Raw genomic sequence first — 144,179 nt, 5'->3', positions numbered from 1 at the left:
TTGTAAACTCATTTTTATATGCCAAGTAAAGACTGACATTATCAAATAAAGATGAATAGCTCTTATTTAACATAGCAGCATATTGTCCTTATTAGTTGTGACTGACTAAAAGGGAAGGAAAGCAATTGGTGCAGATGTACAATCTTTAGACTAGAAGTTGATATATTTTCTGCCTTTCTAAAAAATCAAACTCCCGTAAGGTGGTTAACTTTTACTCTTATATCATGGTGATAAAAGCTACCTACAGACAATACAGATATTGACTATTATCTGAATGATGAAATGTGAAATAAAAAGTCACACTTATCATATTCAAATAAAGATTGATTCCTCTATGAATGACTTACGCTGCTAATTGAAGTATGAACAGGATTAAGCAATGGCTGCAGGAATGCCCCTATTATCCTCAGTTCCCGAATCTCACTCAATATACTACATACATGAAGTCAAAGTGTCTCAATATAGCTGTAGAACATTATAAAATGTGGTTTATCTATATGCTTCCTCCAATTACGGATTTATTCACTAATATCAAACGAAGAAAAAACACCCTTACTACAACCAAATGGAAACAATTGAAGTCATCCGTATGAGACTGTACATCCTAAAGTTTGGTTGGTCTATATGATGAAGCCAAGAGCTGAAATTTTACCGATTCACGTTTTCATAGGTGTTCAGTATTGATTTTGACCTATAGGCAGCTTCAGATTTGGGTTTATGGTGAACAGATACTGAAATAGTAAGTTTCTGTACCTTTCAACTAAGTGATTTCTTCATCTAGCTCACTCACTAGTGTTTCTAAAACTACAGCTGTAATTCCCACAAATGAAGTAGATTTCCAGATCTAAAGACTATTTTGACTAAAAATAATTATATTTGAAACTTTCTTTTATTATCTGAAACCAACCTTGGCACTATCCGTCATATGATATGCCCCGTCAATTGACATAGAATTTTGGTTAGATCTTGCATTATCGTGGTTCTTAGAAAGAAAGCTCCGAATGCGATCAGTTGATGTTAGGCTTCCCGTTCAATGTCAAGGAAGCGCCAGTTGATCAAACAGACGTCTTCTTCATCCCCGACAAGAAGAATTTATAAGGATTGGAATTTCTAGTAAGTAACAGGGGCACTCCCACTGAGAGGTGACCAAGATCCTACCACAGACTATGCAATCATCTAAGAGTAACACTGTCACAAAGGCTTTGAAATTGAACCTAGAGAGGCCTTATCCCACTAAGGGTGACAAAGATCCTACAAGAGGAACACTTGACACATGGTCTTTGAAATTGGGCCAGGAGGGGCCTAATCCTGAAGTGGCTTTGTAGGTCTAAGCTCTCATAAGGTGGAGAAAACTAACCAAGAACTTCTGTTGCTTGCCCAGTGTACTTAAATGTACCTATCACCGTTGGGTCATGAGGAACAATACCTTGACCTTTTTTTTTTTTTTTGTGGTTGTATAACCTATTCTGCCATCATTTCAATATTCATTCCACGAGCTGGTCAAATAAATCAGATCATACCTACAGAAAAGGTTCAAATAATGCTGTAACCCCAATGTTAAATGTTAGTGATACGACTAGATATTCACATAAGAGCATATTAAGTTTTTCAGCACACCGATGTCATACTTGTCACTGATGACAAAGCATGGAGGAATATTTGTATAGCCATGGTCTGATATAAATCTTTGAGTTTCACTAGTGTCAAAATGACTCCCTTTCCAACAAATTGCCATAATCTCCCATCCTCAGTGTAATAAATCAAATTCTAGTTTTGATGGATAACATTTCTTGTTTTTAAACTAATTTCATCATCAAAAATACTTATTTGTTATACATATCCTTAAGTCAAGCATATGAAGAATCGTAGAACTCTAGATTGATTATAAAATCCACACTATCGTAAAACCTTGAGGCTATGAGACTTTAATTAGACAGAAGTTTAACAAAAAACCTGTCCCATTACTCACCTCTGTTTTTATGAGGACTTCGCGTATGAGGTTTATAAAATAAGCATTTGTTGCTGCATCATTATCCATGTATAATTTTGAAGATCCTTCCATAATTCCCTTGGCCCACCTTGTCAGCCCTGAATGTCCATGTGGCTGTTTCAGTTTACCGTTTTCTTGAATAAGAGTTTTTCTATATATTTTTTTCAATTCAAATGTATCTCTATATTAAATGTTACAAATTTTTTGTAATGTAGTGTCTCATTTTAAAGTATTTTTACTTTATATATGAATGCCACTATTTCCTATTTTTTTTTTATTTTTTTTTTATTTATTTATTTTTTTTTTTTTTTGTATCTTACCTCCATCACTTTGCCCATGCTCATTTATGTACTCGAGTGTTAGATGTATATTCTTTCATATCTTCAACTATCAGGGTATTCGTGTTCCTCATTTTAAATTAAAAAGACAGTATGTCAATCATATATAAATTTTTCTTTAGCCATATCATTCATTACTCCTACTCAATCTTTGAATATTTGATGTGATCTGTGCTCCGTTGTATCTGGACCTTGGAGAAGTATACAACTTCTAAGTTATGTTACTTTTACCTGCGATCCTTCCACTCTTATGGCATTCAAGCTTCCCAGTACATTTGCCATGCCTATATAGAATGCTTTGGCATTCACATGCATTCAAGGTCTACACTGACTGGGTATATGAAGGTCATCATCATTTACTGTACATTAAGGGCTGCTTACCTGGTCCTGTCACTGAGGGGAACAATATTTACTATAGGACCTACAAGAGTAATTCATCAGCATATCAAATCTCATTGCTCCAATGTCGAACCCACAAGAGGGCATTATCGTTTGCCTCTTTGTGATCTTGATCTGAGCAATGAGGATACAGTAGACACCTCGTAGGAAGCGTTCCATTGTTTGTGGTTTTGTCCTACATGGGCACTCATGGTTAGTGTCTAATCACCATTTGTGACGGTTATCTTCAGTTTTGCCCACTTTTACACTTACTCTTTTTGGGGTTACACAGTCCTTCCAGGTGAGGGTTCCGCTGGGCAGGCCTTTGTTAGGACTTGGCAATGCCTCACTGGATAGCCATCAGTAACTTTCCCGTTACTTCCAGAGCCTAAGAGCAGCTGCCCGGATGGGATCTAGTCCATCCACTGTTGTGAAGCTTTTACACGATTTCAATCTTCGCCTTGTTTCCTGATGATTGTGGAACAGATAATGTATCAGTCTTTAGGCTGATTCTATTTCAATGTAGAAGATTTTTGAAATCACCATTAAGTCTCACCAAACTGCTTAGCCGAGAGTTTTGACCTTTGATTTATTACTGGATATTTCTCTTCTTTCTCCCTTCTGGTATATTTGCTTTCATAATCTTTGGGTTCTTTTGTTTTTCTTTAGCTGTATGGTATATTTCTTAGTTTTTTATACACAATATAATCTAATACAGCCTGTAGCTTTCTTCCATTGAAATATCAATATCTTCTGCCTCTTTATACAAAATATTGAAATATTACGGCAATAGACAGTAATCCTGCCTTTTTAATATCTTCCTCTGCAAGAATAGTAGAAAATGCAAGATTTGTTCCCTTTTAACTTCAAGTTATCTGCTTATCAGACTTCGGACTTTAGAATTGTATATTTCCATTTGTTTACTCGCTGCTTTTTGTCCATTCAATTCACTGAAGCTCTCAATAGTGTTAATCTACACTTATTTCTGTGTATTTTCCTATAGGGAATGACAGTTAACAGACTTTGCTCCCAAAACGTTTTGGCACCAACAGAGATGTTCTTGAGCATTTCATATAGGATTGGATGCTCCCCTGGTGGGTGTAGCTTCAGTTAGTCTGCAGCAAGGAATGACTATAACTTGTCTATTTGTTGAAGGTTCCTAAAATTCGATAATAAAAAACTTCACATTAAAATCATATACAGACTCAAATATATTAAAAATTAGCAGACTAGGTTACCTTCACTACATCCAATATTCATTATGATTTTATTTTCTGCATTCTTTTACTTTTGATATATCTTAATTGTTTACCGTTTAAATTTCACATTCTTACCGTTTTTCTTTTTTATTCTCTTTTACTAATTTATCTCTTTTAGCATCCTCGATTCCCATTGTTCCTTTCCGTTCCCTCTGCACATGACACCACTCAACCACGGGCCTGGAAGAGAATAATAAAGTTAATAAGGTAAACCAGGCAATGAGAGAGAGAGAGAGAGAGAGAGAGAGAGAGAGAGAGAGAGAGAGAGAGAGAGAGAGAGAGAGAGAGAGAGATTGGGGAGTTGATTTTGAGTTTCTTTAAGATACACATAAGTTAGAATAATTGTCAACCCATTGCCTTTTCTAGAGAAAAGTAAAATATACTTGTTCAAAAAAAAAAAAAAAAAACTCAAAATTGGTAATCTCAAGAATTCAAAAACATGAAAAATAACAAATTTCAAAAGTAGTTTATATTTTTCAAAGCTATACAAACCTAAGTCCTTTAAAATAGGAAAAACGTCTTCTGCTGAGTTGGGACAGATTGGAAGGGTGGTTGATGGAAAATTTCCCTTTACATAGCGAGGAAAAAATACAGATTTCTTGATTTGTTCCTATGCGTATACAAACATTTTGTCCTTTTGGATAGGAAGATTCACTGATTGGTTGATCGAAAGTCCCTATAGAAATTAACTGGTTGGTTCTTTTACTTCCCTAGAAGTGTCAATCTACATTGTCCTGTACACTTGCAAAGGAAATTACTCCATTAATCTCCTATTTGTCTATCATTTGCCTATTTGTCTATGAATGAGTAGTTCTATTGATAGGGCCTGGCCTGTTCATGAAGATTTTTACTTGGTAATTTCAGGGATCCTTTCCCCTGAAGAAGATAGCAATCCAAAATAATATACCTTATGTATGATGATCAATGGGTTGGGAATACTAAGAAATACTATAGGAATAACATTTCACCATTACACTTGGGCAATGCAAAGAGATGGTTTACCTCTCATCCTTACTTCCAAGGTACACACCTTCCACTACACAGGTGGTCATGGCCTGCACTCAGTAACCGGCGATGATTATGAACTATCATGCCACCCTCAAGAAGCACACACACACACACACAAGAGAGAGAGAGAGAGAGAGAGAGAGAGAGAGAGAGAGAGAGAGAGAGTGTGTGTGTGTGTGTGCTCTGTATCTGGTTTAATCATAAACCGGTTGCTATGTCCGCCCATACCCCACCAAATACGAATTTCTTGCTTCATATTCGTAGTCTCATTCAACAACTAGCATTCATTTCCTGTAAGAAAAAAAGGAGAGGAAAAAGTATGGTAAGGGTAAAATAGTACGTTCATACTCGTTGCGCATGAAAGCAAAAGTGACGTGCTTTCGGCAGGTGGAGGGGCACGGATTTTAAACCACGCACACTACCTGTTGTTAAGTACAGCCGCCCCAGCTCTGCTGAAGACATGTTCCCTACTTTACTTGTTTACTTGTTTTGGGTTTAAATCCAACCCTCTACTGAAGTCGAGTGAACTACTCGGGCGGGTCCACATCAATCATCTAACGAAACATTTTCGCTATAACTTATACAATTCTTTGGTTGTAGCATCTTCCAAATCGTATGATCTTGTGAAAAGTAATGTCTTTAGTTTCTTCTTAAATTTAATTGCACCCTGTAGGTCCTTCATTTCAGTTGACAGTTTATTATAATGTCTTGGCGCACAGTAGCTAAAAGCCCTTTCACCAAATTTACTATTTGTTCTTGGTTCAGATAGACTATGTTTGTCACATGTGTCTTATGTTAACATTTGTTTCTAGTTCTAGTTTGTTCAGGCATTCTTTTAGATATTTTGGTTCATTTTGGCTCAGTATCTTAAAACGTTAGTAAAAGTAGCTTGTATTCAATTCTCGCCTTTGCCGGCAGCCAGTGTAATTTAATTAGTGCAGGGGTAACTCTATCCCTATTGTGTAGTCCTTTTATTAATCTAGCGGCTCTGTTTTGTACACTGAATTTTCTTCAGCTGATAATTTGGTAAGCCATAGAACAGTGAGTTGCAGTAATCAATTCTTGAAAATATGTGGTGATTAATGAGTATGGCCATAGATTTTTCATTTAAGTATTTACTAATAAATGCTATGTTTCTAATATGATAGTTACAATTTCTTACCATATTATTTATATGTTCATTCATTGTCAGTCTATCATCCATGATTACTCCAAAATTTCTGACAGATTTCTTTAGGTCAATGAGCGATTGACCTATTTCAGTTCTTTGGAAGCATTCGATTCTTTTTATATCTTTTTTTCATTTCCAAAAATAATACATTCCCTTTTATCTTCATTGAGCTTAAGCTTTTTTGTTAACATCCGAGACTTAATGCCATTCATTATTTCATGTATCTTTCTTTTAGCTTCATCAACTGATTCTATTGGGAAATAGAATTGTGTATCATCAGCGTATATTTTAAACTTAACTCTGTGAGTTTCAAGTATATTTAAAGGACAAAAGGTTTGTATACACGTAGGAACGTACATGATCAAAAATAAGTTCTGGAATAACTGGAGATAATTGGTGTTACGATTATTTTATGTATGTTAATAGATTGTAAATAGTATTGTTGATAATAATGTAATAATATTAATGCCAAAGTTTATTTCTTTAAATATTTCTAGAAAATAATTTCTCCTAAACTAGTCATATGATTTATTTTATTTGTATTTCTTGCTTCATGTAAATAGACACCTTTGCAATAACCCTATCAGAAGTAATGATAGTAAGATAAAAAAAAAATATATCCAATAACCTCCTTCCACATGCACCTTCCGAGGGATCCTTAGAAATTCTAAAGAAATACACCCCTCTCTTACCTCAAAAAGAAAGTAAAACTAAAGGTAGATTATCATATATAAAGTTGACTAATAGAGCAACAGGCAAATGCTGGAAATGTATACTAACATTTAGGCAAAATGTTGAATGGATCTCCATTTTCATCAACTCCGTTTACTATCACGCCAATCTTAAGGCTATGAAACCTTGACTATTCGTGTTAGCTGCTACAAATTGCTGTGACTTCTCCACTGGTACCTTCTCTGTCAAAAATGTTTGTGCTGTGTCATATATGTTTTTGAAGCGTCAAAAGGGTCTACGGTGCTAGATATGACTCCGATGACTATTGCTGTTCTTCGACTGTCTTACAACTCTTGCAACAGCTGAAGATAAATACATCTGTGAATAGAAAAAAAATCATAATACTAGAAATAATTTTTACTGAATATGTTGAAATATACTCCAACTTGACAGGATCATTATATATTTTTCAAAAGGGACCATATAAATCAATTTCACTATACGAAACATAAAACTACTAATGTCATGCAAATCCATTATTCAAATTGAACCCAAAGTCAAATTAACAAGGCATATTTCGCTTTTGCCTGTTTGATGTATACGGGAAACTTCTTTGGGAACAAATAAGTCAAAAGGTCTAGGCTAGGGTGATTTTATGGGTAAGTTTATGAAGTGGAAAAAGAGAGTAAAATAATGAAATTTTATTGGTAGCATCACAGAACTGTGAGATTTACTGACTTCTTCTGTAAGACACAGATATTCATTCCTTTAGCAGATCACATCTATTAGGTTTTAATGAAGGATAAGTGGAAAGGAGATGGATGATAATGATTCCAGTATGTCTCCAGCAGCAGGTAAAACCTGACCTGCCAAGACTAATATTTACAGCGAGTACAAACACATGATAATATGGCTAACATACGACAAATTGAAATCGGCAGATAGGGAGCCATTCTAGTGTGTGAGTGTTGGAGGGTACTCCCATTGAGAGGTGAACAAGGTTCTACCACAGAGTAAGACATTGCATGAGTAACCTAGAAAAAAAATTTTGACAGCTGGACCCTGAGAGACCTTCCTGAAGTGGCTTTATATGTGTAAGCTCTCACAGGTGGGGAGAACACTAACCAAGGAATTCTACTGCTTAGCCAGAGTAATTAAACAGAACCAACTTTGTCAGGACTTGAGGAAAGGTCACTTGATAATATTGTTTGTTGGTTTAACTTAGCCCACTATTATCTCAACATTTATTCCCAGTTATATATAACCGGTACAGGGATCTAATCAGACTGAAAGAAAATGCTCAAATAATCTTATAACTCCATTGTAATTAGTGACATCATAGACAATCATCTAATTGTATTTAGCTTTTTATGACACACTGATGTTATTGCTGTCATTGCTGACAGAATATGGAGGGAAATATTTAAATCCATAAGCAGGCTCAAAACTAAAATTTCTCCTCTATTTATATAAAGAAATATTGAATTATGGGAGACTGCATCTTCAAGGTTTAATTATGCCAGTTAGTTACTCTTCCCGATGAAATACCACTATCCCACATTTTCAAAAGGGCCTGTTGCAGAAACTGGCCTAGCAAGCAGAATCTGAATATTGAGCCCCAATCTCAATTCACCCTTCATGCCGAAATCTGAGTACTGTAAAGCTTAGATGTTCTGTCAAACACCACCCTGATTACCTACATCTGGAGACTTTACCATTACTTGAATAACTTGAAACTTTCTAGCTCACTTCCATTTGTCCTTGATTGCATAGATTGCCCCCCCCCCCAAGAAAAAAAAAGTTTTCCACAGATAAGAGAATCGTTACCAAATTCCGAGAATTTCTTTCTTCCCTCAATTTTGGTTCTTATCTCCAGCAAAGATCTCTAAATCTGGGTGACATATTAACTATAGATAGAGATTATCTCCATCCACTTCCAGATAATCTAATTACAGACAATCTTTCTTTTCTTCACAAAAAGGTCAAATAATGACCTTTACTATCATTTTCTAGATACACATATTAGTTATACTGATTTGTAGATTTAATGAGAAAAAGCCCATGCAAGCTACTTGCCCACTAAAGGGTTAGCAAAGAACTTTTAGTCACCTGCAGTAAAATATGTTATTCAAATTACGTTAGGTCGATCTCGTCTTCAAAGGGGAGCCAACTGTTAAATGCCAACCTTAGGAGGTATCATCTAGGGATTCGATTTAAGACTTTAAGTGACCTGATGTAGAGGCTGATGAGGCTATTCCGCAGTAAAGTGCAACGAAATGTAAGCCGTGCACTGTAAAGCAAAGGTTCAAAGACGTTTAACAGCAAGATGGGAAACCATCTTTAATATAATTTGATTCGTGTAATTTTGGCAATATGGTTCAGTTTTGGGGCTGGGAAGGCCATTCAGCAACAAGGTATAATAGGGAAAACCTCGCCAAGCATTTGCACTATGAAATAATAGGTATAAGAGGTTGAATAGGAAGATGGAAGAAAGTTTTGGGTGGAAGGGAAAATGTAACAAGGTTAAACAGGAGGAGGAGCCAAGGTCCCAAGGAACACTTAAGACCCTTTAGTAATGCCAACATTGTAAAGCGTGAAGTGTTACTAGAAGTACTATTTATAGTTGATGATATACATAGAGATAAAATTTGTAAGATAATTTCTAAAAACCTATGCCATAGTTGTATTTCAAACCAGGAAACTTCGTATAAGAAGTGAAATATCGAGAATAGATACACAATTGCATAATCACAATTAAAAGGTAACAGATTAATAACACCTGGATATTTGACTCCATTCAACCAACATTGAGCTTTTACATATTATGTTTGTTAGTTAGCTGGTAGAGATTAAAAGGGACTTCTGCCAGCACGGATCCAAGTAAAAAGGCTGACCATAAGAGATGGATTATTTTAGACAAGGTCTATAGACCTTGATATTAGAAATATGAATCTGGGCCATGTGGCCTGGCACTAGGGCTATTCTGCGATGAAGTGTGCCTGAGAGAAGAGATTGTTTCTTACATCGCTACAAATTATATAGGAGGGGAAAGAAGCTGGGGATCAAGGAGGAGAAGACTAGATCCCCTGTTTCCAATAGATTTGTGGAATTTGAACGAAAGGACAATCAATGAAATACCAGGGACTATTAATAACATAGAGGGGTGTCATACCTCCCTTTAAATGACTGTTACAAGCTCACGCCCTAACTTAAGGAAACTTGTTGATGCCTTAAAAAACGAGGAAGAACTATCGAGAACGAAACTAATACAAATATGCTGTGGTAAGCGAACTTCCAAGAAAAATGACAATGACTTTGAGCAGAACTTTCTGAAAATAAATAATCGCTACGGCCCTGAATCAAAAATGAATTTCTTTCAAGCTATTTCCCATAACTTGAAGCATCAACTTATACAGAAATTAAAGCAAAGTTTCTTTTAACATTCTTATTTTGTTATTTTGATTATTTTATAATGCATACATTGTGAGTGATAAAAACTTGTAAACACTTTATTATATCTTAGGTTTATAATACCTGTACATACATTGTAAGTGATAGTAACAAGTAAATGGTGAATTTTAAATGAACGATTGTCTTATTTTTCCTTTACTTGTGTAATAGGTTTATAAAATAGATATCAAATTGAAGTAGTTAAGGGCTCAATAAAAAATAGAATTGTCATTATTGTTACCATGTAAGTTGTCACAGGAAAAATAAATATTCCAACTATAATAAAACATATTTTTGCTTTTGGTAGTTTACTGTATTGTCCTAGTAGGAAATATTTCTAGTAACGAACTGTCTAGATGAGAAGTGTCAAGTAGCGAAATATCCTAGCACCGGACAAAAGGGCGAACAAGACATTTGTGAATTGCAATGACACTCCCAGTTACTATTCTTATTCAGCTCATCCTTTGGCTGTGGACCCCAGTTGTTTGTCTTTGAAGTTATAATTTTCGTGAATTATTAATTCTTCCCCACCAAATATGTATCTTAATAGATGGGTCTTTTAGTGGTTAATTAGATAAAACTTATTAATATTGCTAGTGACTTCATTGCAGCTTCTTTAATACATATTCTTGTATACCATAATTGAGAATGCTATGGGAGTCTAGTCTTTTGATTACTTATCTATTTATGCACAAATATTTTCAAATTAAGCATATTTAGTTATTTATCAAGAAGTCCATATATCATAATGGATTTTTTTTTTTCAAATCATAAAAAATTACGAATATATTGAATTATGATTTCAATGTTTTATATTGGCCTTGGTTATTTGTTACGTTGAAAGGGGTGCATGTCAATCATATGAATTGTGAATAGTTTTTTCAATGATTAAACTTGATATTCATATTCATCATGGTTATGATAACTACAATAGATTACCGATTGTTTTGCTGCTACAAAGACTTAATCAGAAGCAATTACATCGTTAATTCTTTAATATCTCGAACTGATTGCGTATTATAACTCTTATTTACAATTATGTTGGGAATAATAGCGAGGGTCTTGTGGCAAAGTACGGGACCAGATAAAAATATAGTAAAAGGTATTAACTCCTTTAGTTTACAAGTAAAGTCTTCGTCTTGTTGAGAAAAGCAATGAGTATTTTATCAGATCGGTTGGCGCTTAACTTATCAGGAAATACCTCAAAAGTCATGTATTGACCAGATTGAGAAAAATTACTTTAAAAATACTTTTGAAACATCAATAGAATGATTAGGTTACAGTAGCACACCAATTGCTCGTTAGATGGGTCGACACTTGATTCAATAAAGTACTTCAGAGGCATTGATCATCTTATATACCAGAAAAAATCGCAATAAGACGCCAATACTTTTCAAAACGATAACAAGGTACTTCATATGGCAATACTTTTCACATTTTTGTCTCTTAAGTTATTAATTGTTTGCCACTTTCAACTCCAAACGATACACGGAGAAACGAACTGGACTAGACGCTTATAGTAAATTGTGTTTTGGCGCAAAATGTATCATGCCATTGCAAAGCTAATTAATTGTGTGATGGTAAATATCTAGTAGCATAGTAAAATGAGAGGTACTGGTACGCCAATCAGCATAATATTTGAATAATGCTGACTGTACCTCAGGTTTGTGGTTGCAACAGTATGCTACAAGTTAGTATTCTATAATCCTTGATTTGTTATTTATTCTACATCTCGTTTTACTTTAGTAACATAATCTCATAATCTGAATAAGGTACTTCAATAAGCCATCCCGACCATCAAAGTGGCAAAGTCAAAATTCAAAACAAAGGAGCCTATGTATATCAATTTTTTCTAATGTTTGTCATTGTAAAAAGCATGTGTTTTCAAGGGTTAATCTTCCAATTTTGCGGTGAACAATGTAGAATAAATTGTTGTTTAACAAGACATCATTAGTGTGTAAATAACTAGAACAAAAAAGTAGACCCACCTCAGTAGGAGGCCTTTATGAATACAAGAGAAAGATGGAGATTCAGTTTTATGCAAAAAGTCGAAATATTCACATTTTGGTCATATAATTAATGCTCCAAATAATTCCTGGATATTCGATGTAATCACATCAATATTCCCGCATATTGTACTAAGATAATAGACTTGAGTTTTGAAAGGAACATTTGTTCAACTTATCCGAAGTAGTCTACTGTAGTATTGCATGAATAGCACACTAAACAATTTTTCAAAATGGGCTGTTGTCTCTTGTTCAGTCAAGATTTTACACTTCAAAGGTTGCCCTTTTTCATCATGAAATACTTCCTATGAACCACCAGAATGGTGAGATAGATACTTACATATTGATATGCAAATTTCTTATTCATTCATACTTATTACTATGGAAGAAACCTGAGCTGTATGAGCATTATTTTTTCGTGAAGATAACGTACATTGTAATCAAATAAAAAAAAGGGGGGGGGGGTTGCATTGAAGACAACGTCTAAAAGCCAATTTTTATATTGGTTTACTCAGATTACAATATAATCTTACTTGTTCTGCTTTTTTTAATCTGGTCTCAACTTTTTTATAATAAAACTGAATCTTCACTTTTTATTTCCTTACTTTTATAGCTGCCTCCAACTAAAGTGGGTCTACTTTTATTTTTGTTTCATAATGTTTTCTTATGCTTTCTTAAACAAATATTCATTTCACGTCCCACACAATAAGAATGGAAAATCGACCCTAAAAGAGACATGACTCTTTAAATTGACAAACGTTAGAAAAATTGAGTAAACATATGATAATTTTTTACTTTTTTGTTTTTCTTTTTGAATTTCACCTCTTTGATGGTCGAGGTTGTTAACTGAAGTACCTTATTTGGAGCATAAGATGTGTTACTGAACTAAAATGAGATTTAGAAAGAATAACAAATCACTTAATATGAAATACTAAGTTGTTCGTTACAGTTCCAACCACAAACCTGACCTCGAACCAGAAATAGAGAGGCACTAAGTAGTGCGCAGACCTCCGCAGCGGCAGCTTATTTCTCGACCTTTTGCCCGACCTTGACCATTTACCTTCCAAAATTTAATCATTTCCAGCGTTTTACATAACATTTAATCTCTGCAAGTTTCATTACCCTACGATTAAAATTGTGGTCAGCAAGCTGTTCAAAAACAAAAACACATAAAACATAACCACCTCCTAACTTCGTTAGTGGAGGTGATTATTAAAGTCAAATGATGATTCGCGTTTCAGTTCCACTCTCAGTTCACTATGCTACTAAATCTTCATCATCATACAAATAGTAAACCTTGCAATAGCATGATACTTACATTCTACGCCTACACAGAATTTTCTATAACAAATAGTCGAATGCCGTCCGTTTTGCCGTGCATCGTTTGGAGTTAGCAATGGTAATAAATTAATAACTTTTTTACGAAAAAAAAATGTGAACAGTATAGTAGTTTGAAGTTGTTGGCGTTTTGTATATAAGATGATCAAAGGCGCTAAAGTACTTTATTGGGTCAAGTGGTTGACCCTCTAATGAGCAATCGGTAGGCTACTGTAACTACTGATACTTAATTGGGAGTTTTAAGGTAAATTTTTCTTATTCTGGTCAATACATGGACCTGTGCTTTTGATGTACTTTATGATAAGTTAAGCGTCAACTGATATGATAAAATACCAAGAGTTTTTCTCAACAAAACCAATTATATACATTCAGAAACTAAAAGGAAAATGGATAAATTTAGAACAATCCTCCTCGCATATCATTCGCCTGATATTTTACATTTTAACTAACCATTTACTGCATTTTATCTGGTCCCATACTGAGCCATATTACCCTCTCTCTTATTTTCAACACAACTGTAAATACTGTTCGCTGAAGTCACAATACACAATCAATTCAAGTTGTTAAATAATCAACGATGAGAATATTGTTTCTGATTAAAGTAAGTCTTTAGAACAGCAAAACAATCTGCAATTAATTTTAGTTATCATAACCCCGATGAATAATAATATCAAGCCTTCTTATTTGTAAACTCAAATTCATAATTCACCTGATTAACCTCTAACTCACCAACGTCATGAATTAAGATATTAATCACATTTCCTTTAAGAAGTGGAAATAAAAAAAAAATGCTTTCACTTATGAAATATTGGCTTCCTGATAAGTAAATATGTTTAGCTTGAAAATACTTGAGCATGAATAGCTAATTAATTAAATGACTGCGGCGTCAATTACCTTAGATGTCAGGATGACAAAAAAACGCGAAATCAATCAATTGATCAAATGACTGGACCTATAACATTCCCGATTATAGTACACCATAATATCTACCCCAGAAGCTGCAAGGAAGTCACCACCAGCCTTAATGTTAAGTTTTTCTGATGAAACACCAAACGGGCCATCTATTAAGATACATCTACATATTAATCACTGAAGTTATTACTTAACAAGAAAATAACCGAGGCCCAGAGGATGATCCAAAGCAACCCGAAATGAGGACCATCAAAAATTAACAATGATGCTGATGACAGCGATTCTGCAAAGCCTTGGAAATGGTGAACACCAGATTGAGACCTGAGCAAAATTTAAGGTACCACTTGGAAACCCTTTGCAAATTATGGAGTGCCTTTTAGATGCATTGACTGATATAAAGTTTTCTAGCATCTTGACATCTAAGATGTCCCACTTCGAAACATTCTGCAAACTAAGAAGTGGCCCTTGGGGACCTCTGAATATTAGTTTGCTATTCGGAAACTGTTAGCGAATACTAAGTGCCACTTCGAACCTTTTGCGAATCTAACTTTTAACGAACTTGAGTAAGTGATTCATTTGTGACCTTCGAAGTAAAGGAACGGGAAAATTCCATTCAAAATTGCCGAGACCCTTATTATTGGTGAATGGCAGATATAAATCACAGAATATCAAAATGCTTACAAAAGATAAGCTCCAAAACAAAGAGTTAGGAGCCGTATTTCTAGAACATTTTTTTCGTTATCCCTACGTTTCTTTAATAACTCACCAATGCTGTTATATTATTTCTTAACAGTTATACCTCATTTTACACAAATGAAATCCAGTACCATAACTACACTTAGCTGTATAGTAAAAATAACGAAACAGAAACTTATTCTGCATGTAGTTTTCACCAGATATGTTCCCCTACCTTTCCTTAAAGAGGCTCCTACGTGTTGACACTAGAAAGCCCAAACTTGGAATGAGCAGCAAAATCACTCGATTCCCGAAATGTTCCAGTAATGATTCCAAATTTTCATGGTACAATGTTTTATTTACTCGTTAAAAGCTGTCTTCCCTTTTATTGGTAAGCTTGTTTAATATAAGAAAAGTTAAAAATATAGAAAAATAGCATTTAACATCTTATTTCCTTCTGTTTTTAAAAGACTTTGGTATATGCTTTACGAACGTGAAGGGGTAGGGGAGGGGCTGTTCTTAACTATTTTTCTTGTCCCCTGAGAGAATGGTTATATTGTTGTAAAACTATACCTGAATGTATAAGCTACACTTACGTCAACCTTTGTGGAAAACTTTTGTAGAAACAATTTCTTAAGAACATCCAACTATTTTTTTTTTCTTAAAACAAAGTTTTCCTCTAATCTTGGGACTTTACCAATTTCAACTTTTCATGATACAAAAGATTGGATAGACAACCCAGTCGTCATAAAAATTATGAAGATTTGGCCTAATAATTAAAGAGAAACAAAATGCTATCATAATATATATATTTTTTTTTGGAAATAAACTGAAATCGAAACAATATATTGACTGAAATTTCTTGGTTACATATAGCGATTGAAAATACTCAATCTATACGGACTTTATAAAAGGATAAATCCATCAAATCCACGATTTTCCTTTACCGGGTATCAAACTCCTTTCAAATCATGTGTAAACACACCCATGTTCCAAAAAATCAGTGTGCCATTGGTAAGCTATCTATAAAGAAATTCCTTTTAGGGTCAAGGGACACGAGGAATTTGGACCATAGGTCAGGCTCTGTGATCTAGAAGTATATCAACAACAGGGGACAAACTGAAAGAAACCATATGATTACACTAAGATAAATAAGTTTGACGGTAAAACGAAGTACAGAAGCACAAGTAGGCCTATAGTAGAAGATTATATAGCAATTGCAATAACGGCCAACTCTAATAAAAAAAATAAAAAAGGGAAACTTTGTAAATAAAGGCTGTAGGATTCGAACGTGATACTCTCAGTAATATTATTCGATACACTTATATACTGTATATATATATATATATATATATATATATATATATATATATATGTATTATACACACACACACACACACACACACACACATATATATATATATATATATATATATATATATATATATATTTATATATATATATATACGCTATATATATACTATATATATACACTATATATACATATATTATATATATATATATATATATATATATATATATATATATATATATATATATATATATATTGATAACAGTAGCTTTAAGAAATCTAAGCCATCCCACTACTTGTAGGCTACTTAGTGTGGTAAGATTAGCTCATAGAATTCCAAGCATAAATTTCTCTATCTCACAACACACACACACACACACACACGCTGATTCTGATTAGTAAATCTCATTATAATTATGATAATATTGATTGATAATAATATTAGCAACAAAGGTAATTATGGTATAGGGAGAATACGAGATAGAATCATGTGCACAGGAGCCTATTTATGTGGAACGAGAGCATGAAATTTCCTTGTTAGCAGAACACCACAGGATTTGCAATGCTTGCTTACCAGAATGCAGGAAATATCACGCGAGGTTAGGATCAATATAAATAGAAGAAACACAAATGATGAGAACGGAGTATGCAATAGATGATGAAATATCATTGGAAGGAGAAAGGATTAATGAGGTAAAATCATTTAAGTATTTTGGAACTATGGTCTCTAATACAAGGTCTTTAGAATTAGAGTTTAGTGAAAGATTGAAAAAATAAACCACACCAGACAATTGCAAGGTTAAGTAAAATTTGGAAATCAGATCGCCTGAAATTAGGCTACATATAAAAATCAGAGTATATATCAGTTTAGTTAGATCGGTATTACTCTATAAATATGAGTCAGAGTATGACAATGAAACAATCTCCAATAGATTTAGTAGATTTAAGAACAAAGCCCTCGGAAGGATATTGGGAGTTGAATGACAGGACAGGATTAGAAATAAAACTATAAGAGAGATTACTCAAGTGCCATATGTTGATGAGATCATGATGAGGGATGTGGGGATGGTTTGGGCGTGCGCTTCGCACTCACCAAGGGAGATTAGTTCACCAAACGTTCAGTGGGGCTCCACAAGCCACTAGAAGAGTTGGAAGACCCAGGATTACATGGCTGAGGACATGAAGCGCAAAGTAGGAGATGGTGAGTGGAGAAGTATTCAATTAAAAGCTCAAGATAGAGACGATTGGCGAAATCTAACCGAGGCCCTTTCCGTCAATAGTGGGCATAGGAGATTATATATATATATATATATATATATATATATATATATATATATATATATATATATATATATATATATATATATATATATATAAGCTACCTTTGTAGTTTGGTGAGGTTAGGTTAGGTGAGGGCATTTAGTTTAGGTTGTGTTCTTGTGTAGAGGTTTTGCAGAACAACATTGTTAATAGTTTTTTTGTAGTACTGCAGTCACGTTTTACGAACAGCTAGAAAACGGGAAAAATCCGTTTTCTATGCACGCTGGAGGACCTGACTACAGATTTACATTATAAAGGCCTCCACTGCCGTATTCTTTGTCGGCCATCATCATACACAGGTGACCGCTATCATAAATACACCACCAGAAACTAATACTGTATAGCTGTACTTACATTGCTTCAGGTTCAGGTTCAGCTTCCGAGATGATTCGTAGCTTTTGCAGTGATACCACCAAGAAGAAGTGTTTATAAGTCAGCAATACTTAAATTACGATCAAAATCCGAGTAATTAATTGATCTCTAAATAAATTTGCTTAAGAAAGAACCATCATGTAAGCAGCGTATGTCATCTCTTTCAGCTATTACCACCGTAATGTCATGAAGACAAGGCGTATTTATCAAAGATTACTATATCACTGTCTACCCAAGAGTCTCTAGACAGAAAATGAAAACAGTGTCTGAAGTAAGAAAACGACAATATGCTGATATTATGAATAACTGTAGTATATTGTACAGAGATGGTCGTTACCAGCATTCTACAAAACTTTAGTATAAAATAAAGTTCCCGAATATTATCATATTTCCTATGAACATCCAAAAACATATTTTGTTTTATTTATTTTTAAAATTTCTAAGCATTAAAAATATATTCTGTTTACATTATAGAGAAGTTTAATCTTTTTCTACATAATACATTAAACCAGTTCATATCTGCTATCATTTCTTGAAACGAGGTACCGGAAAAAAATGCTCCAATTATAGCGAGAGTGTAAAGATGGAATTAAAAGTTATAGGCCTGACAAGTTTTTTGGTCACTTAGAATACTCAACTATCGTTTTCTAAATTTATTTGTAGAAGTAACTATCCACAAATTGAGCTACCACCTTGAACATGAATGAATATGTATTGACAAAAGCATAAAGGATTTAGGTCTCTACTAATGAAAGCTTTTACACTGTTAGCATTACTAGGCTTATCACTATTCCAGAGGGTTTTTGGTCACGTACAGTAAAAGATACATCATGTCATTCAATTTGCATCCGGCTGGTTGCACCTAGGAAGGGGACCAACTATTTAATGTCAAAACTTAGTCACCATCTTTTGATTTGATTAAACGACTTTTAGCCAAATGGCCAGATGCAAAGGTCAGGAAAGGATATTCAGCATCAAGTTGCAAACAGATGGAAGCTCCGTAACTGGACTATAAAGTAAAAGTTCTGAGAGTTTGGATAGCAATATAGGAAACCATCTTTGACTTGATTCGTTTTATTTTGCCATATGGTCCAGTGCTGGAGCCGGGTAGCCTATAGGCCTTACAGCAAAAAAATGTAACGGGAAAAATCTCACATAGTATTTGGACTGTAAGGTAATAGTTGGTAAAAGTTGAACAGCAATATGAAAGAAAATTACAGGAAACTGATATAGTAGAAGCTCAAAAAGTTGGAACGGCTAATACACTTAGGAACATTGCAAAGACCCCTTTGCAATGCCAATAGTGCATGAGGTGCATTGGAAGCATCATCTATCTTTGATGATAAGCATATAGGGCTAGAGACATCATTCCAAAAACCTATGCCATTGAATATACATCAGAAACTGAGAAACTTTACACACATACATACATACATATACCAAGGCACTTCCCCCAATTTTGGGGGTAGCCGACATCAACAAATGAAACAAAAACAAAAAGGGGACCTCTACTCTCTACGTTCCTCCCTGCTTGACAAGGGACTCAACCGAGTTCAGCTGGTACTGCTAGGGTGCCACTGCAATGCCAATAGTGCATGAGGTGCATTGGAAGCATAATCTATCTTTGATGATAAACATATAGGGCTAGAGACATCATTCCAAAAACCTATGCCATTGAATATACATCAGAAACTGGGAAACTTTACATACATATACCAAGGCACTTTCCCCAATTTTGGGGGTAGCCGACATCAACAAATGAAACAAAAACAAAAAGGGGACCTCTACTCTCTACGTTCCTCCCTACTTGACAAGGGACTCAACCGAGTTCAGCTGGTACTGCTAGGGTGCCCATGCCCACCCTCCCCCGTTATCCACCACAGATGAAGCTTCATAATGCTGAATCCCCTACTACTACTACCTCCGCAGTCATCTAAGGCACCGGAGGAAGCAGCAGGGCCTACCGGAACTGCGTCACAATCGCTCGCCATTCATTCCTATTTCTAGCACGCTCTCTTGCCTCTCTCACATCTATCCTCCTATCACCCAGAGCCTTCTTCACTCCATCCATCCACCCAAACCTTGGCCTTCCTCTTGTACTTCTCCCATCAGCTCTTGCATTCATCACCTTCTTTAGCAGACAGCCACTTTCCATTCTCTCAACATGGCCAAACCACCTCAACACATTCATATCCACTCTAGCTGCTAACTCATTTCTTACACCCGTTCTCACCCTCACCACTTCGTTCCTAACCCTATCTACTCGAGATACACCAGCCATACTCCTCAGACACTTCATCTCAAACACATTCAATTTCTGTCTCTCCATCACTTTCATTCCCCACAACTTCGAACTATACATCACAGTTGGTACAATCACTTTCTCATATAGAACTCTCTTTACATTCATGCCCAACCCTCTATTTTTTACTACTCCCTTAACTTCCCCCAACACTTTGCAACTTCATTCACTGACGTACATCTGCTTCCACTCCACCATTTGCTGCAACAACAGACCCCAAGTACTTAAAACTGATCCACCTCCTCAAGTAACTCTCCATTCAACCTTGCACCACCTTCCCTCCTTGTACATCTCATAACCTTACTCTTACCCACATTAACTCTCAACTTCCTTCTCTCACACACCCTTCCAAATTCTGTCACTAATCTACCAAGCTTCTCTTGTGTCTGCAACCAGTACAGTATCATCCACAAACAAAAACTGATTTACCTCCCTTTCATGGTCATTCTCGTCTACCAGTTTTAATCCTCGTCCAAGCACTCGAGCATTCACCTCTCTCCCCACTCCATCAACATACAAGTTAAAAAACCACGGCGACATCAAACATCCCTGTCTCAGACCCACTCTCACCGGAAACCAATCACTCACTTCATTTCCTTTCTTAACACATGCTTTACTACCTTTGTAGAAACTTTTCACTGCTTGCATCAACCTTCCACCAACTCCATATAACCTCATCACATTCCACATTGCTTCCCTATCAACTCTATCATACGCTTTCTCCAGATCAATAAACGCAACATACACCTCCTTACATTTTGCTAAATATTTCTCGCATATCTGCCTAACGGTAAAAATCTGATCCATACAACCCCTACCTCTTCTAAAACCACACTGTATTTCTAAGACTGCATTCTCTGTTTTATCCTTGATCCTATTAATCATTACCCTACCATACACTTTTCCAACTACGCTTAACAAACTAATACCTCTTGAATTACAACACTCATGCACATCTCCCTTACCCTTATATAGTGGTACAATACAGGAAGTCGAGTTAATGTGGGTAAGAGTAAGGTTATGAGATGTACGAGAAGGGAAGGTGTTGCAAGGTTGAATGTCATGTTGAATGGAGAGTTACTTGAGGAGGTGGATCAGTTTAAGTACTTGGGGTCTGTTGTTGCAGCAAATGGTGGAGTGGAAGCAGATGTACGTCAGAGAGTGAATGAAGGTTGCAAATTGTTGGGGGAAGTTAAGGGAGTAGTAAAAAATAGAGGGTTGGGCATGAATGTAAAGAGAGTTCTATATGAGAAAGTGATTGTACCAACTGTGATGTATGGATCAGAGTTGTGGGGAATGAAAGTGATGGAGAGACAGAAATTAATGTGTTTGAGACGAAGTGTCTAAGGAGTATGGCTGGTTTATCTAGAGTAGATAGGGTTAGGAACGAAGTGGTGAGGGTGAGAACGGGTGTAAGAAATGAGTTAGCAGCTAGAGTGGATATGAATGTGTTGAGGTGGTTTGGCCACGTTGAGAGAATGGAAAATGACTGTCTGCTAAAGAAGGGGATGAATGCAAGAGTTGATGGGAGAAGTACGAGAGGAAGGCCAAGGTTTGGGTGGATGGATGGAGTGAAGGAAGCTCTGGGTGATAGGTGGATAGATGTGAGCGAGGCAAGAGAGCGTGCTAGAAATAGGAATGAATGGCGAGCGATTGTGACGCAGTTCCGGTAGGCCCTGCTGCTGCCTTCGATGACCGCGGAGGTAGCAGCAGTAGGGGATTCAGCATTATGAAGCTTCATCTGTGGTGGATAATGTGGGAGGGTGGGCTGTGACACCCTAGCAGAACTCGGTTGAGTCCCTTGTTAGGCTGGGAGGAACGTAGAGAGTAGAGGTCCCCTTTTTGTTTTTGTTTCTTTGTTGATGTCGGCTACCCCCCAAAATTGGGGGAAGTGCCTTGGTATATGTATGTATAAAAAAGACAGAGTTCAAACTTTATTGTTTTATACACATATCCAGAGAATTTGAAAAATTCATGTGGGATTATCAATAATAAAGATTTGTAAATCCATGCCATCATAAAACCATAAAAATAAGAATAATTTCTTCAGGAAAGACTCATTATCTTTGTTCTTCTAGAAGTTTAAAGAAGAACACCATTCACTTCCTCTATTTATTTGAATAAGCAGAATTTCAAGCATTAACACTCAAAATGAAGCAAATTCTCCATCTAACAACTCCGAGAGATTCTTCATCCTCATCATCTTCCAGGTATATTTTTTGAGGTCTTCCTATCAAATATCAATTGGTCAATCTTGTTTAGATGTCAGATAGAATAGAGCTTCTCCTGTAAGGAGAGGTGGTCGAGAACACTAGGGAATGTCTGCCACCATCGGCACCAGTCCAAGGTCCTATGTTTTAGGGGGCAGACGAATCCTGGGTATCCTTATACCCAGCTGTGATAGAGTTGGCTCTAGAGATTCATTCTTCCCCTACAGAATGACTACTTAGCTCCAGCCACAGGGACAAAACCAGCAACATAATTGAGTCATGAAGAAGGCCCAGGATAGCTGACGATTGGGAAAGAATCACTGGCACTGATCACGGCAGAGACAGAAACAGCAGCTCGTCCTCTTCCTTTTGCTACTTGGAGCACTGCCCCTTTCCCTGAAGCACGGGGTAAAGGCCTCTCCACCTAAAACTTGTGGTCTTCAATTGCCGAATGCGCCATCTTCTCAATTCGCTCTACCAAAGTATCACGACTAGAGGAGCAAGAATCCACCATCAAGGTAGGAAGGGTGATAGTTGGCGCTAAATCTTTATATCAACAAGGTAACCACAGATGTACGGGGCCCAAGGTACCCAGGGAAACTTGAGCCATGGCCAAGGGTTCATACTTCTAACCCACGGGGAACAAAATATGCTAATGTGGCTCCATTCACTCGGGCGTCGTCCAGCAACCCCCAAAAAAGGTATGGTGTCATTAGGAGCCTTGTCCTTAAGACTATCACTGGTCCCCCTGGACTTCTTTGACCTCCTCCTCTTGTTCTTAGATGAAGTGTCAGAATCCAAGAAGGAAGTTAAAGAAGAGGACAAGAAAGAGGAGTCAAAAAAAAAAAAAAAAAGTACTGTACACATCTCTTCTTCTTACCAGCACTCACCTAAGACTGCAAGCAAGAGAGTTGAGGTTGAAAAATCATCAATGACAATGCTTGCCAGAAGGGGGAAACCATGGGTTGCTTCAACAGGAACCACAACACCAGGAAAAACTTTATTGGAGGGGAAAAGAGGCACACTCACTGGGGCTAGAGTCACAGGAACAGACAAGGGTCTAAGCACCCGGAACCACAGCCACAAGGGTAGGAGTATATATTTAAGATAAAAGGTCCAACCTTTCCTTTGGCTAAACTTGTTGTCAATGATCTGCACAGCAATAGAAGAGCCTTTAACCTCAGATTAACAATGTTTCTCGATTTAACCTCGATAATGTTATATCGATTATTAGAAGTGCAAAAATAAAGTGTCACTAATCCAAAGCCAATAACTAAATTTGTGGTAAAAAAAATTTCATGAATTACTGGTACAATTATTAAATTATAAATAAAAGTATTACTGGGTAAAAGTTTCCTTAATCTGAAGTGGCTAAGAATGATAAAAGGGGTGATTATTGCATAATCAGTCATTTGGAATGAGTTGAAGCTTTACAGGGTAATCAGTCAGCGGTTGTAAATTATCTATTAGAAGTGATAGATGAAGGCAAATGTGGTCTCCTGATTTTACTGGCTGCAGTGCAGGTTCAAATAGGCTTTGCATGTACTACTTCCAGATAATTCCTGATATGCTATATTGGTATCGATGGAAAAGTTTTTGAGTATTTGAAAGACTATGCACGGAAGAAAGTACAGTACTGTGTAAGGACTAGAAAGTCCCGTTCATCTTATGAAACATTAAGCAGTGCTTCAGGGAATTGCACTTGGTTCAATATAGAAAAAGCGAAATACTATCTACAGAATCAGATTAGAGCTCTTACCCTCTAAGCTTCAAAATTCCAGGCAACCAGAATGATAAGCCTATCACTAGAATGAGTAACTTGCAAACACACAACACGCAAAATTGAGAAATGCTGAAATATTTACGTATCTCTTCCTGAGGAGGAACAGCAATAAATTTTGGAAGATATATAGAGATTATCTTACTTTATAGTGAATAGTAATGATTTATGGCAAACATGTTTTCGGAAATTTTAGTAAAAGATTGTTGACCCAGATGAGACATATCAACCTCACCTCCATCAGGCAAGACTTGTATCAAGATTCACTATTATACTTTTTATTCCATTGTGGAAGTGCAAAGTTAAATTTAATGTGTCCCTCTGGTAAAGACTCTCTCCTCCATGCAGTAGCTTGAAGAATCTAGGCTTGGTAGAGTTTGAATTATTCTTTTCAAGTGGGTCCATAAATCAATTTTACAAATGAAAAAAAAATTTGACATTTTTTCACTCATCTAAGTTAAATCCTTATACTGTACAGATAGTATAGCATACACTTGAAAAGCTGTTGAATACAGCAGTACAGTAACCGAGTTCTTACTGAACTTCTGTCATTCACATTTATTAATACTTCAAGGTTATTTCTATTAGGGGAAACCAATTTAACCTCGAAACTCAATGCTTTACCCCTTTGTACTTTGTAACATGAAAAATATTGGTTGATTGATGGATATTAACCATTACCACCAATTCCAGAATAATTAGGCACTTGCAGATTCCCCCCTTAAAACTATTCATGACATTATTTTCTGCATTAGTATGACAAACTTTTTTTTTTCATATTACTTACTTTTTTACTTTATATTTCATTCAAAATAAAATCTATGGTTATCACTGTAATCTTTATGAATTTGTCCTGATAGATAAACTCTAATATTTGCTGTTCAAAACTCTTTACAACCTAAAGACTTTTACTTAATATTTCAATATTACCATAATAATGTATTGTATATACAGTATACTAACGACTACTCATCTTAGAAACATCAGGATTTTTTAAACTTTATCATCTCCTTATATAGTTCCTTTCCTAGTGTAATTTAAAATACAAGGCCTTCACACACACACAGTACTCTTTCTCCAACACAATGTCAAAAAATTACCAATACATAAAAGGATGAAAATAAAACAAAATAAAAAATACCTTAATTCATATGCGGGAACATCTTTGTATAATTACAATTTGTTTTTAGAGAAGTTTGAAAGAGATTAGGGTAAATAAATTTTGAAAGGCCAAACATAAGCCTACCAACTGTAGCTTGTACTGATTCAAGATAATAAGCCAGATAATTAACAAGTAATTATCCATTCACTCAATAAAAATTAACTGCTCAACCTATGAAAATAATCAACAATATCATACACATTATATTATACAATTTCCACATTCATTCACTGAGCCCTCTTTCCTTTCTTTTTCTGAGGCCTTGCCTTAGTCGCCGAATGTCTCCCCTTTTTCACCGCTGCCTTCTTCTGTGCTCTTAAGTCCTTCTTCATTCTCTTGTCCACCATCTTGTAAGGACCCTTGATGCCCTTGGGTTTGTGTCCCTGGTTTCTCTTCTTCATCACTACATACTGTGTTTCCTTCTTCTTCAAGGGCGTCATGGCTTTTTTGTACAATCTGAAAGGAATTTAAATTTAAAATTTGAAAATGTACTAATATTTTCTGTTTTTTTTTTTTTTTACACAAACAATTCTTTTTGATAGGTATCAAAATACCCATGAACGCCTACTAATGGCACTTTAGTGGCTATCAGATACCATTGCCACAGGTATCTTTCATGGATTTGTATAAAGAATGAATTATCTCAATACTGCAGAGATATTCAACATGATGATGAGATCAGCATAAGTTCACAATCAAAATAACATGATTTAAGCATTTACAGCTATTACTTTCACACTTTGAATAGTAAATTACTATCATTTCGTAGGTGCCAGCTATACCATCATCCACCTGCCATGTACTGGGAGTTAAATTTTGGGAGAGCATGTCATAGGAAAAATATCAACAAAGACTGTTATTCAGAATAATGAAGACATAACAATTAACCTAACGTATAAAATATTATTGGACGACGATACGTATGGAAGTACAGTACGTACTGTATACTGTATCGTATATTTTCTAGTATAAGACGACCCTTTAATCTTAATCTCACTACTGAAAATTGGGGTCGTCTTACACAACAGATCTGAAAATCCCACCTTGAAATCCAAGTGATGTTTATTGATAGGCTAGCCTTAGCCTCAGTATGATAACTGATAATATTGAACTATATGAAAGATAAATTGCTAGTGAAAGATGATAAATTATAGATCTTATGGACCCAAGTTAATTTTATTAGAGAACCTCCAAAAATTTAGATCTTAAAAAATCCAGAAATGTGGATAAGCTCTGTACATTCATCAAATTATGCCTTTGTGTATTAAATACAGTTCTAATGAAAAAAGAAGTTAAACTTCCTCTTCCTGTGATTATAAAAATGAAAATAATAGCAACTTCCAAGGAAAGTCAGAAATAGTCCAGATCAAATATACTACAAAATCTACAATTAAATTTAGTTCATGATTTGCCATGGATTCATTTACCATAAAACTGAATTAAATAAACAAAGAAAAATAATTACTAGAATTCTCCCTAAAGTATCTTCCATGGCTGAAACCTCTTAAGGTTACCAGTCAATACATCATAAATTCATGAGATGTCTCTTGCTTGGTTCTCCTATAGGTTCCAACAAACCTTGAGGTTGATGAGGAAATGATAAGAAAGACAACTGATCACTCAAATAACCTCACCGCTTTAGAAATGTAACAGATAAGTCTAATTTCTACTCTTACCTTTACTTACAGTCCAGTGGTACACAGAATCTTCTATCAGAAACATATTGACAAGCAGACTATGTACATGTTAAGTAATGAGTTTCAAGTAAATAAAATGGTTGAAAAAATATAATTTCTTAAAAAGATCAAAGACCGATGAAGAATCTTGAATGATAACTAAAGAGGGATGGGAATTATAAGTAAAAGGCTTTCAATTTGTTTATTGTTATCATTAGTTTTACTGTACTTAGTTTGAAGCTGTTCAACATGGATTGTTATGATAGAAGCAGTCACTACTGATTCAGTTTACTGGCCAGACCATCAATTCTAGTTATGGGGGTGTAGACCCAAATGGTATTTTTTCAATGTTCTTTTTTTTTTATAAAGACCACTGATTTCTCGATTCCTAAGTTGTCTGTTATTTTCTGCAACTTAGTAAAAAGAGGTTCTTTTTGCCCTTATGGTTGAATTGGTAATGTTACTCCATGATGTAAAAGTGTTTGCAGTATTTTGAGTATCAGCACTATGTTATCATCCCTCTTCTAACCTCTCAATGGTTGGTGTAAAATACACATCTTAAAAACATTAATATACAAATTCTTCCGATAACAATTAAGAGATGACGAGTAACTTACTTGTTAACTTCCTGACTCTTTTCCCTTGATGATAATTCCTCATTGTTAACAATGTTTTCAGCTTTCTTCTTTGCTTTTTCCATTCTATTCTTTACACGACGTTGTTTCCTTGCCTTGGCTTCTACCACCTTCTTTATAGTTTGAACATTAACATCCTTCGTACGGTCACGGTACATCCTTAAATCACTCTGAAAATGTGGATTCATTGCAAGAATTAGAAGAATTACAAACTACTGACTGTGGTATGTACAATAACTCAAAAGCTAAAATATAAAAATCCCTGTATGAATATTGTATGTACTTTCCTAGTGGTCAATAATCAATTTACAAATATTAAAGAACATAATTCTTAACACAAAGGGCACAAGATGTTTACAAATGTCTTTCCTTTTGTTATTAATTAGGAATGAGATTGAATAGCAGTTGAAATCTAAAAAAATTATATCTGCTTTTGATCATTAATTTTCAATTTTGGCTACTATTCCCTAATACCAACCCCATTTCCAACTAACACCAAAGGGAGAGGCATTTGTAAAACAAAAGTTTGTACTTAGGAAGGGACATATTCTAGCAGAATTTAAGCTAGAGGAATTTTGATGATGTATATGATGATACTTTAACCAGCAATTTTGACCAATCCTTCTCTCCTTCTACACCCAGCCATTATAAATAAGTACCCTATAAGACCAGCAAAAGGGGAATTCCTCTAATTCAGAGGTGAATAGCAAACAAGAATTACAACTGTTGCTTATCAAAGGATGTCAGTACTGTAATCTAAGGAGCTATGTCAACTGTAATAGTTTCACTATCCCCCCAAAAAACTTATCAACTTGTTCTAGCTCCTCTGATGATCCCGGCCATGGTAAAATCGTCAGGCTCATGACTTTATAAACTTTCTTTACGTATGTTGACATTTTGTAATGCAACTAAAAATGGATCAATTGCATTAGAAAGCTAAATTAATTTTCTATATAACACTTACAGTTACATTAACTTTAGATCCTCAGAGGGTTAATGAACTGTATTCTGAAGTCACTTAATCCAACCATTCACCCTTTGGATTATTATCATTACTTGCTAGGCTAAAACTCTAGTTGGAAAAGCAGGATACTATAAGCACAAGGGCTCCAAAAGAGAAAATAGCCCAGTGAGGAAAGGAAATAGGGAAATAATTGAACTACAACAGAAGTAATTAACAATTAAAACAAAATATTTTAAGAACTGTAACTTCAAAATAAATCTTTCATATACAAGCTTCAAAAACTTTAGAAAAAGAAGAGAAATAAAATAAAATAGTGTGTCTGAGCATACACTCAGGCAAGACAACTCTATCCCAAAACAGTGCAAGGCCATGGTACACAGGCTATGGCACTAACCAAGATTAAAGAACAATGGTTTAATTTTGGAGTGTCCTTCTAGAGGAGCTGCTTACTATAGCTAAAGAGTCTCTTCTACCCTTACCAAGAGGAAAGTAGCCACTAAACAATTAAAGTGCAGTAGTTAATGCCTTGAACGAAGAAAAATTGTTTGGTAATCTCAGTGTTGTCAGGAGTATGAAAGAGGAGAATGTGGAAAGAATAGGCCAAACTTTTCGCTGTATGTGATGGCAAAGGGAGAATGAGCTGTAACCAAAGAGAAGGATCCAATGTAGTACTGTCTGGCCAGTCAAAGGACCCAATACCTCTCTTGCAGTATTATCTAAACGGGTAGCTGGTTCCCTAGCCAATCTACCATCTACTTTTTTCTCAAATATGGTGAAAACTTGAGTAAAGTAGAAAAAAAGAGGGAGAGCTTAAATTTATGTTAAAGGTGAAAAGCAACATATATAAACCTCTGAGAGATGCATTAGGAACATAGTGTTAAATTTGGCATACAGTACAATACTGTACTCCTAAGTGGTTAAGACCACTTCTCCTCAACCCCCACCCATACATAAATATTGTAACTCACAAAACAACAGTACAAAAGTGCATCTAAATTCATTCTGAAATAAGTCACTTCCATGAAGTAATCAAGTGAATAAAAAAAAATTCTTTATAATACTTACAGGTTCTACTTCAATTCGAATTTGGTTAAACCTTCTTTCGTCTTCCAAAAACCATTCCGGCAGATCATCTTCATCTCCAAACATATATCTGTAATAAATTATGTAATTAATGGCAAAGCAAGAAGGAAAAGTAAATCTACCTTAAGTGTGATTGAATGACATATATACAGAACTCTACTGTTTAGTAATTATTGTAAAAATATAAAAACTTGAAATAATGCACCAGAATTAAAAATTTTTCCCAACTCAAAAAAAAATTACATTAAAACAAACTGAAAATACAACAAAGCAACTGTCTATTCGTTACACAACTTGTTAGGAGGACTGTTTAGTTTTCCTTGTTATGGTCAAATATTTTCATCTCTTCAGAGTAACACATGAATATGCAGTAAGTCATCAAAATAATTTTACTGTATCAACATGACTATGATTTTTGTGGTTGGTAACTACTGTATCATTGTTCCAACTTATTTACACAAACAAATGAGTCACATATGCACACACACAGGACTGGCTAGAATTATTCAGGTATTCCTAGCCAACACCAGACCAAAAAATTTGATACTCAAGCCCAGTTCCATTTTTGGGGTCTTTTTTACCCTTTTACCCCCAATGGACGTACTGGTACGTTTCACAAAACTCATCCCTTTACCCCCATGGACGTACTGGTACGTCCTTGCAAAAAACTGCTATTTATATTATTTTTTGCATATTTTTTATAATTAATTGAGAAACTTCAGGCATTTTCCAAAAGAATGAGACCAACCTGACCTCTCTATGATGAAAATTAAGGCTGTTGCAGCAATTTAAAAAATATATATTGCAAAATGTGCTTGAAAGAAAAAAAAAAGAAAAAAAACGCCTGGGGGTTAAGGGTAGGAAAGTTCCAAATAGCCTGGGGGTAAAAGGGTTAATTAACTCAGCACAAAAACTATGGAAATTGAAACACAGTACAGTACAGTATTTGATTTGTTTAACTGGGTTTAATACCATCACTTTACAGTTATAACCCTCTTTATATTGGTTCTAGATACAGTACTTCAAAAGTTTCAAATTTACGTTGCTCATTCTTAAGCATTAAATTAAAATATAAAATCCACGTTAAGCCGTTTTACCTAACCTTACGTTGGATTGTACATCGTACACTAACGATTAAGTGCTGTAATATACAAAGCTGTACTTCCCATGTGAGATTATTAATGTAGGCATCTGGTTTTATATCATATAGCTGAATAAATTTTAATTTTCCTATCCATTGATATATAATTTTGCATATTTGGTAAAATTTCATTAGGGGTAGAAAAGGATGCAAAATGTGTCCATTGACGGTATAAGGATTATAAATATCTGGACATGAACCTCAAAGGTTTAAATGATTTGTTCTAGTCTCAACATCCTGAGCAAGACAAGGTTAAAGAAGGGGTATAGCTAGTCAGGAAAGAATGCAAGGGGAAAATATGTAAGATGCAGAGAAATACTTCTGGGGACTAAAGTGATGACTTGCAATTTGTTTGTGGCATAAACCCAGTGGGAGGCTGAGTAGCAGTGGAGTTTGTTAAACAGCATATTTTCTCATTTGAGAAAAAATTACAACAATGCATAAACCAATACTTGCCTGTTCCATGCAGCATCTGTGACATCCCTCTTAGCCTTTTTTGAGTGAATCATCTTGGTTGCAAGCGCCAGTCCCTGTGGACCAAGGCCTTCTTCCGCTTTCCTTTTTCTACTTGTTGCATTGGTGAGACCTAAGATACATTATACAGATATGATGATATCTGACAAGTCATCTCAAAGATATTGTAACAGGGATGTGTACTGAAAATACCATCCCCTGATTATTTCATTTACCTTTGACTACACTTGGTTATAGTATAGTCTTTTCAAAATAAAAAGGAGGAAAATAGTTATGAAGTAAAAATTTTTGACAAGAATACAGTAGAAAAGCAATATAAAAATAAAAAAGAAAATGAGTAAAATATTTCAAGAAACTGAATCTACTCTTCAGAAAACATTTAAAGGATATTATAAATTATGTCGAACACAGTAGAGAAAAATGTCAAAATATTTAAATATGTAGATAAGCAATTAGATTTTTAAAAACTAAATTACAAAGTAGATGAAACCAAAAAATTTTGAACATTTTCAAAGACAAACTAAACAAGCAGTTTTACCAGAACCTGGGTGTAGATAGCAAAAATGAGTGTTAATTGTTGTAGTAAATATATTAATTCTACTAGATATAAAAGGAAAATTTAAAAACAGTAATTGAGTTATTGAACAGGGCTTATTATAATAACTCTCTATATTGCTTCGACATATGTCAGGTTCCAAATTTATATTGCTGCTCCTCAATCATTAAATACAAATATAAAATCCCCATTAGGCCGTTTTACCCTACCTTACATCGGATTCTAAGACTTACAATAACAATGAATAGCAGTACTATACAAACTGTACTTCCAATGAAAGCTTATTAACGTAGGAATCTTGTTACTATAAAATGACAGTTGGTTGTGAGTACTTTTTAGTGTTCAATACATGTATAAAGAACATGTAGCATTATAGGACAAAAATCCGACCACCCACGTCAGGTCTTTTGGAACTAACCAACTATATAGGGCGGTGAATTACTGTAGTGTCATATTTATTACAGTGATACCTCTGGATACGAAAGTTTCTGCTTACGAAAAATTCAGGATGCGAAAAGTGATTCGAAGATTTTTATGCCCCAGGATACGGATAAAATTTCAGGATACGAAAACCTTACGAGATCCCAACTCTTCGCCGAGAGTAATTTTAAAAAGCGCGCGCCGCCAGACTTTGAACTTGGGTAGACTCACTTACAGCCTCCCGCTCACCCATTGGTTATCTCCCTACTCAGACGCTAGCTGACGCCATAAGATCCTGCTTTCCTATTGGTCGGCAACTATCCCAGCTTGCCTACGCACGGGCGTTCATCTCTCTCTCTCTCTTTTCGTTCCGACCGCGGTATCGTTAACAGACATTGTGTTGTGTGCTTTCGCTTGTTTGACTTTGTGTTAATATACAGTACATTCGTACGCCACGTGTTATCGTTAATAAACTTTCGTTACTGTGCACTGTACTGTATTAGTGTTTACTATACATAGACTGTATATAACGTTACGTAGTGTATTATATTACGTATTACTGAAGCCATGGGTCCCAAGAATGTTGCCGAAGGAAAGAAGAAGAAGACGATGCTCTCGATGGAGACGAAACTTGAAATCGTTAAAAAGTACGAGTCTAGCATGCGTTTAAGTGCGATCGCCAAGGAGTATGGCCGGAATCCGTCTACGATAGGCACCATCCTGAAGCAGAAGGCGGCCATCAAAGCAGCAACACCTTCTAAGGGCGTCACTATTTTCTCCAACAAGAGAACGCACGTGCATGACGAGATGGAGAGGCTGCTTCTTGTGTGGATCAAGGACAAAGAGATCTCAGGAGACACCATCACTGAGACTACAATTTGCCAGAAGGCCTCCGCCATTTTCGGTGATCTCGTGCGTGCTCAGGCCGAAGAAGGAGCAGGAGAAGGAACATCCCAGCAGGAACCCCCAGAGTTTAAGGCTTCTCGTGGGTGGTTTGAGAAGTTCAAGAAAAGGACTGGCATCCATTCAGTGGTACGGCATGGGGAGGCAGCCAGCTCGGACACGAAGGCTGCCGAAGCCTTTGTTAAAACGTTCGAGGAGTTGACTCTGCAGGAAGGCTACACTTCGCAGCAAGTTTTCAATTGCGACGAAACTGGGCTTTTCTGGAAGAAAATGCCTCGTCGGACATTCATCACGGCGGAGGAGAAGAGGCTACCCGGACATAAGCCTATGAAGGACAGGCTTACCCTTGCTTTTTGTGCAAACGCCAGTGGGGACTGCAAGATAAAGCCCCTGCTGGTGTACCATTCAGAAAATCCCCGAGCCTTCAAAGCCCACAAAGTTATTAAGGAGAACCTTCCTGTGATGTGGAAGGCGAATGCAAAAGCCTGGGTAACGAGGCAACTGTTCATTGATTGGGTGAATGTCTGCTTCGGTCCGACTGTCCGAAAATATTTGGAAGAAAAGCGCCTCCCTATGAAATGTCTGCTGGTGTTGGACAATGCTCCAGCTCACCCTCCTGGCCTCGAGGAATATCTTCTGGCCGAGTATTCCTTCATAAAGGTCCTGTATCTACCGCCTAACACCACCCCTCTCCTCCAGCCCATGGACCAGCAAGTTATTTCTAATTTTAAAAAATTGTACACGAAGCATCTCTTCAAGAGATGTTTCCAAGTCACAGAGAGTACAAACCTCACTCTGCGTGAATTTTGGAAAGATCACTTCAACATCGTGATATGCCTCAAACTCATCGATCTCGCTTGGCAGGAAGTTTCGAGGCGTACCCTAAACTCATCTTGGAGGAAGCTGTGGCCCGATGCTGTCTCTGCACGAGACTTCGAGGGGTTCGGGAAGCCTGGAGGAGAAGCCGAGATCGTTGACGATCCTGAACCAATTCAGCAGTCTGAGGTGGCTGACATCGTACATCTTGGTACGTCCATGGGGCTGGAAGTTAGCGCGGAAGATATCGATGAACTTATCGAGGAGCACCACGAGGAGTTGACGACGGACGACTTGAAGGAGTTGGAGACGATGCAAGTGAGTGATGTTCAAGAGCAGTTCTCTAGCGGTGATGAGGAGGATGTTGCACCTTTGAAAACGGCAGACATTAAGGAAATTCTTGCATGTTTCCATAAAATGGCAGACTTCGTCGAAAAGGAACATCCAGAAAAAGTTTATACCAACCGTGCGCTTCAACACTGCAATGACGTTTGCCTAACGCATTTTAGAAATGTGTTGAAAAGTAGGCAGAAACAAGCTTCAATGGATAGTTTCTTATTAAAGAGGCCAGCGGTATTGGTAGGCCAAGACGAAGGTGAAAGTAAAGAAAAGAAACAGAAAAAAGAAAGAGATGAAGAAGTAGAAGGTGAAAGTAAAGAAAAGAAACAGAAAAAAGAAAGTGATGAAGAAGTAGAAGAGATTTAGAAAATAAGAAAAACGTAAAGTTATAAAAAGGCAAAAAAAAAAAAAAAAAAAAAATTCAATTTTAAGTTTTATGTTACCGTTAAGTGTTAAAGTAATTTTTTCTTTCATTTTATAGTTTTCCATACGTAATGTTAAGTGTTAATTATTTCTGCCATTTTTTTTTATTTTGTAAAGTTTAAGTGTTAATGTGTTAAGTGTGTAAATTACTGTACGTAGTCTGTCACTTGTTACGTTTTCTGCCTTATGCCATCCTCCTCTGCCGCGACTTCGCTATCGGACATCGTCTCACTCAAAAGGTAAGTTTCAACTTTTTTGTTACACTAATTAACTGTAACCTTTTTGTCAGAGTGTACAGGTACAGTATCAATAATTAATTTAGGTGTACGTACAGGTACAGTAACAATACACCTTCACTGATCTAAATGCTTTACGTACATACAGTACCGTAACTTTTATACAGTATCGTACCGTAGTAAAGAAAACGGACCGTTTTCTTTGGGCTTGGGGGGGATAACTTGGCTATAACTACGTACTGTACATTATTGAATAATCTCATAGTGGTTTCTGGAATGGATTAGGCTGTTTTTAACGGTTGTGTTAATTATTGAATGATAGAAATGGCTGCAATGCATGTTTATTACTACAGTTTAGCGTGTTTATGAAAGAAAAGGTGACTTTTTATAAGGCTTGGAACGGATTAGGCTATTTACATGTAAAACGCGACTCAGGATACGAAAACATCAGGATACGAAACCGCATCCTGAACGGATTAATTTCGTATCCTGAGGCATCACTGTACTAGGAAACTGTCTGGCATTTAAAAAAAAAAAATCATTACAACATTTCACTTTAGAAAGATTTCTAAATATACTGCTTCATCGTGAAATTTAAATTATTCGATTTTAATTATATATTAAGAAGAATTCTCTGGGAAACAGGGTGTAGGTTTATGCTCTGTAGTTATGAAAACAAGCACTATGTAAGTGGATGCCAAGAAAAACAAATGTTATTTATATTTTTTCCTTCAACAAATTCAAGAATAGGGTTCTGTTTATCAACTGCTTTTTTAAAGTAAATTTAATTCTATTATTTTGGCTACTATTGTAATCATAGAAATATGTTATTTTCCTTAGTAAAATAAATTTTAGAATATACTTACCCGATGATCATATAGCTGTCAGCTCTGCTGCCCGACAGAAAAAACCTACGGGCGGAATACGCCAGCGATCGCTATACAGGTGGGGGTGTACATCAACAGCGCCATCTGTCAAGTAGGTACTCAAGTACTCGATGTCAACAAGAACCAATTTTCTCCTCTGTCCACTGGGTCTCTATTGGGGAGGAAGGGTGGGTCCTTTAATTTATGATCATCGGGTAAGTATATTCAAAAATTTATTTTACTAAGGAAAATAACATTTTTCAATATTAAACTTACCCGATGATCATATAGCTGATTCACACCCAGGGGGGTGGGTAGAGACCAGCATAACATGTTGACATTATGAGCTAAGTATTCCGTATTTCATTTTAGCAGTTATTCAAAATAACAAGCATAAAATAAATAAGTACCTGGTAAGGAAGACGACTTGAACAATTACTCTGCCTTTTTAAGTACGTCTTCCTTACTGAGCCTCGCGATCCTCATAGGATGCTGAGCGACTCCTAGGAGCTGAAGTATGAAGGGTTGCAACCCATACTAAAGGTCCTCATCAAAACCTCTAATCTAGGCGCTTCTCAAGAAATGATTTTGACCACCCGCCAAATCAAGAAGGATGCGAAAGGCTTCTTAGCCTTCCGGACAACCCAAAAATATTTCAAGAGAAAGATAAAAAAGGTTCTGGAATTAGGGAATTGTAGTGGTGGAGCCCCCACCACTACTGCACTCGTTGCTACGAATGGTCCCAGAGTGTAGCAGTTCTCGTAAATAGACTGGACATTCTTAAGATAAAAGACGCGAACACTGATTTGTTATTCCAATAGGTTGCGTCGAATATACTTTGCAGAGATCTATTTTGTTTAAAGGCCACGGAAGTTGCGACAGCTCTAACTTCGTGTGAACTTACCATCAGCCAAGCTTGGTCTTCCTCATTCAGAAGGGAATGAGCTTCTCGTATTAACAGTCTGATAAAATAGGATAAAGAATTCTCTGACATAGGCAAAGATGGATTCTTAACTGAACACCATAAAGCTTCAGACGGGCCTCGTAAAGGTTTTTAAAATAGAACTTAAGAGCTCTTACAGGACATAATACTCTTTCTAGTTCATTTCCAACCATACGATAAGTTTGGAATATCGAACGATATTGGTCAAGGCCGAGAAGGCAGCTCGTGTTTGGCTAGAAAACCAAGTTGTAGAACATGTAGCCGTTTCGGATGAGAATCCGATGTTCTTGCTGAAGGCATGAATCTCACTGAATCTTTTAGCTGTGGTTAAGCATATCAGGAAAAGTCTTAAAGGTGAGATCTTTCAGGGAGGCTGATTGAAGAGGTTCGAACCTGTCTGACATAAGGAATCTTAGAACCACGTCTAAATTCCAACCAGGTGTAACCAAACGACGCTCCTTCGTGGTCTCAAAAGACTTGGAGGTCCTGTAGATCTTTATTGTTGGAAAGATCTAAGCCTCTGTGACGGAAGACTGATGCCAACATGCTACTGTAACCCTTGATAGAGGGAGCTGAAAGAGATCGTTCTTTCCTCAGATATAAGAGGAAGTCAGCTATTTGAGTTACAGAGGTACTGGTCGAGGATACGGATACTGACTTGCACCAGTGTCGGAAGATTTCCCACTTCGATTGGTAGACTCTAAGGGTGGATGTTCTCCTTGCTCTAGCAATCGCTCTGGTTGCCTCCTTCGAAAAACCTCTAGTTCTCGAGAGTCTTTCGATAGTCTGAAGGCAGTCAGACGAAGAGCGTGGAGGCCTTGGAGTACCTTCTTTACGCGTGGCAGACGTAGCAGGTCCACCCTTAGGGGAAGTGTTCTGGGAACGTCCACTAGCCATCGAAGTACCTCGGTGAGTTATTCTCTCGCGGGCCAGAGGGAAGCAACTAGCGTCAACTTTGTCCCTTCGTGAGAGGCGAACTTCTGCAGTACCTTGTTGACAATCTAGAACGGAGGGAATGCAAATAGATCTAGATGTGACCAATCTAGTAGAAAGGCATCTCTATGAACTACTGCTGGGTCCGGGATAGGTGAGCAAAGTATTGGGAGCCTCTTGGTCATCGAGGTTGCGAAGAGATCTATGGTTGGCTGGCCCCAGGTGGCCCAAAGTCTCTTGCATACATCCTTGTGGAGGGTCCAATATGTTGGAATTATTTGTCCCTTCCTACTGAGACAATCTGCTATGACATTCAAGTTGCCTTGGATGAACCTCGTTACTAGTGAAAAGTCTAGACCTGTTGAACAGGAGAGGAGGTCTCTTGCGAACTCGTACCATGTCAGAGAGTAGGTCCCTCCTTGCTTGGAGATGTACGTCAAAGCAGGATGTTGTCCGTGTTCACCTCCACCACTTTGCCTTGAAGGAGAGACCTGAAGCTTTTCCAGGTCAGACGTACTGCCAGTAGCTTCTTGCAGTTGAAATGCATTGTCCTTTGACTCGAGTTCCATAATCCCGAGCATTCCCTACCGCCTAATGTCGCACCCCAGCCTACGTCCGAGAAGAGAACGTGGTTGGGAGTCTGAACAGTCAGGGGAAGACCCTTTCAAAGGTTGATAAAGTCCTTTCACCAAGTCAGACCAGACTTTATCTTTCCGGAAACCGGGATCGAGACCGCTTCTAGCGTCTTGTCCTTTTCCAGTGAAAAGCTAGATGATACAGAAGAGGACGGAGGTGTAGTCTTCCAAGTGACACAAATTGAACCACGGATGACAGTGTCCTAACCAGACTCATCCACAGCCTGACAGGGCAGTGTTCCTTCTTCAGCATCTTCTGGATGGATAACAGGGCTGTGGGTTGATCGTCTTGTTCAGCAATGTCCTCGTCCTCATCAGAGGGTTCCTCATCCGAAACTGATGAGGAAACGGCAACGGAGTGGGCAACGTCTGACTCGCTGAATCCGGTCGCACTGGTGGATGCGTGACGGAGCCGGACACAAGATCATGGTACTGCTGCACAGTCTGTGAACTGTCAACCATGGGGATGCGAGGAAGTACAGCGTCAACCCGAAACTGTCTAGACTGTCTGGGTTGTGCAGTCAACCCCCTACCGGGTTGCTGAGGTTGCCGCACTGCGTCACAACAAGTCACCTCTGCTGGTTGTTGAACGTCTTCCTAGTGACACACTGAACGTCCACAACCACCTCCGAGAGTCGCTTAACGTCAACGTGCGACTGGCAACCCACACTGGGTCGTACCGGTGGAGGAACCACCTCAACTGGCGGACGTGAGTAGGATACCTCAGCGTCAACAGGGCGTACAACCAACCGGTAGGAAGGTTGTTGGCTAGGAGGTTCTTCTCCGTAAAAAATCCTCTATCAAGGACACAAGCTTGGACTGCATGTCTTGCAACAAAGCCCATTAGGGTCTATGGGAGCAGGTGTGGCAACAGACGGGGTTAGCGACCGAAGCGGAACCATTTACCATCCCTGGAAGCCTTGTTATGCTTAAATTAAAGTCCATAGGAGGCTAAGCAGCTTAAGGCTCCTCTCCAAATGACAGAGTCCTCAAAGGAATATCAGAAGGAGGGAGAACAGCACTTTCTCATCTACAGGAACCATGTCCGAGAAAAGCTAGGTTATCTCAGCGAGGGTCTCATTGGTGCATAAGCAGCAGACCAGAAGGCAACGTTATGTAACTGCTTGACAGTCTGTGAACTGTCAAAAACTGAACTGTCAACCACAACAGGTGCGTGAGGACATACAGCACTGGTGCATTAGTAGCAGACCAGAAGGCAACGTCATGTAACTGCTTGACAGTCTGTGAGCTGGCAACAACCAAAGCTGTGTGGGGAAGCCTCAACTCCTGACTGACTAGTCTGCTGCGGGCGAGTGGCGGTAACCACAGTGGGTTGCGGAGGCTGACACACCGTGTCAAAACACGGCAGCTTGTGGTAGCTCACGCACGGCAACGGAGTGCTCCGTGTGTCTGTGGGAGTCAGCATGCGTCTGGCAGGGTCGACTGCGCATGGGTGGAGGAGCTCTCACAACCAGAGTGAGGGAGCAGGCAGCCATGCTGGGCGCACAACCGTGGCAGGTTGTAGGCAAACGGGTGCATCGTCAACCTTCTCCGCAGTCGGAGTGTGGGAGCAGGCAACAACCAAAGCGGAGTGGTGGTGCGTGGTGGGGACTGCCGTGGGTTGCGGAAACTAACGCATCGCGTCAAAACACGGCAGCTTGACTCCACCTTCCCACTGCTGATGCGGTAGCTCACGCATGTTAACGGAGGGTGCCGCACGTCGGCTAACATTAACATGCGTCTGGCAGGGTCGATTGCGCATCGGAGTGGAGCTCTCCGCAGCCGGAGTGTGGGAGCAGGCAGCCTCAGCGTGAGCTGGGCGCACAACCGTGGCAGGTTGTAGGCTAACGAGAGCAGTGTCAACCTTCTCCGCACGAAACTCCTGCATAACCGCAGCTAACTGAGTCTGCATAGACTGCAGTAAAGACCACTTAGGGTCTACAAAAAACGGCAACAGACGGAGCTACTGTCCGTTGTGACTGAGGGTCTAAAACAGCTGGTGCGGCAACAGACGGAGTTACTGCCTGTTGCGGTACCACCTTGCCTCTCTTGGGAGGAGTGCAGTCGTCGGATGACTGCAGCGAGTCCGAACTGACCCAGTGGCTACACCTAGGCCGTTGGACTTGCGCGGAAGGGACCGACTTGCACTTAAAAAGCTGCAAGATGTGGTCCATGGTTTCTTACGAGAAACCTCTTCCGCAGACGAGGAATAAATGGGCTCTCTCGTCTTTGTGTGGGTGGGGCGATCTCACGTCGGCTAACGTGGGTAGAAACGCCCGAAACCACGGAGGGAAAAACGTCTGTTCGTCGATCAAGGCCTGTGGAACCCATAAGTCGTTCGACATTACTTCTCCCCTGGGCTTGGGAGCTTGTAAGAGGTCCCGGACTAGGTGAACAACTGGCACGAACAGACGAACCCTCGGACGCAACACTGTAACACTTTGCGCATATCACTTTATCACTTTTGATTTTCTGTTTGCACTTATTTCACTGAAATCGAAACTTTAACTGATTTCTACCTGAAACACGCAATCCTATCCTTCATTAAAAGGTAGTAATTGCGAAAACAGTTTTACAATGCAACAGAAAAACATAAAAAAAAAAAGATAAAGAATTCAGTGGCTGGAAAAGAGACTAAACACTAGATCAAATAAACTACGTTTACAATCTCTCACCGCATAAAGCCTGGGAACAAGAATAAAACCCTAGAAACGTTTTACCTTCTTCCCCTACAGCGACTAGGGAGAAGAGTAAAAAACGAGAACAACGTTACCCGCTTGGAACGAAACGTTTATTCTCCTCTCTCTCCCTCCGTCTCTATCTCTCTCTCTCTTCTCTCTTGAATTAGCACCTGAGAGAAGAGCCCAATTATATATCGTTAAAACATGTTATTTGCTAAAGGAAAAAACTGAAAGGTTTCCCAAATAAAAAGTTCCTTTATTTAGAATTCAAACCATTTAAGCTAAGAAAGAATGAACGAAACACTAGAATCGGTTTACTCTTACTGCAACGTGAAACCGTGATACACTCTCTCTCTATCGTAACGATAGAGCGCATGTTGAACGTTCTGAACGTCAACAACTGCGGAGACTAAAAAACTAAACGTTAGTTCATCTTTGAAAACAGTACGAGACTATCAAAGAAATTCTTTCATAAAACATTAAAATTAAAAAAGTATTAAATTCTTAAAAGGTTAAATACGATATAATGGGCTCAATGTTAATTAACTTCGGTTCCAAGTAAGGACCGCCTACTATTAGGAAAGGTCGCATATAAACAAACATAAAAATTAATTTTTTATAAGTTTATAATAAATGGAAAGTTAATCGAAGAGGCCTATAAAGGCGGAGAGATATAAAATAAATAGATCTATAACTTGTTAAGCAAAATTACCAAAAACCTAAACACACTTCCGTCTAAGGGAAGGGTCGGCCATTTAAAAGTGAAGGAGAGTCCATACTCTCTTCGTCACCATAATTAAATCTATCCAAAACGAGTTCAAGTTTTGAAATGAAGATAAAACCCCTGCATAGCGAAAGCTCAAAACTGGAATAGTGTACTTCACCAAATCGTTGTGAAAACAAATCCAGTTAGGGACGGCGTATTTAGTAGGTTTTGCCATTGGCACGACAGAGAGAAAATTGGTTCTTGTTGACATCGAGTACTTGAGTACCTACTTGACAGATGGCGCTGTTGATGTACACCCCCACCTGTATAGCGATCGCTGGCGTATTCCGCCCGTAGGTTTTTTCTGTCGGGCAGCAGAGCTGACAGCTATATGATCATCGGGTAAGTTTAATATTGAAAAATCTAATATAATTTTCGTATTCATAGAATTTTCTATTGTTTCAAAGGATAATTTACAAGGCCTTTGTTTTAACTTTCAGCCATAAAAATCTAAGCAGAGGTTGTACAAGAATTCCAATTCCTAATATATCCATTTGTTTAGAAAACTCCAATAAAAAATAAAATTATTTTCTTCTATCAATCAATATACTCATTGAAATAAAGATAAATATCTGAGGTCATTATTTTCCAGAAGATTTAGTTACTTTTTCAACAGTTCTTTACCCATATTTTATTTGCTATGTATAGTGGGACAGGAATTCCAGGCACACTTCTCTCTGAGAAAGTGCATCCTGCCATGCCCTCACTGTGCCCAAACATATTGTATAGGGAGAGATGGCAAAGGTGGTGGGCGGGGCTAAACAAGAGAACTCTCAGTGCATTAAGAAAATGACATGGTGTACTTCCTAAGAGCAAGGCGTGCCAAGAATTCCTGCGTCCAATTGTGCAATAGTTTCAAAATAAAATCAATTTTCCAAAACAACGATAACCTGCTTAATGGACTATGGATGTCCCACATTAATGTTTTCCAGTCCTTGAAGCCACCTAAGCTAGATTGGTTTTTTTCCTTGTGCGAAGATATACATAGGGCAGTCTGTATCAGGACACACAGGCCACTGGTATGATCAACTAATTTTCCATTAAGAAACCAATGAATAATAATTTTATTTAGATGAAAGAACTCCAAATAAATGGTACTTACCTCTCTATATATTTAAATATTTTGATTTATTTTTTACATATATTGTAAATAATCCCTAATATCTTCTAAATATTCATGTATATACAGTAGTATGTACTGTATATCTAATTCTCTTATAATATTTTCAAATGTTTTTTTCATTTCTGATTTGAAATATTTTTCTATGGTACTGTATAAATATATAACTAGAATTTTGACTTTCCTTCCTTTAAATCTTTAGCCTAGTTTTAAAAATGCTACATACAAAATGGCAAAACAGAAATGAAATGCTAGGAAAGCAACATATGTTCAAGTATATATCCCTGTTAAATATAATCATCAAATAATAATACTGCAATAAAATTCAGTGAAGAACTATGGCTATAATAAAACCTTTCAAGAAAAAAAGCAGCAATTTTATAGCAAACGCATTTGAAAGTTTCCTGCCTATATTTGAAGATTTTATACATTATAATGGGTGTCCTCATAAATTAACAAAACAAAATTTATTATTTGTCACTATTACTTGGCTATATAGTAACTGATAGTATTCTTCACTGCTGCCTGTATATATGAGCAAATTTTTCCTAAGAGTATTATATTATATATGAAACCAGACAGTCAGGTGACCGATAAATATAAAGGATATCAACTACTTCTATGACCTCACCTCCTCCCGTTCCTGTAATGCCCTCTCTCTTTCCACTGCCCTCATCTTCACTATCAGTATCTGAGTCCGAATCACCCGAATCAGAGTCGGATTCTGTGTAGCCTTCTGGAGCATCAAGAGCCTTTTCAGTTTCAGAATTATCACTTGTGTAACCCTGTAAAATAAGAGAAAATACTACCATAAAACAAGATCTAAATTATTACATGATCTTATCAAAGTTAGATCAGAAAATCTTGCTGTGGTATTATTTTCATTTCGTTAAAATTCTATTTTATCAGTTTTCAATGATCAGAAAAGAAAAAGCGGCATGCAAGTTGTAGGATCTTTTAGTGCTAGAATGCAGAATATGATTGTTGATGCTTGGTAGCCAATTGAACTATAAGGCTATACCAAGTAGCTAGGTAAAACCCTGTTTTACTGTGAATACAGTATACAGTATAAGTAAAGACTGTTGAGACCTTATCATTATCATTCTAAGTTCCTTTGCTACTGTACTAGAAATAATCTACATATAAATACTATGTTACAGTATTATTTTTCCTTTGAGCTGTGATAGTGTCAGATATCAATAGTTTTTTAAAAGTATAAAAGAAACTAGTTTCACTTTATCCTTTATGTACGAATTGTTTACTGACAAGAATGGTCTTATGGTTATGGAATTTAGTGATAAAAATTAGGTCTACAATTTGTTACATAGCTTGGTTTATAGTGTCAAAGTCTTTGTTATAGGCATGTAATAAATTTAATATTAAGTGAATTATATGTATGCAAAGTTGGTTAATAAGAGTAATATTCGACTAATTAGGTTTATATCAGATCTGTTCTATAAATGTACAAAAAGGAATCTGTGTCACTGTATGCAAAATAATTGGATCAGTAAAGGGTAAGAAATATGATATTTCAATTATAAAATAAATTTTTGAATATACTTACCCGGTGAATATATAATAGCTGAGCCTCCGGCGGCTCGACAGAAAAACACACCAAAAACTCGCGAGCGATCGCTATGAAGGTTGCGGGTGTGCCCACTAGCGCCAACTATCGGCCAGATACCGCATATACATGTAAACAGACCCAATTTTTCTCATCCCGCTGGGTCTCTATCGGGGAGGAAGGGGGGGCCTTTAATTTATATAATCACCGGGTAAGTATATTCAAAAATTTATTTTATAATTAAAATATCATTTTTAAATATTTAACTTAGCCGGTGAATATATAATAGCTGATTCACACCCATGGTGGTGGGTAGAGACCAGAGTTAATTAAGTTTACAGCGTATATGCTTAGAGTTTTTGACAGTTATATCATAACAAAACCCAAATATATAAAGGTACCTAGTAAGGAAGTTGACTTAGACGATTACTCTGCCTTATTAGTCTGTCTTCCTCACGAAGCCCAGCGATCCTCTTAGGATGCTGAAAGACTCCCAAGAGCTGAAGTATTAAGGGCTGCAACCCATACAACAGGACCTCATCAAACCCCTAATCTGGGCGCTCTCAAGAAATGACTTTGACCACCCGCCAAATCAACCAGGATGCGAAAGGCTTCTTAGCCTTCCGTACAACCCAAAAAACAATATTAAAAACATTTCAAGAGACAGATTAAAAAGGATATTGGAATTAGGGTAATGTAGTGGTAGAACCCTCACCCACTACTGCACTCGCTGCAACGAATGGACCCAGTGTGTAGCAGTCCTCGTAAAGAGTCTGGACATCTTTTAAGTAAAAATGACGCGAACACTGACTTGCTTCTCCAAAAAGTCGCGTCCATAATACTTTGCAGAGATCTATTTTGCTTGAAGGCCACGGAGGTTGCTATAGCTCTAACTTCGTGCGTCTTAACCTTAAGCAAACATCGGTCTTTCTCATTCAAGTGAGAACGAGCTTCTCGTATTAAAAATCTGATAAAATATGACAAAGCATTCTTTGACATAGGCAATGATGGTTTCTTAACTGAGCACCATAATGCCTCAGATTTACCTCGTAATGACTTAGTACGAGCTAAATAGAACTTAAGAGCTCTAACAGGACATAATACTCTTTCCAGTTCGTTGCCTACGATCTCTGATAAGCAAGGAATATCAAAAGATTTAGGCCAAGGACGAGAAGGCAGTTCATTTTTGGCCAGGAAACCAAGTTGAAGTGAACAAGTGGCTTTTTCTGTAGAAAAGCCAATGTTCTTACTGAAGGCATGAAGTTCACTGACCCTTTTAGCCGAAGCCAAGCACACTAGGAAAAGTGTCTTGAGGGTGAGATCCTTCAGGGAGGCTGAATGTAATGGCTCAAACCTGTCTGACATGAGGAACCTTAGGACCACGTCTAAGTTCCATCCAGGAGTTGCCAAACGACGTTCCTTAGAGGTCTCGAAAGACTTAAGGAGATCTTGGAGATCTTTATTGTTGGAAAGATCTAAGCCTCTATGTCGAAAGACCGAAGCCAACATGCTCCTGTAGCCCTTAATCTTGGGAGCTGAAAGGGAGCGAACCTTTCTCAGATGTAAAAGAATATCTGCGATTTGGGCTACAGAGGTACTGGACGGGGACACAGATGGTGACTTGCACCAGTCTCGAAAGACTTCCCACTTCGACTGGTATACTCTAATGGTAGAAGCTCTCCTTGCTCTTGCAATCGCACTGGCTGCCTCCTTCGAAAAACCTCGAGCTCTTGAGAGTCTATCGATAGTCTGAAGGAAGTCAGATGAAGAGCGGGGAGGCTTTGGACATTCTTTACGTGGGGCTGACGTAACAGATCTACCCTTAGAGGAAGACTTCTTGGAAAGTCTACCAGCCATTGAAGTACCTCGGTGAACCACTCTCTCGCGGGCCAGAGGGTAGCAACCAACGTCAACCTTGTCCCTTCGTGAGAGGCGAACTTCTGCAGTACCTTGTTGACTATCTTGAATGGTGGGAATGCATATAAGTCCAGAAGAGACCAATCCAATAGAAACGCGTCTATGTGGATTGCTTCTGTATCTAGGACTGGAGAGCAATAGATTGGTAACCTTTTGGTCAACGAGGAGGCAAAGAGGTCTATGGTGGGTTGACCCCAAGTACCCCAAAGACTCTTGCCCACGTCCTTGTGGAGGGTCCATTCCGTGGGTATCACCTGACCCCTCCGACTGAGACAGTCTGCCAAGATGTTCAAGTCCCCCTGGATGAATCTCGTCAACAGGGAGATGCCTCGATTTCTTGACCATATGAGAAGGTCCCTTGCGATCTCGAGCAGCGTGAAGGAGTGTGTGCCTCCTTGCTTGGAGATGTACGCCAAAGCTGTGGTGTTGTCTGAGTTGACCTCTACCACTTAGTTTCGAAGAAAGCTTTCGAAAATCATCAAGGCCAAGTGGACTGCTAATAGCTCCTTGCCGTTGATGTGCATGCTCTTCTGACTTGAGGTCCACAGACCCGAGCATTCCCGACCGTCCAGGGTCGCACCCCAACCCAAATCCGACGCGTCTGAGAACAACACGTGGTTTGGGTTCTTGACTGCTAGGGATAGTCCCTCTCTCAGACTGATATTGCTGTCCCACCATTTCAGGCATGCCTTTACTGGTTCGGAGACTGGGAATGATACCGTCTTTAACGTCTTGTCCTAGTTCCAGTGAGAGGCTAGATGGAACCGGAGAGGCAGAAGGTGTAGTCTCCCTAGTGAGACAAACTGCTCCAGGGATGAGAGTCCCTACGAGACTGTTCCAACTCCTGACTGAACAAACGTTCTCTTTTCAGCATTAGTTGGACTTCGAGCAGGGCTTGTTCTATTCGGGTGGCAGACGGAAAAGCCCGAAAAAACTGGACTGCGAATCTCCATCCCCAAATATAGAATAATCTGGGATGGGATCAGTTGGGACTTTTAGGTTGACCAAAAGTCCCAACTCCCTGGCCAGACTCAACGTCCAATGTAGATCCTGCAGACAGCGAAGACTGGACGATGCTCTGAGAAGCCAGTCGTCCAAGTACAGGGAGGCTCGGATCCCCGATAGATGGAGGGATTTTGCCACACTCCTCATGAGCCTCGTAAACACGAGAGGAGCAGGACTGAGGCCAAAGCACAGGGCTCGAAACTGGTACCCCACATTCCTGTAAACAAACCTCAGAAACGGTTGGGAATCCGGGTGTATAGGAATGTGGAAGTATGCCTCCTGAAGGTCGAGAGAGACCATCCAGTCGCCTTCCATTAATGCTGTTAAGACAGCCTGGTAAACTTCATCGTGAAGTTTGTCTTGACAATGAACACATTGAGCGCACTTGCCTCTTACGTACTCCTGCAGTGAACATGGCTGCCAGATCATTGGAGCCATCCCTGAGGGACTTGTTCCTGCAGAGAATGTGGCTGTCAGATCATTGGAGCCATCCCTGAAAGCCTTGTTTATGCATGACATAATTGTACAGCAAAACTTCAAACGCTCGAAAAAAACTCCGAACAGGAGATGGTCTAGCTCTGAAGTCGACCATAAAATCTTGGAGCGTCTCATGGCCAGGCGCCAGGGAGAGTCTATGAGGTTTGAGAAGTCTATCTGGGCAGAGGTAGGAACTCCCAAACCGAGAACTTCTCCCGTGTCATATCAGACTCTCGCTCTATAAGCCAGCTTAAAAGTAGGGAAAGCAAAGGCTGTCTCCCCCAAACTCCTCCTGGTGATTAACCAGTCGCCTAGCAAACGTAAAGCTCTCTTAGAAGAGCGAGAGAGCACTAGCTTATAAAACAACGGCTTCGAAGTAGCTAGGCCTAGTGTAAACTCTGACGTTTAGGCGAACGAGGAGCAGCAGTTACAAAAAGATCCAGACAAAGATCCTTAAAAATCAGCATGATTTATTTAAAGTCCATAGAGGGCTGAGCAGCTTTAAGCTGCTCTCCGTCTGACAGAGTCCTCAAGGGAATATCAGTAGGAGGGGGATCAGCAACTTCCTCATCTGAAGGAACCTTGTCCGACAATTGCCGAGTCTCAAGCAAGGGAGAGACCTGCCGTGGTGGCAATGCTTGACAAGCAGAGTCCACACGCAAAGGAGCAACAGTAGCAGTCAAGGACGCTATGTCATGTAACTGCTTAAAGGACTGACCAGTAACAACAACAGGTGCGGGAGGACGTTCGACGTCAACTCGAGACTGCCTTGACTGCTTAGACTGAGCAGTCAAAACAACTCTTGACTGCGGTGCTTGACGCTCAACGTCAAAACAAGTCAACTATGCTGGTTGGCGAACGTCCTGAACGTCAACAAGAGCAAGCGGCAGCGGCTGAACGTCCACAAGCGGCTGAGAGTCAACACGGGACTGCATCGAGTGAGGCTCTACAAAACACGATTGACGTGACTTTGTAACGTCAATGTCAACAGGACGAGCAAAGGCTCGTTTGGGCGGCTGACGGCCAGGATCTCGATCAGCTAAGCGGCGAGGATCATCGTGAACCTGCTCAACAGAATAGTCCTCCATAAGAGAGGCAAGCTTATTCTGCATGTCTTGCCGTACAACCCATTTAGGATCAACGGGAATGGTTGCGGTAAGAGACGAGGGTAACGTCTGTGACTGCAAAACCTTGCCTACAATAAGACTCTCGGAGCCTGTGTTACGCTTTTGTTTAGGCGGCGAGCAGTCTTCCGATGACTGCATAGGGTCAGAGCTGTCCTAATGATTACAACCAGGACGCTGGACCTGTCCTGAAAGGACTGACTTTCGCTTAAAGGGCCTCGAAACCTCTTCACGGTTTCTTACGCGAAAAGCCTTCGGATGACGAGGAGAAAAACAACTCGCTCGTCTTATGGTAGAGGCGGTGTTGATGAGACACGCCTGAAACCATAGAGGGAACGTCTGTTCGCTGATCAAGTCCTCTCGAACCCATAAGTCGTACGACATTACTTCTCCCCTGGGCTTGGGAGCTTGCAAGAGGTCTCGGACTAGGCGAACGACAGGCACGAACAGACGAACCCTCGGTCGCAACACTGATAACACTTTGCGCAATTATCACTTTATCACTACGATTTTCTGTTTTGCACTTACTTCACTGAAATCGAATCTTTCAACAATTCACATTAGGTATGAATAAAACTGATTTCTACCTGAAGCACGCAATTCTACCCTCATCAAAAGGTTATAATTGCGAAATAAGTCGTATAATGTAAGCACATTAATACAAGCAAAAAACAGTAAACATATATTAGGATAAAAAGATCAGTGGCTGGGAAGGAGACTAAACACTAGTTCATTCAAAACTACGTTTTCAATCTCTCACCGTACAGTGCCTTGGGACGAGAATAAAAACTAAAAACGTTTTATTCTTTCTCCCCGTACAGAGACTAGGGACGAGAGTATTAACTGACTCGAGAACAACGTTACTCGCTTGGGACGAGAATAAAGATCGGAACGTTCTCTCTTCCTCTCTCCCTCTCCGTCTCTCTCTCTCTCTCTCTCTCTCTCTCTTGATTTCGCACCGAAGAGAAAAGCCCACTTACCTTTCGTCAATAAACAGGTTATTTGACCAAAGGAAAAAACCTAAAAGGTTTTTCAATTAACAAGTTCCTTTAAAATAGTATTTAAAACATTTAAGTTTGAAAGAAGAATGAACAAAACGTCAGAATCGATTTACTCTTTCTGCAAAGTGAAACCGTGATTCTCTCTCTCTCTATCGTAACGATAGAGCGCAAACTGCGTAGCATAAATAAGCTAAACGTTAGTTCATCTTTGAAACAGTACGAAGACTATTCAAAGAAAATCTTTCATAAAAAATCTACTAAAAAATATTCACTTGTTCTGTAAAAGTTATTTACGATTAAAAGGGCTCAACGTTGTTTAACTTCGGTTTCCAAGTTAGGACCGCCTACTCTCGGATTAGGGGAGGAATAGGAAAGGTCGCATATAAACAAATCATTAAAATTTATCTTGATGTTTATTATAAATGGAAAGCTAATCGAAGAGGCCTAATAAAGGCGGATGAGATATAAAATATATAGAGGAAAATCTATAATTAACTTTCACTGACCCTAACAATTTATAACGTGATAAGATAATTGCTAAAAGCCTAAAACACACTTCCGTACTAAGGGAAGGGTCGGCCATTTAAAAGTCAAAGAAAGTCCAAAAAACAATCCAAAGTCATCAAAAATTAAATCTATCCAAAAACGAGTTCAAGATTTAAGTTGAAGATAAAACACCTGCACTGCGAAAGCTCAAACCAAAAGGAAGTACTTCACCAAATATGTTGAGAAAACTCCAGGTTATACAGCGAGTATTGATACGTCTTGTCGTTAAGGCCGACAGAGAAAAATTGGGTCTGTTTACATGTATATGCGGTATCTGGCCGATAGTTGGCGCTAGTGGGCACACCCGCAACCTTCATAGCGATCGCTCGCGAGTTTTTGGTGTGTTTTTCTGTCGAGCCGCCGGAGGCTCAGCTATTATATATTCACCGGCTAAGTTAAATATTTAAAATGTATAATACGTGATTCTGGTCCTAAGAATTCCACGTATACACCAAGCAAAGCTACAATTAAAAAATGATTTCCATCAAAGAAAGATGAAAAAGCAGCTACCAATTACTACTGCGACCTCATGTGTAAAACCAAAATTTTAATAACATTTATTTCTATACTCACCTGATGTTCACATATATCGCTTCTTCTCAAGAAACTCCCTTTATGAACGTTTAGGTCCAACCAAAAAATCTATCTAAAGTTTTCCCCTAGTTTTTCTTTCAAAATATATGGCCCTTGTAAAGTAATAAAATAATCTTTCAATCAATAGTAATGAGCATCATCAGTTGCATATTATTCAGTTTTACCGTCGCTGAGATATTATCAAAACGTATCCCTCCGCCAAAATGTTTTAAGTATTGTATTCATTACCTGATGGATTTGCTAGCATTTCTACACAAGGAATTCACAGTTTTAAAGAGCCGTCGTGAGGAGTACAATGTCACACGGTTTTTCTTTGGGAAAATATTTTTTAACTTAGTCTTTATGGAAATGGAGTGTAAATAAAAAAAGTTGTAAACAGAACGACTGACATTCAATTCTCATAACGGTCAATAAGTAAAACTAACTTTTTTCAAGGCAACTTGTAGAGCGAATAGTTGATAAAAATATGATACAGCTTACTAGCCAAGTTGGTGACGAGCCTTTATAGATATTAACTTATTTAATTTCTTTTGTTATTCTAAGGCGGCCAGTGAACTTTCTCTTATGGGCAGTAAAGCTGACTTGCTTGGCAAGTTGCTTACACTAACGTGCCTTCCATAGTCAAGCCTAGTGATCATAATAACATATGTTCCTTCAGTAAGGGTGTTGAATGTTTATTGCACCTAACCGATTTGAGTTTCTCTCATATTCTCTCAAATTCTTTAATTACAGTACTTTAGATCCTTTTGCTACTAAAACCTCACAGTTCTGTACCCCTAGTTGCTCTTTTAGACATCTACACTGCGAGATAGAAGACCAATCTGGTATTATGGATTCTCATGTCCCTCCTCTCGCTAATTTGGGAGGCGTTCCATATCGTAGATGCCCCTAATTCTTTATTGTTGTTGGTGATGTATCAGCTAAAGTTGGTAGATTGCATTATATTCCAGATGGCAGTGCGTTTTCGTTCACTTGTAAGATCGGTTACTAACTCTTTACAGGTTTACTTTAGTTGGGTAAATATTAGCACTTAATTTTATAAGCCCTTCAGGTCTGACTATAAAGCAGAATTAAATATTATAGAGGGTTATTTGTATTCAGAGAAAAATATGGCTATAAATAACTAAGTTTAATTCACAAATAATAAATTGATATTGCTCTGGAGATGCTGTTACAAAGACTATGCCTTTCATTCCCGAATCTCAACATATACGCGGCACTAACGTAACAGTTTTAAAAGTGTTTGAGTTGTGTCAACTTGAATTTTATAGACAAAAAACTACCTCATAACTTGTTTTTGAGGTAACTTCTGATGCGGCCCTTTCCTAAAAGTATACGGAGAAGGGCGTTCCTAAGACTATACAGTATTCCTCTCATTTTCCCATTTGAATTGTGGATAAGTCGTTAAATGGTTATCACTATTAATAAGAATGGTTGCTAAATCTAGTTTCATTTAATTTCTGTCTTCAATACCTTAAGACAATTTAACTTGTATCAGACTATTCAGTTATTGAGACTTGTTTGAGTATTTTCACTCCAAAAATTATTGTAAATACACAACGATTGACGCTTGAAAATCAAAGATGAAACCAGTTTCAAAATACTACTGTCACCCTATAAAGGGAGACCTCTAAAAACATACCCCGAAATACTTCCCGTACTGGAAGTAAAAAAAAAAACTCTTAAATATATATATAACTCAAATATTAAGTATCAGTATCTAAATATTTGTTCTAAAATATAAAACTGTCATCTATCACTAAATGAAAAAAAGACAATAACAATTCACAACTGGCATTAATAAAGATAAGAAACAGGTAGCGTAACTAACCTCATCTTTAGTTTTGGTCTCTTTTTGCTTCTTTTTCTTTGGAACTATGCCTCCTTCATCTTCAAAAGCCTTAATCGTATGGTCCAATTCGTAATCTTCGTCATCTTCATTCTCTAACTCTTGGAAAACATCCTAAAATGGTAAACATTTCAGGATAGCATTCAATTATCAGCGTTAAACATAGGTATAATATTTCCTAGACCTTCGGTATGAGTTGTTATTACTAATATATATGAATAATTTTTAAAGTTTTCACATTTGACGTAAAGATTTTTTTTTTATTAAAAACAAAGCATTTTTTATATCCAATCAATTTGGAAAATTGTTACTACTAATTCATATAATTTTCCCATTTACCAAACTTTACAAAAAACTTCATAGAAAAAACAAAGCATTTTTCATATCTAATTAAATTGGAAAAGTGAAAACAATACAGACAAATAAACACCTGTTCTCTTTACCTGGTTGAACCATGTGTTGGCTTTCCTGGCTCGTCTCGCATCACGTGAATCACCGACCAAATCTGTCAGCAGTGGATTAATGTCTTCATCAACATCCTCCTTGTCACTACCTGGGGCATCATCTAGATTGATGTCATCCATATCATTTTTAAATGATAAACTTTCTTTGGTTATTTCTTCCTCATCATCACTGTCTTGTTTTTCATCAATTTCTTTGTCACCTGGGTTCATCCAAAACCTAGGAGAGATAAATATTATAAACAAAAGAGCCGGCCTCTATTAAAATGTTTTAATAATACATTACAAGACAAAAAACTTTCAAGTGGCTTTTCTACTCTTTCAAACCATTATTACCTATTCCCTTAAATTTGCTCCAAATGTACATGTAAATGAGCAAAATAATCAGATACCAGACATTTTGGTATTGTAATAACAATGAAATAACAGTCAGTCAGGAGTACATGTAATGCAGTATGAAAAATATGTAGCATTATCCTCAGTGGGTTATGCTGAAATGTTCTGAGCATCATTAATCTATGGTCAGAAGAATAGCCATTATTTCATTTTTAATGAATCTAGCTACAAGTTTGAAAGCAGTTTACATGATATATTATGTTCTAATGATAATAACATTAGTGATAAATTGAATATCTGTGAGGGGTTAACTATAACTATATATATATTTAGGCTATTGTCTTTGGCATTTAGCCTCCCATTGGTAATACTATATACTGCAGGACTATTGGATACAAGGAAATTTTTCAAACTGTCTTACATGACAGGAAACAAAGTGCTGTATTTACTGATCTTCAGGAGAAGAGGGATAGGAAACCACCACCGATTGCAAGAATTTGCCTTTCCCTTGTAATTATAATCAAGTGATATATTTTTTCTCATCTTGAAAATCATCATACACCATTTCCTACTGTAAGTGATTATACTTATATTAAGTAAACTATATTCTAAAATGTAAATATGGGTTAAAATCAATTAAATGTACAGTATTGCCATGGAATGATTTTTGTTATCACCAGAAATTTTCTTTTACTACTAAGATTTTAGTATGCTTCAAATAAGCCAGTACTTTATTACAATACAAAAAGCTTTGAGGGAAGTAACAGAAGGAGGACTCAAGGGGGTACTTCACATGATCTAGTGCTAACAGCCAAATAAATACTGATAAAAAAAAAGGCCTAAAAATAAAAGAATGATGAGATGTTGCCATGTGAATGCTATAAGCAGGATAAAGGGAGATGACAATATGTATTCAATATCATCAGGTGGTTTTACAGTAGATACTTTTGTTTTTCCAAATTCAATGATGTCAAGGGATTTATAAGGCCTGGAAGGTACAAGATTCAATAGGTAAGAACTGGAGAAGGATCGTATCATAATATAACAGGGATGTTGGTAGAATATTTCTCTTCCCTTGGATAAACAACAAATTCAGTGGTTTCTAGTCCACTGCCGGACAGAGGCCTCACATGTCTGGGGTTTTGCCAGTTTTCATCACCAAGCTGGCCAGTATGGATTGGTGATGGAGGGAGACTTTTGTTTGATCGCTCACAGCAAACCAACCTTGTATGGGTGGCCCTACTAGTGCATCTTTGCTGATCATGGCAACATACAAACCCTCTCACCACATTAAGGTATCCCCACATGAGAGTAGAGAAGCAGTATGATAATTACAATTTCCTATATTAAATTTGTTTTCATGGTAACCAAAAATCGATGTGTGTACTGCGACAGACATAAAGACTTTCAAGAAACAATGGAGACTGAAAAAGTGTGAATACAGTACCTATGTCTAGGCCTAGAGTGCAATAGTAGATTTTCAGCTTATGAAGAAATAGTAAGTAATTGTATTCATAATCATATCAAAATATAACAAAGCATTCTCAGTTAAATAACATCAAATAGAAGAGTCAAAATGACAATACAGTATTAATTAAGGACTTGCAAACTAATTTACAGTGAATAAAAACTGAAACCATCTCAACTTCGTCTACCCTCTTATATAACTGAGTATGCTATGCTGTACTATAGTTAGTCTTATATATCTCAAAAGCATCTTATTATCAGTTAAGGTGCTTTTTGGATTTTCTATGAAGACTTAATCTGTATTTAATGGTATAAAATTGTGATTAAATATTACTTTATAGAATTCCAAAGCCTTCTGGTGAACAATCAAATTTGCATATATAAAAATGCAAAATGGTAAGGTCTGACTGTCAACAGCTAGTCTTTGTGATCTATTGATTGAAGTCAAATGATAGTACTAAGAAATTACCCAGTAACACAGAGCAAGTTTGAAAATAAAAGTACTGTACCTCTTGATTAACCTGGGCAATAGCAGCACTAAAGTCAATCAATTTATTAACTTCAAGACAGAAATCTATGGATTTCTATGACACTGGATATTGTAAAAGCATAGCAAGCAACATTACTTGCCAACTGCAAATTAGGGCATAGATTACACTCATATGCACTTATTGTCAACAGGTATTGAAAAACTGTCAGAGATAGAACTACCACATTCACATTTACCTAGCTGAGTAATATAGCCAAATCTCCAGCAACTGCAAAACATCTAGTTAACTTAAAGATATTACACACAAATATAATCTAAAATCAAAGTAAAAAAATACCGTTCTTTATGATCAACGACAACCTATTTCAACTAAATCTAATTAGCTTTGAACTTTGTCATATCAAAGTATTGATGTCAGACACTTTCATCTAAATAACTCCAAAATGAATGGTGTGGCACAGGAAGGTTTAATGGGAAGTACATTACCTTTTTGAAGTACAGTCTATCTTATATTAATTTTCCCGTTTCGGGTGCACTGGAATCAATCCAAAACTGCTTTTACCACCACAAATAAAACTTATTAAAACAAAACATATTACAAGTATTACTGGTATATAATGGTTTACTTGCCTTCCTGTTCGGTCTAAACGCTGCTCATCCTTAGTGTATACAATATATTCGTCTTTTTTCTCCTCTTCTTCCTCTTCACTTTCGGATAAAACTTCCTTTGCTTCTTGATCTACGATGTCATCAATATTTTGAATCTAAAAAAAGGATGCATAAAGTCAAATATGTAATACTGCAGCTGTATTAGAAAGGTTAAATAGTCAAATATGTAATACTGTACAGTAGCTGTATTAGAAAGGTTTTATCTACAAGACAAATCATGAAATTCTAGACAGAATGACAAATTCGTAGATAATTGGTATTTTTCCTAACTATACAAACCTTAGCTATTTAATATGGGTATTACTTTCGGCGTAGCTGAAATGACGAGCCATTAGAATTGTAACGAGGGTTTACTAACCCCTCGCTAGTTAGCGAGGGGGTAGGGAGGGGTAGCTTGCTACCCCTCCCCCCCTCACACACCTGTGATTGGCTCACTTTGCTTAGAGGTAGGACTTCCCAGGGGACAGGGCTGGCCGGCAAGTTTGATTAAATAGCTAAAGTTTGTATAGTTAGGAAAAATACAAATTATCTACGAATTTGTCATTTGTTCCGAAACTGAAATACAAACCACGCTATTTAATATGGGTGACTCAACCCTTAGGTAGGGTGGTAAGTCCCAGCCATTAATGGCTTTTGGCTTTTTGCCCGGGGACTCGGTATCTGAGTGTGTCAGCACTCAACAATAAAGAGTCCCTGCACCTCGCTCGCACCTTGCTACACAAGGGCTGCGGCCTACATAAGCTGTGTGTAAAGGATTATGTGTGACTCATCCTAGGAAGTTGACCTGAAGCTCTTTAGATGGAAAACTTTAGGCTAGGACTTACCCAATACCACCTCGTCAGGGTATGGGGATGTGACAGTATTAACTTAATACTAGGAACACAAGGAAGCATGGTTTACCTCCAGTGGTTTTAAGTCAGCTATGCAGAGAACCCAGGATGCTGCTTTCTCCAAGGAAGGAGAGGATGAAGAAAAGAATAAGGGCCAGACAAATCTTTTCATTCATGCAGACTAAGACCGGGTAACAATGCCCTTAACCCTCTGCCACCTGTCCATTAAGGAGCCTGAGGTTAGACCAGCTGTTGTGCAGCCACCACAGGGCCGATAGAGAACGTATCAAGCCTCCTGTGTGTCACGTCTTGCAGGTAGTGGGCTGTGAAGGTCGTCCGACGCTTCCACACCCTTGCATGTAGAACCTGCGTCACTGAGAAGTTCTTGAAAGTCAGGGACGTAGCTACACCCCTGACATCATGCGCTCTAAGGCGACATGATGGAGGAGGGTCAGGATTCAGGGACAGATGGATCACCCTACGAATCCATGCGGAGATGATATTCTTGGTGACCCTCCTCTTTGTTCTCCCGGTGCTCACAAACAAAGCTTGCACTTGGGGAAGAATGCGGCCGTTCTTTGAGATATAACCTCAGACTCCTTACTGGACACAGTAGGAGATGGTCTGGGTCATCTTGTTACAGAACGAAGACTCGAAATCCAGAAAGAGTCGAATCGAGGATCCGGCACTCCCGGATTCTGTGTCTTAGCCACAAAATCAGAGACGAATCTGAACATACCTCCCCTCATCCCCTTGCATGGGCGATGTCATACGAGAGACCATGAAGTTCACTGACTTGCTTGGCCAAGGCCAAAGCTAGTAGTAGGAACACCGCCTTCCAAGTTAAGTGGCGATTTGAAGCCTGGCAAAATGGTTCGTAGGGAGGCCTCCTAGGAGGTCTGAGAATTCGAACCATGTTCCCTGGAGGAGGTCTCACTTCCGACTGAGGGCAGGTAAGATCGTATCTTCGTATGAGTAGGGAAAGTACCAGCGAGGAAGAAATGTCAGCTCTTTTGAGCCTGAAGGCTAGACTTAAGGCTGAGCGATAGCCTTTCATTGCCGAGACTGAAAGGCGCATTCTTCCCGCAAATAAACGAAGAACTCTGCTTTTGCTGGAATAGTGGTACGAGTGGAGAGATACCCCTTCATGATTCCAACCACAGAAAACTCGCCACTTTGCCTGGTAGGCCCCTGCGGATGACCTGCGCAGGTATCCAGATATCCCGTTCGCAACTTGTTGCGACAATCCTCTCTTAGCGAGGAGATGCTGGATAGTCTCCAGGCGTTAAGTCGAAGCGAAGCCACGGCTTTGTGAAAGATGTTGGCATGTGGTTGTTTGAGTAGCTTGTGTCGCAGAGGGAGTTCTCCCGGAAGTTCCGTTAGGAGTTGCGGAAGGTCCGGAAACCATTATGCGTGATGCCATAGCGTAGCTATAAAGGGTCATCGAGCGATTGACCGATATTCTAGTCTTGTTGAGCACGCTCCTCATCAGACAGAACGGGGGAAAAGCGCACACGTCGGTGCTGTCCCACCGTTGTTGGAAGGCATCTTGCCAGAGTGCTTTGGGATCTGGGACTGGGGGCAATACAGCGGGAGCTTGAAGTTCAGCGCTGTAGCAAACCGATCCACAGTCGGGTAACCCCACAAAGTAAGGACTTTGTTGGCCACTGGATGATTCAAGGACCACTCGGTACTCATTATCTGAGATGCTCTGCTCTGACTGTCGGCGAGCACATTCCCTTTGTCTGAAATGAAGCGAGCTGTTAGAGGAATTGAGTGGACTTCGGTCTATCTCAGTATCTTTACTGAGAGATGGGATAACTGCTTTGAAAAGGTACCTCCTTGCTTGTTGATGTAAGCCACTACTGTGGTGTTGTCGCTCATCACACCACAGAGTGATTCGCTAGGTCTTTGTTGGCACTGTTGAAGGGCCAGGAAGAATGGCCTTCATCTCTAGCAGATTTATATGGAGACACTTTTCCGATTCTGACCACAGGCCTGAGGCCCTGTGGTACAGAACGTGGCCCCCGCCACCACCCCGTTCCTTTGAAGTGTCCGAAAACAGCCTCCAATCCGGAGGAAGGAACGAGAAAATCCAATCTTTCCCGTAGGTTCTCGCCTGTCACCCACCACTCGGGGTTCGTTCGTTCCGAAGGATCCATAGGGATCATGATGTCCAGGGAATCAAAGCCTTGATTCCACTCGGACCTGAGTCGCCCCTGGAGAGACTTCATCCTGAGGCGACCGTTGAGGACTAGACGAGCCAAGGGTGAAAGGTGACCGAGGAGACGTAACCACGATTGGGTTGGAAGCTCTTCTCGTCTGAGGAAAGGGCTTGCAACTCTTCTCAGCTTTCCTATCCTGTCGTCTAATGAAAAGGCCTTATGGAGATTGGTGTCTATAATCATGCCTAGGTGAATCAATCATTGATTGGGCAGCAAAGCGGACCTCTCGAGACTTACCATGATCCTTAGATCCAGGCAAAGTCGTAGAGGTTTGTCTCGGTGTCAAAGAGGGAATGACTCCGCGTCTGCTAGGATCAGGCAGTCATCCAGATAACGGAGGAGACGGAAGCCGATCCTAAGTGCCCATGATGAAATTAGGGTGAACATTCCGGTGAAACCCTGTGGTGCTGTGGAGAGACCGAAACACGGCACCTTGAACTGGTACTCCTTGTTATCTATGCTGAATCCTAAGTACTTCCTTGAAGACGGATGGACTGGGATCTGGAAGTACACGGCCTTCAGGTCCAGTAAACACAAGAAGTATTGCGATTTACTGCCAGACTGACTGTGTCTGCGGTCTCCATGCTGACCGAAGTACAGTGATACCTCTGCATATGATCTTAATTCGTTCCAGAAACTACTTCGTATGTTAAAACGATCGTATGTTGGAGCAAATATTCCCATAAGAATACATGGTAATTGATTTAATTCGTTCCTCAGCCTAAAAACCCATAATAAATCCTTAATAAATGGCTACACATAATTACACAATACATTAATACAATGCCTGTATATTAAATACAAATTACAAACCAAAAAAAGGAATAATAATAATGAAATAATAAATAAAAAACGAGTTGTAATGTAACACTTTACCTTAGCGACAGGCCAGCGCAGGTGTAGGGACTTCTACGCAGGAGGAGACGGAAGATCAGCGAGGAGGTAGGGACGGTGACTTTGTACGATAACGTGTACGATAACTTACACTAACTTACACTACTACATGTGTAATAATTAAAATAGTTAATATTACATGTTTAAAACACATGACGTAATATGTCATGTTGGATGAAGGTGCTAGCCGTGGGACTTGCTGTAGTCATTCAAATCATAAACAGGACGTACAAAGCAACCTCGACAATGTGACATTTTTCTTAACTGTCAACACATTGCCTCAGCGTGTGAAAGTTTGTGACGTCACCGGATGCAGGTGTCTTCCGAGTTTGTGACGAAACTTATATAAACTAAGCATACGATATCTGTGAGATCGATAAGTTAGTCAGTTCATATCTATACCTGAATTGGTCATCTGACCAACCCAGCTTCCTCCAGTGATGGAGATGTTTAACTCTGTTGTTTTTATAGAATAAATACTTTAAAGCTAATAAGATGTATTCTGTTATCCAGTTACACACATCTGAAACAACACATACTCAATGCGTGCTTATAAAAGTAGCACACCAATAAATGGTGGCAGCGGTTAAACTCTAAGAATTAGAGAAAGATCTTCAAGACTTCAAAATAAAAGCTGTAAAACCAGAGAAAGATCTTCAAGACTTCAAAATAAAAGCTGTAAAACCAGAGAAAGATCTTCAAGACTTCAAAATAAAAGCTGTAAAACCAGAGAAAGATCTTCAAGAACTCAACATTATCTACATGAATCTACAATTTTGACTAAGTATTATAGTCCATCGGAATAGTTAACATTAACAAATGTTATGAATACCAACTGAATCTTCAATCAACATAATAGGAAACCCAAGGACTGGCGTTCAACAATTGCAAAACATACCCAGGAAGCACTACATTCAACAAGAAACTCGAACGATACATCGCTAACAAAACATCAAGAAAGAGAGAGAGAGAGAGAGGACGTGTCGACATCACACAGACCCATATATAAGCTAAGTACAAATTTTTTAATTCATTCCAGTTTGGGCAGTGAAGTGTAGTTATCACGAGTCGTTAGTCGATTATTACTGGGGTGAGTGAATTGCTAATCTTTGTTAAAGGAAACTCCGAATTCTCATTTAGAATTTTTCTTTCTTTGTGCTAATTCCTTTTTCTTTCAGAAATTCTCGGGAAATGTTTTGGGATTAGTAACATTGTTTGGGGAATTTTGTTATACATATGCGTTTACGCAGTGGGCGTCTGTACTCATATAGATATTTTGATAGAATTGCAAGGGGTCGAAGAGATAGGAAAAAAAATACAGCAGTCATGACTCCCCCTGTGAGCCCTTCCCCTGGACCTAGTGGTGTAGGCCAGACTAATCCTCCTCCAATTGTGACGCTTGTAAATGCCAGGTCAACAATCCTTGCTTTTCAGGGTCGAGTCAACGGGTTCTTGCCACAAAATGTGGAGTCATGGATTTCATCCGTCGATGCCCATTTAAATGCCAAACAAATCGTAGACCCTTTTGTACAATTACAAGAAGCTAAAAGTTTTATAGATTTTTCTAAGGGGGATGCGAGTGCGTATTTAAGAGGTGTTTCATTTCAAGAAGCAGTTACCTGGGATGATTTCAAAGTTAGGTTACGCGCGATCTATGGGGGTGAGGAAGCCTTGGATGTAGTATTAACGTTACGAAATACACTTAATCAAGCCACTTTGAATCGGCTTAATGTTATTGAGAGAGCAGCTCTCATAGCTGATAGGCTTAACGAATATCAGGACATTTTAGGTCATTCCACTTGGGTTACTAACGATAACATCTCCGTGAAAGATTTTTTACGATTAATGTATTTGACTTGCATGACACTTATGTTGCCTGAAGCTTTAGTGCGGTGTTTTGATAAGAAGTTAACGCCTGCAAGTACGGAATTGGATGTCTATAAACAGATAAAGAAACACATGTCCAAGAACTTTGACTTAACTTAGCTTTTTTTTTTTTTTCATTTTTATAATTTTATATTTTTTTTTTACATTTTTCTTTTCTTATTTTTAATTTTCATCACTTTCACTCGATTCGGTCTTCCTTTTCTTTGCTTCACTTTCTTTCTTTTCATCATGATCACTAGACTGTTTTAGTAGAGATTTTTTAAAGAAACTATCGAGTGAAAGTTGCTTTGTACGGCTTTTAAGGATTTTTCTAAAATGAGTTAAGCAAACATCATCGAACTGCGTAACAACACGGCAAACCTGAAGTTTCTGTGGGTGATGCTTGTCGATGAAATCAACAACGTGTTGATGATATGCCAACATCTGTTTTATTTCCGCCGTACCTAAGATTTCGCCTACCTCCTCGATCTCCTCCGACTCACTCAACTGCGCTTGGAACTCATCATGCTGCATGGCTTGCAGCTCTTTGAGTTCCTCGGTGGTGAGCTCTTCGTGATGCTCATCGACGAGTTCGGTGATGTCATCTTCATTCACCTCCAGACCCATGGACTTACCAAGGGATACAATCTCTTCAACGTCTTCCTCGGCGGCAAGCACAGGTTCATTCTCGGGGCCAAAACCTTCGAAATCTCTGGGAGCAACAGCATCAGGCCAAAGCTTCTTCCAAGCAGAATTCAGGGTCCGATGATTTACTCCCTCCCAAGCCTGATCAATGATCTTTAAGCAGTGCACGATATTGAAGTGGCTCCTCCAAAATTCACGCAAAGTTAAGTTGGTGCTTTGCGTGACATTAAAGCAGTGCTTAAATAAGTGCTTGGTGTACAGCTTCTTAAAATTAGAGATGACTTGCTGGTCCATGGGCTGGAGGATAGGGGTGGTATTCGGTGGAAGATACAACACCTTGATGAATTTGTATTCGTCGATGATATCATCGAGTCTGGGGGGGTGAGCGGGTGCATTGTCCAAACAAAGCAAGCACTTCAAAGGCAAATTCCTTTCCTGAAGATACTTCTTGACAGCAGGGCCGAAAACTACGTTTACCCATTCCACACAGATATGCCTAGTAACCCAAGCCTTAGAATTGGAACGCCATAGAACATGTAGCAGGTCTTTATTAATTCTATGTGCTTTAAATGCCCTAGGGTTTTCGGAATGGTAAACTAACAGAGGCTTAATTTTGCAGTCCCCGCTGGCGTTGGCACAAAGCGCAAGAGTCAACCGATCCTTCATTGGCTTATGTCCAGGTATTTTCTTCTCTTCAGTGGTAATGTACGTTCGACTAGGCATCTTTTTCCAAAACAGACTGGTTTCATCACAGTTGAAAACCTGCTGCTCTACGTAACCTTCCTCCGCCACGATGCTTTCAAACTTTTTAACAAAGTAGTGTCCGAACTCGAAGCTTCTCCATGACGAACAACTGAATGAATCCCGGTCCATTTCCTAAATTTCTCGAACCAACCTCGAGACGCCTTGAATTCCTCCGTCGTAGGATCGGCTGAACTCTCCCCTGCGTCACCCCAAGAGCGCGCCGCCTTCAAGTCACTGTAGATAGAGCTGGCCTTCTCACAAATGATCGTTTCCATGATCGTATCGCCAACAATCTCCTTGTCTTTGATCCATATTAACAAAAGTCGTTCCATCTCTTCAAGGGTAGGGCTATGACGTTTAGAAATAATCGTGATCCCCTTCGAAGGTTTCACTGATTTAATGGTTGACTTCTGTTTTATGATCGTCGAGATCGTCGACATATTCCGGCCATATTGTTTAGCCAGATCGCTAAACACGTACACCTCGCTCATGCTTTTCTATGATTTCCTGCTTTAATTCTAATGAAAGCATAGACTTCCTCTTTTTCTCACCACAGCTACTACTTCATGAACCGAAACTAAGCTTTTTAGGACCCAAGATTACGGAACACAGAAAACAACACGTGAAAAGGCAAGATAAAAAACTGTTAAAACTGAGCGAATAGAGGACAACCACATGATGCGCACGCGATGAGAGGACTGATCAAGGTGACGCTCGATTGGTGTCCCTCCGATGAGCTGCCGTCTAGCGGCTTCAACAACAAACTACGCTGCACGCTTTCGAGAAAATTCCACAGGTAAGCGTATTGTTTACATCGTATGTTGGAGCAACACTTCGTATATTGAGACAGATATTTGGTCGAATTTTACTTTGAATGTTGGAAAATTCGCATGTTGGGACAATCGTATGTAGAGGTTCCACTGTATTCTTTAATCTGGACCTCTTTATTATTATTATTATTATTACTATCCAAGCTACAACCCTAGTTGGAAAAGCAAGATGCTATAAGCCCAGGGGCTCCAACAGGGAAAAATAGCTCAGTGAGGAAAGGAAATAAGGAAATAAATAAATGAAGAGAACAAATTAACAATAAATCATTCTAAAATAAGAAACAACGTCAAAACAGACATGTCATATAATAAACTATCAACAACATCAAAAACAAATATGTCATAAATAAACTATAAAATGACTATGTCTGCCTGGTCAACAAAAAAGCATTTGCTCCAACTTTTAACTTTTGAAGTTCTACTGATTCAACCACCCGATTAGGAAGATCATTCCACAACTTGGTCACAGCTGGAATATAACTTCTAGAGTACTGCGTAGTATTGAGCCTCGTGATGGAGAAGGCCTGGCTATTAGAATTAACTGCCTGCCTAGTATTACGAACAGGATAGAATTGTCCAGGGAGATCTGAATGTAAAGGATGGTCAGAGTTGTGAAAAATCTTATGCAACATACATAATGAACTAATTGAACGACGGTGCCAGAGATTAATATCTAGATCAGGAATAAGAAATTTAATAGACCGTAAGTTTCTGTCCAACAAATTAAGATGAGAATCAGCAGCTGAAGACCAGACAGGAGAACAATACTCAAAACAAGGTAGAATGAAAGAATTAAAACACTTCTTCAGAATAGATTGATCACCGAAAATCTTGAAAGACTTTCTCAATAAGCCTATTTTTTGTGAAATTGAAGAAGACACAGACCTTATATGTTTCTCAAAAGTAAATTTACTGTCGAGAATCACACCTAAAATTTTGAAAGAGTCATACATATTTAAAGAAACATTATCAATACTGAGATCCGGATGTTGAGGAACCACCGTCCTTGACCTACTTACAATCATACTTTGAGTTTTGTTAGGATTCAACTTCATACCCCATAATTTGCACCATGCACTAATTCTAGCTAAATCTCTATTAAGGGATTCACCAACCCTAGATCTACATTCAGGGGATGGAATTGATGCAAAGAGAGTAGCATCATCTGCATATGCAACAAGCTTGTTTTCTAGGCCAAACCACATGTCATGTGTATATAGTATGAAAAGTAATGGGCCAAGAACACTACCCTGTGGAACACCAGATATCACATTCCTATAATCACTATGGTGCCCATCAACAACAACTCTTTGAGATCTATTACTTAAAAAATCAATAATAATGCTAAGAAACGACCCACCCACTCCCAACTGTTTCAGTTTGAAAACAAGGGCCTCATGATTAACACGGTCAAAGGCAGCACTAAAATCAAGGCCAATCATACGAACTTCCCGACCACAATCAAGGGATTTCTGTACAGCATTGGAGATTGTAAGCAGGACATCACATGCTCCAAGGCCTTTACGAAAACCAAATTGCAAACTAGGGAGTAGATGATTACCTTCAGCAAACCTATTAAGACGTTTTGCCAGAAGACGTTCAAAAACTTTAGATAATATGGGAGTTATGGAAATTGGGCGGTAATCAGTGGGACTTGAGCTACCACAAACACATTTACATAGAGGAGTAACATTACCAATCCTCCAACAAGTGCTAAAAGCTCCTCTTCTTGCTAACTTGCGCAAAATAACAGATAACTTTGGAGCTAAGAAATCTGCTGTCTTTATAAAAAACAAAGGAAAAATACCATTTGGGTCTACACCTCCATAAGCATCAAGGTCCATCAACAGAGCTTTAATCTCACGAGATCGAAAAGCTAAACTAGTTAGTTTAGCCTCAGGAAAACAGGAATGAGGAAGTTCAAGTTTTTCATTACTCTGTTTACTGTCAAAAACATCAGCCAAAAGGGTTGCCTTTTCCTTTGGACAGTGAGTGACTGAGCCATCTGGTTTAAGTAAAGGAGGAACTGTTGCATCTACACCAAAGAGTGCAGATTTAAGGGTAGACCACCATTTATGTTCCTGAGTTGTACCAGAAACTGTTTCTTTTATGGTTAAATTGTACTCCTTTTCAGTTGAGGTATAAACTCTCTGAGCAAAAGCTCGAAGCTGAGTATAGTTGTTCCAGGTCAAATCTGATCTGTTACCCTTCCAAAGTTGATAGGCCTCCTGCTTCTCCAAAAAAGCACGTCTACAATCATTATTGAACCACGGTTTGTCCTTCACTCGGTACCTTAGCACACGAGAAGGGATACGCCTATCAATTATGTTGACTAGATTCTCATTCAAAGGGACAACCGGATCTACACTATTATATAATTGTGACCAATTCAAGCACAAAAGATCATGTAAAATCCCATTCCAGTCTGCTTGGGATTTCATATAAATTTTACAAGAATATGATATATCAGGGACAGGCTGCTCAGTCTTCACTAATAATGAAATCAAGGCATGATCAGATGTCCCGACTGGAGAACCAACCTTACCAGTTATAACGCCAGGGGAGTCAGTGTATACAAGGTCCAAGCAATTACCAGACCTGTGAGTTTGCCCTCTTGCTGATCCCATGGCAAGGGTGCTAAATGACACCGGGTTCGTCCTCAGGGGAGGTAGAGATGTTGTGAACAGGACGCGATATCCCTGACTGCTTACAGAAATCGTCCAGGAAATGGCCCTGAGTTGCTGCAACCTGTCTGCGCAACCTTGTAGGTATCCCACCATTGGCGGACATGCAGGGGAACTGCTAATGCTAGCGTTTGCGGCCTCGGTTGCCCTTTCTAGGATTCTTCCCTCCCCTGGGGAACTTTTTGCCTTTCTTGTCCTTGACCGGAAAGGGCTTAGACCCCACTGTCTTAGCTGCCGTTGATTTGGTAGGACGTGGCTGCTGAGGTGCTGGCTTATAGGGCTTGAATGTCAAAGCCCTATATAGGAGGGAGTCTCGGTGACTTCCTACACCTCTCAGCCGCCTGCTTCACGTCCTTGGGCTCAAACAGGTTCGTTCCCATAACGAAGAATGTCTGAGCCTGAAGATTTGGTGCTAGAGGACTCCCGGTATTTCTTTGGAGTCCTTGACTCCCGGTATTTCTTTGGAGTCCTTGACTCCCGGTATTTCTTTGGAGTCCTTGACTCCCTCCCGGGAGGGATGCAGGACTCCAACAATGACGGAGGCAGGCTCTTCTCCACCTTTATTCGAGAAAACTTATCGCGCGAGGTGGGATTTCCCTCAATGGTGTGATTGGGGAACGTCTCACCTCCCGTGACTCTCCTGAGGGCGGGAAAACTTCGTCCGAAGGTGAAGGAGAAAAGTCTGAGGGGGAAGAGTACCTGCCTCGATGACTTACGAGGAGACAGCTATGTCCTCGAAGAAGTTACCTCGTCCGAACTCCTCTTTTCCTCTTCGAGGGAGTGGTTGCAGCCAAGGATTTGTGGCTCCATTCAGAGAGAACAGCTTGAAAACCTGTGCTACCGCTCTGATTAGAGTCCCAAACCAGGCTTCCGGCTGACGGTTGCGCTGTCAGACACTCCCTCTGAAGGGGAAGTCGCCTGTAAAAAGATAAGGACGGCATGTCTCTGGACCTTTCTGGAACCTTCCCCCCTCCGGCAAGCACACTGTTCTGTGCTGGGGGGGGGGGGATGTGGCAATGGCGACCTTACAGTGCGTTGTCCGGCAGCCTCGCGCGGGGGAGGTATTGGCGGTTGCACTAGGGGGAGCGCTGGCGCTCGCGCGATGGGAAATACCCGGGGGTTGTGCGCGAGAAACTGTTGAAATGCTCGCGCGCGAGACTTCATAGGGTGCGCAGGAATCAGATTGACGAGCACGGTCAGAATGAAGAGCCCGTGCGGATCATAATGTTGGCACGCGCGCGTACGAGTTTGTTGGCGCCCGCGAGCGCGCGGAAGACCATATCACGCGTGCGCGGAAGAGATCGTCGGTGCTCGCGCGCGTAAGAAGATCATCGGCGCCTGCGCGCATAAGAAGATCGTCGGCGCCTGCGCACGTTAGAAGGTCGGCAAGTGCGCGCGGGAAACCATTGGTGACCGCGCGCGGACGATCGTCGGCGCTTACGCGCGTATGATGATCATCAGCGCTTGCGCATGAAAGAAGATCGTTGGCGCTTGCGCGCATAAGAAGATCGTTGGCGCTTGCGCGCATAAGAAGATCGTCAGCGCTAGCGCGCGCGCTTGTACGCTAGGTTGAAACATCAGCTGACAGGACGATCAGGAACTGGGATATGTCCTTAAAAGGGAGGGCATCCCCTGAAGAGGACCAAGGCAGGTCTGCTTCAGAGTCCAGAGCGGACGATCAACACTGGAAGTACTGCTTGATACTCCGAGGAGTGGTCTCTATGAGAGACCTCTCCCGCGAACGGGAGAGGTGCTCTTCGTAGAAAAGACCTATAGACACCGCAGGCTAAACCACTGGTGAGCGCCTGTGCGCTATCTCAGGAACTCCAACGACGTGCGCTAATGCGCAGGGAACGTTGGCAAGCAGAGCCTGGAACAGGATGTCTCTGGATAGCAGTCTCAGGAACAGCAAGCGAGCCCTTGCGCGCAATTGCGCACGAGCACGCAGGAGAACGTTGGCACGCAGGGGATACCTGGCGCTTAAGGGACTTACTCACAATGTGAGAAAGCCCCTTTTGCCCCGAAGGGATCGGTGCCCGTTGGATAACGGGGTGCGTGGGCGCCCACAGGGTGTCAGCGGTCAGGAACGGAGACGGCAGGTCAGCAGGTCTAAGAGAACGAGACCCCGAAGGATCAGAGTGACTAAGGGCACGAGAGACCAAATGCCTAACGTAGCCTGTGTTGCGAGACCCCGAAGGGTCAGCGCAACGAGAAACCGAAGTTTCCCTGTCACTAAATACCAAAGTGTTGGAGTGACTAAAGTTACGAGAGCCCAAGGGTTCTGCCTAACTAATGTTATGAGACCCCGAAGGGTCAGCGTAACGGGAAACCGAAGTTTCCTTGTCACTAAACACCGAAATGTTAGTGACTAAAGTTACGAGAGCCCAAGGGATCAATGTAACTAAAGTTACGAGACCCCGAAGGGTCAGCGTAACGAGAAACCGAAGTGTCCCTGTCACTATACACCGAAATGTTAGTGACTGAACAGCAAGCTGGTCTAATCAGGAACAATCCTCCGGAGAGGAGTCTCTATGAGTGGCCTCTCGCGAACGAGAGAGGTGAACACTTCGTAGAAGACTTGAAGACACTGGTGATGGTGCCCCTAAGGGCCGTAGGGTCAGAAAGCTGACCTATAAGGAGCAATCCTCCGAAGAGGAGCCCTTATGAATGGCCTCCCTCGCGAACGAAAGAGGTCACAAGACTGATCCTGCAGCTGCTCAGCACCTTGAGCATAGCTACAGAAGCGACTGCTCAGCCCCAAGAGCATAGTCACATGAAGTTCCATGGCCTGGCCTTGCAACCGCTCAGCCCCTTGAGCATAGTTACAAGAGCGGTCGCTCAACACCAAGAGCATAACCGCCTAAGGACCAGGAAAACCCAACCAGGAATATTAAGGTATGAGAAGTTCCCCCTCTGCAGGGGGAAGATCTCACACCTGGGAAGGGAACCTCCCTCGAAAGGGAAGTTACCTACCCCTGAAGGCGAACCTCCTTATCATTCTAAGATGAACTGAAGATCTGACAGTTGTCACGGGAGAACTTCTAAGAGAAGGGATAACGCTCATGACGATGTCCTAGAGAGACGGCAGCGACAGCAGACTCCCCAGGCATAAACAGGACAGCTCTGCTTCGTTGGCACACTTCAGTCAAACTGCATAGTTAACTGGGAAAATAAAGTTAAATAATTATTGAACAGAAATTCCCTCGGGAGGAACTCCGAAGAGTAACCCCAAGGGAATAGCAAAACATAAGAATTAGAAATTAAGTATGCGCCCTCCTCCCCCAATGACATTCACGGGAGAAGGGGGAGGGCGGAGAACTTTAACAAAAAACAGAATTATAACAATTATAATTATGTAACTGATTTTTGAATGTTCACAAATAGTAAGAGCCACTGACCCCCAACGGGAAGGGTTCCCCAGAAGCTGAAAAATTGAAAATACAATTAGATTTCATTAAAAATAATTGAGGCAAATAAAATGGAAAAGCAACTCAGCCCGCAACGGGAAAGAAGTTTCCATAATAGTACGTAGTAGTAGTAAAGGGTGAACGACCTCGAGTAGAGAGAGAGAACGTAGCCAAACTAAGCTCCCACATTCCCTTCGCTGGGTAGCAAGCTACCCCTCCCTACCCCCTCGCTAACTAGCAAGGGGGTAGTAAACCCTCGTTGAAATTCTAATGGCTCGTCATTTCAGCTACGCCGAAAGTAATACCCATATTAAATAGCGTGGTTTGTATTTCAGTTACGGAACAAACTAATGTTCAATACATGCTCTTATTACTAAGAATAAAATAATCTTCGACATACAGTACTGTAATAATTACAAATTAACTTTTTCTAAATACTTGGATGCAAATAGAGAATGACAAATTTTATAGATTTATGCTCTAGGTAAGTTTATAAAACATATCTTAACGCTATGCACATTTGGAATGGACATTGAACAATATAATGTACTTTTGATTTCATAATATTTGTACAGTACATTATTTAATGCATTGCTTTGCTACTTGAAATATAATTTTGATTCTGAATATTTTTGTAGTGCAACAGATCCTCAGCTTAATGTAGCCCAATTTAGAGGACAAAATCCCAGTTAACAATATGACAATAAAATTAACCACTAATCCATAAAAAACCTTGCTTTATAGAAGATGCGGCTGCATGTTGCACATCTAAATATACTATAAAGTGTATTGTAAACTAAAATGTATATTTGGGAGACAGTTATGTGTTTATGGTAGCATATTGAAAATGTCTCTGCCTGCAATCTGTTGAATGTTAGTTTGAGACCCACTCAAGCTCTATAGTTTCAATTAGTGTCTGCAACTCCACCATCCTTATAAGCAAGGGATGGAGGTTTGGAAGAGCCTGCAGAGTCATCAGCAGCCATTATCTGGCCCTCCTTGGTCTAAGGTTAATGGAGAAGGGGCTTGAGCACTGATCAATCTCTAAGACATTGTCCTGTCTCTAGGGCATTGTTCTGCCCATTGCCTCTGCCATTTATGAGTAAGCTTTAATGATTCTTGTAATTACAGGCTACCATAAGCCTTAGCATTGAGTGGTTAAGGTTTGAATACAGTTTTAAGGTTTAAAGGGCCCCCTTCTATGACAATTTTGATTATCTGGCAATAGCAATGACTCTAGGGTGCCGGTTAAAAGGACTTCTAACTTTTACTGTAGTTACAGCCAACTTCTACTGTAGTTACAGCCTGAACATTATAAAATTTCCTTGCTACAACAAATCGTACACTTCCTTGAGGTTTCAAAGTTTTAGCAGACACAAAATCACAATCCTTACCTTTGATAGTTTTTCCAGGCTGAAGAGTTCTGTTGAAGTATCTGTAGGACCCTGATCTCCTGGAACAAGACTCTTCAACTGCATCTTCTCCAGTAACTTCCTCTTTAACTTTCTTGACTTCTTCTCCTTCTGCTTTCGATCCCGAGCTTGTTCAAACTGAAATAAAGATTGCAGTTACTTTTTTTTCACTTACTTTCATAGTTCAGAAAGGTTTACATATAAAATCTTAGCTATAAGTGATCTGTATTTCATTTATACTAATATTCTACTTCAGGTACTACCTTTATGGAATCAAGTTCCTTCTCAATTGCTGCCAGTTCTTCATCCTCTTCTTCGCCTTCCTTATCTTTCTTGTCAGAATCTTCAGTCTGTGCTTTCTCGATCGCCATCAGTTTCTCCTTCTCTTTCGCGATGCTCTCGAAATCAGCCTAAGGATAAGAATAAATATTCATAAATAAACTAAATTGGTTGCAAATAAAGAATACTAAAAATATCAATTGGATAATAAAATAAAACCAGAAGACTTCAAATGATCTGGAGAGCTATATGGAAAATATAATTCATTCAAGAGCTGAAATAAAAAATTTTATTCAATAAATTTTACCTAAAAGAAAATGTGTACATTTTCCATTAAAGAAACTTCGTTTCTACAGCATAAGTGGTAAAAAAAAAAAAAAAAATATGACAAATTCGAAGATAATTTGTATTTTTCCTAACCATACAAACCTTAGCTATTTACAAAGGGTTTACTTTTAGCGCAGCTGAAATGACGAGCCAATAGTTTTTAACGAGGGTTAATTACCCCCGCGCTAGTTAGCGGGGGGTGGGGAAGGGTAGCTTGCTACCCCTCCCCCCTCCACACACCGGTGACTTGCTTCACTTCACTTAGAGGTAGGACTTGACTTGGGGGTCAGGGATGGCGGGCACATATGTGTAAATAGCTAAGGTTTGTATGGTTAGGAAAAATACAAATTATCTTCGAATTTGTCATTTGTTCCGTAACCGAAATACAAACCACGCTATTTACAAAGGGTGACTTACCCCTTAGGAAGGGTGGAAAGTCCCCCAGCCTTACTGACTTCGGCTTGCCCGGGGGCTCGATCCCTTAGTGAGCAGCACTAGAGAGAGGGAGCCCCTGTACCTCACAGGTTCCTAGCATCGCTAGGAACGAGTGGCCTACATAAGTAGTGTGAGGAGGAGAGTGTGACTCGTTCTATGAAGTTGACCTTGAGACCTTCAGATAGGAATTCTAGGATAGCACGTTCCCCATACCACCTCGTCAGGGTATGGGAGACGCAACAGTATTAAGCTTAATACTAGGAGCACAAAGAAGCATGGGTTACCTGCAGAGGTCGAGGTCAGCTATGCGAGGACCAGGATGCTGCTTCCCCAAGAGAGGGGAGAATGAAGAAAGAAGTAAGGGTCAGACATACTCTTTCATTCACACAGACTAAGACCGGGTAACAACGCCCTCAACCTACTGCTACTTGTCCAAAAAGGAGCCTGAGGTTAGACCAGCTGTTGTGCAGCCACCACAGGGCCGATAGAGAACGCATCGAGGCTCCTGTGGGTCACGTCTTGCAGGTAGTGGGCTGTGAAGGTCGTTTGACGCTTCCAGACCCCCGCTTGAAGTACCTGCGTCACAGAGAAGTTTCTCTTGAAGGCCAGGGATGTAGCAATACCCCTGACATCGTGGGCCCGAGGGCGACGTGACGGAGGAGGGTCAGGATTCAGGGCATGGTGGATAACCCTTCGAATCCAAGCAGAGATGGTGTTCCTTGTGACCCTCCTCTTTGTCCTGCCTGTGCTCACAAACAGAGCTCGCACATGAGGACGGACTGCAGCCGTTCTCTTCAAGTAGTACCTCAGACACCTCACTGGGCATAGTAGCAGCTGGTCTGGGTCGTTTGTTACAGAACGGAGACTCGCGATCCTGAAAGAGTCGAACCGAGGATCCGGCACTCCAGGATTCTGAGTCTTGGCCACAAACTCAGGGACGAACCTGAACGTTACCTCCCCCCATCCCCTTGAATGGGCGATGTCGTACGAGAGACCATGAAGTTCACTAACTCGCTTGGCCGAGGCCAAGGCGAGTAGGAAAGCCGTCTTCCAAGACAGGTGGCGATCGGAGGCCTGGCGTAATGGCTCGAAGGGAGGTCTCTTGAGAGACCTGAGAACTCGAACCACGTTCCAAGGAGGGGGTCTCACTTCCGACTGGGGGCAGGTAAGCTCATAGCTACGTATGAGTAAAGAGAGTTCTAGCGATGAAGAAATATCAACGCCCTTCAATCTGAAGGCCAAGCTTAAGGCTGAGCGATAGCCTTTCACTGCCGAGACAGAAAGGCGCATTTCTTCTCGCAGATACACAAGGAAGTCCGCTATTGCTGGAATAGTGGCATCGAGTGGAGAGATACCCCTTCCACGACACCAACCACAAAAGACTCTCCACTTCGCTTGGTAGACTCCCTCAGAGGACCTTCGCAGGTGCCGAGACATTCTCTCCGCAACCTGTTGCGAAAAGCCTCTCTCCGCGAGGAGACGCTGGATAGTCTCCAGGCGTGAAGCCGAAGCGAGGCTACGGCCCTGTGAGGGACACCGGAGTGGGGTTGTCTGAGAAGCTCGTGTCGTGGAGGAAGCTCCCTTGGGAGTTCCGTCAGGAGTTGCAGAAGGTCCGGAAACCATTCCGCGTGATGCCATAGCGGAGCTACTAGGGTCATGGAACAGTTGACCGATAGTCTGGTCCTGTTGAGCACCCTTCTCATCAGACAGAATGGTGGGAAGGCGTACACGTCGATGTTGTCCCACCGTTGCTGGAAAGCATCTTGCCAGAGTGCCTTGGGGTCCGGGACTGGTGAGCAGTACAGGGGCAGCTTGAAGTTCAAGGCTGTCGCGAACAAGTCCACCGTCGGGGAACCCCACAAAGTCAGGACTTTGTTGGCTATCTGAGGATCCAAAGACCACTCGGTACTCACTATCTGCGAAGCCCTGCTCAGACTGTCGGCGAGCACATTCCTCTTGCCAGGAATGAAGCGAGCTGATAGTGTTATCGAGTGGGTTTCGGTCCACCTCAGAGTCTCTACTGCAAGATGGGATAGCTGTTGCGAAAAAGTGCCTCCCTGCTTGTTGATATAAGCCACTACCGTGGTGTTGTCGCTCATCACCACCACGGAGTGACCCGCCAGGAACCGTTGGAACTGTTGAAGGGCCAGAAAGACGGCCTTCAATTCTAGCAGGTTGATGTGTAGGCACTTTTCTGATTCTGACCAAAGGCCTGAGGCCCTCTGGTTCAGAACGTGCGCCCCCCACCCTTCTTTTGACGCGTCCGAAAACAGAGTCAATTCCGGGGGAAGGACGAGAAGACTCACTCCCTTTCGCAGGTTCTCGTCGGCCAGCCACCACCGCAAGTCCGTCTGTTCCAGAGACCCCATTGGGATCAGAGTGTCCGGGGAATCGGATCCTTGATTCCACCGGGACTTGAGCCGCCATTGAAGGGATCTCATCCTGAGGCGGCTGTTTGGAACCAGACGGGCCAGGGAGGATAGGTGGCCCAAGAGACGCAACCACGATTGGGCGGGGAGTTCTTTTCGCCTGAGGAAAGGTTCCGCCACCCTCCTCAGCCTTGCTATCCGGTCGTCTGATGGAAAGGCTTTGTGGAGATTGGTGTCTATTAGCATGCCTAGATAAACCAGTCGTTGGGACGGCTGCAGAGAGGACTTCTTGAGGTTTACCACGATCCCCAGATCCTGGCAAAGATCTAGAAGCCTGTCTCGGTGTCGAAGAAGGGTCGACTCCGAGTCTGCTAGGATCAGCCAATCGTCTAGGTAACGAAGGAGACGAATGCCGTTCCTGTGCGCCCAAGTCGAAATCAGGGTGAACACTCTGGTGAACACCTGAGGAGCTGTGGAGAGACCGAAACACAGCACCTTGAACTGGTAGATCTTGTTGTCTAGGCAGAATCTCAGGTACTTCCTGGAAGACGGATGGATTGGGATCTGGAAGTACGCATCCTTTAGATCCAGTGTACACATGAAGTCTTGTGGTCTCACCGCAAGTCTGACCGTGTCTGCTGTCTCCATGCTGAACCGGGTTTGTTTGACAAACCTGTTCAGAGCCGAGAGATCGATGACGGGTCTCCAGCCTCCAGTAGCCTTCTTTACAAGAAAGAGTCGACTGAAGAAGCCTGGAGAGCCGTCCACGACCTCCTGGAGAGCACCCTTCTCGAACATGGTCTTGACTTCGGCCTGAAGGGCCAGCCCCTTTGCCGATCCCATGGCATAGGAGCTCAACGACACTGGATTCGCTGTCAGGGGAGGTTGAGATGACGTGAACGGGACGCGATAACCTTGGCCGATCACTGAGATCGTCCGAGCATCGGCCACGAGATGTTGCCACCTGCGGACGCAACGCTGAAGGCATCCCCCCACAGGTGGACACGCAGGGGGACTGCCACCCCTAGGGCTTGCGGCCGCGGCCGCCACCCCTAGAAGTCTTGCCTCCCCTAGAAGTCTTGCCTCCCCTGGAGGACTTACCACCCCTCTTGACCTTGGCTGGAAAGGGCTGGGGCTTAGACACCACTTTCTTAGCTGCCGGTGCCTGTTTTGGAGCCTTACGAGGCTGTTGCTGCTGTTGTGGCGGGGCTGGAGGCTTATAGGGCCGAGTTGTAAGGGCCCTGTGGAGGAGGGAGTCCGTGCTGGATTTCCTCCACCTCTCAGCCGTTCGCTCCAAGTCTTGAGGCTCAAACAGGCTCTCCCCCAGGAGGGAGGCATGTCGGAGCCTACACACATCTACGGCGGGGACCTTCGGATGGAATCTCTCGGACACAGCATCGCGACGCTTCAACACCGAGTTGGCCCACAGGGTGGTAACCTGGTGCGCCAAGAACTCGATGGAGCGGGTGCCCGAGAGCAAGAAGGTCTCTAGGGCCTTCCTATTGGTCTCCTTGGACAAGTCCTCAGATCGCAATAGGATGCCCAGAGATCCTAACCAGAAGTCCAGCCACGAAGTGGCCTGCATGGCACACTTAGCGACCTTCTCGTGGTTAAGGATCTCTGCCGCCGAGAACGACACCTGCCGCGCAGAGAGTTTCTCCAAGGGAACTCCCTTCGCCAGCTCCTCCACAGAGTGATGGAGAGGAAGAGCGAGGTTGTGCTCACCCAGGATCTCGAAATACCTCCTCTGCTGAAGGCGAGGAGGAGGGATGAGTTTGTTCCCGGCAGTGGAACGACTGGAGGTGGCAAGAAGTGCGAGCTGAGCATTGGCCCTAGCTCTGGCACTCTTCAGCCCCCGAGACCAGGGCAGAGCTGCACTGGTCTTAGGGGCCTTCTGAACGTCAAACACTTCATCCAGAATCGTGTCTTTGCCTTCACGGGGGGGGATGACTGGATCCGTAAGACTGTTAAGTTGCCTTATCAGGCTTAGGACCTGCCAGAAGGCATGTTCGGACTCTTGCTGTTCTCCTCCCTGCGGGCTGGCAGCTAAGTCTCCTGCCCCAGGAATCTCTTCCTGGGGTGATACGTGGACATTCCCCTGGGTAGTCGTGGGTTCCTGTCGAATCCTTGCAGAGGATTTAGGGATGGTCTTGGAATCCTTGGGTTCCCTCCTAGGAGGGATACAGGATCCCAACAACGAGGTTCGAGGGGCCCCTTCCTCACGAGACGATTCTCCTGCCTGAAGCGAAGTCTCCCCCCCTGGTGCCGAGGGGAAGACTACCGGCCCACTGGACTCACCTGAGGACGGAAAGGCCTCGTCCACGGGAGAAGGAGAGAGTACTCGTGCAGGAGAGGGGACCCTCGAGACCGACCTCTTGGGAACCAACTTCGCCCTGGGGGAAGTCACCACGAAGTCCACTCCTCTCTTTCTCTTCAGCGTAGGAGAGACAGCCGCTGGTTTGTTTCCCTGGCCGGCGAGTGCTGGTTTCATAACCCTCACTAACGCCCGTGCCAGCGGACCAAACCAAGTCTGCTGCTCAAAGGACACAGAGTCCGAAATCCTCGCTAAGGTGAAAGGGATCGGGCGATCCTTTGGAGTGGACACGACGGTACCTGCCTGAAAAGAAGGTGGGGAAGAATGCTGTAATGACCTGTCCTCGTCCTGCAATACCAACCTGTGCTTGGATGGAGGTGATCCCGAGTGCCGTCTAGGAGCACGCGTCCCTGCTGCTACCACCGGCTGTGGAATTCGCCGCGAACTATGGTCGCGCGAGGGTGAACGGTCGCGCAAAGGCGAATGGTTGCGCGAGCGCACAGGCGAGCGGTCGCGCGGGCGCGCAGGCGAGCGGTCGCGCGGGCGCGCAGGCGAGCGATCGCGCGGGCGCGCAGGCGAGTGGGCGTGAGGGTGGGCAGGTAAATGAACACGTGTCCGAGGCGACGAACGCAAGCGATGGCGCGACGGCGAGGGATCGTGCTGCCGCGTAGGTGAAGAAGATCGCTGGCGATAATGACCACGTGATGGTAAGCGATGGCGAGCAGCATGTGTAGGTGAATGATCGCGCGCAAGAGGGCGGTCGTTCAGGGTTGCGCGATGAGGAGCAGCATGCGTAAGCGGGCGATCGTGCAGGGTTGTGCGATGGCGAGCAGCATGCGCAGGTGAATGATCGCGTGAAAGGGTGCGATGGTGATCAGCATCCGCAGGAAGGCGATCGTTCAGGGTTGTGCGATGAGGAGCAGCATGCGTAAGCGGGCGATCGTGCAGGGTTGTGCGATGGCGAGCAGCATGCGCACGTGAATGATCGCGTGAAAGGGTGTGATGGTGATCAGCATCCGCAGGAGGGCGATCGTTCAGGGTTGTGCGATGAGGAGCAGCATGCGTAAGCGGGCGATCGTGCAGGGTTGTGCGATGGCGAGCAGCATGCGCAGGTGAATGATCGCGTGAAAGGGTGCGATGGTGATCAGCATCCGCAGGAAGGCGATCGTTCAGGGTTGTGCGATGAGGAGCAGCATGCGTAAGCGGGCGATCGTGCAGGGTTGTGCGATGGCGAGCAGCATGCGCAGGTGAATGATCGCGTGAAAGGGTGCGATGGTGATCAGCATCCGCAGGAAGGCGATCGTTCAGGGTTGTGCGATGAGGAGCAGCATGCGTAAGCGGGCGATCGTGCAGGGTTGTGCGATGGCGAGCAGCATGCGCAGGTGAATGATCGCGAGAAAGGGTGCGATGGTGATCAGCATCCGCAGGAGGGCGATCGTTCAGGGTAGTGCGATGAGGAGCAGCATGCGTAAGCGAGGTGATCGCTGGCGAGCTGGTGATCGCTGGCGAGCAGAAGGTCGACGCGTGTCCTGTGAGAGGATAGGTTCACGAGCAGGAACGGGAAGATCGCTGGTGCGTTGGCGAACATGTGTTTCTGACACACGCGCAGCACGATGTTGCGTAGCCACAGGACCAGGTGGATGGTGAGCAGGGAGTTCAGCAGGAACTAAAGGGTGGTCAGAGACCGCAGGGCGATGTTCCTCAAATGAGCGCTGACGCTCGGAAGAGAGCTGACGAGCAGGAGAGCGCTGGCGAGGGGGGCGAACCTCAGGAGAGAGCCGACGAGCAGGAGATCGTCGAGGAGCAGGAGAGCAGGAGAGCGCTTGTGCGCTGGCCCTGCTCGCGTAAGGGAAGAATCCCTTAGCCCCGAAGGGACCGTTGCCCGTTGGGTGACGAGTTCTCCAGAAGGCGAAGATCCGGCAGGAGATGGTGAGCGGTCTGCAGAGAGGTTCAAGGAGGGCGGGGCAGTCGGTTGAGGCTGACGAGGAGAGTCCCCCCCGGAGGACGAAGACCCAAAAAGGCGCCTCTTAGTCCCCCTGTAAGGGGAAGGGAGGCCCTTGTGGCGTAGAGGGCGGTGAGCCTTACGGCGGAGGCGGCCTCGGGGGAGATCGTCGGGACCATCGGTCCTCCGAAGGGGAGTCTCCTTCAAAACACTTCCCTCAGAAGGAAGCTGGGCAGCAGTCGAGACCGAAGGACTCACTTCCCCCTTCGAAGGATGCACGGAAGGAGGAGGAGAGCCTAGAGCACCATCACCAGCAACAGCACCTGCGTCGGAAGGCCCAGCCACGTCGGAGGCCTCTGTCACCACGACGTCGACAATAGACAGAGGGTCTACCTCCGCTACCACCGGCGACTGTTTAACAGCGGCCCCCAACGAGACAAGGTCAATAAGAACGACCCTGGAGGGCAAGCCCTTAAGCCCCAGGGACGACCAAATCTGTAACAGATCATCACTGGATAAAGCATTATTATCAATAACCTCCCCCGGAGGAGGAGGGGGAACCGCCTCGCTATGGGAGGCGACGCCCTCTCCCCCCACCGAAGGTAGGGAAACAGAACAAGGGCCTGCGCTCCCACTCGGACGACTCTCCTTAGGAGGCGGACGAGGGGGAGCTTCGGAGGAGGTTTGGGCGGCGGAAGAAGAGTCCCGAGAACCTTCCTCCTTCAAGGCTAACCCCGGAGGAGAACGGTCTCTCTTGGACTTCTTCTTACGCCGACGGCCAAACCTCTCCCACTGGGAGGCAGACCACTCCCTGCACTCACGACACATGTTATCCTGGTCGCACCGTCGGCCCCGACATTAAGGGCAGAGGGTGTGAGGATCCGTAATCACGTCCGACATGAAAGTCCCACAAGGACGGCCGGCTACTCCAGGGCATGTCCGCATATTAAATAAAAGAAAATAACTGAAGGTCAACTTCCAACCAATCACACAAGCTGAAAAGAAAAAGAAGAAAATTAAAGGCTGTCACGAAGGCGATGAACAGACACGTCTGATCACCGCCGAGCCAAAAGTGAAGTGAAGCAAGTCACCGGTGTGTGGAGGGGGGAGGGGTAGCAAGCTACCCCTCCCCACCCCCCGCTAACTAGCGCGGGGGTAATTAACCCTCGTTAAAAACTATTGGCTCGTCATTTCAGCTGCGCTAAAAGTAAACCCTTTGTAAATAGCGTGGTTTGTATTTCGGTTACGGAACAATTCAGCATTCTATGAAAAAGGTACAATTTCCTTTAAAGTAAAATTTCTTTACCTTTATTTCTTTTCTCCATGTCAAAAGCTGTTTCAGTTCTTTTCTCCCCAATACTTTGATATCTTTGCAGTTCTCAAGGATGTTTTCAGTAGTCAGCTTGTGCTTCTTTAGAGGTTCATCGTCTTCAAAATGTAACTGGAAAAAAATCAATGTCCATCACTACATCATAAAAGAATGGAATGTATTCATGAATAGAAAATTATCTCAAGACATTTTCCATTAGGTCATTCAGCTATGCACCTATATTCAATTACATAAAGTTTTCTTAAATTCTCTGCCTGACACATTAAATTATTTACAATAGTTAATCATATACCACAAATCAATGCTATTACTTTACTAAAAATGTTATATAACAATTGCCTAGCAAAAATCATGTCACCCAAGTCGTGCAGATATAATTTCCCAGATTATCTTTAATTAGTCTATCCATTGCTCTTATTGCCTTTGGAAAGACAAAAAGAGAAAAATCCCCAGGAAAATCTGAAATAACGTCACTTTAGAAAAGCAGCATGAGATTAACATACATTAGCCTGCTACAGCATATGAAAATTGGATAAAAGATGAGATAGAACCAGAGGTGTGGGAAGAATCTCAAGTGATGGTATAAAAAGGGTAAAACGGATGCACTGTAGAGTGAAAATAACATTTTTGGAAGCTCCAATTATTGCAGAAAAAAAAAAATGTAGAAGTTTATAATTGCCAGAGATTAGAGCGGGGACCATTACCATTTATCATAGTATGAGAATGCTACTACTGGGGACCATGGGAGCTGCTTTGTGTTGATGACTTAAAAACAGTAAAAGCAGACTTTGATGAGGAACTGGAAGATGTTTAGAGTTTAATGGAGAAGAGAACTGAAAATCAATGTAGGCACAATGAAGCTAATGGCGACCGGATTGGAAGCATAGGAAAGGTACTAATAAGAAAATGGCTGTTTGTTATAGGAAATGCATATGGATGATCTCCACACTGTGTCCCAAAAGTAATGTAAGGTGTAAAAAGACCTGATCGGGATTACAAAATCAACAATGTGAAAACAGATGTAAAAGTGTATGACAGAAAGCAAATAGCGAAGAGAAGATTAGTTGAAAATACTCTTGTGATAGAGTGACAAGGTTTAAGAATAGGTAAAGCATCTCTGCTACCTTACAGACACTGAAATGTGAAACAGGAATAGAGAGAAAAGTAGAAAAAAGTTACAGCAGCATGTCTGATAAGAAGAGAGCTTCCATGATTACTGATAGATAAAAATGTCATATCAGTTGAGAATACACCCTTTAATAGGTAAATAAGGCCTGTAATTTTCTATGCTAGAGAAAAATGGGTACTGACAAGGATACTTCAGGATTTTAATGCGGTGTTACCTTGGAATATTAAGGTTCATAGCTGGAGCAGAGGGAAGATTGTAATATAATTGAGGAGTTGGTGGAAGATGCATTGTACATAAGTTTAAAAATGAGTCTGAGAACTCAAAGATGGAAATGATTTGGTCTTGAATATGTGATGAGATGGGATAAAGAACACTTGATCTGAAAAGTAGTAGACATGGAACAGACTGAACGAAGAACGTAGAAAGGCTCAGGAAAAGAGAGAAAAATGGGGACAGAACTCTCATACATGATATTTTGCCAAGTATGATTTCCAAGCAGATTACTAACATACAGGAAACTCTCTATACCTAAATTACTGTGGATCTAACAAAAATTAAATAGTAGTCTCTAAACAATAGTTTCATAAATGGATATACGAAGGATTAAAGATGTGATTCTTAGTTTCTGGACATATGCAAAGAAAGTTTCACAAACCAACCTCCACAGTATTTAAAATTTAACTTGTTCAAAATCAAAACTACCACAAAGCATAAAGTAAGCAAAGTACTGTACTGTGCCAGCAAGAGGTTTTATCCCATAAACTTACAGTATATGATATTGTACTGTAGCCTATTGGTTTAATTGATATATTCATGATTTATGGTGTCCTATAACAATTGGAGGGGGGTCAGTAATTGCTTTTCATATACAACGCTGTAGTTAATTTTCAAATTTAGGTTTCATTTTTGGTGGCTGAAACTCAGGTTTATCTTATATTTCATCTATTATAACTAAAACATAATGGGTAAGCAAAACACTCAGTGGCCTTGGACACACAATGACATCAAGCCATGTCGATAACTCCACTGGCCCATCCTTTCCAATGTATTTGCCTTAGACTTTTATTTCACACAAAATTAGAAGTATAAACCTAATATGTAAGATCCTGGTGATGGTTGGTTAAGGAGATTTATATATGAAAGTGACAAAGACAAAAAGAGTATAATGACGGCAGTACTAAACTGATTTTACACATAATGCAAGAGAATGCACTTAGCCTACATATGCATCAGGACACACACATCAAGAATTCCTGTAGTTACTTCGAACAGTATACTGTTTTGCCCTTATTCAAATTATTTTTTATCTAATGCAAACAGGTTCTTACTAGTAAAAGTTCTGACATAAGGGACTTAACTATGAGCTAAGGGAACTAAATAATGTAAAAAATCCTATATATCTTGTTAAGATGATTTAGGATTATGGTAGAGAAAACATATTTGGTAACCTGAAGAAAAGCATCTTTACATTCAAACATGTAACAAGGAGTGATTAAATGCACATAATATTTTTAGGATTAAAAAATCACTTGACACATACATAAAGTTCCAAGAACCCTTAAACAGTAGCACTGCTAAACTCCAAAATGGAAAAAAAGGTTTGTTTAATTAAAATTAAAAGGCACTTACCTCTGAGGCTGTCTGAAGAACTTCTACGTAATTTGAAGCGTGTATAAACTCTGAGACAGGAACTTTATTGAACAAGATTGTTGCTCCTTCTGGGTAACCTTCCGCTTTTGGCTTTGTCTATATAGTGGAATATATGAAAAACATGACTAAATATTAATTTTCATAAAGAGCCGACTTATTAAACAATATAAAACTGCTATTTAATTTTCGAACCAGATATTCAAAATTAAACATGTCATTAACAACCTCAGATGAAATGTAGTTATAAGAGATTTGTTCAACTTTCATTTCAAACAAAAAGGATTTGGATAAAAAAAATTAATATGTACCTTAGCAGGTTTCCATAAGTTGATCTTGCTGACTGGCTCTGGATCAATTTCTTCAAATACATTCTTAGGATTGAAAAATTCCTGATCAACCTTTGCTGGATCAAGGTAACTCTGACAAACTACGAAGATTTCAGCAGACTCGTAACGAGATGACAAGGGTTTTGTGGCGTTGACCTGGGACATATCAAAATGTACAATACTGTATTAACACCATATTTTCTGATATCAATCTTTTAAATAAGACATTTATTTAACCAATCTATATTTTTAATCTGTAACTCAAACTAAATTTTTAACTAAACCATATTTTCAATAATTATTAAATACACCTAATGGAACTAAATGTCTAAATCCGTAACTTAGTTACAACACTATCAGAACTAAGCTGTAGGCCAAATTTGTCACTAAGAGGGTATTTTGGGGACAAAACTACAATCTTAACTTCTGGAGATAATAATTTTGTATTACTCCCAACTACTGTATACAAAACTGATTAATTTAAAATAGGGAACTGTCTTCAGTGGGACTTGAACAACCATTAAATTCATTAATAAGATAGTTAACAATAGTTTGTGAGCGCTCGCAAGCAGCCCATCCTGTCAGGAGCTCTTGAGTGAGGTGCGAAGTTTAACTTTAAAGGACTCGGGTATGAATAGGTAGGAAAAATAAAAATTACTTTTAAAAATTTGTGAATTGTTCCAATGATTATACAAACATTTCATCCTTTGAACTAAAGAGACTCGCTGATAAGTTCATAAAGTCCTCCTAGAAGCGAACTGTTTGGTTCTATTTTTCTGGCCTGGATATGTTAATCTGTCAGGTCGCGTACCGAAGCAAAGGCGATAACCCCTGCGACTCCTTGTCTATCTATAATAAGGATGAATAGATTGGTACGTGGTCAATTGAGGCAGCCATTTCCCTAAAAGGGATAGCAGTCAGCAATAGAGTAATATACCAAGCAAATGATCATCAATAGGTTAGTATATATTCCACCATCCTACCCCTTGTCTGGGGAACAGGGGGGAGATGCTTTTCTAAACTAAAATAATGGAGCTCAGTGTAGCTCACTCACATCAAATCAAACCTAGCAAGTAACAGTCCTACTATTTCATCCCCAAGTGAGGGGGAAAGAAAAAATCAAGAGAAACCAGTCACTCTACCTTTAATTTTATGCTTACATTTACACATTACCAGCGACGAGATACTTCCTGTCCCGCGTGGGAGATGGACTGGCTGTAAACCTACTTGAGCAACCATCACAGGACCAAGAATTTAAGTGTTGACGCATCTAGCGCACTCTGAAAGCATGCACTTAGCACATTCAGAAAGAGATGACCTGTCAGGTCCCTTGAAAGAGAACGCAGCGACTTTAGCAGAAGCACATTCAGAAACATGTCTGGATATTGACAAGTCTCATCTGGTAGAACACCTTCTGGACAAGGAGCGCTTAGGTGAAAAGCGTTGCGTTGAAGTCCGTCCAGGGGCTGGACTAGAAGGTGAGGTTCCTTCAACTACTGGTGACGCACACCTGGAAGATGAGGGTAGGGCAAAGAGTTGCTGGAATCCCGCCTAGAACCCGTGAACCTATATAAGGAAGTCTGCTGTGGGCATTCTGGAGAAGCATGTCTAGGAGATGCCCACCAAGAATGAGGAGCGCCCTGGGATGAGATGCCCTTAGGAGAGGTACACTCTACGAAGGTAATCGCCTGGAAGCGTGTGCTGGTAATGCACATCTGAAAGTTTGCCTGTGAAAAAAGTCGCCTTTTGGAGAACCTTCAGAGGAAGGATCTCGCAAAGGCTGAAGCACAGCCTTGCGATAGGGCTCAGAGAGCTTTAAAGGAGAAGTGTTTAAATAGCAAGGGTTGGTCAATAGCTCGTCCATCCTCTGGAAAGGAAAAGGGCACTGAGAACACGCTGGAAAGAGAGAAAGTAAAATATGAATAGTCTTAAATATTCCCTACCAGTGAGTTGTCAGTGTACCAACAGGTACAGCAACTATCTGTCGGTCATTATATTATTAACTGCTAAGCTACAACCCTAGTTGGAAAAGCACAATGCTATAAGCCCAGGGGCTCCAACAGGGAAAATAGCTCAGTGAGGGAAGGAAACAAGGAAAAATGAAATTTTTAAGAGAAACAACATTAAAATGACAAATTCATAGATAATTTGTATTTTTCCTAACTATACAAACCTTAGCTATTTAATAGGGGTATTACTTTCGGCATAGCTGAAATGACGAGCCATTAGAATTTAACGAGGGTTTACTACCCACACCGCTAGTTAGCGGGGGTAGGGGAGGGTAGCTTGCTAACCACCCCCCCCCCCCCTCACACACACACCTGTGCTTGAACTCACTTTGCTTGGAGGTAGGACTTCAAGGGGGGATAGGGCTGGCGGGCAAGTTTGGTTAAATAGTTAAGGTTTGTATAGTTAAGAAAAATACAAATTATCTACGAATTTGTCATTTGTTCTGTAACTGGAATACAAACCACGCTATTTAATAGGGGTGACTCACCCATTAGGAAGGGTGGACGTCCCAGCCAGTACTGGCTTTTGGCTTTGCCCGGGGGCTCGTTATTTGAGTGTGTAAGCACCCAAGAAATAAGGAGTCCCTGCCCCTCGCTAGAACCTTGCTACGCAAGGATTGCGGCCTACCCAAGCTGTGTGTGAAGGTATGAAGAAGTGTGACTCGTCCTAGGAAGTTCATCTGAAGTTCTTTAGATGGAAACTTGTAGACTAGGACTTTCCCAATACTACCTCGTCAGGGTATGGGGACGTAACAGTATTAACTTAATACTAGGAACACAAGGGAGCATGGCTTACCTCCAGTAGTTTGAGGTCAGCTATGCAGAGAACTCAGGATGCTGTTTTCCCCAAGAGAGGGGATGATGAAGAAAAGAATAAGGGCCAGTCAAACCTTTTCATTCATGCAGACTAAAACCAGGTAACAATGCTCTCAACCTTCTGCTACTTGTCCAATAAGGAGCTTCAGGTTTTAAACCAGCTGTTGTGCAGCCACCACAGGGCCGATAGAGAACGTATCGAGCCTCCTGTGGGTCACGTCTTGCAGGTAGTGGGCTGTGAACGTTGTTTGACGCTTCCATACCCTCGCTTGAAGGACCTGCTTCACAGAGAAATTTCTTTTGAAGGCCAGGGACGTAGCTATGCCCCTGACATCACGTGATCTAAGGCAACGTGACGAAGGAGGATCTGTATTCAAGGCCACATGAATGACCCTACGAATCCATGCAGAGATGGTGTTCTTGGTGACCCTCCTCTTAGTCCTCCCTGTGCTGACGAATAATGCTGGCACATGAGGACGGACTGCAGCTGTTCTTTTGAGGTATAGCCTCAAACTCCTTACTGGGCATAGTAAGAGATGGTCTGGGTCATCTGTCACAGAGCGGGGACTAGAAATCCGGAAGGAGTCGAATCAATAATCCGCTACTCCAGGATTCTGAGTCTTAGCAATAAACTCAGAGACGAAGCTGAACGTTACCTTCCCCCCTTCCCCTTGAATGGGCGATGTCATACGAGAGACCATGAAGTTCGCTAACACGCTTGGCCGAAGCCAAAGCTAGCAGGAACACCGTCTTCCAGGTTAGGTGGGGATTTGATGCCTGGCGTAATGGTTCATAGGGAGGTCTCTTAAGAGACCTGAGAACTCGAACCACGTTCCATGGAGGAGGTCCCACTTCCGACTGAGGGCAGGTAAGTTTATAACTACGTATGAGTAGAGAAAGTTCTAGCGATGAAGAAATGTCCATTCCTCTCAGCCTGAAAGCTAGACTTAAGGCTGAGCGATAGCCTTTCACTGCCAAGACCGAAAGGCGCATTTCTTCCCACAAATACACAAGGAACTCCGCTATTGTTGGAATAGTGGCATCGAGTGGAGAGATTTCCCTTCCACGACACCAACCACAGAAGACTTTCCACTTTGCCTGGTAGACTGCTGCGGATGACTTTCGCAGATGTCCAGACATCCTGACAGTAACTTGCTGTGAAAATCCTCTCTCAGAGAGATCTGGATAGTCTCCAGGTGTGAAGTCGTAGCGAAGCTACGGCTTTGTGGAAGATGTTGGCATGTGGTTGCTTGAGCAGATTGTGCCATGGAGGGAGTTCTCTTGGTAGCTCAGTTAGGAGTTGCAGAAGGTCCGGGAACCATTTCGCGTGATGCCATAGCGGAGCTATGAAGGTCATTGAAAGATTGACCGATGTTCTGGTCTTGTTAAGCACCCTCATCAGACAGAACGGGGGAAAGGCGCAAACGTCGATGTTGTCCCACCGTTGTTGGAAAGCATCTTACCAGAGAGGCTTGGGGTCTGGGACTGGGGAGCAGTACAACGGGAGCCTGAAATTCAGGGCTGTTGCGAACATATCCACAGTAGGAGAACCCCACAAGATGATCCAAAGACCACTTGGTACTCACTATCTGAGACGCTCTGCTCAGATTGTCGGCAAGCACATTCTTTTTGCCAGGAATGAAGCGTGCCGATAGCGGTATCGAGTGGATTTCGGCCCATCTCAGTATCTCTACTGCTAGATGGGATAGCTGCTGCAAAAAAGTACCTCCTTGTTTGTTGATGTAAGCCACTACTGTGGTGTTGTTGCTCATCACCAACACAGAGTGACCCGCCAGGTATTGTTGGAACTGTTGAAGGGCCAGGAAGACGGCCTTCATCTCTAGGAGATTTATATGGAGATACTTTTCTGACTCTGACCACAGGCCTGAGGTCGTTTGGTGCAGTACGTGGGGCCCCCACCCTTTCTTTGAATCGTCCAAAAAAAGCATCAAATCCGGGGGGGAGGACGAGAAGGTCCACTCCTTTCCGTAGATTCTCGTCTGCCACCCACCACTCGAGGTCCGTCAGTTCCGCAGGTCCCATAGGGATCAGGACGTCCGGGGAATCGTAACCTTGATTTCACCGGGACTTGAGTCGCCACTGGAGGGATCTCATCCTGAGGCGACCATTGGGAACTAGACGAGCCAATGATGAAAGGTGACCGAGGAGACGTAACCACGATTGGGCTGGGAGTTCTTCTTGTTTGAGAAAAGGGCTTGCGACCTTCCTCAGCCTTGCTATCCTGTCGTCTGATGGGAAGGCTTTGTGGAGATTGGTGTCTATAACCTTGCCTAGATATACAAGTCTTTGAGTGGGAAGCAGTGAGGACTTCTCGAGATTTACCAGGATCCCCAGATCCTGGCAAAGTCTCAGAAGTTTGTCCCGGTGTTGAAGAAGGGATGACACCGAGTCTGCTAGGATTAACCAGTCGTCCAGATAATGAAGGAGACGGATGCCAATCATGTGTGCCCACGAAGATATTAGGGTGAACACTCTGGTGAAAACCTGTGGTGCTGTGGAGAGACCGAAGCACAGCACCTTGAACTGGTACTCTTTTTTTTGTCTAGGCCGAATCTTAAGTACTTCCTTAAAGACGGATGGACTGTGATCTGGAAGTACGCATCCTTTAGATCCAGTGTACACATGAAGTCTTGCGGTCTCACTGCTAGTCTGAACGGAGGTTGTTTGACAAACTTGTTCAGAGCTGAGAAGTCGATGACTGGTCTCCAGCCTCCAGACGCCTTCTTTACAAGAAAGTCGACTGAAGAAGCCTGGAGACCCGTCGAGGACCTCTTGGAGAGCGCCCTTCTTCAACAGGGTCTGGACTTCTGCCCGAAGGGCTTGCCCCCTTGCTGATCCCTTGACAAGGGAGCTCAATGACACTGGATTCGTCGTCAGGGGAGGTAGAGATGTTGTGAACGAGACGCGATATCCCTGACTGATTACGGAAATCTTCCAGGAATTGGCCCTGAGTTGCTGTCACCTGTCTGAACAACTTTGTAGGCATCCCCCCACTGGTGGACATGCAGGGGGACTGCCAATCCTAATGTTTGCAGCCTCGGCTGCTCCCTCTAGTATTCTTACCTCCCCTGGAAGACTTTTTGCCTTTCCAATCCTTGACAGGAAAAGGCTTAGACACCACTGTCTTTGCTGCCGTCGTTGATTTTGCGGTCTTGGTCGGACGGGACTGCTGGGGTGCTGGAGGCTTATATGGCTTAGATGTCAAAGCCCTATGAAGGAGGGAGTCTTGGTGAGACTTCCTCCACCTCTCAGCAGCCTGTTCCACATCCTTAGGCTCAAACAGGATTGTTCCTTGAAAAGAAGAATGCCTGAGCCTATTGATCTCGGTGCTAGGGACCTTCTGATGGAATCTCTCAGCCACCATATCCCGACGTTTCAGGATGGTGTTTGCCCACAAGTTCAAGACTTGGTGAGCCAGACACTCGATCTTGCGAGGACCTGAGAGAAGGAACGTCTCCATAGCTTTCCTGGTTCGTTCTTTGGAGAAATTCTCAGAGCGTATCAGGATACCTAAGGTCCCTAACCAAATGTCACGTGGCTTGCATAGCACACTTCGCAACCTTCTCCTGGTTAAGGATCTCGGTTGCCGAGAACGAGACCTGCCGGTTGGAGTCTCTCTCAAGAGGGACTCCCCTGGTAAGCTCTTCCAACGAATGGTGGAGAGGAGGAGCTAAACAAGGCTCCTCCAAGATCTCTAAGTACCTTCTCTGCTGTATGCGAGGAGGTGGGAGAAGATTGTTGCCGGCACTGGAACGGTTGGAGGAGGACAACTCGGAGAGTTGTACAGCAATCTTGTCCCTGGTACTCTTAACCCCCTGAGACCAGGCCAGAGCCGCACTGGCCTTAGATGGTTTCTGAGTACCGAATACGGGGTCCAAGACCGTGTCCTTGCCCTCTCGAGGAGGAATCTCTGGGTTGGAAAACCCATTAAGAGCCCTCATTAGAGTCAGAACTTGCCAAAACGCATGCTCTGACTCTTGCTGTTCTCCTCCTGACGTTGGACTTGCGGCGAAGTCTCTTGTCCCCAAAGGCTCTTCTTGGGGAGAGTTGCGGACGTTCTCCGAGTGGCTAGTTGGCTCCATCCTTGGTCTTGTAGAGGACTTTGGTAAAGTCTTAGAGTCCTTCGACTCCTTTCTGGGAAGGATGTAGGACTCCAACATAGAAGATGGCAAGTTCTTTCCAGCCCCCATTTGGGAAGACTTCTCAGCGCGAGGAGGGGTTTCCCTCATTGGTGGGATGGGGGAAAGTGTCACCTCACGTGATTCCCCTGAGGACGGGAAGTACTCGTCCGACAGGGAAGGAGAGAAAGTCTGGGGGAGTGAAGGAACTTACCTCGAAGGCTTGTGTGGAGTCAACTTAGCCCTTGGAGAAGTTACCGTGTCCGGAACTCCTCTTTTTCTCTTCAGAGAGGTAAAGACAGCCAAGGATCTGTGACCTAATTCACAGAAAACAGGCTTGAACGCCTGTGTAACTGCTCTGATTAGTGCACCGAACCAAGGTTGTTGACTGACAGACGCGCTGTCAGACACCCCCTTTGAAGGGACAGGGATAGAAGGATCCCTGGGAGGAGTTCCCATAAGTCGGTTCGCCTTAAAGAGAATAGGGATCCTGCACCCCTCTGGATGTTTCCCTTCCGCCGCAATACACGCTGTTATGCGTTTGCGGGGAGGGGAATGCGGCGATGGCGACCTTGCCGTGCGTTGTCCACAGCCTCGCGCGCGGGAGGATATTGACGCTCGTGCGGGGGCGTGTAATGGTGCTCGCGCGATGGAGAATACCAGGGGTCGCCGGAGACTGCTGGTGCGCGTGCGGGCGACTGATGGGGCACAGGAGCGCACGCGGGAGACTGTGGGCGCACAGGAGCGCACGCGGGAGACTGTGGGCGCACAGGCGAGCGCGCGGGAGACTGTGGGCGCACAGGCGAGCGCGCGGGAGACTGTGGGCGCACAGGTGAGCGCGCGGGAGACTGATGGTGTGCGTGCGCGCGCTGGAGAATATTCGTGCAGGATCAGGGCGTTGAACGCGCGGGCGCGCGCCCCTGAAGAAGCCGTAAAGCGCGCGCAGGAGAGATACCCCTGGCGCGCAGGTGAAGCCTGTGCTGCTTGTGGGCGCGCAACTGCAGGAGAGGATGTGCGTATCCTCGTGGACGAGTGCAGGAGATTACGTGTGTCGGCGCGCGCTGGCACGTGGGTGAGTGCTGGCGCGTTGGCGAGTGCTGGCGCGTGGGAGAAGTTAATGTAGACTTCCTAACAGCACCCAGATCCAAAGATTGTGGGCACCCAGGAGAGATGACTGCTGTGTGTGGGCGCTGGCGCGCGGGAGATCGCTGGTGTGCAGGAGGTTGCTGGCACGCAGGAGTGCGCTGAAGCGCAGGTGAGGGATGGCGTGTAGCTGGGCGTGGGCGCTCTTGCTCAGGCAAAGCCTGGCGCGCAGGAGAAAGTGGGCGCGTATGCTCTACTTTGCTGGCATAGCGCGTGAGGGAAGTATGCGCGTGTTGGCGCATACGCCCTTGATGCCCTGTATTAGGGTTAGAGGATGATGCCTGACGAGCGTGGAGGTCAGGTTTCGTCGGCGCGTAGCGCGCATCAGCACTCAGGAACGGTGACGGCAGGTCTGACAGGTGGAAGGTCGACGTGTCCTTTGAAAGGACGACCTTCCACCGAAGGAGATCGCTAACGATCCGCTGAGAGGTCCAGGACCATAGCAGGAACAGACGGTGATCGCTGATGAGGCTTCTCTGCGGGGAACTGCAACGAAGATGTAGAACCAAAGAGGCGCCTCCTCACTGCAGGTGAAGGAAGGGCTGTCTGGCGAAGAGGAAGGCGAGCCTTGCGACGAATATGCCCTCTGGAGGCCGTGGGATCAGCAAGCTGACCTTCTGCAGTCCTCCGAAGAGGAGTCTCTGTAAGTGAACTCCCCCGAGGGAGAGAAACACTAGCAGGAGAGACTGTTGGAGTTAGTTTCTCCCTCGTTGGTTGAACAGGAACGGGAGAAACTAAGCCTTCAGGTACTGTGGGGTTTGAAGAGGCAGAGGTAGTAGGAGATACCGCATTGGATACCTCTGACACCACAACGTTGACAATCGACAGAGGATCAACCTCTGCCGGAGGCGGCGATTGCTTGACAGCGGCACCCAATCGGATGTAGTCAAGTAAAACTTCCTTGGAGGGCGAACCCTCAAGCCCCAAGGAAGACCAAAGCTGGAAACGATGGATTAGTGACAAATCCTCCCCTGGGGGGAGAGGTGGAGCTGCCTTGCTAGGGGAGGCAACGCCATCTCTCGAACCACGAGCTTGGAAAATAGTACAACGGTGTACGCTACCACTCGACAATCTCTCAAAAGAGACCGACCGAGTGAGAGCTTCGGAAGAATAGGCCTTGGATTTTTTCCTTTCAAAGAAACCTTCGAAGAAGAGATATCCCGTTTGGACTTCTTCTTCCGTCGCCGTGAGAACCTCTCCCACTGGGAGGTAGACCACTCCCTGCACACACTACACTTATCACTATCACACCGTTGACCTCTACAGGAAGGGCAAAGGGCTTGAGGGTCTGTCTCAACCGCCGACATGAAGGTTCAACAGGGGCGGTCGGGTAATTCAGGGCAGGTGCGCATAATAGCAGACGCCAACTTCACACACAAAACTGTCAAAAGAGAAAGCGAAAAAAGCATTAATGGCTACCAATGAGCGGCGAGGATGACAGCGGACACGTCCGACTACCATCCGAGCCGAGAGCAAAGTGAGTTAAGCACAGGTGCGTGTAAGGGGGGGGGGGGGGTAGCAAGCTACCCTCCCCTACCCCCGCTAACTAGCGGTTTGGGTAGTAAACCCTCGTTAAATTTTAATGACTCGTCATTTCAGCTACGCCAAAAGTAATACCCCTATTAAATAGCGTGGTTTGTATTCCAGTTATGGAACAAATAAATATCTCCTATATAAACTATAAACACTTTAACAAAACAAGAGGAACAGAAATAAGATAGAATAGTGTGCCTGAGTGTACCCTCAAGCAAGAGAAATTTAACCCAAGACAGTGGAAGACCATGGTACAGAGGCTATGGCACTACCCAAGACTAGAGAACAAAGGTTTGATTTTGGAGTGTCCTTCTCCTAGAAAAGCTGCTTACCATAGCTAAAGAGTCCCTTCTACCTTTACCAAGAGGAAAGTGGCCACTGAACAATTACAGTGCAGTAACCCCTTGGGTGAAGAAGAATTGTTTGGTAAATTTAATGCTATCAGGTGTATGTGGACAGAAGAGAATACGTAAAAGAATATGCCAGACTAATCGGTGTGTGTGTGTGTGCTTAGGTAAAAGGGAAAATGAACCGTAACCAGAGAGAAGGATCCAATGTAGTACTGTCTGGCCAGTCAAAAGACCCCCTAACTCTCTAGCAGTAGTATCTCAACGGGTGGGAACACCAAAAGTTTTTAATTGCCGCAATCCTAGGTTTGCCGTTATTGTTCTCCTATGTACTGTAAAGGTCAATGGTTTGTATTTGTGTATGAACAAATAAAGTTATACAGTATGACGACTAAAACACTGCTTCTGCTAATACTGGTTTATATCTACTAAAATGCAAACATTACAAAATCTTTCTGTACAGTACAGTACTGTATATCAATGTTTTGTACAAAGCATCAACACATACAAGGACATATGTAAATACTGTACCAATAAAAGACAAATGAATGAGCATAGATATTTAGCTATCTTACCGTTTTGAACAATTTCTTGAAAACATACTCCAACTTGAAGTAATCCTTAGACCTGAAAACTTTGGTCACAAAAGAGCCTCCCTTACGCAAAAATTCACACGCAAGTTTGAAGGCACTTAGTACTAACAGATTTTGTTGATATGCATCATGCAGCCAGTTCTGACCTGTAATCAATGATAAAAGGTAATCAAAATTTTAACAACAACGGTTACATTCGATTTCTAGACACAAACAATATAGCTTTCTTATTATTATGAACTAGTTTAAAGAGGCTAAGTTCCATTTTTAGGCTTTTAAAGGGCTTCCCAAAGCAAATGTTATTATATGAGAACTAAGAATTGAAGAAGTGTAATGTTAAGGAGGTAAAAGAACATTTCTAGATAGGAAGAGACAAAACAGAGTGGCTGAAAAGTTTTGTCACTCAGCAATATCGCCGAAGGACAACAGGAAGCTGCAATGAGTGCTTATAATCACTGTAAGTGATACTCTTTTGCTGAACTGTATATTAAAAAAAAAAATCTCAAAGCTCATTTTCAAGACCAAACTTATACCCTTATAAGCATATCTGTAATGACAATCCAATGGCCTTCGGACTTGAATTTTTTCATCATTCCACTTTTCCTTTTTTCTTCTAGTCCAAATTTCATTAAGAACCATAATAACATATTTAATTAATTAGCTTGAATAAAACAACCTATACATTTTGATACTTTATAATTCTTATATTTTATAATTGAATTTCAATAATATTTTTAATTCTTGTGTATCACATACTGATAGTGTATTTTGAAAGTTTGCAGAAATGAGTAATATTGCATAAAAAAAATTCTTCAAATAAAAGTCATTTGATATTCCTATTGCTGAAATGTTAATGTGAGAGAAGAATGAAGGCTTCTAACTCTTGTTTGTACAGAAACTTGAAAAATTTCCCAGGTAATTTGAAATCTTTTCATCTGACAACATTTACATGAGCATGATGTATTAACAGTTAATAATGGCCTTTGTGGTAACATCCCTGACTGGAGATCCCCAGACTGGGGTTCGAGTCCCGCTCAAACTCGTTAGTTTCTTTGGTCGCTACAACCTCACCATCCTTGTTAGCTAAGTATGGGGGGGGGAGCATAGCTAGGTCTATCTGCTGAGTCCTCAGCAGCCATTGCCTGGCCCTTGGTCCTAACTTGGCTGGAGAGGGGGGCTTGGGCCCTGATCATATGTATTATTATTATTATTATTATTACTTGCTAAGCTACAACCCTAGTTGGAAAAGCAGGATGCTATAAGCACAGGGGCCCCAACAGGGAAAATAGCTCAGTGAGGAAAGGAAACAAAGAAAAATAAAATATTTTAAGAAGAGCAACAAGATTAAAATAAATATCTCCTATATAAACTATAACAAATTTAACAAACCAAGAGGAAGAGAAATAAGATAGAATAGTATGCCCAAGTGCAACCTCAAGCAAGAGGACTCTAACCAAAAAGACAGTGGAAGACCATGGTACAGAGGCTATGGCACTACCCAAGATTAGAGAACAATGGTTTGATTTTGGAATGTCCTTCTCCTAGAAGAGCTGCTTACCAAAGCTAAAGAGTCTCTTCTATCCTTACAAAGAGGAAAGTTGCCACTGAACAACTACAGTAAACTAAGAAGAATTGTTTGGTAATCTCAGTGTTGTCCGGTGTACGAGGACAGAGGAGAATGTGTAAAGAATAGGCCAGACTATTCATTGTGTGTGTGTGTGTGTGTAGGCAAAGGGAAAATGAACCGTAACCAGAGAGAAGGATCCAATGTAGTACTGTCTGGCCAATCAAAAGACCCCATAACTCTCTAGTGGTAGTATCTCAATGTATATACAGTATATGGTCTGTCTCTATTGTCCTGCTTGATAGGGCAACATCATTGTCGCTTGCCTCTGCTATTCATGAGTGGACTTTATAACACTAAAGTACAGTAATTACTTAGTACCAAAAAAATCATGACTCTTGAAAACCAATTCAACTTACAGGAAAAAGCTGCAAGAATGCTAAAACGTAAATTTAAACATTATTTGCAAAAGGCTTCAAATTAACTTATCTTTCATAAGGACCCAACCTATATAATAATTCCCTACATTATTTCATAAGGACCTATATAATGTCTTTGGATAATTCTTTATCAATGTTTCACATAAATAGACGTTCTCTAATAACAGATTTTAAGCTCCTTGATGTATCAACATTTATTAGTTACTCAATTGATAATAAAGAAAAAAAATACATTCATAACTGTAAGACTGATTTGGTGTAAACTACATCAAAATTTAATCATCAAGACACTACACATAGTTTTCAAAGAATTTCGTGTTCATTTAAAAAAAAAAGTTCAATATCAGCTGAATACAGAACAAGATCAATACAAAATGTCATTAGATTATGATTAATTATGTATGCTTACTTACAAAATACAAAATTAATGAATCAAATACAGGTAAAACATGTATAACAATTAATCTTCAATGCAACACAACCAAAAAGAAATACTAACCAACATTAGGGGCACCATCATGAAGAACAACATCTGCCTTCCAAGTATTGAGTTTGCCCTTGAGTTCCTGACGGACTTTTTCTGTGGTTATGTCTCCCACGATGCCAATGGTTCCGTGAATTGGCTTGATAGGATACAGATCGACACCAATGATGATGGAGGACAGGGGCATTGTTTGTTTGGCGACTTGCATCCATGACCCTGGGGCGGCGCACAAATCGATGCAGACTCTACTACCTTGCAACACATTGAATCGGTTTTCAATTTGCAGTAATTTGTAAGCTGAACGGGCACGATAACCTGAAAGAAACATTATGGTTAAATGATATGAATGATGGAAATAAAAGATATCACAGGTTTATTACCCACTTGGAAAATAAAAATGCAAACGAAATGTGAACAAACACTATTTTTGTAACTAAAACAGAGAAAAATATCAGCTAATCAAAAACATGTATTTAGCAAAATTAGAATCAATCTTAATCTGTTAGGTACATTAATCATATCAAAATAAAAAAACACTAAGGATGCGTCATGTGTTATTTTTTAAACATATCTGTAAATACACACCATCCTATAAACTACAGTAAATACAGCATAGTACTTCAAACAAGCACAGTATTTCCATCACATATGCACCAATAACCATTAAAATTCAAAAGAAAAAAAAAATGGCCACCTAAAAATGTCTGCATTCCTAAATTATCCTAGTGCACTCAAAACCTCCATCCCAGCATAGGGTGCCACTGAGTAACATTATCCCTGTTTTTCACTGGAAGTACGTACTTAGTTTTCAGCATAGACATATTTAGCATAGCCTACACTAAACAGATCTCAAAGTCAGAATTAGATGTTGTTCCTTAACACCTCTTTCTTGATCCTGTCAGTGATAAAGAAGAGTCGTGGACACTCAGGTCTGATGTGTTGCGTCCTCTTGGGATGGCATGGCATCTTTCGATCACCACTCCCTGACACTCCATGGAGAAGGTCTCGAACTGGGGGTTGTGCCTACAGGTTCTGGGTTTTGGCCACACAGCCAGGCAAAAAACTAAAGGAGACCTTCTTCCGCCCTTGAGCATGGGTGACTAAAGTAAGACACCGAGCAACTTGCTAACTCTCTTTGCTGAAGATGAGGCAAGTAAAAACACAGTCTTGAGCATCAAATCTCTGTCTGACTACCTTCTCAAAGTCTCAAATGGGATACATGTAAAAGCCTTGTGAATCCAGGTAATATTCAACTCCATGAGCCGGAGGTCCTGGGAGGGGTAGACTGCTCGAAACTCCTCACAAGGATGGATAACTCCCTTGAGGAGAAGAGGTCTATCCCTTCAGTTGCAAGACCATATTCAAGACTGAGTGGTACTCTTTGACAGTCGCGACTGAGAGGAGCTTCACTCGACAAGGAAAGACGAGGAGATCCATGATCTGCACTAAAGATGCTCCGACCAAAGAAGTATCCCTTCTACAACAATTGAAGATGGCACACTTTCCCTGGTAGACAGCTGCAGAGGACTGTCAAAAGTACCAAGACATCAGCTGTGTAGCACATCAAAAAAGTTTTTTACTCGGAGGAGTGCTACCAGTGCTACCATAATAGAATACCTCTTGGTAAGAGATTATCTGGGAGCCACCTGAGTCATCTTGAGTACAGTACTGGCATAACACTCGATGGCTAACCGGACAGGTCAGGCTGAAAAGAGGAAAGGCAGCTGCAAATGTACAGTTGATCCCACAAGTGTTAGAGTCTTTGAACACAGCCAACTGGTGTGGAATGAGGCAACTTCCTGTGTAGCAATGTGGTAAACAGGTCAATCTCCAGAGAACCCCACATGGTAAGAAGTCTCTCCGCTATGCAGGGATGACCCAACAACCTACCCGTGGTAAGCGAGTATATCTGCTAGCACATTATTCTTTCCAAGAATGTACCGGTATTCTACAGTGTGGAATACAGCCCAGACTTGCATTTGCTTCATCAGCTTACAGAGAGGGCAGAAGACAATGTTTGTTGACATAAAAAACTACAATGGAGTTGTGTCTCATCAACAGTACCCTCAAACATTCTTGGAATATTTGCAGCGCTAGAAAGGTTGTTTGCATTTCCCGAATGTTGACTTGCTGATGCATCTCTTCTTTCGACCACACTCCTAAGATAAAAGAGTCATTTAAGTGTGTGTCACATCCCTCCTTCGATGCATCCGAGAAGAGTTTCATACCAAGAGACAGGGAGTGGAGTGGGACTCATGGGGAGGTTTTCACAGTTAAACAAACTGGGTGAGGTTTTTCCATGCCTAGGAAGGAAAGGTGGATCCCTGGAGGCTGACCAGTTATCCTTCTAACACCACTGAAGAGATCTCTGGTGGAAGCACTTGTAATGAGGAATGAGTTTCTCCAGCGAGGAAAGGTGGCCGAGAAGACTCTACGATGAGCTGGGGTTTCTGTCTCATACAGAAACAATCACATCACCTCCTTGACCTTACTGAGTGACCGTTTGACTGAAAGACTATTGCTAATGAATTGCTGATGCCATGTCTATCAGTATGTTCAAGTGCTTATGCTTTGGTATAAGATTTGACTTCTCCCAGTTTATCACAATCCTCAAACCAGGACAATATATGAGAATCTAATCTCAATCCTGTAGCAACTACATCAAGGAGGCCGGACTCAGCCAGTCATCAAGATACATCAACAGACGTATCCTTTGTGAGTGGGCCAAAGTTGCTACCAAGGTAAACACCTGAGGAAAAGTACATAGTCCAAAGCACAGTCTTGAACTGGTAAATCAAAAGCATGAAAACTTCCTCACTGAAAGAGCTCTGCACAAAACATACTGTTTCTATCTTAAACTTCATATGACAAACAAACTTGTTCAGTGGAGAGAATACCAGGTTGACTTTTCCACCAGGGTGAGTCAACTGTAAAAGCCCAGACACTAGTATCAAATAACAGGTTGGGGCTTTAAATGGCTGTGCATGCAATAGTTCCTTTCTGGAAGAAGTTGCGGGTAGTTCGAATCCGGGTCTAAGAAAACCCTAGAGAACCTTTCTTGCACCCAAACCTGCAGGCATGCCCGAAAGCAAGGGTTTGTCCATAGGTCTCTTAAAGGATACTGTGCTCTGGATCTGGGAGTCCTGTGAAGCAGTACTCCACTTCTACACTGGTGCCTACAGGCAACTCCTCCAAAGTGACAAAACCAATTCTGGGCTAACTTGTTTTGAGAAAGTGTTAACGTAAAGATCTTTCTTCAAAACCCAGTTAGCCTACTAGTGTGCAAGGAAGGTCACTGCCTTTTCACCAGACAGCACAAAACTAACCTTGTACTTCTCCAAAGACTCAAGGATTCATAACCCCATTGACTTGGAGAGGTACATCACTCCACCTGACCATTGGCCATGCCAAGAGACAGATTCAAGGATGACAATTCCATAACCATTGACTCAAGAGAGGAAACAAGGACGTACCATCCACCTTGAGTCTATCGAAGGAAAATGTCCCCGTCAGTGCACACATCAATGAACCAACTTGGAGAAATGACAACAGAGAACCTTCACCACCTCAAGAGTGGGGAGGGGAAGATCTTGTTTGACCGGCTGGATTCCATCAAGTTCTCAGACCAATAGATCTGATCGTTAACTTATTCCAAGACCAAACTACCCAGATCTGACCAGGACAGCTTCAAGTACAGTCTTAACCCCTGAGTGGCAACAAAGTGAAGACTGATACTCTCCCCAAAGATGGAGCTAAGGTCACCTCCCTCAGACAGTTACACGCACGGATAAGTGCAAGGACGTCACCAAAGGAACACACTACATCAGGATTGTCCACCTTTGTCGGCCGGTGCATTATGGGCAGACAAATCCCATGTACCCCCATACGCAGACCAGTGCCTTAGGGGCACACCAATCCCATGTACAGTACCCTCATACCCAGGCGTGCAAAATGGTACAGTAGGTTGCTACGAAATTTGTTACCCCACACCCCCAAATATATTTGCTCTGTCCCACGGACAGAACCAGCAATGTAATTGATGTCTGAAGAAAGCCCGGGAGGGCCAACAAGAGCAGGGGAAGAAATCCTGGCACTAATAACAAGAGACAAAAAGAATACAGTAACTTTGTTGAACGGGGCGAGGAGACTGCTTCGTACCTGGGAAAAGGACCCTCCACCCACAACTCTTAGTCTTTCATTGCACATAAATGCAGAATGGCAGAGCCATCCTCTCAACTACAGTACTGTAGTTCTACTGAAGTATCACATAGGTAGGAAGACTGATGGAGGGTGCCAAAGCTCCTCAATCAACCGGGGGACAGAAGGTGTATGCGGTCGTTGACTCCCATCCCACCTTGCTACCGTGGTACCTGGAAAAACTTGATCCCCTATGGGACCTAAGGAGGGAAGTGTCACCAGGAGGAAAAGAGATGGGCCTCTCATGCCTCTGATCCCCTTCAAATGGAAACATGTTCCATTCTTCCGAAATGGACTTGTCTCAAGGAGAGCTGACTTGGTTGTCTTGGGCTACAGTATCAGGAGACGTGCTCCCAAGGAAGTGTTGGCGGGTGGTTGGGCGGAGCCTTAGGACAGGATACCAAAAGGCTAGGTGGCACATGAAGCAGTGTTCACGTGCTAGAGCCTAGAATCTCCAGGAGAGAGTCACTTCCTCCGGAAGAGAAAATCTCGGACCTTACTGTCTTAACAGTTTGTTAGGAGGATGTGGCTGTCGTAAGTTTGCTCGGAGGACGTGACTGAAGTCTAGTACGTGTCAAGATTTCCTGCAACTAACACTCCCGAAACCAATCAGGTGTACTGAAAGAGTGCGTGCAAAACACGTGCACGCCTAACAAAAGTGCATACCCCCTATTGTCAACACAGGATGTACTATTCGTGAACAAAGAAGCACAAATGCTTGCTCTATTAGCAACGTATTGCCTAGTGTTAGCACTTTAGCGACGCAACCTATTGTTCAGGAACAGGTAGCGGATGCAAAAATAAGGGGAAAAGAGAAAAAGGATAATTCATTGTTTGCCCAACTCTCACTCGTAGGCGAGTCATTGCCATTGCTCACAAGTTGCAACACACGAGTCTTATGCCTCTCCATCATAAGGAGAGGTAGGATATGTCCTGGGTTACAGAGAACCCGAGAGAATGATCACCTGACAGTTCCAAAGAGCTGGTGCGTGAATTTGAAGAATCATCTGCATGCTCGGGAGTAGCTGGAAACTACTTGAGCAAAGACGACCTATAGTATCTGCAAGAGCGTTTGACGTAGAGTCGGAAAGCTAATATGGGGCTGACAGACCTCAGCTTGAGTGTGCACCCCTCTACTAAACTAATCCTCGGTAGAGTACCAATTTGCAGGAGGATTATGAGCAAAGACAGCAACAAGCTCTGCTCTGAAGATCTGGAATGCAATGGCGACGAATCACTTGGCAGTTTCAAACCACTTGAGGGGATGACTTGTTAAGTGAGGACGACCTCTCACACCTGTGAGTGTCCGCTGAAGGCCCCAGGGGTGGGCACGCTCAGAGGGGTGAGAATAGTGAATATCCTATCGACTTGCTCAGCATGCGCGCTCATCATGTGGGGGGTATGTGTGTGCAAGGATAGAACTCATCAGAGCACTAACATGACAAATTCGTAGATAATTTGTATTTTTCCTAACTATATAAACCTTAGCTATTTAAAAGGGGTTATTACTTTCGGCATAGCTGAAATGACGAGCCATGAGAATTTTAACGAGGGTTTACTACCACACCGCTAGTTAGCGGGGGGGTAGGGAGGGTAGCTTGCTACACCCAACCCCCACACCTGTGCTTGAGCTCATTTTGCTTGGAGGTAGGACTTCAAGGGGGATAGGGCCAGCGGGTAAGTTTGATTAAATAGCTAAGGTTTGTATAGTTAGGAAAAATGTTATTTTCATTAGTAAAATAAATTTTTGAATATACTTACCCGATAATCATGTAGCTGTCAACTCCGTTGCCCGACAGAATTCTACGGGAGGGATACGCCAGCTATCACTATACTAGAAGGGGGTGTACTCACAAGCGCCACCTGTGGCCAGGTACTACAGTACTTGTTGTTGACGCCACCTCACTTTTTCCTCGGTCCACTGGTTCTCTATGGGGAGGAAGGGTGGGTCAATTAAATCATGATTATCGGGTAAGTATATTCAAAAATTTATTTTACTAATGAAAATAACATTTTTCAATATTAAACTTACCCGATAATCATGTAGCTGATTCACACCCAGGGGGGTGGGTGAAAAACCAGTGTACAAGACTAAAGGATAGCTAAGTATCCCGTATTTCATATAATCAGTTATCCACAATAACAATGAAATAATAAGTACCTGGTAAGGAAGTCGACTTGAACCGTTACTCTGCCTTTAATAAGATCGTCTTCCTTACTGAGCGCAGCGTTCCTCTTGGAAGGCTGAATCAACTCAAAGGTGCTAAAGTATACAGGGCTGCAACCCATACTAAAGGACCTCATCACAACCTTTAACCTCGGCGCTTCTCAAGAAAGAATTGACCACCCGCCAAATCAACAAGGATGTGGAAGGCTTCTTAGCCGACCGTACAACCCATAAAAAGTATTCAAGAGAAAGGTTAAAAGGTTATGGGATTATGGGAATGTAGTGGCTGAGCCCTCGCCTACTACTGCATTCGTTGCTACGAATGGTCCCAGGGTGTAGCAGTACTCGTAAAGAGACTGGACATCTTTGAGATAGAATGATGCGAACACTGACTTGCTTCTCCAATAGGTTGCATCCATAACACTCTGCAGAGAATGGCTCTGTTTGAAGGCCACTGAAGTAGCCACAGCTCCCACTTCACGTGTCCTTACCTTCAGCAAAGCAAGGTCTTCTTCCTTCAGATGAGAATGTGTTTCTCTAATCAGAAGCCTGAATAGTAAGAAACTGAGTTCTTAGAACTTGGAAAAGAAGGTTTCTTGATAGCACACTATAAGGCTTCTGATTGTCCTTGTAAAGGTTAAGACCTTTTTAGATAGTACCTAAGAGCTCTAACTGGGCAAAGTACTCTCTTCAGTTCATTCCCCACCAAGTTGGACAGGCTTGGGATCTCGAACGACTTAGGCCAAGGACGTGAAGGAAGCTCGTTTAGCAAAAACCGAGCTGCAAGGAACATGTAGCCGTTTCAGATGTGAAAACAATGATCCTGCTGAAGGCGTGGATCTCACTTACTCTTTTAGCTGTTGTCAAGCACACGAGGAAGAGAGTTTTTAATGTGAGGTCCTAAAAAGAGGCTGATTGGAGAGGTTCAAATCTTGATGACATAAGGAACCTTAGGACCACGTCTAGATTCCAGCCTGGAGTGGACAACCGACGTTCCTTTGAGGTCTCAAAAGACCTAGGGAGGTCCTGTAGAACTTTGTTGGTGGAAAGATCCAAGCCTCTGTGGCGGAAAACCGCTGCCAACATACTTCTGTAACCCTTGATCGTAGGAGCTGAAAGGGATCTTACTTTCCTTAGATATAACAGGAAGTCAGCAATCTGGGTTACAGTGGTACTGGTTGAGGAAACTGCATTGGTCTTGTACCAGCTACGGAAGACTTCCCCTTGAGACTGATAGATTCTGAGAGTGGATGTTCTCCTTGCTTTGGCAATCGCTCTGGCTGCCTCCTTCGAAAAGCCCCTAGCTCTTGAGAGTCTTTCGAAAGTCTGAAGGCAGTCAGACGAAGAGCGTGGAGGATTGGGTGTACCTTCTTTACGTGAGGTAGACTTAGAAGGTTCACTCCTAGAGGAAGAGTCCTGGGAATGTCGACCAGCCATTGCAGTACCTCTAAGAACCATTCTCTCGCGGGCCAGAGCGGAGCCAACCAACGTCAGCCGTGTCCCTTTGTGAGAGGAGAACTTCTGAAGTACCCTGTTGACAATCTTGAACGGCGGGAATGCATACAGGTCGAGATGGAACCAATCCAGCAGAAAAGCATCCACGTGAACTGCTGCTGGGTCTGGAATCGGAGAACAATACAACAGGAGTCTCTAGGTTATCGAGGTAGCGAACAGATCTATGGTTGGCTGACCCCACAGGGCCCAAAGTCTGCTGCAAACATTCTTGAGAAGGGTCCACTCTGTGGGGATGACCTGACCCTTCCGGCTGAGGTGATCTGCCATGACATTCATACCGCCCTGAATGAACCTCGTTACCAGTTAGCTTTCGATCTTTAGACCAGATGAGTAGGTCCCTTGCGATCTAGAACAACTTCCACGAAAGAGTCCCTCCCTGCTTGAAGATGTAAGCCAGGGCTGTGGTGTTGTCAGAGTCCACCTCCACCACTTTGTTAAGCTGGAGGGACTTGAAGTTTATCAAGGCCAGAATAACCGCCAACAACTCCTTGCAATTGATGTGAAGTGTCCTTTGCTCCTGATTCCATGTTCCCGAGCATTCTTGTCCGTCCAAAGTCGCACCCCAGCCCGTGTCTGATGCGTCCGAGAGGAGACGGCGGTCGTGTTTCTGAACAGCCAAAGGTAGACTTCCTTGAGAAGAAAGCTGTTCTTACACCACGCGAGAGAAGATCTCCTCTCTTCGGAAACAGGAACTGAGACCGTCTCTAGCGTCATGTCCTTTATCCAGTGAGCAGCTAGATGATACTGAAGGGGGGGGAGGTGGAGTCTCCCTAACACGATGAACAGGGCCAGCGATGAAAGTGTCCCTGTTAGACTCATCCACTACCTGACTGAGCATCGGTTCCTTCTCAGCATGCTCTGGATGCATTCTAGGGCTTGGAAGATCCTTGGGGCCGACGGAAAAGCCCGAAAAGCTCGACTCTGAAGATCCATACCCAAGGAGACAATGGACTGGGATGGGACGAGCTGAGACTCCTCAAAATTGACCAGGAGGCCCAGTTCCTTGGTCAGATCCATAGTCCATTTGAAAATCTCCAGACAGCGACGACTTGTGGGAGTTCTTAAAAGCCAGTCGTCTGACGGAGCTGGACACAAGATCATGGTACTGCTGCACAGTCTGTGAACTGTCAACCATGGGCAAGCGAGGAAGTACAGTGACAACCCGAATCTGTCTAGACTGTCTGGGTCGTACAGACAACTCCTATCGGGTTGCTGAGGTAGCCGCACTGCGTCACAACAAGTCACTTCTGCTGGTTGTTGAACGTCTTCCCCGTGACACATTGACTCCGTAAACAAAAAATCCTCTAACAAGGACTAAGCTTGGACTGCATGTCTTGCAACACAGCTCAAGGTCTATGGGAGCAGGTGTGGTAACAGACGGGATTAGCGACTGAAGTGGAACCATTACCTTCCCTGGAAGCATGTTATGCTTAAATAAAAGTCCATAGGATGCTACGCAGCTAAAGGCTCCCTCCAAATGACAGAGTCCTCAAGGGAATATCAGAAGGAGGGAGAAAAGAACTTTCTCATCTACAGGGACCATATCCTAGAAAAGCTAAGTTCTCTCAGTGAGGGTTTCACTGGTGCAAAAGCAGCAGACTAGAAGGCAACGTTATGAAACTGCTTGACAGTCTAGTGAGTTGGCAACAACCAAAGATGTGTGACTGAGAAGCATGCGGTAAGGTATGCAGAGCATGTTGTATGCAGAGTATGCTGTATGCAGAGCATGCTGTATGTAGAGCATGTTGTATGCAGAGCATGCTGAATGCAGAGCATGCTGTATGCAGAGCATGTTGTATGCAGAGCATGCTGAATGCAGAGCATGCTGTATGCAGAGCATGTTGTATGCAGAGCATGCTGTATGCAGAGCATGCTGTATGTAGAGCATGTTGTATGCAGAGCATGCTGAATGCAGAGCATGCTGTATGCAGAGCATGTTGTATGCAGAGCATGCTGAATGCAGAGCATGCTGTATGCAGAGCATGTTGTATGCAGAGCATGCTGTATGCAGAGCATGCTGTATGCAGAGCATGTTGTATGCAGAGCATGCTGTAAGCAGAGCATGCTGTATGTAGAGCATGCTGTAAGGTAAGCAGAGCGTGTGCATGGCGTTTAACCTTTCTCAGAAATTCCATGACCAGTGCTAGAGTGCTTTATGCATGCTTGCATGGGGTTTTAATATCAACATAATATTTACCTTACATTCATAACTCATAATTCATATTTTTGCCATATTTTGCGATATTGTTAAAAATATATTGCAAGGAATACAAATATATTTTTATAAGTAATACCAATAACCTCCATTATCATAATGTTTGAAAATGGAGGTAAGGTATGCTGAACAGCAGAGTCAGAACGAGCTGGAACAACAATAGTTGTGGTTTCCTCTTCAAGACTCTGTTGAGGGAACACCTGAGGCTCAGTCTGCAAAGGCTGATCAAAGGAAGTAGCAGAAGGTAGGCGCATGGGTGGAGGAGGCTGACTCCTGGCATGAGTGGCTGAACTCAAGGGTTGCGCTTGCTGAGTGGTTGGCGGATGCGCAGTAGCAAGTTCCTGAGGAACGAGTTGAGGTTCCTGCGGTGTGAGCTGAGAGCGAAAAGGTAGTGGCTGCGCAGAACGCAGTAAAAGTCTCGCAAGTTGAGGCTCCTGAGGCGCAAGGCTAAGGTGTTGAGGTGCTTGCCTTGAGGAGGGTTGAGCTCGCTGCAGCGAGAGCTGAGGAGACTGACTCATGGATGGGAGAGGTTGTTGTACCTCAAGCGAGTGTTGCCTCACTGGTGGAACAGCAAGTGGAAGCGGAGGAAGAGAGGTATAAGCCTCCTGTTCCCATTGCTGAGGTTGCCTTAAGGAAGGCGGAGGGAGCTGCACACCACTGGGATCAGTAAACTCATAACGTGGCTCAACATCGTACGCCTGGCAGGCGGTACTGCGGTCAGGCGGAGCGAGCGCAGGCGGAGCGAGCGCAGGCGGAGGCGCAACCTTCTCAGCCCGACACTCACGCATCAAGACCGAAAGTTGTGACTGCATGGACTGCAGTAGAGTCAACTTGGGGTCGGCAGACACTAAGGTCTGCTGAGGTAAAGCCTTAACAGCAGAGATCTGTTGCGGCAGAACCTTACTCCTCTTAGGCGGAGTGCATTCAACTGATGACTGAGGAGAGTCAGAGCTAACCCAATGACTGCATCCGGGTTGAACTCTAACTTCGTACGTCTGGCATAGGTCTGGACTTTACGTTTAAGAGGTCTTGAGACCTGAGACCAGCGTTTTCTCCCCTAAATTTCTTCTGCAGACGAGCAAAATAAGGGCTCAATCGTCTGCGGGTGGGAGTGACGGTCTCGGTAAGACACGCCCGCAACCACCGAGGATACTTCTGTGCGCCGATCAAGGCCTGCTGAACCCTTTTGCCCTTCGACATTGCTTCTCCCCTGGGCTTGGGAGCTTGCAAGAGGCCCCGGACTGGGAGGACGACTGGCGCGCACAGAAGTACCCTCACGCACAACACTGACACACTTTGCGCTAATCACTTATCACTTTGATTTTCTGTTTGCACTTATTTCACTGAACTCGAAACTTTAAGTGGTTTGTACCTGAAACACGCAATTCTATCCTTTCTCAAAAGTTAGTAATTGCGAAAACAGAATTACAATGTAACAGAAAAATCTAATGAAAGATAAATAATTCAGTGGCTGGAAAGAGACTAAACACTAGATCACTCTAGAAACGTTTACCTTCTTCCCCTAAAGAGACTAGGGAGAAGAGCAAAAACGATAACAACGTTACTCGCTTGAATGAAACGTTTATCCTCCTCTTTCTCCCTCCGTCTCTATCTCCCTCTCTCTCTCTCTCTCTTGACTTAGAACCTGAGAGAAGAGCCCAATCATATATATCGTTAAAACATATTATTGTTAAAGGAAAAAACTGAAATATTTCCCAAAATGAAAAATTCCTTTATTAGGATTAAAACCATTAAGTTAAGAAAGAATGAACAAAACGTTAGACACGGTTACTCTTACTGCAACGTGAAACCGTGAAAATTCTTTCTCTATCGTAACGATAGAGCGCAAGTTGAACGTTCTAAACGTCAACAACTGCAGAGACAAAACAAACAGTACGAGACTATCAAAGAAATTCTTTCAAAGACATTAAAATAGCATAATATGTTAACAGGTAAAACCGAAATGACGGGCTCAATGTTAATTAACTTCGGTACCAAGAAAAGACCGCCTACTATTAGGAAGGTCGAATATAAACAAATATAAAAATTAATTTTAATAAGTTTATAATAAAAGGAAGTTAATCGAAGAGGCCTATAAGAGGCGGAGAGATATAAAATAAATCTATAACTTTTGTTAAGCAAAATTAAGAAAGAGAGTCTATACTCTCTTAGACACCAACACTTCCGTCTAAGGGAAGGGTCGGCCATTTAAAGGTGAAAGAGAGTTCATACTCTCTTCGTCACCATAAATAATCAAATTAATTCCAAAAGCTAACTAAGCTAATATAGAAGTTTCCAGTATAGCGAATAGCTGCAAACTTTAGAGAAATACTTCACCAAACCGTGAACAATACTCCAAAATCATAGGCGTATCCAAGAACGTCTTGCCGGAAGCACGACAGAGGAAAAAGTGAGGTGGCGTCAACAACAAGTACTGTAGTACCTGGCCACAGGTGGCGCTTGTGAGTACACCCCCTTCTAGTATAGTGATAGCTGGCGTATCCCTCCCGTAGAATTCTGTCGGGCAACGGAGTTGACAGCTACATGATTATCGGGTAAGTTTAATATTGAAAAATACAAATTATCTACAATTTTGTCATTTGTTCCGTAACTGACATACAAACCACGCTATTTAATAGGGGTGACTCACCCATTAGGAAGGGTGGAAAGTCCCTTCCAGTACTGGCTTTTGGCTTTACCCGGGGACTCATTATTCGAGTATGTTCGCACTCAGCAATAAGGAGCCCCTGCACCTCGCTAGAACCTTGCTACGCAAGGACTGCGGCCTATGCAAGCTGTGTGTGAAGGTATAATAAAGTGTGACTCGTCCTAGGAAGTTGACCTGTAGTCCTTTAGATGGAAACTTTAGGCTAGGACTCTCCCAAAACCACCTCGTCAGGGTATGGGGACGTGACAGTATTTTCTTAATACTAGGAACACAAGGAAACATAGTTTACCTGCAGTGGTTTGAGGTCAGCTGTGCAGAGAACCCAGGATGCTGATTTCCCCAAGAGAGGGGAAGATGAAGAAAAGAATAAGGGCCAGACAAACCTTTTCATTCATGCAGACTAAGACCGGGTAACAATGCCCTCAACCTTCTGCTACTTGTCCACTAAGGAGCCTGATGTTTAAACCAGCTGTTGTGCAGCCACCACAGGGCCGATAGAAAACGTATCGAGCCTCCTGTGGGTCACGTCTTGCAGGTAGTGGGCTGTGAATGTCGTCTGAAGCTTCCACACCCCAGCTTGAAGAACCTGTGTCACTGAGAAGTTCTTCTTGAAGGCCAGGGATGTAGCTACGCCCCTGACATCATGTGCTCTAGGGCGACGTGACGGAGGAGGGTCTGGATTCAGGGACAGATGGATCACCCTACCAATCCATGCCGAGATGGTGTTCTTGGTGACCCTCCTCTTATTCCTCCCAGTGCTAACAAACAATGCTTGCACGTGGGGACGGACTGCAGCCGTTCTTTTGAGATATAGCCTCAGACTCCTTACTGGGCACAGTAGTAGATGGTCTGGGTCATCTGTTACAGAACGAAGACTCGAAATCTGGAAGGAGTCGAACCGAGGGTCCGGCTCCCCCAGATTCTGAGTCTTAGCAATAAACTCAGGGACGAATTTGAACGTTACCTCCCCCCATCCCCTTGAATGGGCGATGTCATATGAGAGACCATGAAGTTCGCTGACTCGCTTGACCGAAGCCAAAGCTAGTAGGAACACCGTCTTCCAAGTTAGGTGGCGATCTGAAGCCTGGCGTAATGGTTCATAGGGAGGTCTCTTAAGAGACCTGAGAACTCGAACCACGTTCCAATGAGGTGGTCTCACTTCCGACTGAGGGCAGGTAAGTTCATAACTTCGTATGAGTAGGGGAAGTTCCAACGAGGAAGAAATGTCCATTCCTTTGAGCCTGAAGGCTAGACTTAAGGCTGACCGATAGCCTTTCACCGAAGCTGAATAGCGCATTTCTTCCCGCAAATACACGAAGAACTCCGATATTGTTGGAATAGTGGCATCGAGTGGAGAGATACCCCTTCCACGACACCAACCACAGAAGACTTTCCACTTTGCCAGGTAGACAGATGCAGATGATTTTCGCAGATGTCCAGACATCCTAATCGTAACTTGTTGCGAAAATCCTCACTCAGCGAGGAGATGCTGGATAGTCTCCAGGCGTGAAGTCGTAGCGAAGCTACGTCTTTGTGGAAGATGTTGGCATGTGGTTGTCTGAGTAGATCGAGGCGTGGAGGTAGTTCTCTCAGAAGTTTCGTTAGGAGTTGCAGATTGTCCGGAAACCATTATGCGTGATGCCACAGCGGAGCTATGAGGGTCATTGAAAGATTGACCGATATTCTGGTCTTGTTGAGCACCCTCCTCATCAGACAGAACGGGGGGAAAGGCGTACACGTCGATGTTGCCCCACCGTTGTTGGAAGGCATCTTGCCAGAGTACCTTGGGATCCGGGACTGGGGAGCAGTACAGTGGAAGCTTGAAGTTCAGCGCTGTCGCGAACAGATCCACAGTCGGGGAACACCAAAAAGTCAGGACTTTGTTGGCTACTAGATGATCCAAAGACCACTCGGTACTAACTATCTGAGATGCTCTGCTCAGATTGTCGGTGAGCACATTCCTCTTGCCTGGAATGAAACGTACCGATAGTAGAATCGAGCGGACTTCGGTACATCTCATTATCTCTACTGCAAGATGGGATAGCTGCTTCGAAAAGGTACCTCCTTGCTTGTTGATGTAAGCCACTACTGTGGTGTTGTCGCTCATCACCACCACAGAGTGACCCGCCAGGTATTGTTGTTACTGTTGAAGGGCCAAGAAAACAGCCTTCATCTCTAGAAGATTTATATGGAGGCACTTTTCTGATTCTGACCACAGGCCTGAGGTCCTGTAGTGTAGAACGCGAGGCACTTTTGTGATTCTGACCACAGGTCTAAGGTCCTGTGGTGTAGAACGTGAGACCCCCACCCTTTCTTTGAGGCATCCGAAAACAGCATCAAATCCCAGGGGGAGGACGAGAAGATCCACTCCTCTTCGAAGGTTCTCGTCTGTCACCCACCACTGGAGGTCCGTCCGTTCCGCAGGTCGCATAGGGATCATGACGTCGAGGGAATCGTAACCTTGATTCCACCGAGACTTGAGTCGCCACTGAAGGGATCTCATCCTGAGGAGACCGTTGGGAACTAGACGAGCCAAAGATGAGAGGTGACCAAGGAGACGTAACCACGATTGGGCTGGAAGCTCTTCTCGTCTGAGGAAAGGGCTTGCGACCCTCCCCAGCCTTGCTATCCTGTCGTCTGATGGGAAGGCTTTGTGGAGATTGGTGTCTATAATCATGCCTAGGTATACCAGTCTTTGAGTGGGAAGCAGAGAGGACTTCTCGAGATTAACCAAGATCTCCAGATCCTGGCAAAGTCCCAGAAGTTTGTCTCGGTGTTGAAGAAGGGATGACTCCGAGTCTGCTAGGATTAGCATGTCGTCCAGATAACGGAGGAGACAGATGCCGATCCTGTGTGCCCACGACGATATTAGGGTGAAAACTCTGGTGAAAACCTGTGGTGCTGTGGAGAGACCAAAACACAGCACCTTGAACTGGTACACCTTGTTGTCTAGGCTGAATCTTAAGTACTTCCTTAAAGACGGATGGACTGGGATCTGAAAGTACGCGTCCTTCAGATCCAGAGTACACATGAAGTCTTGTGGTCTCATTGCAAGTCTGACCGTGTCTGCTTTCTCCATTCTGAACGGAGTTTGCTTGACAAACTTATTCAGAGCCGAGAGGTCGATGATTGGTCTCCAGCCTCCAGACGCCTTCTTTACAAGAAAGAGTCGACTGAAGAAGCCTGGAGACCCGTCGAGGACCTCTTGGAGAGCGCTCTTCTTCAACATGGTCTGGACTTCTGCCCGAAGGGCCTGTCCCCTTGCTGATCCCATGGCAAGGGAGCTCAATGACACTGGATTCGTCGTCAGGGGAGGTAGAGATGTTGTGAACGGGAGGCGATATCCCAGACTGATTACGGAAATCGTCTAGGAATTGGCCCCGAGTTGTTGCCACATGTCTGCGCAACTTTGTAGGCATCCCCCTACAAGGGGGATTGCCAATCCTAGCGTTTGCGGCCTCGGCTGCTCCTTCTAGGATTCTTCCCTCCCCTGGAGGACTTCTTGCCTAAAGGGCTTAGACACCACTATCTTCGCTGCCGTTGTCGGTTTCGTGGTCTTGGTAGGACGCGGCTGCTGGGGTGCTGGAGGTTTATAGGGCTTGGATGTCAAAGCCCTATGAAGGAGGGAGTCTTGGTGGGACTTCCTCCACCTCTCAGCGGTATGCTCCACGTCCTTAGGCTCAAACAGGTTCGTTCCCACAATGGAAGAATGTCTGAGCCTGCTGATCTCAGTGCTAGGGATGTTTTGATGGAATCTCTCAGACACCGCATCCCGACGTTTCAGGATGGTGTTTGCCCGCAAGTTCGAGACTTGATGGGCCAGAAACTCGATCGTGCGAGTGCCTGAGAGTAAAAAGGTCTCCATAGCTTTCCTGGTACGTTCTTTGGTCAAATCCTCTGAACGTATCAGGATACCTAAGGTCCCTAACCAGATATCCAGCCACGAAGTGGCCTGCATGGCAAACTTCGCAACCTTCTCTTGATTAAGGATCTCAGTCGCCGAGAATGAGACCTGCTGGTTGGAGTGTCTCTCAAGAGGGACTCCCCTGGTAAGCTCTTCCAAGGAATGGTGAAGGGGAAGAGCTAAACAATGCTCCTCTAAGATCTCAAAGTACCTCCACTGCTATACACGAGGAGGTGGGAGAAGCTTGTTACCGGCACTGGATCGGCTGGAGGAGGCTAGCTCGTAGAGCTGGACTGCGATCTTGTCCCTGGCACTCTTAACCCCTTGAGACCAGGGTAAAGCTGCACTGGCCTTAGAGGGTTTTTGAGTCCTAAATACTAGGTCCAAGACCGTGTCTTTGCCCTCTCGAGGAGGAATCTCTGGGTCAGCAAACCCATTGAGAGTCCTCATAAGGGTCAGAACTTGCCAAAACGCATGTTCTGACTCTTGCAGCCCTCCTCCTGAAGGACTAGCAGCGAAGTCTCCTGTCCCCAAAGGCTCTTCTTGGGGAGACTCGCGGACGTTCTCTGAGTGACTGGCTGGCTCCGGCTTAAGTCTTGACGAGGATTTCGGTACTGTCTTGGAGTCCTTCGACTCCCTCCTGGGAGGGATGCAGGACTCCAACAACGACGGAGGTAGGCTCTTCTCCGCCCCTACCCGAGAAGACTTTTCAACGCGAGGTGGGGTTTCCCTCATTGGTACGATGGGGGTTCCCCCATCGCATCATCTCACCCCACGTGACTCCCCTGGGGACGGGAAATCCTCGTCCGAAGGGGAGGGAGAAAAAGTCTGGGGGGGAGGGGGCCTGCCTTGAAGGCTTATGAGAAGGCAGCTTTGTCCTCGGAGAAGTCACCGCGTCCGAAACTCCTCTTTTTCTCTTCAGGGGAGTAGAAGCTGCCAAGGATTTGTGGCTTAGCTCAGAGAGAACAGGCTTTAAAGCCTGCGCGACCGCTCTGATCAGGGCCCAAAACCAAGGCTGCTGGCTGACGGCTGCGCTGTCAGACACTCCCTCTGGAAGGACAGGGATCGACCGATCCCTGGGAGGAGTTTCCATAGGGGGGTTCGTCTGCAAAGAAAATGATGACAAAGAAGAAATGTCCCTGGACCTTTCTGGAACCTTCCCCCCTATCGGCGAGCGCTCTGTTCTGCGCTTGCGGGGGGGGGGGGGGGGGGAATGGCGTCCTTGCCGCGCGTTGCCCTGCAGCCTCGAGCGTGGGAGGATATTGACCATCGCGCTGGGGAGCGCGCTGGCGCTCGCGCAATGGGGAATACCTAGGGTCGCGCGCGGGAAACTGTTGGCGCGCGCGAGGGTGCTCGCGGGCGAGCGATGGTGCGTAGGAGCGTGCCCAGGAGATATCAGAGGGTGCGCAGGAAGCAGATTGCACGCTCGTGCGCGCGAGGGTGAATGTTCGCGCGCGCAGGATCAGGACGAAGAGCCCGTGCGGCCGAGAAATCGTGCGCTCTAGAAGATGTCGATGGGCGCGCATGCGTAGGAGAGATATTTCTTACGCGCAGGCGCGCAGCTAGACCCTGCGTACGTTGGTGCGCCTCTTGTGGGCGCACATCAGGCTGGCGATGCACCACTGCTGTGGGAGATGGGTGTGGGCGCGTGTAGGTGATTGCGCGCTGGCAAGGGATGGCGCGCAGGTGAATCTTTAAACTTCCCTACTGCACCCAGATCCGGAGATCATGGGCGCGCAGGAGATCGTTGGCGCGGAGAGCGCTGGCGCGCAGGAGAACGTTGGCGCGCAGCAGGTTGAGTGCTGGCACACTTTAGCAGGAACATCGGCAACAGGTGCGCGCTGGCGCCCAGGTGAGCGCTGACGCGCTTTATCAGAAACGTCGGCAGCAGGTGCGCGCTGGCGCGCTATATCAGCAACAGTAGGAGCGCGCCTGTGCGCTAACTCCGAAACCTCTGAGAGGTCAGCTGAACGTTGGCGCGCATGCTTGGCATGGCGCGTAAGGGACGTGTACACTAATTTGCGTGCACGCCCTTGTTGCCCCGATGGGACCGTTGCCTGTTTTATAAAAACAGGTTTAGTTGGCGCCCACAGCGCATCAGCAGCCAGGAACGGCGACGGCAGATCAGCAGGTCTGACGGGTGGAAGGTCGGCGTGCCCTTTGTCAGGACGACCTTCCACCGAAGGGGATCGCGAACGATCCACAGAGAGGTCCAGGGTTGTAGCAGGAACAGTCGGAGATCGGTGACGAGGCTCCTCTGCGGTGGACTGCGATGATGTTGAACCGAAGAAGCGCTTCCTCACACCCTTGTGAGGTAAAGGAAGGCTTCTCCAGTGAAGAGGAAGGCGACCCTTACGACGTATGCGCCCTCTGGGGGCCGTTGGGTCAGCAAGCTGACCATCAGCAGTCCTCCAAAGAGGAGTCTCTGTGAGTGAACTTCCCCGAGGGAGAGAATCACCGGCAGGAGAGACTGTTGGACTTGGTTCCTCCCTCGAAGGTTGAACAGAGGGAGAAACTAAGCCTTCAGCTACAGCAGGATGAGAAGTTGCAGAGGTAGCAGATACCGCATCGGATACCTCTGCCACCACAACGTCGACGATTGACAGAGGATTAACCTCTGCCAAAGTCGGCGATTGCTTGACAGCGGCACCCAACCGGATGATGTCAAACAAGGCTTCCTTGGAGGGTGAACCTTCGAGCCCCAAGGAAGACCAAAACTGGAATAAATCAGTTACATTGATACAGTATTAACATTTAAATCCTCCCCCCGGGGGAAGAGGTGGAGCTGCCTCGCTAGGGGAGGCAACGCCATCTCTCGAAACCCGAGATCGGGAAACAGAACCATGGTCTACACTACCCCTCGATGGTTTCTCGGAAGAAACCGATCGAGTGGGAGCTTTGGAGGAGGTTTGAGCAACGGAGGAAGAGTCCTTGGGATCTTCTCCTTTCAAAGAAATCTTCGAAGGAGAAATATCCCGCCTGGACTTCTTCTTCCGTCGCCGAGAAAACCTCTCCTACTGGGAGGTAGACCACTCCCTACACTCACCACATTTATTATCACTATCACACCGTTGGCCCCTACAGTAAGGACAAAGGGTGTGAGGGTCTGTCTCGACCGCCGACATAAATGTACCACAAGGGCGGTCGGATAATCCAGGACATTTGCTCATTTTCGCAGAGGCCAACTTCGCATACAAACCTGTGGGAGAAAAAGCAGAAAGACATTAATGGCTGTCAGAGAGGCGAGGGTGAGAGCGGACACGTCCGACTATCACCCGAGCCGAAAGCAAAGTGAGCTCAAGCACAGGTGTGTGAGGGGGGGTAGCAAGCTACCCTCCCTAACCCCCGCTAACTAGCGGTGGGGTAGTAAACCCTCGTTAAAATTCTAATGGCTAGTCATTTCAGCTACGCTGAAAGTAATAACCCCTATTAAATAGCGTGGTTTGTATGTCAGTTACGGAACAACTGCAGTTCCTTCCACTGAGGATGAAGATTGCAAGGGCATAAGACAGAGGAAAAGGGCTCTCTTTTGTCAGCAGGGAAAGGGAGAAGTTGAAACCAACCTTGGCAAGAGCTGCAATGCAACCTGCAGTGACACTTGACTCAACCCTTCCACACCAATCCTACAAGGGAACTCATAAGTTCCAGGGTGGTCACAAGACATACGAAGTCGAGAACCTCCCACAGGGGGGGGCGTGGAGGGACTTCGTCTCTTTACTAGGGGAAATGGGGAAGACTTGCCCAACAAGGGAAACACTCTTACCCAATCGTCCTCAACACAGAGGGGTGAGGGAGGGTATAGATGAGGGAGAACACCAAGAATTACCGTATTTCCAGAGTCATAGGATGCACCTTTTTTCCCGAAAAATGCCCCCCAAAATCACCCTGCGTCTTAACACTTACGACACTATGACATAGTTGTTTATGAAGTATATACCTATTTTCTCATATTTTGTTGATATTTTTAAATAAAGCAATATATTGATAATGACTTTGTTGCCTGAGTTACAAAATAATACAAACAAAGTTGGAAAAAAATTCTGTTTGTTGAGTGCAGTATTACCAAGTTAGCAGAAAAGTAACTAGACATAGAATCACATAAACAGTAACAAAATTATTCCACCTAAAAGAATGTCAAGATTTCTTTAATCAATAATTACATTTTGTGTGAAAATTTATAGGCTGAGCGAGGAATTTTGGAATTAGTACTAGAACTTTACCTCTTTAACAAAATTTTATGCACCTTAGGCAACACTGCTTTGATGTAAACAACACTTGAAACACCAAACACTCTGGAAACTACGACAACTTTAGTGGTTTATTATATGAATGTAATAAAATTGGGATAATCTGCCTATAACTAATTAATATTAACTTAAACATTTCATAATTCACCCAAAATAAGAAAAGTTAATGTGCAAGACAGTAATGACACTGGAGTCGCTGACTAGGGATTTGGGCTACGAAGTTTTTAAAATCGTAATTTTTTTTTTTCTAGAACTGCCTTGCTAATTTAAGGGTGCATCTTACCACTTGTTGCATCTTATGACACGGGAAATACGGTACCTACCTAAACTAACTTCTAAGAACCTCCCAACCAGAATCAAGGACTTCGACACTTCACTAGGGGGAACAAGGAGGACTTCCTTACCCGGAGGTTGCCCGACAAAGGTATCGCTCTTACCCAATCATCCCCCATAAGAGGCCGACAGGGCAGAGAACCATTCCGAAAGCAAATAAAATCAAGGTTACAAGTTCCACATCCAAAGTACCACTCCTATTCTGACACAAGGAACATGGAAAGTTCTTTGCACAAGGGTCGCTCCCAAACTAGCTTGAAAGTGCACTAACACAAAAAATTATTATAGTCAGTGAAAAGGAGGGATTTATGTATGATAGTAGCCACCTTATTTTCAACTTTATCGGAAACTTGTAGAGAACAAACACTGTTCAGAATGTTATAAATACCCCGAGTAAGTACATACAAGATCAATATACAATGATTTTGAAAACCCTCTAATTTATCAAGAAATTTATGTCGAACGAGCTCTGCACCTTGCCACGCAGTTTTTCGCTCACAGAGTTCCTAGAATTCCCAGCAGATGACATTTTGATCAATTCAACAGTGCCTTAGAGGCGGAATACCAAACTAATTGGCAGTCGCAGCAATTTGAAACGCCCCAATCGGACCACAATTGACCTGGGAAATTGTTGGAGGGCTTTTTTTATCCAATCAGAATCTCATATTTCCAGAAATTAAAACAGGGTAATGGGAACATCCATCAAGGGTCAGAGATGCTCAGTCTTTACCCATGCGGTGCGAAGATGGCAACTAATCAGTGCAAAGATACCTGTGAATCATTTTTCAATTCAGTCGATCCTAGTATCGTTAGTATTGTGAGTCTTACAAAAATGGCGAATTTACATCGTATTTTTTATAAAATACCATCGAATCCCAGTGGCGAGTGCTAAAAAGATTGGTACAACCGAAATTCGGAACTTGAAAAGATTTATACAATAGCTACTTTGCTTTGTATATTATTCAAAAACGTTATTTGAACAATACAGGGTGTAAACTGAAGGCGTTTCTGGAATTAGTTAAGCGTGTTTACCTGCTCAATACCCGTGATTCTGATTCCAAAAGTCCTGGTCCATCCCAACACTCTACTCCTCCACTAATTACCCGTCCATCACACCCACCACAAAAACAGAAGTTATCCCAACACCCTACTTCTCCAAAAAGTGCCCGTCCATCAAACCCGCAAAAGAGGAAGTTGTCCCTCAAAAAAAAAAAAGATATCACTTAAAAGCTCAGACACCAGTGAACTTGAATAATTGCGGTGCGGTTGTAAAGGTCATAAATTACCCGGGAAGCTGAACCCGAAGTAATGTACAGTACGTACATCCCGCTCCATTTCTGGTTGTATGTGATTGCGGCCACATGTATGTATGATGACAGCGAATAGGGCCGTGTAAGGGGGGTCGCACGCACCCCCTTAAGTTTAAGAATAAGAATACGACAATGTACGGGGGGTTGCAGGGGGACGTTAGCCCCCCTGTTAGGTAGAAACACGTCTTGTAAGTAAGGTTGGGTGGGGCCATTCAAGTTAGGTAGTGGTCTTTTGTAAAGGTTTTGCAGATTAACCTTTTGCAGTACAGAGGCCCCGTCTTACAAACGGTTAGAAGACGGGAAGAAATTCCTGTTTTCTGCAGCCGCGGAAAGACTTGGCCGCTTATCTACAAAGGCTCCAAAAAAGGATATAAGACAGAAGAGAAATGTCTGCTCTCTACCAAGGCTGAATCAAAAGTGCCTTAATAGTGTTGACACATCGTTGAAGGATTTCATGGCCATAACACCAGATCACACTGTATCTTCTTTCTTACATAAAGAACTGTTTTGTATTTGTGCAGGAACAAACTACTTCACCATGAAAAAAAAAAAAAAAAAAAAACAGGAATATGACCTAACCTAACATGCCTTGTCCATACAGTTAGAGGATACTCCCACCTGCGACTTCGTAACTATGTATAAAGTTCTCTGGGATTGTATGTATGATAGCGGCCACCTGTATGTACAATGTCTAACTAAGAATACGGCATTGTAAGGGGGTTCGCCCCCGTTAGGCAAATAGGTAAGGACACGGCTTGTAAGTTAGGTTAAGAGGGAAAGTTTAGGTTAGTTGTTGTCCATTTTTAATCATCGTATGAGGAACTGGCCGCTGATATATAAAGGCTTTGTTTTCTGTCATGGTGACCAAAACAAAAACAGAAAAAAAGGTACTTTTATAAAAATAAAAGAAGAAAAAAAAAGTATCTAGGTTAACTTTAACTGCCAAACTGGGTAATGGTGTTTTAACGGGTTGAATATAGTTTGTTGGGACAGACGATACCTTTCTTATTGCTTGTTAAATATGGGGAAAATGTTCTGTATATTAGTATGAAATACAATATTGAGAAGTTAGTTACAATTTATGGAATACAATTTAGTGTTTTCCCACCAGGCATGAAGCCAGTTGGGAGGCAACACAGGTTTAAGACTTAGTTCTAGGGTAAGACAAGGATATGCCTGGATAAAAGGGGGGGGGGGGGGGGGGGGATTGCAGTTCGGTAGGCAAGTAAGTAAGGTTACGGTTCCTAAGTTAGGTTATGGGTGTATGGATGATAGCAGCCACCTTTATGCATTATTATGGCTAACTATTGTACCACTATATAAGGGTAAGGGAGATGTGCATGAGTGTTGTAATTCAAGAGGTATTAGTTTGTTGAGTGTAGTTGGAAAAGTGTATGGTAGAGTACTGATTAATAGGATTAAGGATAAAACAGAGAATGCAATCTTGGAAGTACAGGGTGGTTTTAGAAGAGGTAGGGGTTGTATGAATCAGATTTTTACAGTTAGGCAGATATGCGAGAAATATTTAGCAAAAGGTAAGGAGGTGTATGTTGCGTTTATGGATCTGGAGAAAGCATATGATAGAGTTGATAGGGAAGCAATGTGGGATGTGATGAGGTTATATGGAGTTGGTGGAAGGTTGTTGCAAGCAGTGAAAAGTTTATACAAAGGTAGTAAAGCATGTGTTAGAATAGGAAATGAAGTGAGTGATTGGTTTCCGGTGAGAGTGGGGCTGAGACAGGGATGTGTGATGTCGCCGTGGTTGTTTAACATGTATGTTGATGGAGTGGTGAGAGAGGTGAATGCTCGAGTGCTTGGACGAGGATTAAAACTGGTAGGCGAGAATGACCATGAATGGGAGGTAAATCAGTTGTTGTTTGCGGATGATACTGTACTGGTAGCAGACACAGAAGAGAAGCTTGACCGACTAGTGACAGAATTTGGAAGGGTGTGTGAGAGAAGGAAGTTGAGAGTTAATGTGGGTAAGAGTAAGGTTATGAGATGTACGAGAAGGGAAGGTGGTGCAAGGTTGAATGTCATGTTGAATGGAGAGTTACTTGAGGAGGTGGATCAGTTTAAGTACTTGGGGTCTATTGTTGCAGCAAATGGTGGAGTGGAAGCAGATGTACGTCAGAGAGTGAATGAAGGTTGCAAAGTGTTGGGGGCAGTTAAGGGAGTAGTAAAAAATAGAGGGTTGGGCATGAATGTAAAGAGAGTTCTATATGAGAAAGTGATTGTACCAACTGTGATGTATGGATCGGAGTCGTGGGGAATGAAAGTGATGGAGAGACAGAAATTGAATGTGTTTGAGATGAAGTGTCTGAGGAGTATGGCTGGTGTATCTCGAGTAGATAGGGTTAGGAACGAAGTGGTGAGGGAGAGAACGGGTGTAAGAAATGAGTTAGCGGCTAGAGTGGATATGAATGTGTTGAGGTGGTTTGGCCATGTTGAGAGAATGGAAAATGGTTGTCTGCTAAAGAAGGTGATGAATGCAAGAGTTGATGGGAGAAGTACAAGAGGAAGGCCAAGGTTTGGGTGGATGGATGGTGTGAAGAAAGCTCTGGGTGATAGGAGGATAGATGTGAGAGAGGCAAGAGAGCGTGCTAGAAATAGGAATGAATGGCGAGCGATTGTGACGCAGTTCCAGTAGGCCCTGCTGCTTCCTCCGGGGCCTTAGATGACCGCGGAGGTAGCAGCAGTAGGGGAGTCAGCATTATGAAGCTTCATCTGTGGTGGAAATGTGGGAGGTTGGGCTGTGGCACCCTAGCAGTACCAGCTGAACTCGGTTGGGTCCCTGATTAGGCTGAAGGAACATAGAGAGTAGAGGTCCCCTTTTTGTTTTGTTTCGTTGTTGGTGTCGGCTACCCCCCAAAATTGGGGGAAGTGCCTTGGTATATAGATAGAGAGATGGCTAACTTAGAATACAGCAGTGTAAGGGGGTCGGCCCCCGTTAGGTAAGTAGGTAAGGACACGGGTTATAGGTTAGGTTAGGGGGGAAAGTTTATGTTAGTTGATGTCCATTTTTAATCTACACGGGAGGGACTGGCCACTGATATACAAAGGCTCTTTAGGTCAGGTTGGAAACATTAGTTAGATGACGGTTTCATGTCTGGCCGCTGATATACAAAGGCTCCGTTTTCCTTTTAGATTGAGGTTTTCTGTTCAAACTATTAAAATTTTACACCTTCCGTCCTGACCAACTATAGAGGCTCCTAAAATCTTTTATCTATTTTTTTTTTCTTTTGAGGGGGACAATTCTTGTTAGCCTTAACCAGAACCGACAGCCGATTTTGTCTATTAAGCGGTGACCTGATACGAGAGGTAACTCATCCTACGTCGTCAATGCTCAAGCTTGAGTAAAGTAATATCTACCTTCAGTCAATTTAACCTAACTGGTAAAATTCATCCAGAAAACACAAACACAAATGACTTATGAATATAAAACGGATAGTGTTAATACAGACTGGCCCATCTTATCAACCTAAAAAACACTTATTTCCGTTCAAAACATTCAATAATAATATCTCAACTTACCTGCGATCTTTGCCCGTTTGTAGAAAACATCTACTCTCTTTTTTACTTTCTTTCCCATCGTGTAATAGCAATTTTATAAACTATTTTCTAGACACTTAGGACTATTCACGTGGGGCAGCTGGGACTGAAACAACAAACCCAGAAATCTCAACTCAAGATGGCAAGAAGTTTTGTTCTTCTTCTGAATGGCGCATAGAAATTAGGGATAATTAACTTGATTCCGGGAACAACTTTGCGAATCAAAATCAAATCTATGATAAATAGATTGTTAGAATTAAAATTATTTTATTAAATATGAGAACGAGTCGACTGGACTCCATAGAAATGAACTCCAAGGGCTATTCATCTTAGCTTTGTATGGAAGATATTTCTATAACGGCTCATTTATTCCCCGTTTGACTATTCTTCACCTCTGAACTTTGCTTTATTGTGTAATCATTTCTTTATTTCCTCTATATCTAATGGATTACGTCTTACATCTTCTATATCGTTATCATAACATATAATATTATGACTAGCTTTACTTTGTTCATTTTTATAGGCCTCTTCTAGTATTTATGTTGATGTTTTGCTGTCAGGATTTGTATGAAGTCTTTTAACAAAGAATATACTTTCCCTCTAAAATGGCTAAATTTCTAAACGTGTAGAGAAGCTCTACCTCTAAATAATTTTCCCTGATTATTCTTGCGCTATGCATTTCATATTCTTTGCATATATATATCCGCTACCTTTCACCAACTTTCTCTCAAAAGTCCATTGCTCTACATCAAATGAAAACTCTTACCTACTAATATATATCCAATTTTTGGACTTACCCACAATATTCAGCTGCTTCTACTGTTGTGACAACTATCAACAGGTTATATTTTAGGTTAATCTTAGCATTCCTCCCACCATAAAAAAAAAAAAAGTTTTCTAATTTTTTTTCATCTACAAGTCATTGTTTCGTAAGATTTATAAGCCTATATCTTTCCATAAGTAAATGCGTAATTTCCCCGACATGTGTTTTGAACATGTTTCTTTGATCGATTCATTTAATGCACAAGGTCTTAACCATTTGCATCCCCCTACCAGAAATGTATGATATTTTCTAAACATTCATCCAGGAAGGACTTCAAAACACGAGAGTGGATTATTCTGATGCGGATACAAGACATGGATGAGTATATGCGGGTCCATTACAGGGAAATGGATGACACTCTCTTGATGAAGATCAATTACAAAAAGAAGAAAAGAGATGATAGTGGAAGTATGAAGGAAGAAAATAATCGATAAACCTCGTTAGAATTTCAATGGCGAATCAAAAAGTGAGTTTAGAATTTATTGGACGACTTGAATAGCTACGAGAGAGAGAGAGAGAGAGAGAGAGAGAGAGAGAGAGAGAGAGAGAGAGAGAGAGAGAGAGAGAGAGAGAGAGAGAGAGAGAGAGAGAGAGAGAATTTATACGAGCCATTCGCAAGAATAACAAAAGAGACTAAGTGAATCTATTATCTAAATTACAAAATGGAGACTAATAAAGTTACGTGTGAATATGACCTTATGAAGAAGAAGACTTGAATTGATTCTAAGTATTAGGATAATAATCATAAATTGTCCCTTATAATGACATTCTACTATTTATATACAATTAGTCCCATAGATCCTTACCTTGTCTTTAATATTACTCCTTTGAAGATGTGTTGGGCCTATTACTACTACTACTACTACTACTACTACTACTACTACTACTACTACTACTACTATTATTATTATTATTATTATTATTATTATTATTATTATTACTCGCTAAGCTACAACCCTAGTTGGAAAAGCAGGATGCTATAAGCACTAGAGCTCCAACATTGAAAATAGCCCAGTGGGGAAAGGAAATAAGGAAATAAATAAACTACCAGAGAAGTAATTAGCAATTAGAATAAGATATTTTAAGAATAGTAGCAATATTAGAATAAATATTTCGTAATATAAACTATAAAAACCTTAAAAAAGCAAAGGGGAGAGAAATAAGATAGAACAGTGTACCTGAGTGTAACCTCAAACAACCTTTGTTTCCTGTGTTGTAAATATCGTTTACGATATTAAAAACTCCTTTCATATATTCTAAGTCATTATTAAAAATTCCAGAAATTCCATCAAGAATATGTAGCTAGCATATCTTGCCTATATTATGCTTCGAGCTCTTTTCATATATTCACTGATTAAGACTGGAAAAATTGATTAAGGCTTCCAGATTCATAAAGAGAATGAAGATTCAATTTATATCTAAATGAGGAAAACATTTGTAAGGTATTTGGATGCTAAATTGATATTGTTTTTCTTTTCAAGAGAATTTTTTTCAATTAATCATTGAAACATTTAGAGCTGGGAACTTAATTAAAGTTACGGCCTTAGTGCAAACCTATTGAATTAGAGATAACTCTGGGAAATTCATTATCATCTCCTCTTAGGGCCATTGACGCAAAGGGCCTCGATTAAATTTCGCCAGTCGTCTCTATCCTGAGCTTTTAAATCAATACTTCGCCATTCCTCATTGCCTACTTCCCGATTCATAGTCCTCAGCTATGTATGCCTAGGTTTTCCAACTCTGCTATTGCCTTGTGGAGACCAGTTGAAAGTTTGTTTAGGGAGTGCGAAGAACATGCCTGATCCATCTCCATCTATCCCTCACCATGATATCATGATACTTGAGTAATCTCTCTTATAGTTTCATTTCTAGTTCTGCCCTGCCATTCAAATTCCAACATTCTTCTGAGGGCTTTGTTCTCAACTCTAAAAATTCTGTTGGATATTGTTTCATTGTCGTGCCACGACTCATGTCCATTCAGTAACACAGATCTCACTAAACTGATATATAGCCTGAAAGTATTGAAAGGGAATTTTAAAAGAAGAAAAGTATATTGACTGATGCAACCTAGACAAATTATGGAGTCTAAAAATAGCATCACCAAGAAGAATACAATCTCTTTTTGTTTCATCTTCACAGCAGAATATATGTTGTGGTAGAACTTATGTTACTTTGGATACTTGCTTGTGATTCCAATAGTGTTTTAACGTTGTTACTCTTCTTAAAGGTTTTCATTATTATTGTTCATTACTTTTCCTATAGTTTATGTATTTCCTTAGTTCCTTTCATCATTGGGCTATTTTTCCCCGTTGGAGCTCTTAGACTTATAGAATCCTCCTTTTCCAACTAGAGTTGTAGTGTAGCTATTAATAATAATAATAATAATAATAATAATAATAATAATAATAATAATAATAATAATAATAATAATAATGAATGAAACAGTTAATTTCCTCTCATTACCTGACACAAGAAGGGAAAGATTAGCTGTTCCCAAAGAATGAACTTAAAATCATAAGAGTAAGCTTATATTGGGTACCAGCTATTGCATAGCCAGAAAAAAAAAAAAAAAACATATAGGGCAGATAGAATTACATGCAAATTTCCCATATAAAGTTTTCAAATAAGTGATATATTCCGAAAGGTTTAAAGGCCGTTCATGAATAGCAGAGGCAAGGGACAGTGACATCGCCCTGTTAAGCAGGACAATGCTATAGAGACTAACCATATATCATATGATCAGCGCCCAAGCCCCCTCTCCACTCAAGCTAGGATCAGGGAGCGCCAGGCAATGGCTGCTGATGACTCAGCAGTTAGATCTATAGGCTCCGCCAAGCCCCACACCCTTAGCTCACTAGGTAAGGTTGCAGACACTAAAGGAACTAACGAATCTGAGCGGGACTCGAACCAGCGTCTAGCAATCACAAGGCAGAGACGTTATCAATCAGGCCACAACCCTATTGATAAGAAGAACTATGCTAGTTATGATGACTTGGTTAAAAAACTGCATGTTGAAGACCACTTGGCCATCCATTAAAAATGACAGACTGCACATCACCCTAATAGGAGAGCCAGCATAATTCAATCTAGGCTATGTATTGGGCATTTGTATGTCATACATAGGTATTTATTGCAACGCTAAGAGGAGAGATTTGTCCCAGTATACCTGTATTGTTTTGTTAACACAAAACGTTATTTGATAGCTATATGTTAATTAAGCGAGGAGGGCTACATCAATGAATTGAAGTGCCATGAATAAGGTAATTTTATGATATTGGGTTTTGCTTTATTGCGTATTTTTTTTTTTTTTTTGTGCTTTTTTGTAGTATATGAAAGTATCCAGTTGCTTCGCTTTTCAGACGGAATTTAATGAATTCAGTCAAGGAATAGGGCGACCGCTCTTGCTAGCAAGTCAGATTGATGTGTAGGCTCCTCTGGAACCAGTGCTGCCGGGTCTAGCTGTTAAAATTTCCCTAAATTGCCCGATTAAATTTCCCTGTTTGACACAAAATTTCCCATTTTCCCTGTTAGTTTACCGAAATTTCCTTGTTTTTGTTGTGTTTTCAAATTTCTTCCTTGTTTTCCTGTAGCCGCATGAATTTCCCTAAAACAGAGAAATTTCCCTGTACCTGGCGACACTGTCTGGAACAGCCGCTGGTGGTTTGCGATGCTCGTCCCTATACTTTCCTTTCTTGTCTAATACGAATGGCAGACATGTTCACTGGAAACAACAACAGCAAATGCAACCATTTCTAGTCCGCGGCAGAACAAAGGCCTCAGACATGTCCTTATTCACGTCTGGGATTTGGCCAGTTTTTCATCAACACACTGGCCAGTGCGGATTGGTGGTGGTAGGAGACTTTAGTCTGATGGCTCAAAGCAAACCAACATAGTAAGGGTGGCCCTGACTAGTACAGCTTTGCTAATCATGGCGGTACGCAAACCCTTTCACGACGTTAAGGTATCCCCACTAAGAAAGGGTATTATTATTATTATTATTATCATTATTATTATTATTATTATTATTATTATTATTATTATTACTTGCTAAGCTACACCCCTAGTTGGAAAAGCAGGAAACAATGTTTGTTTATATAAACCAGTTCTGTGTATAAATGAAAATCCCTAAACGAAAAAGTAAGTTTGTCTATAAAAGTTAAATACTTTTTAATAGAAAAGTCTCTACAAAAAACCTGGTGCATATGCAAGACTAGATTCACATAAGGGAGCATCAATCATTAAAAGACAGAACTGTCCATAAATAGAAAATCTATAAATATAGAGCAGGTCTGCCCATAAGATATAGATGTTTTGCGAGAAATAATACCTTTGTATTTTGTCTATAAGTCTTTAACTGACATGTTTTCTTCACGAGACTTGTTTTTTCCACAATAGCCATGGAATTCTAGAAACGTCTAATTTATTAAGACTCCCAAATAAAAAGATAAAGATAGACGGAATGTTTACGTCTCCATTATGGCCACAACAAATCTCACCTCTGGAATTCTATAATCAAATAACAATTATTTAAAAAGGACTTTTTTATAAACAAGTAAGTGTAACAAAAAATACGACTAAAATATCTGAAAGAGAATTAATTTGAAGAGAATTGATTTGAAGTTCTCTGACATCTTGACATCGGAGGTCATTGACACCGATATTGTTTTTTTATAAGTAAAGACTAAAAGAATATTCAAATTAAACCAGAAAAGTAAATATGTTATAAATTCATCTGAAGAAGAGAAATTATAAATGAAAATACAAAATAAAAAGAGGAAATAACTGCTCCGGATTTTTTTCAGAGATGTGTATTCACTGAAGATAGATAACACTATTTAAAATATTTTATAACTATTGTACTATTCATCATTTATATTTGAGATACTGCTAATTTTATGTGTTAATAACTATTGTATTATTTACTCATTTTAGGGGAAACAATAAACATTACCACAATATTTTTAGTGTGTACAAAGGTGTATGTGAAATTAGGATCAGAAAGTTCTGTTATGTACTTCCATGAGGAAATTGAAATAAGAAAATTCTATAAAGAATCATAAAGAGAGAGAGAGAGAGAGAGAGAGAAGAGAGAGAGAGAGAGAGAGAGTATGTATGTGAAATCAGGATAATAAATTCTACTATAAACTTTAATGAGGAAATCAAAATAAGAAAATTCCGTAATGAGTCATAAAGAGAGAGAGAGAGAGAGAGAGAGAGAGAGAGAGAGAGTATGTGAAATCAGGATAATAAAATTATATCATAAACTCCAACGAGGAAATCAAAATAAGACAAGTTAGGAAGGAATGAGAGAGAGAGAGAGAGAGAGAGAGAGAGAGAGAGAGAAATGTCAGGATAATAAAATTATATTATAAACTTCAACGCGGAAATCAAAATAAGACAAGTTAGGAAGGAATGAGAGAGAGAGAGAGAGAGAGAGAGAGAGAGAGAGAGTATGTGAAATCAGGATAATAAAATTATATTATGAACTTCAACGAGGAAATCAAAATAAGCCAAGTTAGGAAGGAATGAGAGAGAGAGAGAGAGAGGAGAGAGAGAGAGAGAGAGTATGTGAAATCAGGTTAATAAGATTATATTATGAAATTCAACGAGGAAATCAAAATAAGACAAGTTAGGAAGGAATGAGAGAGAGAGAGAGAGAGAGAGAGAGAGAGAGAGAGAGAGAGAGTATGTGAAATCAGGATGATAAAATTCTCTCATGAACTTCAATAAAGAAATCAAAATAAGGCAAGTTAGGAAGGAATGAGAGAGAGAGAGAGAGAGAGAGAGAGAGAGAGAGAGATTACATACACACGTTGGTAAGATCAGAAAAGAGGACAGTCTGAGAATAAGTGAAACAAGAAATGAGACGGGATGTAATCCTACGTAAAAAATTGTGAATAGGCCTGTTTTCGACGTCCCTCAATACACAGAGAGAGAGAGAGAGAGAGAGGAGAGAGAGAGAGAGAGAGAGAGATATCGGAATTATTAATGTTAGCTCCTCCACTTGATATCCTCCCTCACCTAGTCAATTATACAAAAGATTGGATTATTCAGCTTTTTGCTCGCCAGGAGTTACTGGACGTAGAGTACTGTGAATACTTTATCCCAGCTAAGATCTTCCAGGTGGATCAATGAAGCTGCTATTTGTAGAAGATGCCTCACGCCAGAAATTATTTTTCACAGATATTGGAATGAGTAGGTTTAAAGGTTTAAAGGTCGCTCATGAATGGCAGAGGCAAGGGACAGCGACATTGCTCTATCATGCAGAACAATGCCCTAAAGACTGACCATATATTATGTGATCAGCGTGCACGTCCCCTCTCATCACCCAAGCTAGAACCAGAGATGGCCAGGCAATGGCTGCTGATGACTCAACAGATAGACCTATAGGCTCCCCAAACCCCCCAACCTTAGCTCAAAAGGATGGTAAGGTTGCAGACACTAATAGCGCTAACGATTCTGAGCGGGATTCGAACCCCCGACTGGCAAACATCAGGCAGAGACGTTACCAATACACGCTCATATACTGTAATGCTCTCTCTCTCTCTCTCTCTCTCTCTCTCTCTCTCTCTCTCTCTCGTAAGAGAAAAACCTTTCTAAGTTTGCCATTGCATCTTTAACATTGTTAAAGTTTTATGCCATTGATACCCTCAACTGTTTGTACCCAACTTGTCTTTCCGTTAAGACCCTTATCAGCCTGCCACAAAAGATAGCCGAGATAATAAGAAGTGGTTATTAAGGATTTCTTTGATGCAGAAACCATGTATGTTTAGTGTACTTTTCAGAATGGGATTAGATCAAACAAAAAATTGGGTACGAAATATTAAATAGACAGTGAAGTTATGTTCGAGTCATTTTTCTGGACATCGATGCTATTTATGCATAACTAGTTTAAGCAACCTGTCAAAAATGACGGCTAGATATTTAAATAGATATGTACGCTCACACACAGATTCGACCCTTCCCACCCCTTCCCCCCTTTCCTAACTACAACCCGGTGGTTCGGCAATTTGTGGGAGAGTGTGCTTTCTGATTGTACCTCTCGGGGTACACCCCTCCCACCAGAGTATGACTACTCCCTCTCCCCCGTGAGCATGACAAGAAATACACACACACACACACACACGCATATATATATATATATATATATACACACACACACATATATATATATATATATATATGTATATATATATATATATATATATATATATATATTATATAGCCATACTTTTGCTCTTTATTATATAGGGGAGATGGTGAAATGATTTTCATGGATACCAAAGTTGGTTACCAGTTATTTTCTGTAGGCGCTGGAGCCAGGAAAGAATAGTTCTCTAACTACTTGGGATAGGTATCAATTACCTTCCGGGAACTAGAACATGGCTTCCTAGTTATGGATTAATGAGCTAGATATTAATACTAGTTGTCCATTATTTTACCAGCTGCAGGATGCAGCTTTCAATTGCTTTCTTTGCCGTAGAAGCCTTGATGAATAGCTTTTTGAAAAAGGATATGATTGTAAATATGTTTTTTTAAATATTGGAAGCTGGTGTGAGTCATCTTTAAATATATTATAGTTATTTGTGAATAATTTTGTCATGTATTGAAACGCAGTATGATTATCGTTTTAATTTATACAACCAGCTATGAATCTTATTCCTTGAAACTTATAGTAAATGAGAATTATTTCTCAAGATGCTAATGATAGTTAAGAATAGTTTTCCCAGTTGCCGGAACTAGGAATTGACTGTTTTAGTTGCTGCAAGAAATGGTTATGAATCATTTTTTACACAATGGAGCTAGTTACCTTTACCAATTGAATTGAATAAGTCCTTGTCCTTGTTTCATTATCTTTTGCTGTACGTCTGTCTGTTTGTTTGTCTTTTCTATGCACCTTTTGATTTATTAGCTAATTTGACTGTCAATAAGTTCTCAGATCTCTGGAAACCGATCTAGTTAAGGGACTATTGGTTGACTGCCGGAAAGGGACATTGGCAATTGCTCAGCTCAGGCAGAAGTTCGCGGTTTCTATGACCTTTTACTCTGCATAGATTCTAAGGTACAGGTGCTAGTAATGGCATGTTTAAAAGTTTTAAAGCCCGCTCATGAGTGGCAGAGACAAGGGACAGTGACATTGCCCTATCAAGCAGGACAATGCCCTAGATGATCAGCGCACAAGCCCCCCTCCACCCAAGCATGGACCAAGGAGGGCCAAGCAATGACTGCTGATGACTAAGCAGATAGACCTATAGGTTCCCCCAAATACCCCATCCTTAGCTCACAAGGATGAGGAGGTTGCAGCTACCAAAGGAGCAAACGAGTTTGAGCGAGACTCGAACCCCAGTATGGCAATCACCAGGCAAGGACGCTATCACCAGGCTACCACAACCCTAGGTATTTAATAGGTATTAGAAATAAGTACAAGCATATTTCTTAGGCTGTACCCACACAAGGACCAGGCTGAAGCATTTATCTAAACATTGATACAAATACGATCATTCAGAAAGATATTTGAAGATGCTGACTGGAAAAGTCTTGTTAGAATCAATGCATCTTAAATTTAAGCTTCAGCTGGCTTCTCTCTGCATCTGCCGACTGCCAAACCTCTACCTGTGTAAACACAACCTTGGATACTGCTGGTAGATTGGAATTATCTTTCTATAGACTACTTGGGAGTTACTCCTTACTTCTAGATATGCTTGTCACTATGTAAAAATTTTTTCACTGGATAACGAAAAGGGTTATGAATTATTTTTTTTCCTATACAATGTGGTATAGTATGAAATTAATAATTTTTATAGATATCAGAGAAGAATTTCGAATGTTTATTTTGGAGTGGTGCAAAGCATTGAGAGTAAACCTAGTTAATGCATCTAGGAATGTCTGTTTATTCGAAATAATGAAATAAGCTATGGATTACTAATGGTCAGTCAATTTGAGATATTTAAAATGACTATTTTACTCAATTAAAGGGTTAAATAAAAGAAAAATTAAGTGAAATTATGCTTACGATCACATTATCCACCGATCCATATACGTGATTCCTTAATAACATAGTCTGATTTGAGCCAGGAAGCGTTCTAAACGTTGCGAAGACTGTACAGTGAGTGCAAGTAGTGGTGTAGCCTGTGATTTCAGCCTTCTGGAAGCGTTCTAAACGTTGAAAAGACTGTGCAGTGAGTGCAAGTGGTGGTGTAACCTGTGATTTCAGCCTTCTGGAAGCGTTCTAAACGTTGAAAAGACTGCGCAGTGAGTGAAAGTGGTGGTGTAACCTGTGATTTCCGCCTTCTGGAAGCGTTCTAAACGTTGCGAAGACTGTACAGTGAGGGCAAGTAGTGGTGTAGCCTGTGATTTCAGCATTCTGGAAGCGTTCAAAACGTTGAAAAGACTGTGCAGTGAGGGCAAGTGGTGGTGTAACCTGTGATTTCAGCCTTTTGGAAGCGTTCTAAATGTTGAAAAGACTACAATGAGTGCAAGTGGTGGCGTAACCTGTGATTCCAGCCCTCTGGAAGCGTTCTAAACGTTGAAAAGACTGTGCAGTGGGTGCAAGTGGTAGTGTAACCTGTGATTTCAGCCTTCTGGAAGCGTTCTAAACGTTGAAAAGACTGTGCAGTGAGGGCAAGTGGTGGAGTAACCTGTGATTTCAGCCTTTTGGAAGCGTTCTAAATATTGAAAAGACTACAATGAGTGCAAGTGGTGGTGTAACCTGTGACTTCAGCCCTCTGGAAGCGTTCTAAACGTTGAAAAGACTGTGCAATGAGTGCAAGTGGTGGTGTAACCTATGATTTCCGCCTTCTGGAAGCGTTCTAAACGTTGAAAAGACTGTGCAGTGCGTGCAAGTGGTGGTGTAACCTATGATTTCAACCTTCTGGAAGCGTTCTAAACGTTGAAAAGACTGTGCAGTGAGTGCAAGTGGTAGTGTAACCTGTGATTTCAGCCTTCTGGAAGCGTTCTAAACGTTGAAAAGACTGTGCAGTGAGGGCAAGTGGTGGTGTAACCTGTGATTTCCGCCTTCTGGAAGCGTTCTAAATGTTGAAAAGACTACAATGAGTGCAAGTGGTGGTGTAACCTGTGATTTCAGCCATCTGGAAGCATTCTAAACGTTGAAAAGACTGTGCAATGAGTGCAAGTGGTGGTGTAACCTATGATTTCAACCTTCTGGAAGCGTTCTAAACGTTGAAAAGACTGTGCAGTGGGTGCAAGTGGTGGTGTAACCTGTGATTTCCGCCTTCTGGAAGCGTTCTAAACGTTGAAAAGACATTGCATTGAGTGCAAGTAGTTATGTAGCCTGTGATTTCAGCCTTCTGGAAGCGTTCTAAACGTTGAAAAGACTGTGTACTGAGTGCAAATGGTGATGTAGCTTGTGACTTGAGCCTTTTTGAAGCGTTCTAAACGTTGAAAAGACTGCAGTGAGTGCAAGTGGTGGTGTAACCTGTGATTTCAGCCTTCTGGAAGCGTTCTAAACGTTGAAAAGACTGTGCAGTGAGTGCAAGTGGTGGTGTAACCTGTGATTTCTGCCTTTTGGAAGCGTTTTAAACGTTGAAAAGACTGTGCAGTGAGTGCAAGTGGTGGTGTAACCTGTGACTTCAGCCTTCTGGAAGCGTTCTAAACGTTGAAAAGACTGTGCAGTGAGTGCAAGTGGTGGTGTAACCTGTGATTTCCGCCTTCTGGAAGCGTTCTAAACGTTGAAAAGACTGTGCATTGAGTGCAAGTGGTGGTGTAACTTGTGATTTCAGCCTTCTGGAAGCGTTCTAAACGTTGAAAAGACTGTGCAGTGAGTGCAAGTGGTGGTGTAACCTGTGATTTCCGCCTTCTGGAAGCGTTCTAAACGTTGAAAAGACTGTGCATTGAGTGCAAGTGGTGGTGTAACTTGTGATTTCAGCCTTCTGGAAGCGTTCTAAACGTTGAAAAGACTGTGCAGTGAGTGCAAGTGGTGGTGTAACCTGTGATTTCCGCCTTCTGGAAGCGTTCTAAACGTTGAAAAGACTGTGCATTGAGTGCAAGTGGTGGTGTAACTTGTGATTTCAGCCTTCTGGAAGCGTTCTAAACGTTGAAAAGACTGTCCAGTGAGTGCAAGTGGTGGTGTAACCTGTGACTTCAGCCTTCTGGAAGCGTTCTAAACGTTGAAAAGACTGTGCAATGAGTACAAGTGGTAGTGTAACCTGTGATTTCAGCCTTTTGGAAACGTTCTAAACTTTGAAGAGAGGAAGATTTAAATAGATGTGTATAATGAACGTCACTACCAAGTGTCCAATAATCTAAAAGTCAAATTTATGCGCTTATTGAGATCTGCTGAATGTATGCCGTTAAATTCATACATTTCAGCCGAAAGCAAAAAAACTGTATCTTGATAATGGAAGAAATTATTCTTAAATGCGGTAAAAGAAAATGTTTGCTGTTTGGTAAAGCATTAGATACGAATAGATGTTCGCAGTTTTATGAGATTGGTTCAAATCTAGTTTTGAAAAATATTTTCTTTCTTATCGCAAGCACAAATGCATATATAAATCTATATATATATATATATATATATATTATACATATATACGTGTATATATATATATATATATATGTATATATATATATGTATATATATATATATATATGTATATATATATATATATATATATATATATATATATATATAAACATATACAGTATATATATATATATATATATGTAAATATACCTATATATATATATATATATATACTGTATATAATACTTGGGCATGTTATTTTACGTTTAAATAGACAATGTCTTACTGACGTCCAAAAATAGAAGAGCATCTCTCCGGACAAACTTTCATTTAGATGGTTTTCAGAACAGGAAAAGTGCCTTCACATTTCTTCATTTATTATTTGGTGTCGACTCGTGTTTCGAATCACATTTTACGTGTTTCTTGGGCATGGATGCATCGGTTGAACAATGGATTTACACTTTAATACAAAGGCTACAATTATGATAATTTTGATACAAAAATATTTGGAAACTCCTAAATTGATTTAAAAAAATGATAAAGAAAATCTTTAAATTCTTTGAAATATAATGAATGAAATCTAAGATGAATTTTGATACATAAACGATTTCTCACAAGACCGATCTCTCAAGGCCTCTCATTCTTCGTTGAAGTTTACGATTACAATTTCGCAGCCGGATTGATGTTGGTTCTTCAGGAAAGTCATCTGTTCAAAACAGATTAATTTTTTGAAGCTTACACGCTCCATCAGAAATTTGGGTTCCTGATCTGCATTGAATTTGGATTCGATTCCATTTGGAGTGGCTTGTGAGATAGGTTATGACTTTTGTGAAGCTTTGTGTTAAATAATTTATGTATCTGAAAATTTATATTAAATTTATATCGTTATATTTAAAAGATTCTAGAATTTTCATTGATAACTTTTTGTTGATTAATTTCAGAGTATTCTAATGTTTGGTATCAAAATTTTCATCACCATAGACATTATATTAAAGTGTAAATCCCTCCCTCAACCAATGTAATCTTGACGAAGGGTCACGACGGGATTCGAAACACGTGTCGACACCATATAAAAAATTGAGGATTATGAGTGGCCGATGCGGTAACGTCCCTGACTGGTGAACGCCAGACTGAGGTGCTAGTCCCGCTCAAGCTCGTTTGTTTCTTTGGCCGTTGCAACCTAACCATCCTTGTGAGCTGAGGATGGTGGTTTTGGGGAGCCTATAGGTCTATCTGCTGAGTCATCAGCAGCCATTGCCTGGCCCTCCTTGGTCCTAGCTTGGGTGGGCGCTGATCATATGTACTGTATATATAGTCAGTCTTTAGGGTATTGTCCTACTCGATAGGGTAATGTCACTGTCCCTTGCCTTTGCTATTCTTGAGCGGTCTTTAAACCTTTAAACCTTTAAATCATCCCTCCTCCTTGCTCTGTCCAGTTCCTCCTCCAGCCAACACCAACTCCTTCATAATTCCTGTTCAAGTAAGCCTTAGTCTTTTCCAGCCTTATAATCCTTTCATGCTGTAATCGAAGAACATGTGGCAGATAACGTCACAGATCAACCCTCAAGCTTTTATTTATATACTGCGAATGTTATCTTGCTCTCTTGCACCAAGTATTTTCTAGAAGGCTCAATAGAATAGTGAAATCAAAGACCTAAGGAAACTGTTTCATATAATACCAAGATATCATTTCAAAGGCAAACTGATCTCATATGCATGTAGATATATCTTTTGTAAATCATCTGTTTGATGTCTATATTGTGCTAAGCATCTGGATAGCTTGATTTTGTCTTCTTCAACATAACAATAAATTTGTTGCCAAGAGATCTTTAATGTTAAATAACAATGCCAAGATACTTAAATGAGGCAACATAATTGATGTGTCAACTGTGCGATGTTATATTCTTTTTCTAAACTATCTCTCATTTTAGTAACCTCTCATTTAGCAACATTGATGTTTGGACTAACAACAATTGTTGATTGCTTTAGTCAATCATTTATGCTATTAGATTCCACCATAAGCCCTTTCTGTTAAAAGGCTTAGCTTCAGAGGATGTCAACTCACGATTTTTCAACAAATATTTTAAGGATAAAGGTATTAGCCCCAATCTCTTCTCTACACAGGCTATGATCCACCAGAGGGTGTGCGAAGTCCTAGCCACTGGAATTCTTTAGCAGGAGACAGCCTGGACTTTTCGAAGTTGCTATGAAAGCCCAGAGACTGTAGAAATTCTATGACTTCAACTAATCGCCATGAACCTTATGTAGTGCTCATTTCCATAGGGACAAAACAGATCTTTCAAGAAACAGCGAGTAGCAGGACTAAGTACTGCAGAGCTCAGCCTACGTTTCCTAAGTCCACTCACCAGTATAGCCATATGTGAATAGTCACAAGCAGTGGTTGAGGTAAAAAAAGTAGGACACGAGGCTAAAAATCTCATCCCGATAGACATGGTTTGTACCCAAAGGCAGAAAAGCATTTATTCAAGCTCTAATATTTAGTAAAGGAAGAGTGGTTGAGTGGAAGAAGATGCCTTTGATAGAAGTCACTGGAGGGGTGCATCACGCAATCGACCCCTTAATGTAGGGATAACGGTAGGAAAGAAGAAAATTTATTAAAGAAGGAAAAGATGAATTATTTGAGGTGTATTTTTCATAATAGATGGAAGGGACATGTGCATGCATATAGGAGAATTTATAGGAAGTCAAGCATAGAGCGGGAAGGAAATGAAAACAGAGGAGAAAGGCAAGAAAAAAAAAAAAGATAGAAACTAATGAGGATGATGTTGATAATATATGGTCGAGATGATAGGTTGATAAGGGGTATAAGAAACTTTCAGGATGAAATCAAAAGATATGTGAGTGAATTTTTGGATGTAGAAGTTGGTCTAAAAAGGCGTGTTGTGTCTTATGGATGTTCGAAACTTTATAGATTAGCTAGTGAGAGATGTCAGTGAAAGGGCAATGGATTTCAGTGTGAGATTGTGTGATACGAAATTTAGAAATGTTTATGGAATGGTTTATGTGTGAAAATTATACAATGTTGATTAGGGATAATGAAGAGAAAATACAAAAGCAGGTTTAAGAGTTACAAAGGGTTAGCGTGTCCAGAAAGTTGAGAGTGAATTTGAGCAAAAGTAAGATGGTTCATGAAGGTAACTGGAAAATCAGGAAGATGGTGTCATGAATGCTAAAATGGATGGCGAGAATGTAAGTGGTGGTTTCATATAAATATTTAGGATCAAATACAATGGGCGATGGTAGAATGAAAAAAAAAAAATTCTTCCAGAATGCACAGAGAAAGACGAGCTGGCAAGATGTGTGCAACAGATTAAGACACTTGAATGGCCTGTGGAAGGTAGATTATATTTGAGAGGATTTTTAAACTTAGATATTCAATGCAAATGAACGAGAAAATGTTGAAACCAGTTGCGTTGGCCTATTGGAAACGTTTCTCCCTGGTGTTCTGCTGGATTAGGGTTCGAGTCATGCTCAAATTCTGTAGTTTTTATAGCGTCTGCAACCTCACCATCATTGTGAGCTAAGGATGGAGTGCATGGGGGAGCCTATAGGTTTACCTGCTTAGTCATCAGGAGCCAGTGCCTGGCCCTCTCTAATTTTGTTTGGGTGGAGAGGGGGCTTGGTTGCTGATAATATGTATATATGGTAAGTCTCTAGGGTATTGTCCTACTAGCTAGGACATTGCCGTTGTCCTTTTTCTCTGCCATTCATGAGCGGCTTTAAAAAAGAAGTGGTCTGATGGATCAGACTATATTAAGGGAATCCATTAATGTGGAAAAAGGTATGGTTATAAGTTAGTGGAAAGAGGAATTAATTCAGAGCTACTAGGAGGAAGGAGGAGAAGAAAGCATGCTAGGTAGATGGCAGGGAAGGCATACATGAAAAGCGAAAGTGCGCGCGAGGCAAGTGGAAGTTCTATTGCGCACCAGTGTCATCCGCATTTAAAAAGTTAAAGGATGAATCAGTCAGTGACTTGAGCTGCTTTTTCTCCGAAGCAACTCCCTTCGGCGGAGGGAGATGGCTTATTGCTGAAAAGTATAAATAGTAAACTACTTTGAAAATGTAGATGCGCTTCCTAAGATACCCTTAGATCTAGGGATTCAAGCACCAGTGTGTAGCGTATATACTACGATGATCAAGTCGTCCATCCGGAATTAGATTCTCTTACCAGGGTATGACTACTCCCTCTGAGCGTAACCGGATATATATATATATATATATATATACATATATATGTGTGTATGTATATATGTATATATATATATATATATATATATCCATACACTTGCTCTTTATCATATAGCGGAGATTGTCTTATTCGCCCCTTAGCTAATTTTTTTTTTATCTTGCTGTCTGCGTTGTTAGCAGATTTTCAAAGCTTAGATCCCTGTGTTACCAGTTTACGAAGAACCAAACTCATAAAAAAAAAAAAAAAAAAAAAAAGGCAATGTATCAATGAATATATCAGCACATCTAAATATTAAAAGAGAACTTTGACCTACTTATCTTAAAGCAAATGGTACTACATTCACCTCTTCCGTTGAAAAGAAAACGAACTTTCCAGAAGACTATATTTATTGGTTTCATTGATCAATTGATTGATTTGAGGGTTTTCTGGCATCCTGACATCTAAGGTCATTGACACCCGTATCGATTATTGTAAATAAAATAAAAAAGAATATTCAATTAAAACCATAAAAGCAAAGATGTCATTTTAAAAGTTAAATATCTTTCAGAAGACCTGCTTCTGAAATAAAGCTAGAAATACCACTAGCATGGTAAGACATTTCATGTCCAAGAATCTTGGCAAGATGAACCTGCCAACCTCCTTGTCAAGGTTCCATCATCTCCTAACATTATATTCAGACTTTTTGGGGGTTTATGATTTTTTGTCTTTAATTAAAAATCACTAGATTGGAATTTTATGAATTGAGAACTATTAAGGATGTAATAATTCTACTGAAAATGCTTAAATCAGGAATTTTCAGTAAACTGTTTGTAATACCTTTTCAATTAATTTAAAAATCTCTACTAGGTAATTTCATGGAGTAATATCTGTTATATATTTCGTTGTTAGATGGAAATTGGTAGCTCAGAATTTTTTAGAAGACTATGGAGTTGTAAGTTAAAAAATGCGAAATTGCCAAATTTTTAAAGGGTTTTAGTGAAAACACAGACTCTTGAACATCCAGGAAGACTTTTACCACAACAAAAACAAAAGTGAAAATAAAATCCAGAGTCTACTTTGCTTTCGAGGATTATTTCGGATACTAAGTTTTATTTGGAAATAAATACGATTTTATTTTTTTTTTCATATTTGCTGTATTGTTTTCTGTATTTTTTGGGAATATATGTTTAAATTTTGTATTTACTCCTAACCAGGTCTTATTACTGTCTTCCTATTCTGGTAATTGTATAATAGGATAAAAAAAAGATAAGTTCAGTAAAAATTTATTATGTATTTATATATACACTCACATGGACTTACCCACAGTTGAAATTAGAAAGACTGTTCTTCTAGTACATTCTACAGTTATTTTCATTCATCATATCTTATAGCACCAACATTGTATGCAATGCACAGCGGCCTGATTACATTCGTAGAGGTCCAAATCTGTACAGACTGGCCCCTGTTCACAACTAACGAAGTATGTGGTCCATTGTCTGGATGGGATACCCACACGGGGGCCACTCAGCAGAGGGGTGAGAACCCATTTATGAAGATTGTCTTCAGTCCTTAAGCGTAAGGTCTCAATGTCACTCTAATGTTTCACCATCTTAACATATTTTACTATTCTCTCCAATGAAAACATTAAAATTCAAAAGGAAATAAGGAAATGAATACTTCTACTGACGGATTCAAATCAATATAGGACCGAATTCTTCATTTATTTAAGCTCTAAAAGAAGTCTTCTAAGAAATAAGAGTACAAATACCATATTTCAATTTGTCTGTAATTTCAAAGCTTTCGGAGATAAGACCATGTTTAAAAGGTTTAAATGCCCTCATGAATGACAGATGCAAGGGACAGTGACAATGCCCTAAGAGGATGATGCCCTAGAGACAGCCCATATATATATATATATATATATATATATATATATATATATATATATATATATATATATATATATATATATATATATATGATCAGTGCCCATGCCCCCTTTCCACCAAAGCTAAGAACAGGGAGAGCCAGGCAATGGGTGCTGATGAATCAGCAGATAGACCTATGGTCTCCCAAACCCGGCATCCTTTGCTCAAAAAGATGTTGAGGTTACACACTCTACGAAAAACTATTGAGCTTCAGTGGGTCTCAAACCCGAGTCCGACAGAACGCCAGGAAGGGACGTTTCCAATAGCAGATACTTTAGTTTTTAAAAGAGACAAGAAGTCAATATAACGAATTATGATATTGCTATTCTTATCATAAGTTACAGTATATATATATTTATATATATATATATATATATATATATATATATATATATATGTATATATATATATACAGTATATATATATATATATATATATATATATATATATATATATATATATATATAGTATACAATGTATATATATATAAATGTATATATATATATATATATATATATATATATATATATATATATAAATGTATATATATATATATATATATATATATATATATATATATATATGTATATATGTATGTATATATATATATATATATATATATATATATATATATATATATATATATATGCACGTCTGTGTGTGAATAAAGGTTGTATTTCCAAATCTAAATGCATTTTGATAAATAGATAAGAAAATAAAACGATGAATGAAATAATATATAGAAAATTGAGAGAAGTAAAAAAACAGTAGAAGTAAATCAAGTTATAGGAAAAAAGTGTTTGACGTTCGAAATTTAAAACGATACGAGAGACTGGAAAATAAAATATCACAAAATCTTTCTGCTATTTATTTTAATAAATCAAGAAAATGAAATTAAAAGGAATTAAGTCGAGAGAAAAATTATAACTGAACACAAATATATATGTATAAATACATGCATACACACATATATATATGTATATATATGTATATATATATACTTATATATATATATATATATATATATATATATATATATATATATAGTTATATATGTGTATATATATAACCATATATATATATATATATATAAACCAATATTTAAATTTTCCTTATGTTGCGTATATATATGTATATATACATAAAAATTTTATATATATAATTTATATATATATATATATATACATATATATATATATATATATATATATATATATATACATATATACATATATACATATATACATATATATATATATATATATATATATATATATATATAATCACGCATACTCCCCTCTTTACCTAATATTCTAATTTTACAAACTTCTCATCTATCTAATCGACAGTTTATGTATTTCATCTCTAAATTTTCTTCTTATACATTTTCTACCTCACCAGTGACACATTTTCATGCATTCCTCTAAAACATATATCAACTGAAAATCTAATCCTACCAAATAAGGATCAAATGTACTTCCTGTCATTGTATGCTCATTAATACATCCATTTACCTATTCTTCCATCTACTCTTCTTCTTCTTTCTCATTTTCATCCTTGTATTTAGGGGTCGGTTGCCTGATGCATCCTCTTTAATGCCTTCTATCATAGGCATCCTCTTCTGCCAAACATCTTCTCTCCATGTCATCCTACACCTTATCTCGCCATCCAATTCTCTAATTGCTCTTTCATCTACTATTCTTATAACAAACATTCTTCATTTGAAAAAAAAGGTGATATGTAATAGTCAAACATATTTTCAAGCCTATTCTCATTCTTTCTACGAACTTTGTAACTTGCAATAGTTGCATTTAGATTTCTTATCACAATCATCCTTTATGGTAATCCAAATCAACGGATCATGAATTGGTTCAAGCTTTCACATGCAGACATGCAACCACACTGTTAAGCATACACGAGAATTTTATTCAAAAACTTTTTAAAATCTCCCATTAATTAACTTATTTCATCTGTTCTGTGATTTACATCTTCTTTCATCATAACATCATTCAAATGATTCTAAAATAACTTAGAGAGAGAGAGAGAGAGAGAGAGAGAGAGAGAGAGAGAGAGAGAGAGAGAGAGAGAGAGAGAGAGAGAGATTGTGGCCATTAGTAAGGAATGGGCATTTTAGAGCATCTATTATTCATAATCTTAAGTCAGTCAATTTACTCACCA

At 41.4% G+C, this 144,179-nt stretch overlaps 1 protein-coding gene and 1 long non-coding RNA gene across 2 annotated transcripts; both read right to left on the bottom strand.

Moving 5' to 3' along the window:
- Positions 1 to 2,658: 2,658 nt before the first annotated feature.
- LOC137647544 (uncharacterized) lies at positions 2,659 to 15,537 on the bottom strand. Its single transcript, XR_011045587.1, has 4 exons — positions 15,433 to 15,537; positions 6,925 to 7,194; positions 4,041 to 4,145; positions 2,659 to 3,865 (listed from the first exon to the last, which is right to left on the bottom strand). It is a non-coding gene; the product is annotated as an uncharacterized lncRNA (long non-coding RNA).
- Positions 15,538 to 25,318: 9,781 nt separating this feature from the next.
- Positions 25,319 to 123,684, bottom strand: LOC137647527 (pre-rRNA 2'-O-ribose RNA methyltransferase FTSJ3). The gene is made up of 16 exons (XM_068380766.1): positions 123,562 to 123,684; positions 97,487 to 97,786; positions 94,966 to 95,129; positions 84,386 to 84,559; positions 84,057 to 84,173; positions 81,275 to 81,409; positions 72,566 to 72,712; positions 72,285 to 72,440; positions 56,727 to 56,860; positions 53,786 to 54,023; positions 53,325 to 53,456; positions 43,897 to 44,050; positions 31,611 to 31,740; positions 29,996 to 30,083; positions 27,949 to 28,136; positions 25,319 to 26,111 (listed from the first exon to the last, which is right to left on the bottom strand). Exons 1-16 carry the CDS (start codon positions 123,617 to 123,619, stop codon positions 25,883 to 25,885), a joined length of 2,544 nt encoding a protein of 847 aa, XP_068236867.1. The 5' UTR covers positions 123,620 to 123,684; the 3' UTR covers positions 25,319 to 25,882.
- Positions 123,685 to 144,179: the final 20,495 nt, after the last annotated feature.

Source organism: Palaemon carinicauda, chromosome 1 (assembly GCF_036898095.1).
Source record: "Palaemon carinicauda isolate YSFRI2023 chromosome 1, ASM3689809v2, whole genome shotgun sequence".
NCBI classification, from domain to species: Eukaryota; Metazoa; Arthropoda; class Malacostraca; order Decapoda; family Palaemonidae; genus Palaemon; species Palaemon carinicauda.
Note: the sequence above shows the minus strand (reverse complement) of the source record. Positions and strands in the feature narration are given on the sequence as shown.

Coding starts and splice junctions, on each gene's coding strand:
- LOC137647527 (XM_068380766.1), bottom strand. CDS start 123,619: ATGGGAAAGAAAGTAAAAAAGAGAGTAGATGTTTTCTACAAACGGGCA. Junction 81,410..84,056: donor TTCTTCAGACAGCCTCAGAG/GTAAGTGCCTTT, acceptor ATTTTTTTCCAG/TTACATTTTGAAGACGATGA. Junction 72,441..72,565: donor AGGAACTTGATTCCATAAAG/GTAGTACCTGAA, acceptor TCTTTATTTCAG/TTTGAACAAGCTCGGGATCG.